This window comes from Carya illinoinensis, chromosome 5 (assembly GCF_018687715.1).
Source record: "Carya illinoinensis cultivar Pawnee chromosome 5, C.illinoinensisPawnee_v1, whole genome shotgun sequence".
Lineage (NCBI taxonomy): Eukaryota > Viridiplantae > Streptophyta > Magnoliopsida > Fagales > Juglandaceae > Carya > Carya illinoinensis.
Window position 1 is genome coordinate 2423293 of NC_056756.1, and position 144179 is coordinate 2567471.

At 34.6% G+C, this 144179-nt stretch overlaps 14 protein-coding genes and 1 pseudogene across 22 annotated transcripts; 4 read left to right on the top strand and 11 right to left on the bottom strand.

The window, feature by feature from the left end:
- Positions 1-2565: 2565 nt before the first annotated feature.
- On the bottom strand, positions 2566-20457 carry LOC122309351 (allene oxide cyclase 4, chloroplastic-like). Its single transcript, XM_043122827.1, has 3 exons — positions 20291-20457; positions 14926-14930; positions 2566-3011 (listed from the first exon to the last, which is right to left on the bottom strand). The coding sequence occupies exons 1-3, from the start codon at positions 20455-20457 to the stop codon at positions 2566-2568; spliced, it is 618 nt and encodes a 205-aa protein (XP_042978761.1).
- Positions 20458-21003: 546 nt separating this feature from the next.
- LOC122311492 lies at positions 21004-31435 on the bottom strand (annotated as a pseudogene).
- A 2884-nt stretch (positions 31436-34319) lies between these two features.
- Positions 34320-35014, bottom strand: LOC122309141 (pathogenesis-related protein 1-like). Its single transcript, XM_043122511.1, has one exon. It carries the CDS (start codon positions 34945-34947, stop codon positions 34444-34446), a length of 504 nt encoding a protein of 167 aa, XP_042978445.1. The 5' UTR covers positions 34948-35014; the 3' UTR covers positions 34320-34443.
- Positions 35015-41555: 6541 nt separating this feature from the next.
- Positions 41556-42476, bottom strand: LOC122309072 (pathogenesis-related protein 1-like). The gene has a single exon (XM_043122429.1). The coding sequence runs from the start codon at positions 42220-42222 to the stop codon at positions 41734-41736; it is 489 nt and encodes a 162-aa protein (XP_042978363.1). The 5' UTR covers positions 42223-42476; the 3' UTR covers positions 41556-41733.
- A 12524-nt stretch (positions 42477-55000) lies between these two features.
- On the bottom strand, positions 55001-55351 carry LOC122309356 (zinc finger protein 3-like). The gene has a single exon (XM_043122830.1). The coding sequence runs from the start codon at positions 55349-55351 to the stop codon at positions 55001-55003; it is 351 nt and encodes a 116-aa protein (XP_042978764.1).
- Positions 55352-57107: 1756 nt separating this feature from the next.
- On the bottom strand, positions 57108-58017 carry LOC122309453 (pathogenesis-related protein 1-like). The gene has a single exon (XM_043122950.1). The coding sequence runs from the start codon at positions 57879-57881 to the stop codon at positions 57360-57362; it is 522 nt and encodes a 173-aa protein (XP_042978884.1). The 5' UTR covers positions 57882-58017; the 3' UTR covers positions 57108-57359.
- Positions 58018-58984: 967 nt separating this feature from the next.
- LOC122311513 (basic form of pathogenesis-related protein 1-like) lies at positions 58985-59682 on the bottom strand. The gene has a single exon (XM_043126089.1). The coding sequence runs from the start codon at positions 59627-59629 to the stop codon at positions 59150-59152; it is 480 nt and encodes a 159-aa protein (XP_042982023.1). The 5' UTR covers positions 59630-59682; the 3' UTR covers positions 58985-59149.
- A 15335-nt stretch (positions 59683-75017) lies between these two features.
- On the bottom strand, positions 75018-75519 carry LOC122311684 (basic form of pathogenesis-related protein 1-like). Its single transcript, XM_043126318.1, has one exon. The coding sequence runs from the start codon at positions 75517-75519 to the stop codon at positions 75040-75042; it is 480 nt and encodes a 159-aa protein (XP_042982252.1). The 3' UTR covers positions 75018-75039.
- Positions 75520-78764: 3245 nt separating this feature from the next.
- LOC122309279 (basic form of pathogenesis-related protein 1-like) lies at positions 78765-79474 on the bottom strand. The gene has a single exon (XM_043122684.1). The coding sequence runs from the start codon at positions 79418-79420 to the stop codon at positions 78941-78943; it is 480 nt and encodes a 159-aa protein (XP_042978618.1). The 5' UTR covers positions 79421-79474; the 3' UTR covers positions 78765-78940.
- Positions 79475-94210: 14736 nt separating this feature from the next.
- LOC122311416 (branched-chain amino acid aminotransferase 2, chloroplastic-like) lies at positions 94211-102834 on the top strand. 4 transcript variants are annotated; one of them, XM_043125968.1, is made up of 10 exons: positions 94232-94402; positions 94497-94539; positions 99717-99897; positions 100069-100245; positions 100339-100470; positions 100809-100898; positions 101001-101117; positions 101282-101377; positions 101635-101846; positions 101921-102834. In XM_043125968.1, the coding sequence occupies exons 3-10, from the start codon at positions 99772-99774 to the stop codon at positions 102033-102035; spliced, it is 1065 nt and encodes a 354-aa protein (XP_042981902.1). In that variant the 5' UTR covers positions 94232-94402; positions 94497-94539; positions 99717-99771; the 3' UTR covers positions 102036-102834. The 4 variants fall into 4 exon arrangements, with proteins under 4 accessions (XP_042981900.1, XP_042981904.1, XP_042981901.1 ...); XM_043125966.1 differs by lacking the exon at positions 94497-94539 and having other exon boundaries at positions 94211-94402; XM_043125967.1 differs by lacking the exon at positions 94497-94539 and having other exon boundaries at positions 94216-94402; positions 101734-101846.
- A 521-nt stretch (positions 102835-103355) lies between these two features.
- LOC122311415 (protein trichome birefringence-like 13) lies at positions 103356-106820 on the bottom strand. Its single transcript, XM_043125965.1, has 6 exons — positions 105834-106820; positions 105544-105721; positions 104796-104936; positions 104451-104571; positions 103952-104086; positions 103356-103829 (listed from the first exon to the last, which is right to left on the bottom strand). The coding sequence occupies exons 1-6, from the start codon at positions 106246-106248 to the stop codon at positions 103566-103568; spliced, it is 1254 nt and encodes a 417-aa protein (XP_042981899.1). The 5' UTR covers positions 106249-106820; the 3' UTR covers positions 103356-103565.
- A 799-nt stretch (positions 106821-107619) lies between these two features.
- On the bottom strand, positions 107620-114587 carry LOC122311417 (probable pectin methylesterase CGR2). The gene is made up of 7 exons (XM_043125971.1): positions 114240-114587; positions 111683-111826; positions 111401-111440; positions 111008-111049; positions 109689-110063; positions 108624-108679; positions 107620-108082 (listed from the first exon to the last, which is right to left on the bottom strand). Exons 2-7 carry the CDS (start codon positions 111803-111805, stop codon positions 107936-107938), a joined length of 783 nt encoding a protein of 260 aa, XP_042981905.1. The 5' UTR covers positions 111806-111826; positions 114240-114587; the 3' UTR covers positions 107620-107935.
- A 6175-nt stretch (positions 114588-120762) lies between these two features.
- Positions 120763-121957, top strand: LOC122309365 (protein FAR1-RELATED SEQUENCE 1-like). The gene is made up of 4 exons (XM_043122836.1): positions 120763-120777; positions 120894-121508; positions 121735-121806; positions 121940-121957. The coding sequence occupies exons 1-4, from the start codon at positions 120763-120765 to the stop codon at positions 121955-121957; spliced, it is 720 nt and encodes a 239-aa protein (XP_042978770.1).
- A 4036-nt stretch (positions 121958-125993) lies between these two features.
- Positions 125994-131971, top strand: LOC122311334 (DUF21 domain-containing protein At2g14520-like). Of its 4 annotated transcripts, none has more exons than XM_043125867.1 (11): positions 125995-126601; positions 128269-128345; positions 128445-128528; positions 128843-128956; positions 129066-129152; positions 129663-129802; positions 129899-129986; positions 130605-130678; positions 130814-130938; positions 131016-131287; positions 131383-131971. In XM_043125867.1, the coding sequence occupies exons 1-11, from the start codon at positions 126424-126426 to the stop codon at positions 131425-131427; spliced, it is 1284 nt and encodes a 427-aa protein (XP_042981801.1). In that variant the 5' UTR covers positions 125995-126423; the 3' UTR covers positions 131428-131971. The 4 variants fall into 4 exon arrangements, with proteins under 4 accessions (XP_042981805.1, XP_042981801.1, XP_042981803.1 ...); XM_043125869.1 differs by having other exon boundaries at positions 125996-126601; positions 131019-131287; XM_043125870.1 differs by having other exon boundaries at positions 126018-126145.
- A 2194-nt stretch (positions 131972-134165) lies between these two features.
- Positions 134166-139209, top strand: LOC122311336 (phenylacetaldehyde reductase-like). 3 transcript variants are annotated; one of them, XM_043125876.1, is made up of 6 exons: positions 134167-134416; positions 134870-135039; positions 135479-135670; positions 136790-136931; positions 138387-138573; positions 138845-139209. In XM_043125876.1, the coding sequence occupies exons 1-6, from the start codon at positions 134296-134298 to the stop codon at positions 138987-138989; spliced, it is 957 nt and encodes a 318-aa protein (XP_042981810.1). In that variant the 5' UTR covers positions 134167-134295; the 3' UTR covers positions 138990-139209. The 3 variants fall into 3 exon arrangements, with proteins under 3 accessions (XP_042981811.1, XP_042981810.1, XP_042981809.1); XM_043125875.1 differs by having other exon boundaries at positions 134168-134416; positions 136769-136931; XM_043125877.1 differs by lacking the exon at positions 135479-135670 and having other exon boundaries at positions 134166-134416; positions 136769-136931.
- Positions 139210-144179: the final 4970 nt, after the last annotated feature.

A 144179-nucleotide genomic window follows, 5' to 3' on the forward strand; every position in this document is an offset into this window, starting at 1 on the left:
CGACTAAATATATCTTCGACCCGTTAGATCCCTAGATTAACTACTCTGCTCGCAACACCATCAACATGATATAATATCATATTTAATACATTACGCTACCCATTCATTATTAATCAATCATTCAATTACAGTATTGGTATTTAGTCTTAACAAAAAAATATAAAAACATTAATTATGATTTATTAAAGATTGCAAAAAATAAAAAAATAAAAAATAAAAATTGTGCTTAAACTTCTAAGTTAAAGAAAGAAAATGAGAGAGAAGTCAACAAAAAAATAATTGAATGGTTTCCATTAATTTTTTGCAATCTTCAATTCAACACGCCAATCAATTTTGAATTCTTTCCAGACAGCCTCACCTATTTTCTCATCAAATCTAACTACTCTCTCATTAAAAGTCTCTACACTCTTAAACTGTTAAATGAGATATATAATACTTTCAAAGGATAATTAATTAATTATATATATATAGGTGTTGTCTGTCTAATAGAAACAAAATAAGTATTAAAAAAGACAACATGTTGATAAGGTAGCCGCTAGCTAGCTGTAATTAATGATGTTATTAGCTATACATGATGATAAGATCAAAACAAAACGATCAATCGATAGATCATCACGGATGATTTTCTTTTTTTTTTTTTTTTGTGGGGGAATATTATATATGTAGCTTTCACGTTTGGTAGAATATATGATGCTTACCTACCCCTAACAAATTCCGTGTTGATCAAACCCCTAATCAAGTAGTTCAGTCTTTTTTTTTTTCCGTAAAACTCATGAATTAAAAAAAATTAATGAAAAAGAATTATATATTTTTAAGATTATTTTAATATTATAAAAATTATTATTTATTTCAAGTTTAAATTATTAAAAAAAATTAAATTTTATCATCTGTATTATATATATATATATTCTTAACCTTTTAGCAAAAGAATATCTTATATATTTCAGAAAAAAAAAATTACTTAAAATTATGAATTGTATAACTATTAAATAATTAATTTAAGAAAATAAATAAAATATAAAATTTATATGAAAAAATAATAAATTTTTAATAATAAATCTCATTTTTTTTAACAATTACATTATGTTAATTATATATTTTATAATTATATATAAAATTACTCTATATTTATTTTACTCGTGATCAAGACACGAGCTATGCCGTTAGCCGGTCCTAAATTGTATCAAATCTGTAATGGATTTATTATATAATAATATATGATGTCCTTTCATAGCAATGCAATTAACCAAACTGTGCTTGATAATTAATTTTTAATTTTAAAAATAGGTGGCGCCTGTCCTAGCTAGTAGCTTATTCACTTTTCTTTAAAATAAATTTAGGTAAATAATTCATTGCCTTCGATTCTTCTTTAAGAAAGAATAACATGCATGCATAGAGATAATGACAAGTGCGATGTTAATTAATAAAAGATGAAACTCATCATACATATATTTATTATTTACTTTGTTTTTAAGAGTAAGAATTTTTTATTTTTAAACAATGTAAAATCTCATATACTAATTATCTTCAATTTTATTGATAAAAAATATATCAATATAATGGGAATTAAATTCACATGAATTCCTAACGAAGATGATCAAATCAATTTATGATCAGTTCGATACTTTTTACCATGTCTAAAAGAATAAAGAAATGACTGCAAATCAACTTGCATATATATTTTTCTTTATTGGCCGGTTATGCTTCCGAGAATCATCGCTAGCCATTTCTTTAAGCTGGAACAGCATGCATGCCTACTCCCACTAAAATTTTCAGTCTTATTTGAGAGAATAAAATATAATTTACATCTTCTAAAAAATGACAAAAGAAAATTAGGAGAACTTAACTAACTATATATAAATATATATATATATATATATGCAATTGACAACTGATGTTACATCGACAATTGGAGCACTAAAGACATGATGATAAATGAGAAATCATGCAAAATTATATTATATTATTATAATTAAATATATCGAGTTGGGGAAGGATAATCCAATTATAACATATATTAATGTGCAATACTGTACGCATCTAATCTTTCCTAGCTATCCAATTAGAATTTCTGATTCCGTATGGCCAAACTCAACGAAATTGAATTTATACCTCACAAGCAATCTAGAGAGAGAGAGAGAGAGTAGGTGAGTGGTTGCTTTCATTGGAGAAGCATTATTGTCAAAGTACAAATTGCTTTTATAGTTTTTGTTTTGAAACAGGAAAGAGATGTAAGATAAGGAAAAGGACCCCACAACCCTTGCAACCGACCCTACCCACTTTCTATATTATACTCCATAATATATTATCATGGGATAAATACAAAGCACAATAGATTGCGAGTGTCCCCACACTACAATGATAGATTGCAAGTGTCCCCACCACTGCAACACCAACCTTTCAAACCCATCACCAGATCCGAATCTACCAACCCATATCCGACCACCTTTGTCCAAGCCGACACCTCCTCTTTCAAAAAAGTAGTCCAAATGCTCACCGAATCCTCCGAGACCTCCAGGCACGCCTCCTCCCCCAAGCCCACGACCAACAACAGTCCTGTACGACTCAAGCATTTTGTTTCTCAACACTAAAAACGAGCTTTGGTTGTGCAAAATATTTGGAGAGCAAGACACGTAAAATAGGTTTCCAGTGAGAAGCATAGTAAAGAATGGGGTTGATGGTTCGGTTGGGCTCCACAGGCTTCCCGAGTAGCTTGACGGGCAAATCCTTGATCCCCCTCAAGTAAAATGTGTAGAAGATTTTGAAGGGATACACAATTTGCTCCAACTTCACCTGGCCGTACACCCCCTCGAAGATCCCAGAGCCGCCCACCACGGAGAGGTACGTGTCCTCGTAGGTCAAATACAGCCCCTGCACCGCCATGTGATCGTAGTCTCCGAAGTTAAAGCTATATGTCGCCTCGAACCGATCACCTTTCTTCTCCGGTTTGTTTTTTATCAAACCACACAGTCCCTGTGTGATTCCCAATTGTTTTTTTAGGTCTCCCGTCACTACAACAAATTATGGTTTTTCCCACGAATTCTTTCTCCATGACACAATCTGGTGGGAAAAACCTACTAAATGTCTCCAAAATCATCCGTGGCAAAAAAACAGGCTTTTTATCATGAAATTAATTCAGTTGGAATAATTTAGTGGGAAAAAGTATTTTTATCACAAATTATGTATTTTTGCCACCAGTTTATATTAGTAGGAAAAAAAACTAAAATTAATTCTTAGTCCTCATGGATTATATCCTTTAACGACGAAAATTTATGTATTTGCCATGAAATGCACTTACTCGCAAAAGTGCATGACCATAGCACTTACGTATCGGTCGGTAGTGTATTATTCTCCACGAGATTGGAGGTTTTTCCCACGACTGGAAGTGGCCGCATAAAGGTGATTAAAAAACTTAACCCGGGCCTAATCCCCGCGAGACCCCTCCCCCTTTCTTTCTTTTCTTTCCCTTCCGGCCCTTTCCTTTCTTCCCCAACCATCCCCCAACCCCACCTCGCGAAAATCACCATGGCCCTCTCCCTATAGACGGCGGCGAATTCGCAGGGAGCATAGGACCTACCCCACCTCGCAACCTCACCGCCGCAGCCAGCATAAACCCGTCTTCATGCCCTAGCCTCTAGAAGCTCCTCCGCAGGCGGATATCACTGGGTGCGTCCCCTCTCTCTCTCAATTGAGATACACGGTAAGCCTCTCTCTCTTCTCCCTCCGTCTTCTTTCCCTATTGGTATTAGATTGTGTACCATTTGTTAGACTATTATATGATTGTTACAGATCTGTGGGAAAATGATATGGTTGTTATCCAGATTTTGTGTAATTCTTTGATGTATAGAATGCCCCAAATCTGGAGAGGGATTTTCTGCATATGCCCTATATTTAGACAGAGGAGTTCTGAATTGATTTGATACCTCTGATTTCTCACATTTTTCAATATATTTATGTTGAAAATGCTAGAACTCTGTTGCACACAACTCCTGTACAAGATTTGGCAATTTTAGCATATGATTATTGAAATTATGTTCCTTAAAGTGCCATAAATTTAGTATGCTAATTAGTTCCTAAAGAATTTATAAACAGATTAGTGGAACAAGTCAGTATTATTAATCATCATTTTAGCCTTCAATGAATAAAACTTAGTTTTTATTTTTCATTTTTTGTAATGGAAAAAAAAAACTGAGAAATGACGTTTTTAATTTTCATTTTTTGTAATGGAGAAAAAAACTGAGAGATGATAGATCAGTGAAGGTCCAAATAACACTAGGTTCGAAGATGGTGTTTCGTGAGCAGCCCCAAACCTATATCTTTGTGTTGACTGTGTTAGTGCTCTTGTTTCCCAAGTATAAAGAATCTCATTGTTATAATTATGCTTAAAGTACCTAGGGTCCGAAGCATAAACTGAGTTAGGGTGTCACATACGCACACATGTACTAGTATCTAACCAGCTGGCTCATGATAAGCTAGCTGCTTTTTGGTTCTTCGTGCAACTGGGTCTGAATCGACATATATATCATTGTGATTCCGACATGCATAATTACATGCCCAGCTACGCACTTTATTGCTTAGTCTACGTGCAAATGCAGCTGATGCACTATTTTGTCGGAAAGCGCCAAATATTGCTCTTCCTTTTCTCGGAAGAAACTTGGTCTCAAGTTTTAACATATGTAAGTCCAACAACCTTACATCAAAGATTCATCTCAATAGAGGAGTATAGGTGGATATATAAGCCTCCATTGGTAGAATATTTGCTTTAATGGAGTGTCAAAATGTACTCAAAAGGTGATTTTTTTGAGTACAGGATTTCCTTTTTCATAACATAATATATATATATATATCTGAAATTACATATATATATCCTATTGTCATGGACTACCAACATGGTCATAAAGATTGGGAATCGTCATAATAAATTTTAGACCCTGGAGTTGTGTATGGTTGCATCAACCCTTAACAGAAAGTGTTCAAGGTGCTGTTAACTAGGTAATGGGTTAAGTCCTGACACTAGCAGAATTCTTTATCCACGAGAATATCCACAACATATTAGATCCGGTTTGCTTTAAACTATTGTGTTAGATTAGTGCAGGGTTAATTAGCTTTGATGTAAAACAACACCTCTCTTCTTTTGATACTTGGTATGTTAAGTCAGCTAAGAATATATATTCTAATGGGGCTGCTCATACACTAGCTAGGAACTGTTAGTGTATTGGTAACCGATGTCATGTTGCTATGGAAGATTACATCAAACCATGGCTTTTTCAACTTTCACTTCAAATCCCCATATCAAAAAAAGAAAAAAAGAAAAAAGAAAAAAAAAAAAAGGATTTGGCTAGTTCTGATTCTAAATCCAATGCAACTAGTATGCTAGATCTATCTTATATCATTTTATCATTACAATTTTTTTAAATTTTTATATAAAATATAATAATCATATTTCATTTTTTCAAATTTCAATTCAACTTTTTCAAATTTTAAAATAATAATAATATTAAAAATAATAATCTAATAATATTTTATTTAATTTTTATCTAAAGACATTTCATCCTATCTCATTATCCAAACAAGCTCATCATAATTAAACCCAACAGGGACAACTTTGATCCGAGAAAAAATATAATTAGTTTAGATATTGAACCCATAATATTTCTCGATGGGAGATACTGTGGTTAATGGGATCGACCGAGAATAGTACTACTGAAAAGTTGAGATGTCATGCACGAATTCATCATAAGATGTTGTACTAGTGAATTTAGTAAGTGAAAAGAAGAAGAAGATGAAGAAGAGTCAACCAAGCCACAGGCCCACAAGCTGCAAGGAGAGATTCTAAAATTCGGGTAATGCGCAGTAGCACAATTTGATGATATTTGTGGATAATATTAAGCCAGGAGAGATCGATGTATATACGGTGGCATTAGTGCGCGCGCCACTACGGACCAATGGGCATGCAGTTCTTGAGTCATCCCAGGCCAGCTCCCAAAACACACAACAAAGACAGCAAGCAAAAACAAAGCAAAACACACACACAAACACACTAGCTAGGACGTTATGGTCCCAGCTAGCACATGCACCAGGCCACCACTATCTCCCCTCCCTATCTATCTACATATTATTGTATATGAACTGGCCATGATATTAAGTTAGTTATCCACAACATATAAAAAATAGATATGGATTAATATGCATATAATCTGTGCAGGAAAAAAAACTGTGCATTTTTCACTTATCATTTGTGTCCTTAAATTCATGTTCTTAAATTAGTTGCTCATGTCATGTCCTAATATAGTGTAGTTGGTTATCTTGATCGAGGCATGCTCTTCTTAGTGGTCGTTCTCAACCATTATACTCTTGAGATATGGCTATGTTTATTTACACTTTTGACGTTGTTAATAAATGGACTTCAGTTAGGTCACCGCATATTTTATTCTTATATATATACTTGATGCTAAACCTTAATTCAGCAAGATATAAGCACTAAAGCAGACCCCTAGTTAGGTCTGACATCAATGTTTCCAGTAGGTAAACAATTAGGAAACAAGCAGATTGACCTAACTAGGTAAATTCGCTTTTATGCTTTCCCTCGTGCTTAAATATTCCCAAACTTATATAGGCAACTGCAGCTTTGGTCAGTTATATATTTTATCTGTGAAGATGATACAGACTATAAGACGTTGACTATCATAATATGAGTCTTTGAAGTTCATATGTAGATCCATATATGTGTGCACATCTGACAACCCTGTGTTGACACTATCAAATAGCTGGAAAAGTTGGAGTTTGTTATAACCACATAATTATTAACAGAATGTGGTTAATAATTGTGTGTAATTGAGTTCTATATGGTATATACAACTCAATATTTTTGGTCTACACAGGATTTTACTCACTGTGAGTCATCATTCCAAATATAGTTTATTACAATAGTTGCTGGTACCCTTTTCTAATAAATTGTAGACTTTTTTATCTTATTGTACTTTATGTATAATATGTATGCATAGCTCTTTAACAATGTCAACTGGTACATTAACTGATGTATTGAATTGACAGCCCCGATAGCGGACACTAGACCTGCATATTACAACCTTGCCCAAATAGATGCTGAGAGCTTACCAACCAAAATGAATAAATGCTTTTCATCGTTTAATGGTCCTGATAGTTAATGCTTCAGCTTTGCTCCTTTGATATGCAAATGGTATTTATTGGACAAAGTTATATTTAAATATCCTATAAATTTCAGGCTAGCCCTATATATGTAGATTAAACAGTTGCTAACCCACGAATTAGCTCTAATTATCAAGTTGAGTTACTGTTTCTGTAAATGGAATTCAGCAGTCTATTTAATTCCAGAGTTTGGGCAGTAGTACCAGTAAAATGATTTTCTAAGTACTCTTCTCCTGACACTTCCTTGGTCAGATAGTTGGCAGGACCACTTAACTTTCTTTTAAGTTAAGTGGTATTGATGACCCTATTACTTAATACGAAACCTCAGCAGCCCATAAAATGACAATACATGATTTGTCTGTTGTCCCCACCGTGTTGCTATACATGAAGTGATTTTCCTGTCTAATATAGGCAGAGTCTGTGTGTGACAGACAATTTACATCGATCAACTGATTGGATTGATTTCAAGCTGGTTTCAGTTGTCAGGTATAAGTAAGGAGATGATGTTGTTAGCTTATACATTACACTATAACATGCTTTAGATAGTGAATGTACTGATTGTGATCCAGATATAGTTGGTGAGAGTCAAACCTATATTGATGTGAGCTATATTTCAAATCTATATTTAGTTTCATAGCCCATTCAATTGTTAGTGCCATACTCCCATATCCTAATATGATGTTTGTTACTATTTGGCCAGCTTCATACGATGGATAAATCTTGGATGCATATTGAAAATAGATTGCATTCCAGTGAGTATGTTGAAGGGGTTAGACAATTTATCGCTATGGCCATTTCCCACACTGCTAATCCTGATCAGATTAGTGTCCATGTAGAAGATGTCGGAATAGAGCTTTCCACTCCATTCGTACAATTGAAGATCATTTGTTCTTTAGAGGGATTGATCCAACTTATACACCATGGATATTCCATGGAGAAGATGACCCATTCCTTTCTGCCACTTTTTCTAATGAAGACGAAGATGATACGTTGGCTTATAGTGATTATATTGATGATCTCGATGAGCTTTTAGATGACATCTGTCATGGGTCGTCTATGGAAAATCATATCATAAATGACGGATCGTCTTATGCACATGATCAACCTTCCGCCTCTAATGCTCCTGTCAACTCTAATTTCGAGGACTTGGTAGATGATGCACGACGTCCACTCTATCCTACATATACTAAGTTCTCAAAGCTATCATTCATCGTCAAGCTGCTTCACATCAAGAGCATCGGTGGGTGGACGGTAAAGTCCTTCGATATGGTCTTAAAGCTCTTGCATGAGGCATTTCCTGATGCCTCATTCCCTGACTCATATCATGATGCCCGCCGCTTGGAGCGGGGATTGGGCTTTAGTTATGAAAAGATCCATGTGTGCCCAAATGATTGTGTGTTGTTTTGGAAGGAAAATGCATTGTACAATGAATGCCCCAAGTGTAAGGCATCTAGGTGGGAGCAAAGCACAATTCAGGGACGAAGGATACCACAAAAAGTGCTCCGACATTTTCCCCTTAAGCCGCGCTTGCAGAGGTTATATATGTCAAAGAAGATAGCCCAAGACATGAGATGGCATGTAGATGGACGTGTTGACGATCCGACGTACATGCGACACCCATCAGATTCGAAGGCTTGGAAGGACTTTGATAACAAACATATGGGATTTTCCAAAGATCCTCGCAATGTTAGACTTGGTTTGGCCAGTGATGGGTTTAACCCATTCAACAACATGAGTAGACCGTACAGCATTTGGCCAGTACTGCTTGTGCCGTACAACTTGCCCCCCTGGGCCTGCATGAAAAAACCATACACCATGCTGTCGTTGTTAATACCTGGCCCTAAGTCACCAGGTAATGACATTGATGTCTTCTTGCGTCCGTTACTCGATGAATTGAAGGAGTTATGGGAAGAGGGTATTCGTACCTATGATGCATACCGTGGGGAACACTTTATGTTGCATGCAGCGCTACTGTGGACAATCAATGACTTCCCCGCATATGCCAATCTTTCTGGGTGGAGTACAAAGGGCAAGATGGCATGCCCCCATTGCACATCTGACACAAATTCACAATGGTTGGTATATGGCCGCAAGCATTGCTATATGGGTCATCGACGATGGTTGGCCCCAGATCACAGTTGGAGACGGAAAAAGAATGCTTTTAATGGACATGAAGAGCACCAACTCCAACCATCAAGGGTCGAGGGAGAGGAATTGCTACAACAATTAAGTCAATTGTCACATGTTCAGTTTGGTAAATCTTCTTCGAAAAGGAAACGATCTCCCAATCATCTTAATTGGACGAAAAAATCAATATTTTTTGAGCTTCCTTACTGGTTATCCTTAGGTTTGAGACATAATCTGGATGTCATGCACATTGAGAAAAACATATGCGATAACGTCCTGGGAACATTGTTGAATATTGAAGGAAAAACTAAGGACTCTGCCACTGCACGTAAAGATTTGGCAAATCTTGGAATAAGGAAAGAATTGCATTTACAACATGATGGCGAGTCTACAACCATGGGTCTTGGTTGCTATATGTTAAATTTGAAGGAGCGAAGGGCTTTTTGTGCATGGTTGTCAAAAGTTAAATTCCCTGATGGGTTTGCATCCAATATTGCCCGGTGTGTCAATGCTACCGAAGGAAAGATCAGTGGAATGAAGAGCCATGATTGTCACGTATTTATGCAAGCACTATTGCCGATCGTGATTGGTGGGTTCTTACGGGCCGATGTGCGTCAAGCCTTACTAGAGTTAAGTTGGTTCTTCAAAGAATTATGTTCTCGAAGTTTGAACTTACCAGTGTTGCATCGTCTTCATGCTAATATTCCCATCATTCTAATATTCCCATCATTCTCTGCAAACTAGAAATGATATTCCCTCCAGCTTTTTTTGATATCATGGTACACCTTTCTATTCACCTGCCAGAGGAGGCTCTACTTGCAGGACCCGTGCAATACAGATGGATGTATCCTTTTGAGAGGTATCTAGGAAAGTTCAAGCGGTACGTCCGCAACAGAGCCCGGCCTGAAGGATCAATTGCTGAGGCATATGTGCATCTCGAGTGCCTTACCTTTTGCTCTATGTACCTCCATGATATAGAAACTAAGTATAATCGAGAGGAACGTAATAGTGATGTAGTTATTGGTTCTGCTGAGGAGGGGAATAGGGCAAGTTTATCAATTTTCTCACAAAAAGTTTGACCATTGGGGACAGGGCACTCCCACAAATTATCTGACATACTAATGGTCAAGGCCCGATGGTATGTTCTTAATAATTGCACGGAGGTTGAGCAATACATTGAGTAAGTCCATCATCGTACTGGTCAATACTTTAGGTTATGAACAGTAATGGTTGTCAAACCTGCTAACAAAATACTTGTATTAACAGGGAGCACTATAACAAGATGCAAGAAGAGAACCCTGATAACATCGATCATAGGCACCAGAGTTAGTTTCCATCATGGTTCAGGGCACGGGTAAGATACGAAACCTTCCAGTCACATATAGTATAATATATGTGTAATTTTTACCTTATGTAGTATTAGTAACCACTTTTTCTAATATTGCATGGTAGATTCGAGAGCTGCGTGCAGTTAGGCCAACAGAGGTAACCGACGACATATATGCATTAGCATGTGGTCCAGATCCTTGGGTCGCATCTTATAACGGATGCATAATGAATGGTGTACGATTCCATACAAAAGAGCGTGAAAGGCATCGCCGCACTCAAAACAGTGGGGTTGTGGTTCATGGCGAGCATCGGGGATCCCCAGTTGACTTCTACGGTGTGTTGCATGATATTATAGAAATACGCTACATGGGTTGGCGTAAGGTTTATATATTTCAATGCACTTGGTATGACGTTGGGGACCCGAGAAAGGGGATACGGGTTAGGGACCACCTAACCTTGGTCAATACTGCTAGGCAATGGTATAAAGATGAGCCTTTTGCCCTTGCATGCCAAGCAAGTCAAGTATTTTATTTGGCCGATCCAATTTTGGGTGGAAGTTGGCAGGTCGTCCATAAGGTAACAAGTAGAAATGTTTACAACCTTCGCGCAATGGATGCTGTTGGGGATGCGCATGATGATGGTGAGTCAAATTGGGGTGACTCAGAAGATGAAGATCGCAATAATCTGGACAACGTTCCCCCTATTCTGAATGTGGATGAATCCATGCCCGATCCATTGAACCGACTCGATCAAGAGCATTTGCAAGTTGATGCAACAATGGTACAACGTCAAGACCCGTCCCAAGCAGTTGACGATGATGTCTTTAATGAGGCTGACCCACTTGACGATGAAATGGGGATGGAGGACATAAGTGCCACTGACAACTCGGAGAACGAGTCTGACCATCCTCTGACTAGGGAGGATGATGATGATTGCAGTAAGATTTGATTGTAGTGAGTTTATTCATTGATGTTGCCAAGTACCAAATTTCTCGTAAGTCTAATATTGCATGTTGAGTATGTTTACCGAGAGTAACAACCTAATATAGCATGTAATTGCATGTCAAGTAGTTGGTGGCAGTGAACCTATATGCAACATAAACAACACATGCTCACCTGTAGTAAACAAACTACAGGTAGAGTAGTTAAGGTAATATACTAGCTGACTACATGTATGTGTGTTATGCGCAGACAATGCATGATGTTTATCGACGATGGGAGTATAGAAGATCAATGGGAATCAAGCATCTGATTGCATATGGTATGTTCTTGGATGTCATGTGCTCCCTACATTTTCCATTTAGATCGTCACTATGCATTTACATAGTTAATTACTAATTGGGTTTCCAAACTTGTTGGGATACATGGTTTTTGGAAAACAGCCTAAAAATGTTGTTTGCTAACTATGTTCCAATGGCCTTAGTTCAATTACATTGAGTAAGGCCATTCCCTTGCTCATTGGTTTCCAATGGCCATTAACTCCCATAATTAACTTTAGGGAGTAAGTGAAAGGTTGCTGTTTGGAAATTACAACTATATCTTGAGGTTGAAGGTCCAAATGCATGGTCATTATAATTATGGGATGGGCATGGTGTGATAGTATTTTCAGCTTAGTATAATGGCCAAGGGTAGGTATGGATATTATAATGCAAAGTGTTAAAGTTTTGTACTTTGATGCCACACAATGAGTTCCATTGTGGATAGTTGTCGTACCTAGTAAACACAAGTTTGGAAACTGTTTCCAAACTAAATACCATTTGGTTAATAGGCAAATTAACCTATGTGCCTATAGAATGATACGAATTCCATGGGTATGAAGATTGGTTAACCATCTTATGGCAAATTATGGTTAATGAATATTATAGGTTAATTTGTTAACTTAGAAATACAAGTTAAGAGTTACTCATAGATGGGAGTTCCATATTTTGTGCAGATTTCAGCATATGCACTTTCAAGGATATGTTGTGGTTGGCCCACCTACATCAAATGTCGATGGAAAGCGTTTGTTGCCGTGAAAGTGGCTACGGGATAATCAGGATGTAACAATTTGCACGACAATGGCTAAAGTTGACTTAGAAAAGTCTATTTAATGAAGTTGATATAGAATTCAGAACATTTTGAACAATTAAGTCAATTTGTGTAACTGAAAGATATAGGATTGCTATTGTAGTTCAGGTTTGTACTTCTACGTGGATTGAGTATGGTAAAATTGCATGCACAACCTACATTTGGTAATATAAGATGAAATCAAAGTACCCCAGTACTTTGATGGCATACAAGTAGAAATCAATAGTGACATATATGATATACCCATTGAAAGCATAGCTCAAGAGCTGGGGATATTATTTAATACCAAAGTACCCCAATACAAATAATGATAACAGTGCATAGGTGTAATCAGTGAGTAATTTTTGATCACCTAGCTATATATATACATGTTAATTTAAAGTATATTTAGTGAGGAGGGAAATTAGGTGAATTCGTAAGAATTAAGTATATACCTATATTGTTATTTGTATAACAATGTCAGCATATATATGCAAGGACGTCAAGAGTGTGTATTTCCATTTGTTACACTCCATAGTCAGAGAGGGTTTTTTGCATGGCATTAATAACCCCCATGATTGCTACAAAAAATCAGACATGCAATATCCTTAGGTTTAACTAGTGCGGAATTAAATATAACAAAGAATTGGGGTCTTTGAAAGCATAATAATTTATCACCTAGCTACCTGGACAACTAGATTGGAAAATCTAGTATCATGTGTTTGACATTTCAATGAATTCAGCGCATATTCAGTGAGTCTATTAACCATCATACTTGCATGTATAATTAATTAAAGTCTATATATGCTACTGCACGTAAATTAATGTGCCACCAGATCCATGGTGGGATCCACACAGATTAATAAGTTAAAAAAACAAATTGCAAAGATAGTACTGGTGGACATAGATAAATTAACACAGAGTACTGAGCGGGAGATCACAGACTAAAGGGCGGGATAGGAAATTTGTGATGGATTTTAGGTGGGAAATGGCGCCAGTGATGGGGTCCACAGCAAGGCTGAACTGCAAGTAGGAATGATAAGGGATTGACAGCTGGGAAGTTGGTGGCAGTGAATCACAAGCTGGAGAAATTTGAATTAGATTAAACCTCTCTTACGGGCCTTAGTTCTAAACATGCATCTTTCCAGTTGGAAAAAAGCTGAGAGCTTATCGAGCACTTCCTGCATCTACGGGTTCACCTGAACTTACTGTCTAGCTGTTGGCCATTTCCTCTATATTGCTTCACAACAAGCTGCTTATCTATCATCTTTACATCTGCCAGGCAAGCCAGAACCTTAAACCAGGTACACAATAAAAAGAAAGTAATTATTTTTGTGGTTCTCCTTCCGAAGAGTTTTAGGGAGTTATCGAGCACTTGTTCTTTGTTTAGCTGCGCAAATCACTTTCTTCCCACTGGATTCTTGTAAAGCATGGTTTTTTCTTCTTCTTAGGCTTAGGCAGAATGTTGGAGGTAACATTTATGTACATAAATAATGATTACATTAAGGTAAGCTGAGGGAAAAAATATGCAAGCACTATACATCACCAGCATTGTTGAAGTCCTCGTTCAAGCATGTTATTTTTTTCACATACAAAAGATGAAATAGTACACAATGGGTGTTTTTTAAGATAATGTTGTAGTGGTTGGACAAACCAGGGGTTAGAAGTGATATTATCCTCCTTCTACGTACTATTCTGTAAGTTATGCACTCTCTATCTTTTGTGGGAAATGATATATACTCTGATTTATAGTCTATTTAATGACCAGCTTTGAGGGGTTTTTTTGTGGAATACATCCAGCCAAAATAAGCATGCAAATCTGCTCCCTAGTAATATTTAAGAATATATATTACTATGTTAACAAGTAGAGTCATGCTGGTCTTGACTGTCGTTGTTATACATAAATATTACTATATGTCGTCGTTATTTTGACGATGAAAGTAAAGACTAACCAAGGCATGCAGTAGCTCAGAAAAATCTATGTTATTCTTACAGAATCTCCATGCAGCACTGATTTAAGCAACTCAGTTGCATAACTACAGAAATACAACTCAAATGTATTTCAGTACCTGACTTTAGCTATAAATTGTATAATACTGAAAATATTTTTGTAGTGTATTTACATCTTGCTCCTCATAAATATATTCCAGCAGCTGGGGAAAATATTGAGCCCATGGATAGTTAGTATATACAGCCCATACATGACAATCCAAGAGTTATGATTCCCTGCACAAATTAAATAAACACTTAATAGTACTAAGTCTGCCACCCCACTCACTTAGAAGAGCCTTAGATAGTAACTGAAAGCAGTACCAGCTGCTCTGTTCTATTTTTACCAAAAAAATAGAGGGCATTATTTGTCTAATGGGGTTGAAGTATAGGCATAAACTGCCAAAATATTTAATCGCTACGCTATATCCTGTTAGTATGAAGCGAAATAGTAATATATAATACCCTATTTGATAACAGTTTGACGCTTCCTTATCATTTAACCACATGTCGATATATGTTTTGGATCATCTTATATTGTTTATGCACTTACATCATGTCTTGGTTGCATGCAGAAAAAACAGTTGGTATTTCATCCTAATAGCAAAGCCAAGGATGGTGAGAAGTATCAAGTTTCGGGGGGGTCGAGTTAGACATGGTAGGGTTGCGTTGAACAGCAGTCCAGTACAAGCAGCGTTGCCTCCACGAACCGTGTTGCGGGATGAGCCTGAGTCAAATGATTCAACTCAGGATGTAGGAGCCTTGGTCCCACAAGAGGTTTTGGGTGGTAACCAGGTTAGAGAGGAGCCATCCACAACAGGTATGTCATTTGACAATTCAAAGCTGTAACAGTTACTGAGTTCTACTCAATTGATGTACAATGGTCATAGGCAGAATATAATCTTGGTTCATTTTATTTCCCACATGAATTTACATATATCAAACCATGTATTGATGTAGATCCACATAGTAAGAAAAGAGGTCGAGGGCCAGCGAAGGGCACACTATTTGAAAGAATGAGAAAAGTGGTGAAAATACCACTGGTTATACAAGATGGGCATCGAGGGCCATCTTGTGAGAATGCTGCAATATTCACTGGCCGACTAACGGAGATGATTAAAGTACATGCCGACATGAGGCATGCTAGTTGGAGTTTTGTACCCGAGGCTGAAAAGCAAGAACTGATTGACCGTGTTAGGGTAGGACTCTGGATTTAGTTGCACATTATACATCGAATGCTTACTACTCCAACTTATATATGCGCACATGTTTGGCATTTCTTCATGTAACAAAGTGGGATTTTTATATTGCAGGCAGATTTTGTTCTCGATTGGAGTAGAGACAACCATCGTGAGATGGTTGAGACACATTTGGCCGACAAGTATAATGCATATCATTATGCATTACACAAGGTGTATTTAAAATATGCTTCACATGAAGAGGCTCTACGTGGTGGGACGGACAAGGTGGAGAAAGCTGTATGGGAAAAGCTATGTGAACGGTGGGCAAGTGCAACATTCAAAGTATTTCCTTGCCCAAATGATTGTTTCAGATTTTTTATTTACCACATAAACCATGTAAGCTAAAATGGTATAGTATTATAACTGTTTGCAAGTATTAGGCACCTCCCATCAAAGTAGGTTTCATATTTTATTTGTTATTGCATAAGTTTAAATAATACATTGTACTTATAATTTATTACAGGGCATTAATAAATTGGAAACTCATGCAGGAGAAGTCAAGAAGGAATAGTTCAAATAGAAAACTGAAAGTGAAACATACCGGTGGGAGAAAATCGTTTATACGGATACTAGAAGAGAAGGTTTGTGATAACCATATGGTATAATATAATTCAGATTATGAGTATAGGGTGGGAATAAATTAACTGTTAATTGTCTATTTCAGCGGGAGAGCGCGCAAAATATGGTAGAATTTTATAAGGAAACACATTTTTCAACACGGAAGGGTAAATTCATCAACGCAGCAACCGAACACAATTACGTAAGTGTTCCTAAATTAAATTTTATATGTTTTTACAGGCTGAAAAGGTGTTTATCCACAGCATGCTTTTCCTTTGTCAAACATTTTCAGAATGTAATGATGGAGAGGTTAGCTGAAAAGGATACGGAGGATGATGTCGAAGAAGCTGCTGAAACAATCTTCAAAGAAGTCTTGGGGTACAGATCTGGGTACTCAGTCGGGCTGGGGCACATGGTGATTCCAGAACCCACTCCTTCAATGAAGAACAGCAGGGCATTTATCCGACTAGCGGAAGAGAATCAACGTCACAAAAGTGATGCAGAAATGTACAAAAACAAGCTAGACGCTATGATGGGTGACATTGCGGAGTTGAGGAGGAATTTTTCAGAGCATGAGAAGCTCTTAATGAGCTATAGGAGCACTGATGGGAATATCAACGGTAGTGAGTCTCATGGAGAGACTCAACGAGATGCTTAGGCATCTCACTTGAAGTGATATAAATTTTTTGTGGTGGGACAATTTTGTGGCCCACATTTTTTGTGGAATGTTTATAACATATGTAACAACCCAATGGTTTAACTACCAATGTCCCTATCATAGTTTTTTGGTACTTTAGTATTTTAGTTAGGGTGCATATATAGTAACCAGTGCTGGAAAAGTAATGTGGAAGGGTTAACTTTTTGAGATTCAGCTATGTTGTTGTTTTGAAAGGGTAAGTAACTTCATCAGATACATGAAGTGATTTTTAATTGGGATATGTAGATTTGGTTTCAATAGTTGGCAGGAAAAATCCAAAAGCAGAGGCTGATTTAACTGTTTTCAAAATTGCAGGTTAGGAGAATACTGTCCAGCTTTCAGCCATATGGATTAACAGAAAGTAGATGCAGGGGTCAGACTATTAAATCCGACATTTTCAGTATAATAGGTAATTAGTTCAAAGCTGTAATTTGTCTATGTGCCCAAATTTATATAAAATGACAAGCATTGCTACTGATTCACACATTGATGTTCAAATAACCTAAAAGCATATTAGCTCTAATTATTTTCAGACACGAATTGGGTTAGTTTATATGCTCTAGATATATATTAGCCCTAAGTAGTTAGAAGATAGGAAACCCTGGCTTTTTCAACTAATTTGGAGCTATAAGCATACCCACTTCAATGGACTATCATAATAAACTTGGTCAGTTTTAAAAAGTGGATATTATATATAAAATCTGTTTGGTCAATATGTTATTGAAATTAGTGCATAAGTATATTGGTTTGAAATTTTAAAATCATTTCTGTCTGTGATTTTTGTATGTCAAGAGACGGAGGTGCATATAGTAGATTTGGTTATATATTCAGCAAAGGGAGATAATCCTCAAAAGATTTGTTTAATTAATTTGTTATCCAGATTATGGGTCATGATGTGATTTTCTGTACAAGATAGGAGAGTATAAAATTTTTCATTATAATCTCATATCTTCATTGGTAGAATGGAAAATGGTGTTATTAGTATAAATATTGGAAAACTGTTTTCAGCCAACAGATGATAGATGCATATAGCAATTGAGTTGTTCAGTACATGGGATATATATGGCATGTATTAATTATTGAACCTGAAAGGCTGAGGCTATAGCTATGAAATCTTGATGTAAATGCAACTGCAGGAACACAATAGCTAAGTTCTAATGGTAGGTGTATACAATTAATTCAATGAGGGGAAATTGTGTGCCAGTATATGAATAAAGGCTTTTTCCATACACAAGCTGAGCTTAGGTCCAATATTTCCCGCATTAATCTCTAACTGCAATAGGGGCTAGAGTATGACTAATTAAAAATTTACCAAGTGTATTCTTAATGATTAGTTGTGTACATGCCCACCCCATGTCATGTCATATATATGTGAAGTATAATCTTATTTTAAATGTTTGTCAGATGCTAAGGTTAAGTTAACATTTAGCATCTTGCTTTGTGTTAATCAGGAAATCAGATTGGTCTGGAGGGGGCTGTCAGCAACATGTGTGCCCAACATTTAGTAAGTTGTCTATATGGAAGTTATGCATGTTCTCATAGATGCACCTTCGAGAGGGAAAGAGAGTCAAACCTGCTATATGTACTTGCTATTGAGTTGCACACTTCAAAACGTTAAGGGGCATGTAACTAGCAGTTTAATATATAACTATTGATGGTTGGTGTATAAATGCTATTTCAATGGATGTTGGTAGATTTATGTAACAGATGGTATGGTTATCTGTTTTGCTACAAAGGTTATTATGGAGCATTGGTATCAAATCTAGGTGGGGTTTTTTTTTGAGGTTATGGATTTCAGCAGATATTTGGATGCACTAAAAGTTGGAATCTATTACTGATTTAACAGGTATAAATATAAACTACTTGTCATGGGGTGAAATATTGTATAAACCAATTATAATTGGTTTATACAATGTGAAATAAGGTGACATTCTATAAAGGATGCAGCTGTTGTAAAAAATAGGTATATAATTTTTAGATGTCGTGGAACAAAATGTATTGCCCACAAAATGGAATGGTGGGGAAAAAATTAGACCAACCAAATGGATGTGCGAAGGGGTTCATGGCAAAAGTTTAATTATTGGACAAATGGATATTGCTTTTTTCCCACCAAACAACTCCTAGCAAAAGGAATTTTATCCACGAGACAATGTATATCAGATTCACTAATAGCCACCACAAAATTATATGACCATAGAGTCTATTGTCACCGCAACTGGATGGTGCTAAACGGAGTAATATATGGATATTAAATATGTATTCCCGCAAGAACATTTCATGGCAAAAACATACATTTTACCCACCAAATGCACGTTTTGTGGTAAACTAATTTTGCTCATGAATTATATGCCACCAGCATGTCACCGAAATTTTTGGTGGAAAAATGTTTGTTCCCACCTGGGTGTCACTTTTTCCAACTTATGTTCCTCATGGAAATAAAAAGGTAAGCCACCTTAGCTAGTACTTTTTGTCACGACAGCGATGCATGGCTTGTAGAACTTTAGCCATTGTCACACTTGTAGGGAAATACTTATTAGCGATGAACTGTTCTCACGGGGAATACATATTTGCAATGGCAGTGGTGGTAAACACTGGGTTTTTTTGACAAGTATGCTGGTAACTAAAAAAAATTTATCACGAGATCATCTCCTCCCAAAACCTCTTCACTCACGATCAAGGGAGTGGCTAAAACCTTTATACCACTAAACAAGTGACTGTTGAAGTCATGGCAAAATCACTTTTTGGGACTATAGCTCTGGTGGCAACTGAGGTTCCTCTCACCACAAAGGATAGGTTGCAAGTCAATTTGCCACGGACTGAAACAGTTTTTTCCACTCATTCCTGTCGTGACAAAAGATGGTTTTTTCCCACGAGTTAGTTCTATCATGCGAAAAGGTTATTGCTCATGAATTTTATGCCACCAACGACTCACGAACGGAATTGGTGGGGAAAGAATTTTTCCCACATAGCCCCCACATATTTCCACCAAATTCCCTCGTGGGAAAAACCTCAATTTGTTGTAGTGCGTGAACAGCTGTGTTAAAATAAATATGCAAAAGTTATATACAGAAAGATACAATTAAACTAAAGGAAGTGTTTTTCCCAAATAGAAAAAAAGAGTTTCTTTTGGAAAATACTTTGTTGGTGAAGGGAATAGATCGCCAAGGGAATTGACGGGCTTTTGGCTCAGTCGGAGGACGGCAGGGCTTCCACGATCAAGGTCGATGATCTTGTACACGTGCAGTTCTTGAACTTTGGCTGCAAAAGCAGACATAAAAAGCAAAACGGTCACCATAAGAACCATGAAAAAGTTTAATTTTGGGGGAATGAAAAAAGCGGTGAGTGAAAAAACGTGAGAAATGAATACCGGGTATCGCAGATCTTGATCGATCGTCGTGGCTTTTGCAGGTGAGTAATCTTTTGCAAACAAAAATCACAGATCATCAAATCCATAAATAAAATAATACATAAATTCAAAAACAGAGAGAGAGTGGTTCAGCAAGATGGGGAGTGGAGACAAAGAGATAAGAGAGAAGAGAGAGACGAAGAGAAGAAGAATCGAGAAAAGCAGCCGACTCTCTCACACAGTTGCAAAATACCAAAACATCCTTATTTTAACAGATACAAAGGAAGAAAACAAAAGGTTAAAAAAGTAACTATGCAATAAATACGGAAGAAAAAAACGGAATGTGTGAATTCACTACTCATTCCTGTAGAAGCGCGATAGGCGCTTATTATTATAGAGAGATATATATACATATATATATGTACATATATATATATATATATATATTCTCTTAGCATGCATGCAGTAGTCATGCACGGATTAGAGGTGATTTCCAAGTTTTGACTAATAGGGACGTTGTCTAACATAATTGCCCGGGGGATCGTAGTTGCAGGAGACAAACCACCAGCCGTCAATACATTGAACCCTGACGCATGCAAGATGAACTCACTACAATAAATTTGAACTTTTATAGCGATTTTTATAGTGTTGCAAATAAATTCATTGCAATAGATACTTTTTGCAATGAAATATAAGTCCTTGCAAGCATTTGTTGTAATAGGTGAATTTAATGCAGGCGGTGACTTAACTTATTCTTTTGCAGCGTTTTTTTTTTTTTATAGAGGTGAAAGTATGTGTTGCAATAGGAAAAATTTTATTACAATGCGCTACCATCGTTGCTAATGGATCGGGTGCAAACTTACACAAAAATGAAAAAGGTTTTCCCCTGATATCAAACCCACTCTGTTACCGCGTAACTCCTTCTCCACTTTGACTTGCTTGCCCATTTCTCATACCATTTCAGTGTCCATCCACCCCTGCACGGTGAGACCTAACCTTCACCACCCAAGCTTCTATTCCTCCACTTCGCTAGCCTTCCCAGTCAAAGTTAGGGTCGTCTTCTCCTCCCCATACAACTGGGTGCTGTGCGATTGGGGATTTGGTAAATTTGGATTTTTTTCAACAATTTTGACCAAATCGAAGGTGGAGATTGTTGACCAAGCCTTCTCTACCGGCCTTCTCTGCCATTTCCTTCTGGTAAATCAAAACTTCCCCATCTTCCTTCTCACCTTTCTGTCACTTTCTCAAGAAGTTAAGCTCTATGCCAACTCTCTCAGGTATGGGTTCATGTTCGGCCAAGAGTCTACCCGCAAGGAGCTCGAAGACTTGATTGAAAGTCTCTGCAGCGAAACACTAATTCTGCTGCTTCTTCACCTCCCCATTCCTAAATGGTATTACTCTCTCTCTCTCTCTCTCTCTCTCTCTCTCTCTCTCTCTCTCTCTCTCTCTCTCTCTCTCTCTCTCTCTCTCTCTCTCTCTCTCTCTCTCTCTCTCTCTCTCTCTCTCTCTCTCTCTGTTCAAATTGCATTGTGGGTATTCTTGTTTTTTCAATTTGATAGAAAACTTAAGCTATTTGGTATCTCAAAAAATAGTGCTTTTGCAATTCTCTGATTTTGTTTAAGGAGTATCACAATATATTGTGATGGAAGTTTAGGATGAGCTTGAGTCTCTCTCAAATTTTGTTTCCCAATAAAAATAAAATTAAAAAAAAATGTAAGGGATGAGCTTGAAGTGGGTATTATTTGATTTGCAATAATGCTAGAGTTCTATATATAGGATCTCACTCTGCAAGATTGATTCTTGGTGGTAATGTGAAGATAACATCATAACGCATAGAATGAATGTGATGGCATCATTTTGTTGTGAGTTTGAATTACCTGGTATATATTTTTTAAGGGTAAATTACCTGTTAGATTCTAAAGTAATTGTAATCAATCTTAGTCATTTTCAAAAAAGTAGTCTGTCTTAGTTACAGATTAGGTTTTCCTCTTGGTTTCTCGGATTGTATCTTTGGAATTTGATCCATTTGTGGAAATCTAGAAAATTCTATGTGTATCTTGGTATAGGAGACTGAAGTTAAAGTCTATGTGTATCTTAGCTTTTTTCTACCTGCTTTTCTTTTTTCTCTACACTATAGTAGACTAAGCTATGGAATGTTACAAATGAACACACACATATTAACTTTAAACAAGAGCAACCTCTTTAGTATTCTTTCCAGTCTTATTATTTATGAATCCAACGTAAAGGTTGCTCCCACTGGAGTCACACACTGCAATCTTGGCATGCAAGCAGGACTAAAATCCAGCCATTCTATTCTATTCATTCCAATGATAACCCGAGTGCTCACTTGATTGTTACTATTACAATCAAGTGAGATTTGTTCTAGTTCACACTCTTGAGAGGGAAGGAAACTAAGTTTTGGTAAGCTCTAGTTTCGTTTCTTTCCTTTCTTAGGTATATGCTCAACACAAAAATAGCAACCAAAACATCTGTATTCTGAGAGATTTTGTTGCAGTCAGAATTTTTGTATGATGATCTTCCACTTCCTTTTTTTTTTTTTTTCTTTTTTTTCATATATTACTTGTTTAGTTGAGTGTATAACCAAGTGGAAGGAGTGTATAAACAAGGGAAATTTGCACAACCTATTGCTTGAAGAGGTAAGATAATTTTTCTACTCCATTTTGCCCCAAACATTTCAATTTTTGCTGTGATTTTAGTCCTCTCTTTTTAATCCATTTCAGAACTTCATTTTTATGTGTCGAACTCCTAAAAATGAGTTTGTAATTGTGAGCTATGTCCTGGAGCAAATAAGAAAAGTGAACAGCCAAGGATTTCTCCCAAACTCTTAAGTCTCTCTTTCATAATTTTCTAGTTTTGCCACTAGTCCATCTCATTCTTTCTAACCATATTTGTACAACTTAGAACTATGTTTTCCCACTAGTCCATCTCATTCTTTCTAACCATATTTGTACAACTCATAACTATGTTTTCCTTTTCTTTTCCTTAATTATTGATCATGGTAATAGCATAAATTAGATAATGGTTGCTGCATTTCATTCATTTCCACCATTGAGACTATGTTAGGCATATAGAACACAACCACCCTGAGAGCCTTGGATGCGTTTCTTTTTATTTTTGGTTCATGTCTTCTTCTAGCTGTGTTAATTAATATCATAATGATTCAAGAGCATCCTCTATAAGTTAGAACCCTTTTCCTCCTTATTTCGACCATGGAAAATGTGTGTATATGTAATTGTGTCAAGTGGTACAAAAATTGAAATGAAACATAGCTGGACAACAACTGAAACAGTAGAAAGTTTGTCTCCTACCTCCGACTGTTCATTTTATTTTCTCTTGCAACTACTCCTAACTTTAAGCCTTTGTCATTGTAGCCTCATCTAAACACCCTTTTTGAACCCTGATCCAAGTACGAACAGAAGGCACAAACCAGAAGCACAAGAGAAAGATCTACACAACTCAGTGTCAAATTCCTATTGTGAATTCTCTTACTGTTTGCTTAAATTCTCCTAAGAATTTCTTCATTCTTTCTTACATAAGACTTCACCATTTAATCCCCTCATATGCTCATGATTAAACTTGTTCAGTAGCTAGATAATTGATCCCAAATAGAAGCAAAGTAGAAAATAAATTCATTCTATAGCAGATGAAATTATTTAGCAATAAATCAGTAGATTTAATACTTGGTTCTCTTAACATTTTAGCCTCTTATTTTTCATTTTCTCTTCCTTTATTCCATCCCTCCAGCTCAACCTCAAGAGGTGACATCGGAAATACCAAGTGAACTCAAATACTGAGGCTGCTCCTCAGGAAAATTAGTAATTTCTCCATCTCCATAGCATGATTTCATCAAGCCTATGTGCAATCAGTATGCACTTGGGTTATGTTATATTTAGTGCTAAGTTTTGCTAGTATAGAAAGTTGTGGTACTAGTTTCTAACTTCATCTCTTTTTTGGTTGTAATACCTTGAGTCTTGATATTGTCATAAACATGTCCCATAGAAGTTAAAGAGTCTTGCTTTTGTTTTCATATGTTGAAATATGGGGACCATATAAATATGTTGAAATATATGTATTTAAAGAGTGATATACAATAAGTTACTATATTTAAAGAGTGATATACAATATATATATATATATTTAGATTATTTTAGTTGGTACAAATATTAGAGTATGACTCGATACTAATAAGAAATAATTATTGGACAATTTTTATATTTATTGATGTATATAAACTGAAGGAATAGGTGATCACGTCATGTTTCCCCTTTGCATAAATTCCAGACTGCATGAGTTGATGATTGGTATTAGTTGAGATTATTCAATGCATAAAGTTCATCTTGCGTTATATGGACAATAAGCATACACAACTTATAAAGTTCATCTCGCTGTTTCTTTAACAATTCTTCTGTGCAAGTGCTACTTTGTCCCTGCATTGCTGGAAAGTGACATGGCTGGATCAAACAAAGGGTAAGATATAAAAGTCTTTTTTACCTTTTTAGGCACTCGTTCATGCTTGACACAATTGTTAGCTTTGTCTCTAGTGCCAGATTTTATTCCCAAATAATGTAATCAGGGTTTATCCTTGTTTACCATTTTAGCTTCTTGTGCATACATCCTGACTTATTCATGAAGAATCTTATGCACGTAGCTTCTTCAGTTGGTTTAGTGAAACTCAACAGAAAGACCTTTGGCATGCTTCATGATGAGGTAAATTGTGCTCTGTTATTCTATTATAGGGTTTTGATTTATTTTAGCATTAACTCTCTTTAATTTTTTAGAGTTATGCCATGTTACAATGAAAAGATGCAGCTTCTTTTCTATGATTTGACATATTACCATGAAAATCAGGATCGGAAGTACATAGATTGAACTTTTCTTTCTCAAATATTAATTAAATCAAAAGTACATAGATTGGGCTAGCCTGTGAATATTGTGGTAGTGTACCATAAAATTTTATTTTCCTCCAGAAATGTATGATTCTGTCTCTCTTTCGTTTATTTTGTGGGTGTTCTTTACTGTGTTCTCGGTTTTTGGACTTTTACCAGAAGCAGGAAAATGATACATGGGCTTGTGATGAGTTTTGATAGATCTGTTGTATAGGGTAGACCGTAAATTTAGTGATCGGATATGTTTTGGGGTTTACTGACTTTGATTCCGTTTTTAATTGTCAATATACCTATGTGCATGCATATGTTGCTAATATTTAAGGGATTTCTACTTTGATGTGTGTGGTTTGAATGGAAAGTAAAGTGGCGTATATGCTATAAGCCTATAGGCATGCTGCATATGGGTTATAATAATTGATAAGTTGGTCATATTAGTGAGTTAGAGTTATGGTCATATCAGTGAGTTAGTGTTATGGGATGATATTGAACAATATGCAAACACATGAACATGAACAGCAGGCGGAATCATGTGGTCTTTCCTATTGCCAAAAATTTTAATATAGTAGACATCATGGAAATTAAACATGCTGCATTGACATCACACAGCTATTTTGAAAACCATAAAGAAATCACATTGAGATCACAAGAATATAAAGAAAAATCTCGCAAGAGAACTCTATTAATGAAACTGAAGAAAAATATACGGAGCTACACACATAATATGTCTCATGCATGGCCTTTATATAGGCTACAATTTGAAATCTAAAACTAACTTCACCTGTAAAAAAGATCTAAAACTAACTCTAAAACAACTGATATTAAAACGTCAGGGCATGCCACTAAACGGACAACTCATAACAGACTAAAAAGAGAAAAGTTCAACTCAAAGCAATGACAAAAAACTAATACTCCTGATAGGAAGAAAAGCTTTTGCCCACCGGATAGGAATACCTAAATCGACTTCAATCCTCACATAAGCTACGTATATGTCATTAATTTATAGCTATAGGTCCATTTTTCACCGTATATAACAAATGATAGCTTGATTTGTGTAAGCTACTTTGCAAGCCTCATTGTATTATTATATGCTGGTTCCACTTTTCAGTATATAACTTTTTGTCATGCACATACAAGCGCACTTAACAGAAAAAGTACTAAAAGACAAGTAGATATTATAGCCTCATTACATATATGCTAGTTGATCCTTAAACCAGCATATATAGTTGGTCAGGGTCTCCCTAATCATATTTGGTGATTATTCCTACATATATTTGGGAGCTTATCAGACATGACACCTGGAATCACCTTCGCCAGGCATATTTGAGTCCATTTGTCATAGCTGTTATAAGGTATACAGCCTCTCTTACAACTATAACCTAGTTGACATAAACCATCATCTTCTTTGGGTGCTAATATCATGTAAGAATAGAGAAATATCAGCATGTTCTTGAAGTTTCTTTCGAATTATTATCTCTAGTTTATCTTCGCTACAATAAATGTTAGTATTTGTGTTTCTCATCTCAAAACAATTTACTTAGGAGTTATTACTCATTGAAAATAAGTGCTGATGAAATATGTAGTCTGTTATGCAAGTTTACTTTAAATGCAAACCTGTTGTAGATAACCGGTGATAAGACGGAATTGTGTATTATGAAAAGGAGAATTGTTTGGTAGATTTTTTGAAAACGATCTTTTTGTTTTAGTCATTTAAACAATTTAGTTGGTGGGATTTTTCAACACAGAAGATAACAGGTGTAGAAGTCTGTGAAAAGGAAGTACAATTTCAGAACCTTTTTTAGCGTTTCTATGGTGTTAGTGTATCCGATGAAAAGGAGAACTACGTGGCCACTTGCTTTTTCTATAACCATGTGAAAATGTGTATTAAGTAACAGTTTTCTGTTACATATCATTGATTGTACAATGTAAACAAGTTTCTCTTGAGATTCAAGAGACTCATCCATGATGATTTGACCATTTGCAATGAGACTTATGGGTATATTAATGAGAAAGGGTAATTTGATTCGAGTTGAAGGGGAAAAATGGGGGCATTAGGAGAAGAAAAATATCATAAGTAGGATTGGTGAAGAAGACGATTAAAAAAAGTGGCAGAGTATGGGCCTTATTGGCCGAAATGAAAAAAAAAAAAAAAATGATTCATATGGCTGAGTGGAGAATTAGAAATTTGATGGGCTTGACGAAGTTTTATCTGACTGGGCCCAAGGCTTCTCTATGTGTGTGTTTTGTGCTGTGTGCATGTGAATATTGTGGTAGTGTACCATAAATCTTGCTTAATACATCAGTCCTGTTGTACAGTAAAAAACACTTTTATTTTCTTACTTGAGATAAAATGTGAATGAATTTCAAAAGTTTGAGATGGAGAGTAAGATATTTTTGAGATGCTTGTGTTGGGTTAGCATGTTTAGTTTAAGTGGGGTCATTGTGTTGGCAAGTGGACTATAAATAAGACTAAACCAACTTCTATAATATATTTGATCAAATATATTCGTGCACTTATTTAGTTCCTGATGTGTGTTCTAGTCTTATTTTTTATTTTTTTGGGTGCACTTGTAATGCCTGATTAAAGACTATCTTGCCTTTTTTTTCATATGCAGTGGGTGGTAATGAACCTTAGACCAACAAACTCTCTTGGTCCGTTGTCATGAACTTTCTTGTGGGTGTTTGACAACAAGGGTATAGCTGAATGTTTCAGTCCTATGATTACACAAATTGATGGTATCAATTCCTTGTTACTTTCGTAATATCACGGACCATATGAACTTTGAAGTTGCCCCTTAGATACAAACATTAACTATTGTTGCGATCCATTTGCATTTTTTTATTTTATCTGCCTACAAAATAAAAGATAATTTTCATTTCTTCATTATATTTTGATTCATCTTTCTTTCTACCACCCTAGATATGTTCAACAAAGTTGTACATTATTTAAACAGCACTTTACGTACCCTTCTCTATTTAGTTTTTTGTGTTCTAGATTATCTTTTTTTCCCTTCGATTTCAGAAACTTTCAACTCTAGTATGCTTAGTTTATTTAGTTAAGATTGTGGATAAATGAGAGATGTTTAAGACCATAAGTAGGACTAAAGCTACTAGCTGTCCATGGTAGTGCTGAAAATTCTGCTATGCACTCAATATTCCTGATTCAACTAGTCCATTTCATTCCCATTTTTCATTTGCATCTTTTGCTCAACCAAAGTTATTTGTTCATATGAAAAAATATTTAAAACAAGGGACAAAACCAGTCATCTTGTGAGCTTTAGTTCTTTATTTAATTTGGTTCTAACAAATTACTAAAAAGCTGTCAAATGCCATTTTTGGTGAAAATTTCATATTTTTTGTACTTCCTTGTTCTCTTCCATTTCTAAGTAAATTCCTATCATTTGCACATTCTTAACCCATGATCTTCATATATCTTTCATGTAGAAACTTGAATGGCTTTTATTGGACAACAAGCATGCTATAGTTGGAGGTGGCTTTGGCCGAAACATTTTATTCATTTTTTCAAAGAATAGATGCAATAATGGTATGTGTTAGATGATTAGAGAAATTTTAGCAGTACTTTGAAATATATCAAGCTACCCCTCCATCTATATAAATTATAATGTCAATGAATTTATAATTTGATTTGGTTAAGGATCCTTGAGTACTTTGTTGTTATTTTCTATGTACCCTTCGTATTATTAAGTAAAGGGAATTAAATCCTAGCTGATCTACTAAATTTGCTTCTAATACAAGTAAAAAAAATTACTGAAACTATATGTTTCTTCCAGTTTATACATTATAGGGATATGTATAAACTAATTAATGGGTTTTTTATAACAGTTTATATATATATATATATATATATATATATATATATTTATTTATATCTTAAACTATGTATATGTTTAATTGTCTTAGCCAATTTGAGTAGTAAATATTTGAAATCAACTTAATTTCCAAAAAAGCAAGTAGTTGATAACTCTCCAAATTAATGATTTATATACTCTTAACAGCTCAAGCATGTACAGTACGTGTAGTTGTAAAATTAGTTGCAGGGAACTGGGTTTTGGATGATAAAGATATTATATGCATCTCAAAAAATCTAAACCATCTAAATGTTTTTAATTATATATTTGCATCAATATAAAATTGATGCAAAATCCACAAATATGGAACGGAAAACTGATAAATGGCAGCACCAATTGCATCCAAATAAAGTTATATTTGCATCGAGTTATTATGGATACAAATGTCTATTCGCATCCAAACCAATTTGTTGTATCTACTTATTATGGATGCGAAATAACAACATGATAAACTGTTTACCCTAATTGCATCAAAATATAGTTATTTTGTGGCGAGTTTTTGTGGATGCAAATGTCCATTCGTAATCTAACTTTGCTTTTATATCGAGTTATTATGGATGTGAGTAGACAAATATAATAAACTATTTGCACCAATTGCATTCAAATGAAGTTATTTTACATCAATTTATTGTGGATGCAAATGTCCATTCGCATGCAAAAATCTTTTTTGCATCGAGTTATTATGAATGCGAATGGACAAACATGATAAACTCACATTCCCCAATTGCATCCAACTATCCTATTTTTGCATCGATTTATTATGGATGCAAATATACATTCGCATCCAAACACATAGGTGGTTGGGATGAGTAATTCTAACCAATTTTGGATTTTTTTCAACATATAAAAATTGATGCAAAATGTAAGGTATTAGCAACCATTTCATTAAACGGATGCGAAAACTTAATAATAACTAAATAATAGCATCCAACTGTCGACGATTAAAAATCGATGTAAAAAGATATTTGCATCGATTTTTTCTTATTTTGCAACTAAAACTTGCGATGCAAATGACTATAATTCTTGTAGTGACTGAAGTGTTCCAGACAACTTGAGTATAATTCAGGCACAGTCCTCCAACACAAGAATTGTTGCTGTAGTAATAGTAAGGCTTCTCTGCCACCCACAAATTCACTGCAGCTGTCCCCGTAAAGGAACCACTGCCTTTGGCCAGATTCTCCCCGTAAGTACAGCTTGAATTAGGGGTGGGCAGCGGGGCCCCGCACCCCGCTACCCCGCCCCCGTTCGCCCCGTCCCCGCCATGGCGGGGCGGGTAACACCGCCCCGCATGAGCGGGGCGGGGTCCCCCGCCCCGCATCTAGTCCCCCTAGTGGGGACGGGGGGCGGGGAGGGCCCAACCCCGCTCCGCATTTCCCCCGCCCCGCCCCCTACATATATAAATATTATATATAAAAATATAAATATTTATATATATATATAAGCATAAATATTTATATATATTCAAAAGCATAAATATATGTTTATATATATAAATATATTTTTATATTTTACAAATTGTGTATATATAAATATATATATATTACAATTTTTTAGAGTTGTTTACAAAGTATGCATTAACAAATTTAAAAACTATATAGTTTAAAACTACTACACTACAACTTATATAAAATATGCACTAGCAAATTTAAAAACTACATAATTTTTAAATTATAGTCATATTTATAAAATTTAAATTTACAATTTGGATCTAAAAATATATTTTTAATCACTTTTAGATTTAGAAATAATTTTTAAATATAAAAAAAAGTAGTAACTTTTTAAAGGGAAAATGAGGCGGGGCGGGGCGGGTATTCGCTCCGCACCCCGCCCCGGAGATGCGGGGGCGGGGGACGGATGGAAAAACCCCACCCCCGCACCATGCAGAGCGGGGTGTGGGGAGGGGGCTACCCCGCACCGTATGGTGCGAGTAGCACCCCTAGCTTGAATGCACCAGATTGCAGTCATCAATCCTTGTGTTTGCATAGTTTTGAGCATAGGCTGCTACCGTGGTGTCCCACGTCATATTTTGGACACCAACTTGTTTTCGAGCAGCGTTGTGAGCATCGATGTAGTCTTGTGGTGAGTTTTGGGCAAGAGAAAGGGGAACCATAATATTGCTAAGCCCAAAGAAAAAAGAAGGTAAGAAAATTTAGACAAACCCATGTTTGTAATTTCGTGTTGAAGGTAAGATGAAATCTTACTCTAGCTGGATGAGAAACTTGCCATTACAGTGGCTATATATAAGGAATTAAGAATTTTCTATTAAGTACTTTATATAAGTTACTAATATTTGTCGCCATTTTACGCAACTTAAAGTTATAGACTTCCTCCTTGGACATGCATTAACACTTTGCGGTCAATTCCAGATAAGTTTTAGAATGGAGAAAAGAGCTGATCAAGGCTGTGCACATGACATCCAAATGAAGGGACTCCTTTTCCAAAACAAAGAAAGCTAGCTCCTAGAGTATAGTTTTCTTATAGAAGAATGCTAGACAAATTTACGTATTACTTCATAATAAAATTAATGAATCGAAACCGGTCCGGCTGATATTTCTTGTCCCTGCATGCAGCATTGCAATACCGTGTATCTACACAAGGCCAGTCCGAGTTAGATGATGTTGAATTGTTAGATTACATATTGATGGTGCTAAAATACATTGAGGAGGCAAATTAGCGGAAGTATAGCAGGAAACAATGATCTTTCATGATTTGAGATAGTTTTGGACACATTTCGATATTTTGATCATAACTTTGATTATGGGTATTGGAATCGCACATATAATCCCAATTCGTAAAGCTCTTTTCGGCACGCACTTCGTTTATACAAAGGTATGCTTGGTGTGCATCGTTTTCGATGTCAAAATCTACTGTTTTTCCCTCCAAATCTCTATTTTTAGATATTATCTGCATTTTATGTTAATATTTGATTGCTCGTGTAGGAAATATTTCTGAATCCAATCTAAGTTAGATCTTTGGCATATTACTTTTTTATTTGCATATTTATTTTTGGTGTATGCTTTAGGATTTTACTATTTTTGGAAAATTATGATATTTTCAATTTTATAGCTAATTTAGCCCGGCTTGTGGGTAGATTTTCACCATTATTGAGATTGATTATTTTCTATAGAATATCAGTGTCGTTTTCTCTGAGCTCTTGAGCGATTCTCTTGTTTTTCTTTCTTGCAAATTATCTATTACAACTAGCCTGCAGAATATTAATCTCTATTCTATCCACCATCATGCATGATAGGAAAATATAATTTTCACCATAATTATATAAGATTTTTAGACATTGATCTATCACTTTTATTTTCACGGCCGTGATATATATCCCTTACTTTTTATTTTTATTTTTATTTTTTTTTTTGTTTTTTATTTCATGCATGAGGTCTTTGGAATATATATATTTATAAGATTCTTTTAAAGAAAAGAAAATTGTCTAAAAAAGAATGACCAAGGGTGACACTATAGGTAATTACGGCCACTAATTGGGATCTCCGGCGGCCTATTATAATTAATTTAAGAGGATTACAATTAATTCTCTCCATTTTTCCGGAAAACTTCTTGCTTAGTTTTTTTACGTGCCAATGAATTTCATGACCGTGTTAATTAAGCCTTCTAATAGGCCCGTGATCACGCTGTAGATTGCTTGATCTCTCGAATTTCCCTGAAGTCATAATTAAGTACACATGAGAAGAGCTAGAGCAGGATATATAGGCCGGGCGATAGCTATAATTAAATATAGCCATCCTTCCACATAATTTAAGGAATATTTAAATGATCACAACGTACCCGCCATCTAAAGTTTTTCTACGTTTGACCAAAACAAATACACATACATCATGTCTTACATTAGTAATATTCTCTCACAAGTAGATCAAATCAATTAGCCAAGACAATGAGCCTATAATTGAGGGCCACATATTATGTTAAAATCCTACGTGATCATTTGTGTTAATACCTGAATTCGTCAAACAAGCATATATTTGGTCTAAATGGAACAAAAGGAATAGAGTCTATTTTGTACAGTTATTTTTTCATACTCTTTATAGACTCCATTAATGTAATTTGTCAAAATATTTATTTAATATAAAAAAATTATACAACCAATTAATCACAATAATTGAGTGTATAAAAAATATGAAAAAATGACTGTATATAGAATTTTTAAAAATGATGTAGTTTTGAGTGGTAGGGCAGAGTTGTGATTGTCAATAACAAGTACATGTTTGTTTTCAAGTATAGAGTTATAAAATTGAGAAAGTGGTACCATTATGAATTCAATCACTGTTCGTGCATTTTTCCGTTTTTCGGCTAGGGGATTAATGTCAACATGAATATGGTAGGATACTGACCATTTCATTTCTCGCCTTCTGTTTGAACTCCTCCTATAAAACAAGTAAATTGTTGCTAGACTCTACCGGATCTTGAAGGAAGGATCGGACCGGACAACCCCAATAATTAAGTTAGCCATGACTCTTTTCTTATCTCTAGTGAAATTCAAGAGAGAGTGAGAGTATTTTCTTCGCTTCGTCGATTCTATTTCCATCTTACAGAGTAACTTTTTATAAGATTTTCAGATCATATAGATAAATACTAATTACTATGTGTTAAGATCGGTTATATAGTTATGAGTGAGTGGTTTATTTCTTTATTAACATGGAGCTCAATGGCTATTATCTAAGAAGCAGACTTTATCCGGTTAACGAGCTCTTTGAGTCGAGACCATGACTAACTATTCTTATCCCAACAATCTAGATTAATCGGACTTCAACTGTCTATTGGCCAAAATCAATGTGGTAAATCAATGATCAACACGATGCATGTAACGGGGATCAACTCAAAAAACATAATGGCTTTAATTTATTATTATATATGTTTGTCATTCTCCTCGATATGAACAAGAAATTAAGAATTTGATTGTGGAACTTAATAATTTGTGGCGTATAAATTAAGATGTCGCAATATGCATGTATAGTCGGGAAGAAGCCAAAAGTTGGGGGGAAGGCTGCCAACGCAAACGAAGTCGATGCATGACCTCCTCATATATAATATTACTTCACGAGTTTCACTTTATTTATTCAGAGTAATTTGGTGTCGTTAATATTACATGATCACTTATTCAAGGTCACCCTCTAAAATGAAACTCGTAGATGCATGCATGCTTGCAATTAGTAAGGCCGCTGCCCGACATAGTTGCCCGGGGGGTCATAGTTGCAAGTGATGAAGGTGCCGCCATTGTTGCATCTGACTTTAGCACAGCCAAGGCGCACAGAATTGCGCCAAACCACCTGAGTATAGTGGCCGCACTGGCGGCCGGTAGCACATGAGTTAGAGTTGTAGTCGTAGTCGGCCTTCTCTGCTACCCAAAGGTTAACGGCAGCCGTTCCCGAGAGGTCACCACTGCTCCCTGCAAGATTCTCACCGTAACGGCCACCCGAGTGCACTAGGTTGCAATCACCCTTACGTTGATTAGCATAATTCTTTGCGTATGCCTCAACGGTAGCATCCCAAGTAATAGGTCCGACTCCAACCTGTGATCGAGCCGCGTTGTGAGCGTTGACGTAGTCTTGTGGTGAATCCTGGGCGCTGGATTCATGGACGAAGGCAAAGGTCAGGACAAAAACAAATATTATTGCTGGGGAAATGTTTCTCATGATCATGAGTCCCTGCATATTGGTTTCTCGTATGTAATGCAAAGCAAAAGCTAATTAGCGTGCAGGATGGTAGAGCCAGAGCATGAATGATCGAGTGGTATATATAGGGAAATTATCAACGCTTGGGTCAATATTCAAACGAGTTAGGGTAGGGACACGAAATTTCGTAATTTTTTCATTTCCCAGTCTAATTTTATCATTTCCTAGCCACCAGTAGTACTACTGTGGAAATTATGTCATGGATTCTGGAAGATGATCTTTAGTAGAATTTTCAAACGTGGGAAGCGTATACTACACGTAAAACCTTGGTGGAACTAAAGAGACCTAAAGCACCACTGGCAAGTTGCATGCGCCATAATAATGATTATAATGATTATATTAATTTTTATATGTCTTTCATATATATATATATAAAGCGTAGTGTACGTACGTACCATCTATGATACAAAAAATACAATTAGACACATATTCTTGGGAAAAAAAAAATGCTATCAGCTATTGTATATTAATATCATTTTTGGGCTTATGAGTCCACTGCACGCGTAATTTTCTCTCTAGCTAGCTAGCAAAAAACTAACATGTTTAGCTAGCTTTAATTACAACAAAAATGTTAAAAGAAATCAACTCAAGGAAAATGGCAAAGTGCCTGGTGTCATTTACTGTAGAAAAGATATTCTATAAGATAATAAAAGAAAAAGGCTGAAAGAACTCTAATTATGAAAATAGACAAATATTATAAGCTAGCTTCAAGTATTTAATTCATAATTATATAATAAAAAGTTTTAGGGACACAATATTTTAAGTTTCTAAGAAAATTGAAATTTTTTTATTGTGGTTCTATATTGTTTATTTTAAGAAAAAAAAACCTAAATATATATAAATTCTCAAGTTTTCTAAACAAAACAATTACGTACTTATAACCATATTTTGGTTTTGCCTGATCTGCTCCCTTGAATCCGCCGGCGATTTAGGTGCCTTAAGCTTGCATGGTAGAAGTCTACGCCTTTATCCTGTAAGAAAACTTATAATTAATTAGATATATGTCGATATATGGCCTAAAAATCAACGCAATTAGCTAGCAGCTTCCCGTCCAGGGTGGGAGTCGTACCTGATCTGTAAGTCGATCATCGTGAAAAGTATGCTAACCATGACCAACGTAAGCGAAGTTGATTGCGATCGAACTCGTGCGTGCGTGAACTCGGGTGATCCTAACGGAGGAATGCTGCACATTATCTTTTACTATATATTTTATATATTAAAATATTATTTTTTATTTTATTTTATTTTTATTAAATTAATTAAATTATTTTATTTATTATCTATATATTATATATTTATTATAAAAAAATAAAAAAAATTAAAATAAATATAATATATAAAATATGAAGATAACAAGAAAAATTTTTCAATACTAATTATATATGGTGACAGGTCTTACACCACGTTGAACAGTATTACTACTGGTCATGACCTGACGAGCACGGCTATCTCGATGCATGCATGCCTGCCGTACGTGAACATGAATTAACTTAATTTGTGGATAGAAAATTAATTAAAACTCGTCAGCGCATGTTATATATAAATATATATATATATATACACATATATTCGTTGTCACAAGTCAAGGTGATTAATCGAAATTATCGATCATGAGGATTATATATATATATATATATATATGTGTGCAAGGGTATCTGTAAATGCAAGAGTTTGATTAAGATTAAGTGACTAAATTGATAAATTGATAAATTTTGATATGATTAAGTGACAAAAATAATAAGATTAAGTAACTATTTTAAGTTTATCTCGCAGTTATTAAGAATTGTTTTAGATAAGTTAAGAGTATAAAAATTGAGTTCCAAAGATTTTGTAATTATCCAAAAAAGAATTTGAATGGAAAACTACTAATGTTGATAAGATTAAAAGTGACAAGTGTCAACAATATCCCATCAAAAAAGTCTGACGTGACAAAGTCACTCTGTCAATAGAATCTTATTGCAATTTAAACTGCTTTCAGATTATTTATTTAAGTTATCCTATTGGTTAAGATATGTAGAGATTTAATTTTAGATATTTTTTTATGTCACTTTCCTATTGCTTATTTTGGTGAGAAAACTCATTGAAGAATTTTTATATTATTTCTCTCAAAAAGTATAATCGTTGATCTAAAATTGAGATTGAGTGATCGTAATTCAGCCACTAGAGTTCCAGGAGAAACCCAGTTATAACCGTACTAAGTTTGAGTATTTAACCTTCCAAGACAAATATCCTCAAGCCTCATAATCCGCTACCACTACCTAGAATGGTATTGTATTTGTTAAAGAAAATCATGTTGTTGATGTTCCTAAAGAAGTCGCTTCAAAAGTAAATCATTTTAAAAAGTCACAAGAAACATCAACCTCAAAAAAGTTAAACCGAGGTAAGGTTGGAAGTAAGTTTGTGCTCATTTGTCATTATTATAGTATTTCTAGTCATATAAAGCCATATTACTTTAATTTGAGTAAAGTGCAAAAAAATAATGGTAAAGAAAAAGATAAAGATACTTGGAAACCAAATCCTAAAGTTAAGGCAGCAAATAAATACCATAAGCACCAAGATAAGTGAATTGTCTGAATTTTTTCTTACAACAAAGATAAAATCACAAAAATTTGCAATGATGTAAAATTCGCCTCAAAATTTAAAGCAAAGTGGATTAGAAAAAAAGATGTTACATCACATTAATTGATAGGAGCACTTACATGTTCTTGCATTTAAAGAAGCCGGCCAAGTTGTGGATGTTCTAAAAGAAGTCATCTTCAAAAACAAATTATTTTAAAAGGCCACATGAAACATCAACATGAAAGAAGCTAAATCAAGGTGAGATTGGAAGTAAGTTTGTGCCTATTTGTCATTATTGTGGACAAATAAACACCATAAACGCCAAGACATGTGAGTTGCCTGAATTCTATCTTGGCAACAAATATAAGATCACAAAAAGCTGCGAGGATATAAAGATCGCTTCAAAATTTAAAGTAAAGTGGATGGTGAAAGAAAATACCGTATCATATTAATTGATAGGATTACTTGCATATTCTTGCATTCAAAAAAGTCAAGTTATGAATACTCCAAAAAAAGTTTCTTCAAAAGCAAGTCATTTTGAAAAGGCACAAAAACATCAACTTCAAGAGTTTTATAATTGAAATTTACTTGTAACTGATTTTCAAATAATAAAATTGAATTTTCCGGATTTGGTTGCCCTATAGGATTTTACCTTTATAAAATTCTTTAAAAGGTTTGCCTCCGTTATCAATATTCATATTGTGCAATTTATTTCCTTTATGTTATTGCTTTATTATAAAATAATTACACGATTGAGGACTAACTAATTTATTGAGTGAATTGATAGATTTTAGTTTATGATACATGGAGATTTGGGCAATTTCAGTATCAATTAGGACTTAGCTGCACCAACCAGGGTCCATATTCTAGTACTCTAGCAGTCTTACATATAATAGATCATTAATATATGAGTAATGTTACGTACAATCACTTTTGCATACTCTCTACGTACTCTACTGATATGATTGGTTGGATTAATTTTTTTTTAATATACAAAAAATCATATCACTGGAATGCACAAAGGAGTTCACAAAAATGACTGCACATAAAATTTTTGTTAATATATATATTAACAAATGAGTTAATTGTAGCAGTATTCGGTTTTAAGGACCAATTAAAGGCAACAATTGAATGCATAGAAAGGGAAAAAAAACCTGCACGATACAAAAAGAATGAAATCTGCATGCATGGGATCCATTTTATTAATTGTGCTAAAGTGAGCATGCATGCCTGCATTGAGGCGCGCAGCAGTCTCGGTGATGAATTAATTAACTGGCCTGCACGGGACAAGAGATCAGATAATATTGGACAACTAAGGTGATAAAAAAATCCACACGATTAATTAACAATTGTTAGTGAAAATGTCATATATATATATATATATATATTTATGATGGTTGGAAACTTTTAACCATTTGCCAAGACTTCCCCCATACACGCCACCTTGGAAATTATGCCTTTGGATGACTGACAAATAGGGTCAAGTATAGACTGCCTTTGCTCATTTGCTACAAAGACAATTCCAAAGTGTGCGCACCATTTTTCCCTTCACGTTCTCTAGACTACTGTACTAGTACGTAATTGAACGTCACGGAATTCCAATGGTCATTGGTGGCTAGGGACTTGCATAGCACTGTCTTTACTTTGTCTTTTCCTTTGCTTCGTCGTTCTTTCTATTTATTTTCTCATTCTTCTGCTGGAAAATGTTGGCAAAGAGTTTCAGATTATTCTTTGCCCTTACTTTTTGGTGCCGGCCTGGGACTACTGAAACTACGATACAAATTAAGAAAACGTAGTCATGCATGAATTCTGAGCAAGCTATAAGACAAATGGATTTTTTTTTTTTATCAAAATTTTGCGATTAAAATGATTATTTTCACGATTTTCAAAAATCTGTTTATTTTAAGTGGTTTGCGCGCACAACCTTAATAATTTTACTTTAAAGCTGCGTTCATGATCAGCGCGCCTTAAGGATCGGGGAACTATATAATATATATTAATTATACATATATGTGGGTAACTCAAACGGCCGGATGTATATAGTAGCAATATGTTTAGAGAAAATTACGCTTCCTAGTAATTATGTAATATTTTAAAAGAAAAATGATAGATCCACCGACCCATTATTTATATCGAAATGTATTTTTTTTAATATTTTTATTTGTTTATTTCTTCATATTGTGTTTTTTATTTTTTAATAATTTTTTAAAATATACAAAAAATTATTACTTCTATAAAAAAAATTAATTTATCACTATGTATACGTACAAAGTGTTGGCGGTAGCACCTTACATCTATTTTAAAATAAGAAATTCTATTTACAATCTCCACTTAGATTGGCTAGTTAGCCTCAATAAATCTTGTACAGTTTCTAAATTGTCTCTGCTTGATCTGATCTCTTCAAAACCTCGTGGCTAATTTCCTCAAGCCAAGCGATGATTAAACATTTCCACGCATGCATGGCTTCCTTAGGATAACTACTAGCGACCAAAGTCGAAAGCTATTATTTTCTGGTTGGTCCGGTAATTGGTGCGAGAAATATGGATCCATGTGTCAATTATGAGTACATACATGCATGAAGCAATTAAGCATTCAATGTTCAATGGATATTCTCATGGGGTCAAAACCAATTACTATTGATTTATGAAAAATTATACTCATTATCTCTATATATAATTATATCATACATTTATTTTTATTTTTTTCTTAACAGATGTATGGTGTACGTATAATATACCTACTAAATTTGGTCTTTCAATTTGACCCGAAATATTTTGTTTTGACCCGATCCGATGAAAGGTGAAATAATACTTACGACCGCATCTAATTGATATAATGGGATTTTCCAAAGAATTACGAATTTTCAATTACATGTCAATTATTCGGGTCAAGTTGGAATAGATAGACAATATAAATCGAACATGTCAACAAAATGGAGCTATAATAGTTCTCGCGTGATTCATTTACTATAGATTAAAACGATATTAACCTTTTTGATTTATTTTTTTATATGTATATTAAATGTGAAATACACATAATGCATGCGTTTGGTTTTGTTTGAACTTAACACACTATTCTTATAATGTTTTTTTTTTTTTAATTTTATAGTAAGGTAAAATACGAATAAATAATATTTATATTTTTAAAGTATATAAATACTGTACATTCATTTAAAAAAATATTTTTAAGATCTGTAAGTTTCATATACTCATTTTGAAAAAATAAATAAATCTGAAATTTACATAATTTTTTTTTTAATAATAAATTTCACTTTATTAAAAAATATATATATATATATATATATATATATGCAAAGACCGCTTGGAATCTTACATTTCCCTTCTGAGAATACACAAACACGCTGCTTCCCGATCTAATAGGGCCCAACACAAACCATGCAACGCGTGCACGAGCAGCGTAGCGAGCTTCGATCTATCGAAGTAGGCTTTGTGGGGGGAATTTAGGCCGTTTGGGCATGGAATTAAGGACATGGACCAATATGGCTAAGCCCACGGCACAACAAACTGCTATGAACGCATCATTTAGAAAGTTCTTTCTTTTTTTAAAAAAAAAAATAATTATAAAATAAAATAATCATTCGGTAATCTTCTGAAACTAGTGTAATTTTATCGCTTTTATTTCATCGAGAAACCCTCCATCTTCATGAAATTACAGTAAAATTAAAGAAAGTGATGGGCGTGGTCATGGATCCTGGATGCACGATGGGGGCTGGCCTACGGAGATGCTCGGAGCTTTTGTACAAGAACCACGTGATCTCCCATTGTAATGCTTAAGCGGGCCCAAAAATAAAAGCCCAAGGTGCTGCTATGTATTTATTCGGCCCATTTGGGGTTTATTCGGCCTTTTTGGTATCAAATTAATGAATATTTCATGGATGAGAATCTCCTAAAACTTTTATCCAAATTCTCCTCGAGATAAGGCTGGGGCGTTGGGGCGAATTCCACCTGCTTTGACCGGTGGCAGTTAGGATCATCTACCCAAGAGGCGAACATATGAAATGAATCAACTTGATGCAAATATACCGACTGATTTCATGAATATTGTAGAATAACAACGCTCGTTGGGAGGAGGGAGATCAGATCAATCGTGGTATCATTCTCAATAACGAAATGAAAAGGAAAAATCAATTACTGTTAAATATAATAGGAAAAGATGATCATTTTTTCCATAAGCAACACCTGTTAACTAGTACGGCCGCTGCCTGACATAGTTGCCGGGGGGATCATAATTGCAATTGATGAATGTGCCGCCGTCGTTGCATCTGACTTTACCACAGCCCAAGCGCAAAGATTCGAGCCAAACCACCTGAGTATAGTGGCCGCACTGGCGGCCGTTAGCACATGAGTTAGTGGTGTAGTTGTAGTAGGTCTTCTCTCCTACCCAAAGGTTAACGGCAGCCGTTCCCGAGAGGTCACCGCTGCTCCATGCAAGATTCTCACCGTAAGGTCCACCCGAGTGCACTAGTTTGCTGCAATCACCCATACGTTGATTAGCATAGTTCTGTGCGTATGCCGCTACGCTAGCATCCCAAGTAATATTTCCGACTCCAACCTGTGATCGAGCTGCGTTGTGAGCGTCGACGTATTCTTGTGATGATGAATCAATCTGGGGACAGGAGAGATGGATAATGGTATAATTCAGGACACAGACAATTGCTAATGAAATATTACCCATTGCAGTATTGCCCCCCGGATACCTTGGAAAGAAGGGAGATCAAATTGACTTGCAGTTGCCTTTGGATGACTCAAAAAGTAATGAATCAATGATATTTTTCTTGCACGTTCTAGATTCTCATCGTTCGCCGTAGCGTATGGGTTACGACTTCATTCCAATCAGACAATCGTGGTAGGGACTTGCATGCACAAGTCTTTGGGTGATGCTACGGAGCCCACGAGTTGAACCCATCATCGACCGATCACGTGACTTTTTCATTAATTGCCCTGCCCGAGTTGCATTTTCACCATCCCCTGGAAGTAAAAAAAAGAAAAACCGTAATTAGAAAAATAATAATAATAATAATAATAATGGGGAACAAGAACTAGAAATAAAAAAGAGAGAAACCATTTCCTGTCCCTCTGCCCGATACCCATTTTCACCCTTCCACCTCCATTTTCATCATTCCTCCATCAGTACCCACCCCTCCCCCATCCTTCCATCCCTGCGGGAGACATTTTCCAAACACTTAAGATATCACAGAATCAAACAGAGTATTCAAACAAATCCTCGTTGAACTTCCGAACACTTCCAATTGAAACAACTTTCGATTAAGAATTCATTGATCCGGTTACAAAAAAATGTGGTGATAACATCTTCCAATAATCACAATTTTTTCGTATCACATTCAAAAATTGCAGCTCTGCATTGCATGCAACCCATATTTGATTCAGTTTTTGGGATTCTCTTAATTCATATCACATTCACGATAATGATGATAGCAATCTATTATGATCAAACGGAACAAAAATACAAATCGTCAGTACTACAATTCTATAATCTTCTCACATGTTAGATATTCACTATACATTAAGACGTAAATGACACTCTAAATTGGTGCTGTGCGTAATATTGATCCGAATCTCCACTATTCACTGTACATGAACTCGACAACCTCTATCACAAAATCATATTGCTCGAATGCAAAATCTATTTTCTGATATGCAAAATCCTCTGGCTTCTCTGAAACTCCGAATCAGTGTGAAAAACTTCTCCATGGACACAATTGATTTTGCATTTTTGCCATGGACACAACCACTAAGAGAAGATGGACAATGGAGGGAGGCAAGTGTGTTGAAGTTTTTATTCCCTTCGATTTTGCCATGTATAGCACCGGGAGGGGGAGGAGAGGGATGATGGAGTCCGGCTTTCAGAACTCCAATTTTTACTTGCACGAGGGAAGGGGCGATGGCGTACAAATGGAGGCAGGAAAAGAAAGGCTTTTCCTTTCTCATTGCAGTTTTATTTTTTAAATCTGGGCCACTCAAAACATAACACATGGCATCGGTCAACTATCGGTCCAAAATCTTCGATCCTTCTAGCATTTTCCCAAGTCTTTGTTCTGTCGGCTGACCCAATTAATTATTAACTTAATAATATTAAGCTCTTCTTCCGGGATTACTAAAGTCTAACCTACCATATTAAAAGAAAAAGGTCATGTGTGTATGTGTGTATATATATACTAATTGGCACTCAACGTGCAAGGCACGTTTCTTTAATGGGAAAAAAAATATATGTTCATTAGATATAATATTACTAAAAAATTATCAAAATTTTCTAAAATAAAGATTACTTGAATAAATAAAATGCATGAAAAGATATGATATAATAATTACTTTCTATTATTAAAGTATTAAGTCAAAGATAAATAAGTTAAAACTGATACAAATTTGAAGGAATTGAAATTACAGTTTTATTGAAATTACAGTTTTTTTCCAACAGGAGCATATATGATGAAGATGTTTTTTCCATCAGTTGATCAAAATAGAGAACCTGAATATACAACTCTAAATTACCATGCATAAAAAACACCCAGATTTATCTAAAAATTATTTCTCATTATTCAAATTGTAACGCCCAACAACTAATTCAAAATCTTATGCTTTATTATAACCCTACCTATCTGTATTGACCAACAGAGATCTCAAACCAAAGCCACCACTACCCGTTAATTATTAATCAATCATTCAATTACAATATTGATATTTAGTCTTAACAAAAAAAAAATATAAAAACATTAATACTAAAGTATTAAGTCAAAAACAAATAAGTTAAAACTGATACAAATTTGGAGGAATTGAAATTAGAGTTTTATTGAAATTACAATTTTTTCTAACAGGAACATAATCAAATAATCAAACAGTCTCAAGCATGAGCCAAATAAGATGCACTAATAACAAGGTTGGGCATAGTTGTTGATACTTGGGGGTAAATGCGACCACAAAGCTCAGCAGCAAGTTTTCGTACATCGTCAAATTCAAATTTATGAAATGCCCTAAAATAAAGAACAGAAGAAATAAGTACATCTCATTCAGTATACTGAAGCAACTGAGGTTATTCATGTGAATCAACCTGTTTAGAAGGAAAGCAGCAAGACTGTCATGATTGTTGATATCTTGATCCATTGAAATTTTTCTAAATAACAAGCAAAGATTTTACAAGTGAACTGTAACTAAAAAATTTGTAAAATGAGAAGCTTCAATTGGGATTTAGAGAACATTCATGGGGGAGATGAATGAAATTATTAGATCTAAAATATCATCTCTTAAATATAATTAATATTTCAAATTCATATTACGGTTTTGTAAGAAAGTGTGCACTATTAAATGAGCAATAAAATGGAACACATAGAAGATCTAACAGAAATTAGAAACACAAATATAAATATTTGTAAAGTATTATTTTATTATCTCGAAGCAAAATTATAGAAATTACAGATCGATCTTCTTTTGGATACTATTATATGGGGAGTAAAATCTTGATCTTGAGGATTTATGTGAACATTAGGAACAAATTATTTAGAGTTAGAATAATTGATAACTCATGATGGATAGAAGAGTTATGATAATCATAAGAGAGAAAGTCTCAAGTTTAAGTTATTAACTGGTCAGTTATCGAAGTACCACATAGGAAGATGACTAATTGTTGTGATTATAAAGATAAAAGTTAGTCCTAGACCAGTAGAACTCCTTGAGGTTTTTATTAACTTGAAAATTACCGAGAGTTTGGATATGCATGATTAAATGCATATTTATATGAGTCATTGGATCATATCATATATATGAAAATTCCTGAAAGAAATAAAATAGAGCATATAAAACATCGACCAGAAGATAGAAACACAAATATGAATATTTGTGAAGTATTATTTTAATATCATAAAGCAAAATTATAAAAAGTTGAGACTCTTTGCCTCAATCTTTAAACGCTCTTGTTCTTTAAAAATCTGCATATCTTTCCTATCTAAAGGAATAGCTACTCGAAAAGAAGAGTTAAGCAAAAATTTTAAATCTCTATGCTCTCACTTTAGTGCTTTTATCTTCATGTTGGACTCCATAAGAAGCCGCTGAATGATAGAAATATTCTCGTAGAGTTTGTCAACCCCACCAGTCCTAGATTGTAGTCGCTGAGAATATGTGACGAGGGTTGATGAGTATCGGGTACCGAGACTCACAAGCTCATAGATAATTTCATTATCTGACTTATTAGTCAGATCATTATTGGATTGCATTATAGCACCTACGGAAGAAGCATAAATAACTGGTGAACAAGGTGCAGAATATCTCATATATTGGTAATGGAAAGATTGCTGAGCCATTGCAAAGTGAGAAAGCAGAAAGAGATTACAGAGTAAGAATACAGAATAATTTCATAAAAGTGAATAAGATGAGATGCGAAAGAAGATGAACTGAATAATTCTTTTATAGAGAAAATTATGACGAATCATCTCTCGTGAAGCATTTCTCTACAAGAGACAAGAGTAATGTAGTATCATAACTATGGCGCCTGACAGCTACAGAAGAGCAATGTAGTATCATAGCTGGGGCGCCTAACAACTATAGAAGAGCAATGTAGTGTCATAACTATGCGGCGCCTGACAGCTACAGTAGACCCGTAAAAATCCTACGGATCAGAGTTGTTTGGTCTAAAACAGAGGGTCACCGCTCTTGTTAAGAGAGAGAGAGAGAGAGAGAGAGAGAGAGAGCGGTTAACAACTTAATTTTGATGAATTCTTTACTAAGTATGTTATTTAGAAGAACACTTAAAGTATATCATTTATGTTTTTCTAAAGCAATCAAGAGTTTACCACTGAAACCGAAGATGTTAGACATGGGTACAGCTGAAAAAATCCCGGGAGGTCGAATCCGCACCATTTTCCATCAGAAAACCCTCCAAACAGAGCAAAAAAGAGAAAACCAAAGAAGACAACGGCCAAAATCTCTCCATACTGAGCTTTATCAACAAAAACGGAAACCTACATGCAAATTCTATGAGATAGGGCAAAAAAAAGTAGAGAAAATAAGTGAGAAGAAAGAGAAGGTGAGGAGCGAAATGATAGGAGTCGGGGTGGGTCAATGGAGAACAATTTTATTTCGTGAGAAGAATGTGGGAGGTTTGTGTACGTGATAATACACACAAGGAAAATCCATATGCAATGTATTTGTGCTGAGAAGTGAATTCTCTCCCACCAAATGAAAACCAGGTGTCTTTAAAGCGGTTTTCGGTTTTGTTTTTTGATGAATTACGACTTGTTTGGATGCTCGACTAAGTATGTCTTCGACCCGTTAGATCCCTAGATTAACTACTCTACTTGCAACACCATCAACATGATATAACATCATATTTAATACATTACACTACCCGTTCATTATTAATTAATCATTCAATTACAGTATTGATATTTAGTCTTAACAAAAAAATATAAAAACATTAATTATGATTGATTAAAGATTGCAAAAAATAAAAAAATAAAAAATAAAAATTGTGCTTAAACTTCTAAATTAAAGAAAGAAAATGAGAGAGAAGTCGACAGAAAAATAACTGAACGGTTTTCATTAATTTTTTGCAATCTTCAATTCAACACATCAATCAATTTTGGATTCTTTCCCGACACGTGAATAGTAACTGATACTTTTTATAAGATGGATTCAAATAATTGAGTGGACTTCATTCGATTAGGAAACGTGCTGGTTGGAGATTGAAATAAACTGATCATGATCAACTCAATTCATTATTAATTATTATTCATGTTATGTAAGAAAAATATATACTTTTATATTAATTAGCTCTAAAAATCATTAATATTTTTATATATAAAATCGTATTCAATCTTTTCTGATACAATTTTTTGCTCAATAATTGCGCACCGTAAGCATCAATTTATGTATCAAGCTATCATATATAGCAGCCAGGAGAGAGAAATTTAATGCTTCAATGAAGACCTTGTACAAAGATCTTTATTTGGAACTTTTGAAACATAGAAGATGATTTAGTGAGAAAATGTTATAATGAAAGTAGAGCCCAATGGGGTGGGTGGGTGAGTTAATATAAAAAGATATACATTAAGAAGATATATTGAGAGGAATATGTACCACATCATACCAGTTAATGATGATTGGACGTTGGTTTTTCATGGACATATAATTATTGAAGGGTCAAAATCCCAAACACAGCTCAGCACCATTAAAAAACTAATCAACATGCTGTGTTGTGGAACCGGCTTATTAGAGGTTGATTTTCTTAATCAAGGGTTAATCTTCCACGCGATACTTGCAAATTTTCAACGATGCTGATTCAGACATTTTTTAAGACATCTCAAGCACTTAAAACTTTATTGTTATGAACTGTTTCATATCCATAATTCCTTAATTAAATAACTGTGAACTGAATTTCTTTGTGAATTTGAACAAATAAATCTGACTTTTTATCTACACAATTAACAGGTCATCATGCCACGACAAACAACGACAGGGTGGACTCCCTCAATGGACGATGAGCTGGCTACCATGTGTATTGAGACAAGGTGCTGGTGACGATAAACTGTAATTAATTGCAATGCAAAGAGAGACAAGCAATTATCATCCTTACAATTCATAAAAGGGCCCTAAAATAGACATACAGTGTAGAGAGACACCAAGCCAATCCTTCCACCAAACTGATAGGGTCATTTTCATCATCGCATTATGCTAACATGATCATCATCTACATATCTCTTTATAGGGCCCAGTGGGGTGAGTGGGTGAGTTAAAAGAATATAAATTAAATGCAGTTGATCTACTATTATATAGCTTCAATTTAAAAACAATTCAACATATATAGCACATCTTGGTTTGATTTACAAAATAGATAATATGAAGTATATGGAATGATGGATTTATATTTAAAAATTTAATTGGTTAACGTGTCCCAAATACAACAAGTTGCAGTTTGTTTTTTTTCCTCACGTAGTCTGTGAAGTGACTTTTTGTTTTTGAAAATGCTGCAGCCTGACCTCCTTTGATTCAAAACATTAAAGACGAAAAAGAAGAAAGACTTCATGAATCTATTTAATAAATGACAGATCATTTCAATTAGGGCTGCCCACTTGGGATACCCATACCCTGTTGCTTAATTGATATGGATTTGACACGAAATATTTAAATAATTAATAAATTCAAATTAGATTTTAAGGCACGTGATGGACACTTAATTCATGAGCTAGAGAACCCCTAGCTAGCCTTGAATCATGGGTCCACGCTGCATGGCGTAGAAAAATTATGGTGAGGGTGAGATGAGGTCTAATCAAATCATGAAAAAGAAACACAGCATGAGTTAAGTGATAAACATAATTTTCCATCAGATTATAACATGAACATGATGATGTATAATATTGAGGTGATTTTATTTATTTGTGATATTTTTGCAATATTCGATGATCATCATCGGTGCCAAACAATGATCATCATCGGTGCTAAACAACATCATTTGACTGGTGTGCTTTTGTTAAATTCGATCACCTTACAATCTTGATTAATTTTATAAGATTCTTTCTTTCGGTTCTTTTTCATCAAACATGATTAATTAATGGACCCTCTTTTTATAAGTTATTCGTTTCGATCAATAACCATACATTATCTTTGCGATCCGCCAAAGATAATCTCTACATTAAATAAAGTTATCAAAAGATCTCCCGACAAAATATAAAGCATGAAACTAATCCATGCCGCTAACCTTGTCTTTAGAAGAAGAAGTTAAAGAGGTGCATTATTTTCCAGTTTTTTAAAATAATGCAAGTTGATGTTCTATTATCTCTTCTATTTAAAAAAAAAAAAAAAAGTATTTATCTATAAAAAAAATCTAAATTTACAAATTGATATCTATCCATTAATTAATGGTATGAACGGACAAGATCATACAAACAATGAAATTGTTTATAATGATAAAATCAAGATAATCATGATTAGTTGTCAAGATCATCTTGTAAATATTAATATAAATATTAGTATTTAATAATGAAAAGATCATCAGTACATGGAGGCCCCTTTCAGCTTTTGGACGCAAGGGAGAGTTTTCTTTTTCCTTTTTGAAAGACACGCATTTGGCTGTTTTGGACAATGGCAATATATTACAATAAAACTTTTAAAGCTTATTTCAATCATCAAGCAAGTCAAATATTTCGGGTGGAGGGTTTTGAATTCCAGAAATTTATTTTACTTATCATTTTAATTCTCATCATCTCATGATATAATATTAGATAATTAAAAATTATTTATTATATTTTATTTTTAAATCTATTATTTAATATTATATTATAAAATAACGAACGGATGATTAAAATTAAAATAATAAATAAATTTTTTCTTTTAAAAATTAAGAATAATGTCAATCAGATGCGCGAAACTATTCTGGAGTTGATGCCATGTGAAGATGCTTTGTTCGGTTGCCGAGTCTAATCGCATCTTCTCATTTATTTTATTTTATTTGATGACAGAGAGCATCAATAGCTGGCACACATCCATGCATTTTAAATTATTGAATTAAGTTTTAATATATCAAGTTTTAATATATCGAAAGTTATAATCTATTACTGTATACCTTTAATCATATTTGTATGATGTCTGCCCAATTACTTAACACCATTGTTTTTATTACAGAAGATAAAATTTAGTGGAAGATGGCAATACAGATGCAGTGTTTTTATTATTAATATTGTTATAATTGATTGAGATAAAGAAGTTTTATATAAAGACTCTTTATTTAAATTTATGACATAGACACAAACCAGTACACATCTCGATGTCAGCCTCTACAGTTTTCACGTCTTTCCTCTAAAATCTTCCGAGACTTCCACTTTTGTATTATTGATATGCCTGTGCTCGAGGTCTGTGTGATATCTTATCTGTCTGATTGAGTTCAATCTTCTTGATCCATTCGTTGGATTTGCCTTATATTATATATATATATATACATATCTATATAATATAAATTAACTTGGTTGTTGATATTAGACATCGACTTCTTGAAATAAATTATTGAATTAAGTTTTAATATATCGAAAGTTATAATCTATTACTGTATACCTTTAGTCATATTTGTATGATATCTGTCCAATTACTTGACACTATTGTTTTTATTACAAAAGATAAAATTTAGTGGAAGATGACAATACATATGTAGTTTTTTTATTATTAATATTGTTATAATTGATTGAGATAAAGAAGTTTTATATAAAGACTCTTTATTTAAATCTATGACATGGATTTAATTTTACTTGTGCAGGTAAGTATTGAAAAGAATGTCATGAGTAAATAATGTCATTACTTTTTTTATAAATGTCTCTCCGTTAAATTATCATCCAAAATTCTAACTCAAAATAAAAAGAATATTAATCCATCAACCATACGCGGTGTTAATTTGTCAATAATTGACTTGTCACTTGGCATTAAAATATGTATATTTAGATTTTTAATAATATTTATTAAAAGCTAGGCAAATTTTGAATATAGGAAAATGATGTTAATCATTATAATTAAAGTAGTATTTACTTTTTTCAATCGTTTTCGATCTGTCCAAACATATTGATTCGACTAAAGTTTATGATTTAAAAAATAAAAAATAATTATAAATAAAATCAAATGGATGGATAGAAAACGTTAAAATATTGACAGGCATATCGGAACAAAGTTTGAGCAACTTGCAACAAAGTAAGTAAAACGATTGATAAATATTCACACCGGCCACATCGTACGTACAACTTGTAAAATTAAATTGCTAAATATAAGAGAGAGACCCCAGGAAAAAGGTGATGCGCACTAAAAGGCAAGCAATCCAATTGTAATCTCGAAACTGCCTCATGCTTCCATAATTCAAAGTGTCATCCATCTGTACATAACCTGCTTTTTTTGGTTTCAATCAATCATTTCTAGCAATTGCTGTAAACTTTTTAAGTTGACATAATTTAATTTAATTAATTAAGTAGTAGGCAATTTTAAATAAACTTATATCTTAATAAAATGACAAAAAAAGAGTGTTAGGATAAAACTGTCAACCTATATTTTTAGCAAAATATTATAATTTTTTGATTCATTTTATCTTATCTCATTTTAATATTTAAATATAATTAAAATATCTTTTAGCTTTAAGTTTTTTATCTAATGATATTATTTAATCGTTACAATTTTTAAAACTTTTAAAATAAAACATAAAAAAATGGAGTTCATTGCATAATTTATAATTTTTAACATAACAGTATTGAGAGTAATGAATAAAAGAAGCTCATTTGTTGGACATGACTAAAGCCACTTTTTAGACAATGTGTTATCAAAATTGTTAAAATCATCAGTGATTGGACCTCTGTCGATATAAACTTTCCATCCACCTTAGCATATTAAATTCAATATTTTTGTTTGTAAGACAAGCAATTAAATGGCTCGAGCAAGAACAATAATTTTGCTTTATTTAGAGAAAATAAATATTTTTAAAAGCCTCTCTCTTGCTCTCTAAAATATTTCACAGATCTGTTCTCTAACAGTAATAATGTTTTCTCTGGCTTTCAGGAAATAAGATATCTTAATTAAATTATCTAAAAATGTAAAAAATAAAATAAAAAATCCGTCATCCTTTTACGAATTACGATTTCATGCATTACAATATTAATTCATGGATGGAATCACTCTTATGTCATGCTTTCATAAACAAAAAGTTGAAACAAGTAAAAAATGTACATCGAAATTACCGGATGATCAAACCCATGTGCAGTAATTATTTGCAAGCTTCCGTGACAATAATTGGGTGATAAAGTGAAAGGAGTGGACATCAATAATATATGTTTATATAAAGTCGTGCGCCTCAATGACAAGACAAGCTCTGTAAGATTATTGAATAATGTCTTTTCTTTGGTTAGGTAAATAAAAGGGTGAAAAAAACATATATATATATATATATATATAGCAGCAGCAGCTAGCCCAAGAGCATACTACTTGATTAATTCAGAGGCCAAAATGTCAAATAAATTGAGCTAATTTCTCAATCCATATCAGACTGCATGCCACTAATTTGTGGATTAGGAACTTATCATGATAATGATTTGATTGGACTATAAAGAACCAGCTAGTGCACTCGCTTAATATATATATGTATATCTTTGGGCCCAGGTGTTATAATGTCTCCCTCCAGAATAGATCATTTTTTCTCTACCTGAATTAATGCATTTAATAAAGCTAAAAATCCAAGCTGCCGACACACAAACCTTTTAAATTCCCTCTGATTATTCATCATTTATATATGTCAACACATGACCTATATCTATATGATGATCTTTTGCTATCCATGAAGATTCATAAAAATAAAATAAAATAAAATAAATAAAGCTAGCATGCATGGAAAAGAGCCTGGTCCAACAACATACATAATCAATCACCCACAAAACAAACCTCTCCAACAACCTTCCTTTAGTTTAATCGCATCTTTCTGTATATAACCTTGCATATTTATTTTAACACAGTTGTTCACGAGAGACTTGAAAAATGGAATAAAATAAAATAAAAAGAGTTTCTTCTGGAAAATACTTTTTTGGTGAAGGGAACAAGATCGCCAAGGGAATTGATCGGCTTTTGGCTCAGTCGGAGGACGGCAGGGCTTCCACGATCAAGGTCGTTGATCGTGGACAATGATAGACATGATTTTCTTCCATCTATCAATTTTTAATTAGATCATGTAATTATTTAACTTCAATAATTTCAAGTCCTTACAATTTTTTTAATTTCTCCTCCAAGACAATTGATCTCGATCCCTCTCTCTCTATCTCATATGTGGAGTGATAATATTTCATATGTGTCCACTAATCAATAGTTAACCCAAAACCATATGCTACGAATTTTGGAGATATTTCTTTTATATTATATCGAAGGGAATGCTGATGTAACATGCATGCAATTGGCTCGGTAATTATTGGCTATAAAATATTTATTTGCTATCCTTGTGTTGTTGCATGCATGGAATTTTGTGTTGGTATAGTATTGCATGCTGATAGACATGATTTTCTTCCATCTATCAATTTTTAATTAGATCATGTAATTATTTAACTTCAATAATTTCAATTTCTTACAATTTTTTTAATTTCTCCTCCAAGGCAATTGATCTCAATCCCTCTCTCTTTGTCTCATACGTGGAGTGATAATATTTCATATGTGTCCACTACTCAATAGTTAACCCAAAACCACATGGTGCGAATCTTGGATATATTTGTTTTATATTATATCGAAGGGAATGCTGATGTGACATGCATGCAATTGGCTCGATAATTATTGGCTATAAAATATTTATTTGCTATCCTTGTGCTGTTGCATGCATGGACGTTTGTGCTGGTTCAGTATTGCATGCATGGTACGAATCTTGGAGATATTTGTTTTATATTATATCAAAGGAAATGCTGATGTAACATGCATGCAATTGGCTCGATAATTATTGGCTATAAAATATTTATTTGCTATCCTTGTGTTGTTGCATGCATGGACGTTTGTGCTGGTATAGTATTGCATACTGATAGACATGATTTTCTTCCATCTATCAATTTTTAATTAGATCATGTAATTATTTAACTTCAATAATTTCAAATCCTTACAATTTTTTTAATTTCTCCTCCAAGGCAATTGATCTCGATCCCTCTCTCTGTCTCATATGTGGAGTGATAATATTTTATATGTGTCCACTAATCAATAGTTAACCCAAAACCACATGGTACGAATCTTGGAGATATTTGTTTTATATTATATCGAAGGGAATGCTGATGTGACATGTATGCAATTGGCTCGATAATTATTGGCTATAAAATATTTATTTGCTATTCTTGTGCTGTTGCACGCATGGACGTTTGTGCTGGTACAATATTGCATGCGGTGGGGGCGCATGCATAAGATTTTTGGAATGCATGTTTTTCATTTTCATTGTGGCAAACATAATTTTTGAGATTTCCATTTTTTTGTTGTTTAATGTCATGAGGGCAAGAACTTGAACCCATTTGAGTCGATCGACATTAAAAAAAAATACTGAGAAATCATTAATAAATCTTCCATTCACACAAGATATATCACTTTGTTATTGATGGGGTCAATTCTATGATGCCATACGTCCCTGTCACGTTACTAAAGCAAATTCATCGATCCCCGCACCACTGTCAGTTGAAATCAAGGCCCTGCACGTCTCTACACGCTACTGTTTAGGTCTCGTTAACTTTTACGATTAAAATAAAAATTAAAAAAATTAAAAAAATTTTATTGTCAAAAATTTTATAAAAATAAATACATATTTTAATTTATTAATTTTCATTTTAAAAAATCTCAAATTTTTTCTCAAATTTTCATTTCAAAAAATTTAAAATTTCTTCTCAAATAAGTTTCTTTTCCCATTAGGCAAGGCAACTTTGAATATACAATATTAATTTCCGTAAAAAAAGAAAAAAGAAAGACGAAGCATGCAGCTCTTAAAGATTGAGAGATAAGTCAAGCTTCTTCATCTCCTCTTGATTAGTCCTGTAAAGAGCAGCACTATCTGCAGACCAAAATCCACTAAATTCATCATCACGGGCTGGAGAACCATTCATCATTCTTAGCAATCCAAATCTACCAACGCTGCCCCGCAAAAGCGATCCTACTGCTATGTGAAAATTCCCAACTGCTGGTTGTTGGTCAATGAGGGGTCTTGACCAGCCCTGAGGTTCCCAGAACCCAACCGAAGATGATTTGTGAGTAAGCTTTTGGATCATAGAATGCGCCTGAACTCCGAGCGATCTGTTAATATTGTAATTAGCACCATGAAGAGGAAGAGAAGCCATGCTTGGGTAGTGCCGGTGCCGGTGCTAGTGGAGGGAGTGCTCAAAAGCTTCTGCGGAGGCCAATATGTGTGCTGCTATCTTTTGTCCTCTTTTTGCTAGGTCCTCTCTCTTTTTGCAGGTGAGTAATCTTCTGGGTAGTAAAAAGTTTGGATTTTTCGGTGGGGTGGAATGGATCTTGAGGCTTTGGCAGAGAGCTGGGTTCGTGAGCTTCAGAGAGAGAGAGAGAGAGAGGTTTAGCAAGAAAAAAGTAGAAAGAAAAAAGTAACTATGCAATAAATAGAAAAAATCAAATGTGTGAATTTACTGCTCATTTATGTAGCAGCAGAATAGACGCTTATTATTATAGAGAGATATTTATTGCAAGCTTTACATGATAATCTTCAGACCTTGCCGGCTCCTATTTAATTATAGATTGTCTGCGGCCTTACGATAAATAAACATATATTTCTAAAGCAAGTGATCATGCAGTACCATGATATTGTTTCTTGAGTGTGTATTTTTTTCCCATCACGCAATAATATCTACAAATTTGTGGAAAAAAAAAAAAAACCACAATTGAGGAGGTTCTTTTTCTCTCTTGATCAACGTAAAACAAATTTATTTTAGTAGTGAAAACTGCTGTTGCGCGACCTTCATTTTTAATTTATTTGATCATTTATATATGAACATATTCATCATTGGTACGATGCATTTTAAAGCTATGTTTAGAATCCAAACTCACCTCAATCCATCTCAAATAAATTAATATTGATGGGATATACTACTTTTAATTTTTCAACTTTTTATAAAAAAAGTTAAACCCATCTGATCAACTTATTTTATATATTTAAATGCATATCTTAACTTATTTACTTTCAAATACATTTTAATAGAATCTACAAAATATTACTATTCACATATCAATTTAAATTATCTTAACGTTCAAATGCAGTTTAAGTGATTTTCTGTAAAGATATTTAACATGGGAAACTACTTACATTATATTGATCAGTCATTGACTACTAGCATTACTCTTTTCAGATTGTCTGCTTCTCTCTCTTCAAAGCCTAATGTGATTTTCCACGTCCTAAGCCATAAGCAAGCATCTTCTTTAGGATATATGGAAGACATTGTCCTTGACGTCGTTTGAATAAATAAATGAATCGCGAAATGTTCCCAAGATTTGATAATATTCTTATATATGGAATATTAATTTTTCATTTTAGAGGTCTTCATGTCTAATTAGAAAGAAATCGATCAAGCCGTGGCTTTAGGGGAAAAAAACGTAGATTTATAAGGAAATTAAAACAATGGAAGCAACATGATCAGATAAAATAAGATGAACGGACTAAATGGATCGACTAATTGGCATCTACCCACGTACGGTTTGGATATTCCTTACCATAAATAAGGAGGGAGACTTTTATAGAAGGAAAAATATAGTTGTAAGTACAATTGTACACTAATCTATGCATCAATATGATTGGTCAAAAAGTAGATTTGATTGAAAATAATGTTAATTTAAATTTTAAATATGAATAAATTAGTATTGGTATACAGATTAGTGCGCAACTATACTTGTATGTAGCAAAACTCTTTATAAAATTAAGAGGTCATAACTATTAATTGACTGCATGCATAAACACACACACACAAATATATATATATATATATTAAAAAATCTACACAGTAGCCTCACACTTTTTTACACTATTGAAAAATATGAATTTATTATTTTACCATCTTTTATTTTATATTGGTGTGTTGAATGTGGGACTGCTGTGTAACAGTTCTCTATATTTATATAAAGCAACACCGGACATGATGACAAAGCTAGCTTGGTAGCCAGCGCATGCACGAGTAACCAGGTGCTAGCTACATGACAGAAATTACAACATTTCGGAATCGTAAACACATCAGGCCGTTCAGCTAGCAGATCGAGATAAACCGAACAGCACCTAGCTCGCAATTAATTAGTTGATCATCAGAGTGCGTTTTAGAATTTTAACATGCAGCAGCTAGCACTGATCTAAACGTCAAAAATGCCCAGAGGTTGTTGAAGAACTCTTAGATAGGGACGCTGATTGACATAGTTGCCTGGGGGGTCATAATTGCAACTGATAATGGTGCCCCCGTTGTTGCATCGCACTTTAGCACACCCCAAGCGCACGGAGTTTCTCCAAACCACCTGAGTGTAGTGGCGGCACTCCCCACCGACACAGGAGTTGGAGTTGTAATCATACTTTGGCTTCTCTGCCACCCACATGTTCACAGCAGCTGTGCCCGAAAGGTCAGCACTGCCCCATGCAAGGTTCTCGCCATAAGGCCCTCCCGAATGCACAAGCTTGCAGCTGCCTTTGAGTTTGTTAACGTAGTTCTGCGCATAAGAAGCTACTTTCGCATCCCATCTCATTGGCCCGACACCAACGCGTGCACGAGCCGCTTTGTGAGCATTGAGGTAGTTTTGTGGGGAGTTCTGGGCAAGGGAGACATGGAATATGGCCAAGCTTACGACACAAACAATTGCTAGAGAAAGCCTGAACACCATCATATTGGTTTCCGTTATTACACGCACAAAACAAAACAAAATCTTAGACAATAATTGATGGATTAAAGAAGGCCATGGATGCAGGGTATATATACATTATACAGAGCGTGAGGGAGAGAGAGAAAGTGGAAGATTATCTGAACAAGTCTATAAAGGCTGCATGATTGTTGAAGAGCATTAAAAAAAATGTAGCCTCCAGAAACGTGCATGGCCCTTGGGCATAAATCTAATAGCCATCGCCCTCGGGTAGCTTAAAGATAAGATTGTTTAGTGGCACCAGTTTGATCAAATTGGACTTTCCTTGTGTAAAATTATAAAGGCACCTTGTTTTACATAAATAACGTATACAAGACAAAGTCTATAAAGTCTGTGCGCCCTTTAATCTTTATCTCAATCATTTTGGAAGATAAGTACTCCATGGTAGGCTAGGCAGTACTGCTTTATTTTAGAAAGGAACAAGTTGCCATCTCGAACTTGTCTTGTTTTTTCTCGCTCTATGTGCTGCCTTTCCGATTCCAAAGTTGTAATGTTATTTTATTTTATTTTCTGAGATTCTAAATTATTTATAATCATTGCTTAATCAGTAATGTTTTATACCTTTAATTACCGGTATTACCTAACGCCACGGTTAAAAAGGTGATCATCTGCGTGATCATGGATGCACGATGTATGACGGGCTGGCCCGTGGAGATCTTAGGGCTTTTCTACGAGAACCACATCTCCCAATGGAATGCTTAAGAGGCCCAAAAATCAAAGCTCAAAGTGAGCTATGTATATGTATTTGAGTACAAAAATTTTATGTGTAGACATTTTTGTGGATTCTTTTGTGCACTCCAGTGATATGATTGGTTGTGTATTAAAAAAAAATTAATCCAGCCAATCATATTAATAGAGTGTGCAAGGAGTACACAAAAATGACTGTATGTACCATTACTCATTTGAGTACCCATGGCCGTAGCTGATTGTCGAGATCAAACAAGATGCTCGAACGAATAAATTAATGAATAATGATGCCATTAGATTATTCCAGCCTTCTCCGGCTGCAAATAAATGAATATTCCATAATCACAAAAAGCTAAGTTCAATCCTCTATCTCGCGCGATAAGTATCAAGGAACAACATAAATATTAACATGATTGAGATTATTAATCATTATTTTATATATACCTCCTTTTGTCCCATCAAAAGGCACATAGGAAGAACAATAACTACCATCCACATTATAATTTTACTAGACAAATTACACCCCTCATAGGCTTCATGACCAATATTTAAAATGGGCGTTCACCATCGTAATTACCGATAGGATCGTAGTTGCAAGTCATAAAGATCCCCCCATCCTTATAACAATTGACCCTGGCACACCCAATACTCTTGGTGTTGCGCCAGACAACCTGGGTGTAGTGCAGGCACTCACCACCCTTGCACGAGTTGGACTTGACGTCGTAGAATTGTTTCTCATCAACCCACATCTTCACAGCCTCGACTGCGCTGAAGGTACCCCAGCCTTGAGCGATATTCTCCCCATAGGGTCCATTGGAATGCTCCAAGTTGCAATCCCTCCTCTTGTTAGCATAATTCTTGGCATAGACTTGCAGCGTGTGGTTCCATGTTAGAGGAGCAACACCGACTTCGGCACGAGCAGCATTTTGGCCGTCGAGAAAGTCTCGGTAGGAATTTTGTGCTAGGGAGGCCTGAACTAGGGTGAACCCTATGAAGCATATTGCTTGAAAAAGCTTGCCAAACCCCATTTTAGAAGACTTGTCAGGTTTATAGATTTGTGGTGGCTGTTGGGAAAAATGGGGCATATGATCTCGGTTTTTATAAGCCACTTTGATCTGCATGATTAGGTGTACATACTATATATAGCTAGTGAATATTAGTGGTGTCTCCCAATTTCTCTCCGTTATAATCTCAACTTAATTATAAGTAATATTTAGGTAGAACGAACGTTATTATTCCTGGCCTTATATATTTATATATGATCTAATTATATACATGGGGCAGTGATACTCTTACCTCTTATGTCTTCATGAATTGATAATATATATATTTTCGCCCTCACGCTTTAAACGAATTTCACCCCTTTTATTGAAAATGAAGGGAGGGCAATCTTTTGTCACCTGTCTAATAACTCCTAATTTCTAAAGAAAGAAATAGTCGGGTACGTAGACTTTTCGTACTATATATTGTTATTATTATAATTAAGTGATATATTTTTATAACTATTTTGTCAATGAGGTCGTGATGGTAGAAATTGTAAGAAAAAGCTGTAATGAATAAAAAGATCTATAGGATCTTTTACCTCCGGTCATCTGTGCTTGATAACTGGAAAACTTCAAATCTACAAAAGAGACTAGAGATTTTGCAGGGAAGGGACTTCTAGTCTTTTGTCTTAAAACTTTTTTGGGTGAGTCTAATGGAAAACACAAGCCCCTTTATATAGGCAAGACTAGGGACCCTCATTTATTACTCCTACAACCTTTAGGCTACCCTCATTATTCCATCCATCACAAAATAGCAAGGGTTACCACTTTATTTATGAAGGGCAATTACCTATACTTGATAGATGAAGTGTATCATCTTAGATGAAGTGAACCACTTTAGGGAAGACAAAAGTTTTCTAGGAAAACCAAAAGTCTAACATTCTCCCACTTGGTTCACTTAATAGGTAAAACTGAAATGGCCAAAATAATGCCCTTAATTCTGTTAAGGTATCCTATATACGAACCATGGTGGTATTGCTCTTTATAGTGAACATTTCCCTTCCATGTGTCACAATACATAGTATCCCTTAAAAAATACTTTATGAACAACTATTAAAAGTCATTCGGGTCCAACTTAATCACCCAATGGATATGACGAATTCTTTACTTTATGCGCAAAACTAAAACTGAATTCAACTTTATTCTATATAGTAACATGAGAGATTACACTTTAGTTAGGCCCATACGATCCACATGACCTTGAAACTGTTTTACCGGTAAACCTTTGGTCATTGGATCAGCTAACATCAAGTCTGTATTGGTGTGCTCAATATACACCACATTATATTTGATGCTCTCTCTCACACTTAAATACTTTATGTCAATATGCTTGCTTCTGCTTCCGCTCTTATTGTTCTTTGAGAAGAACACTGCAGCGGTATTATCACAAAGAATCTTTATTGGTCTTTGAATGGAATCGACAATTTTAAGACCAGAAATAAAATTCTTCAACCATATGGCTTGTGTCGTTGCTTCATAGCACACAATGAATTTTGCCTCCATAGTAGACGTAGCAACTATAGATTGCTTCGTACTCTTCCAAGATATAGCTCATTCAGCAAGAAGAAAGATATATCCAGAAGTAGACTTTCTGGTGTCTACACAACCGGCAAAATCCGAATCTGAATAGCCAACCACTTGTAAATTTTCTGTATGCCTGTAGGTTAGCATGTAATTCTTGGTTCCTTGCAAATACCGCATCACCTTCTTTGCAGCTATCCAATGTTGAAGTCTTGGGTTACTTTGATAGCGACCCAATAATCCAACTGCTAGACATATGTCTGGACGGGTACAAACTTGAGCATACATCAAGCTACCCACTGCAGATGCATAAGGTACACTTTTCATCTGCTCTTGTTCCAATGCATTTTCAGGTGATTGTCCTTTATGAAATTTATCACCTTTGATTATGGGAGCTACAGAGGCTTTACAATCTTTCATACCGAATCTCTGTAAAACTTTTTCAATGTAGGCCTTTTGAGACAGTCTTAAGACTCTTTGTTTCCTGTCTCTGTGAATCTCTATGCCAATAACATAAGAGGCTTCACCCATATCCTTCATTTCAAAATTTTGGGAGAGAAATTGTTTAGTCTCATGTAACAATCTCAAATCACTGCTTGCAAGAAGAATATCGTCTACATATAGGACTAAGAAAATGTATTTGCTCCCACTGACTTTAAAGTATATACATTGATCAACAAGATTCTCGATAAAACCGTATGAGATAATAATCTTGTGAAACTTTAAATACCATTGACGGGAAGCTTGTTTTAGTCCATAAAGAGACTTCTTCAATTTACATACTTTCTGACTGTCGTTACTGAAACCTTCAGGTTGTTTCATGTATACCACTTCATCAAGATCCCCATTAAGAAAAGTCGTTTTCACATCCATTTGATGTAACTCTAAATCAAAATGAGCTACTAAAGCCATGATTATCCTCAACGAATCCTTCTTAGAGACCGGAGAGAAGGTTTCATGATAATCAATGCCTTCCTTCTGAGTGAATCCTTTAGCGACAAGTCTAGTCTTATATCGTTCGACATTACCAGAAGAATCTCGTTTGGTTTTAAAAACCCATTTGCAGCCAACTGTTGCCGCCCCTTCTGGTAATTCGACGAGATCCCAGACTTGGTTCTTATAAATGGATTCTAACTCATTTTTCATGGCATCCAACCAAAATGTAGATTTATCTCCACTCATGGCTTGTGAAAACGTAATTGGGTCTTCCGGAAGTCCAATGTCAAAATCAGACTCAATTAGGTATACAATGTAATCATCAGGAATAGCAGGCCTACGTATTCTTGAGGATCTTCTTAGAGCCATTACTTCATCATTTGGAGATGACTCAATTGGCTCAGACTGTAAATGCGGAATAATTTCAGATTGAACCTCATTTACGGGAACATGTTGTACTTGAATTGGTGTCATTACATGATCTTGCGATCTATTTTGCCTTAAGACAACCATTCTTTCTCCAAAAGAAGGCAAAGTAGCATGTTCAGGTGTTTCCTCAAAAGTGACCTCTTGAGGATTCACACTCCCACTAGGTTCAACATCCTCAAGAAATTTTGCATTTTTAGATTCAACAATTCGAGGGCTATTATTAGGACAATAAAATCTATATCCTTTGGAGTTATTTGAATACCCAATAAAGAAACCGCTAGTTGTCTTTGGATCTAACTTCTTTATGTTTGGATTATAAATCCTAACTTCAGCAGGACAACCCCATATGTGTATATGATTTAAACTAGGTTTCTACCCTTTCCACAACTCGAAAGGTGTCTTAGAGACAGATTTGGATGGAACCTTATTCAATATATACACTGCAGTTTTAAGAGTTTCACTCCATAAGGAAAATTGCATATTAGATTTACTAATCATGCTCCTTACCATATCCATTAGCGTACGATTCATTCTTTCTGCAACACCATTTTGTGATGGTGTACCAGGCATTGAATATTGGGCAACAATGCCTTCTTCCTGAAGGAAATTTGCAAATGGACCCTTAATTTGTCCATGTTCTGTGTACCTACCATAATATTCCCCTCCTCTATCAGATCTTACGATCTTGATTTTCTTTTCACTTTGATTCTCTACTTCTGCTTTATAGGCTTTGAAAACATCTAGTGCTTGAGCCTTCTCATTCAGAAGATAAAGATACATATACCTAGAATAGTCGTCAATAAATGAGATAAAATATCTCTGACCATTCAGGCAAGGGGTAGAAAATGGTCCACATATATCTGTGTGTATAATCTCAAGAATACTTGAGCTCCTTCTTGAACCTTTAGAATTATTGATGGTCTGCTTGCCCTTTATGCAGTCCACACAATTCTTGAAGTCAGTAAAATCAAGATCCTGTAGGACCCCTTCTTTTACTAACCGTCTCATCCTCTCTATAGAGATGTGTCCCAATCTCTTATGCCATAATAGAGAAGATTTTTCATTCAAAAGGTTTCTCTTAATGCCAACTGAATGCAGAGAGAGATAATTCTCTTCAAAATCGGGATGAATATCTAATTTAAAAAGGTTATCAACTAAAGTTCCAGAACCAACAGGAATTTTATTCTTAAAAACAGTCATAACATTTTCAAAAAGGAAACTGTATCCTTTGATAACAAGTTTGGAAACAGAAATTAAATTTCTACAAAATTCTGGAATATAAAAAACATTATTTAAATCCAAAACATGTCCCGATTTGAGAATCACTCTAAAAACTCCAACTGCAACAACTTGTGAACGCCCTTTATTTCCGGTGAAAACCCAAAGTTCACTTGTTGTTGGTTTCCTTCTGGTGAGAAAACCCTGCAATGTATTCACAATATGAATTGAAGAACCAGAATCAATCCACCATGAATTTTTAGGAGCATCAATGAAAAAAGATTCATGACACACAAGAGATATAGAGCTACCTTTCTTTTCAAGCCACTCTTTATACTTGATGCAACTCTTCTTTACATGTCCCTCTTTCTTGCAAAAGAAGCAGGTCACCTTTTTGCCATTAGATCCATTGGATTTTGATGGCACATTATGCTTCCTTTTCTTTTGAGGTCCACTTTGGCCCTTCTCGGTCTTAACTTTATCATTCACGACCTTATTTGCACTTTCAGGTCGATCATGCTTCATCCTTTCCTCTTCTTGCACACACATGGTCAGAAGATCCGTAACTGACCAGTTTTCCTTATGTGTGTTATAAGAGATCTTGAAAGGTCCATACTCAGATGGCAATGAGTCAAGGATGAAATGGACCAAGAATAGCTCAGATATCTCTATCTTTAAGCCCTTAAGTTGAGAAACAATATCTCTCATTTCTGTAATGTATGCACGCATACCCTTAGAACTGTCGAAAGCTTTAGTAGTGAATTGCCTGATAAGAGTGCTAGCTAAAGCCTTGTCAGAGCGAACAAACTGTTCCTCAATTGCCTGCATTAATTCCTTAATTGTAGCGCAATCACCAATAGAACCTCTAATGCTCTTACTCATGCGAGACTTTATGAGCATTAGACTTAGGCGATTAGATCGCTCCCACCATTGGCGATTTTCAATAACTTCCTGTGCATCCGTATCCGTGGCAGCAGGTGGTTGTTCCACACGGAGTGCATAGTCAAGATCCATATACCCCAAGGTAAATTGAACCGAATCTTTCCAGTCAGAAAAATTAGTACCATCAAGCATTGGAATAAAATAAACACCATCAGCTAAAGATTGTGGTACAACAGCTGCAAAACCAAGAAAAACTTTAATGCTATGAATTCAAGTAAATTTTAACCTTCCTGTGGGAAAAGGTTGCAAAACAGCATAAATTTACTCATCTTTATTTATAAGACAAATTATTCCAAATATTAACAAATAAAACTATCTACACCTGTAGGCAGAAGATAAATTTAACTGTTAATACCGAAAATCATTTTCTTATACTAATTAAATCACAAAAATTAAATATTTCCCTGTAGGGATAAATCCTTAAAACCTATGATTTAATTACAATGAGATTCCATTTTTTTTTATATGTATTCTTTTAAATAATAAGGATGCTGTGGCATTACCTTCATTATTAAAAGAAATACAACTGGACATCTCCTTAAAAAACTGTAAATTAGCCCAAAGGCCCAACAATATGAATTGAACTTGAAATTGAGCCCACAAAAGATTGAAATCATGACCCGGCTCCTCTCTCACAATATAGATTATGACAAAAAAAAAAACATTAATCATGCAAAGAACAAAACTAGATTTCAAAAGCCCATTAAATGAACAAAAAAAAAATACTAATAATTCAAACACAAAGCTGAAAGGCAACCGCTCTGATACCAAATGTAAGAAAAAGCTGTAATGAATAAAAAGATCTATAGGATCTTTTACCTCCGGCCATTTGTGCTTGATAATTGGAAAACTTCAAATCTACAAAAGAGACTAGAGATTTTGCAGGGAAGGGACTTCTAGTCTTTTGCCTTAGAACTTTTTTGGGTGAGTCTAATGGAAAACACAAGCCCCTTTATATAGGCAAGACTAGGGACCCTCATTTATTACTCCTACAACCTTTAGGCTACCCTCATTATTCCATCCATCACAAAATAGCAAGGGTCACCACTTTATTTATGAAGGGCAATTACCTATGCTTGATAGATGAAGTGTATCATCTTAGATGAAGTGAACCACTTTAGGGAAGACAAAGGTTTTCTAGAAAAACCAAAAGTCTAACAGAAATTGGATACATTTAATTAAGGATCAAGATACTAGTAATGTTATATACAATTCTAAGATGTGCAACCATTACTCACTCTTTTTTTTTTTTTTTTTTTTTTTTTGAGGATATATATAACCTCCAATCTTATTAGAAATCTCTCACTTTGGCTGAGGAATTCCCTTTACAATACCGAATCTCCTTACAAGCTTATTGCAATAAAATGAAATAATAAAATCAAGCAAAACCACAATATAAACGTGTAACTAGAATGAAAACGACGTCAAAACCAGTGCTAAACCATTCTCAAATTCAGCAAGCCAGTACGATCAGTTCTCAATATTCCTTTAAGCAGTTGAGGAAGATTTCTATGTGAAAACTCTTCAGTGCATGCCCCTACTACCCAATCTTGCAAGCAATTTGGTGCAGAGTTCCTCTCCCTAAACACATGTTGATACCGCATATTCATCTCCCTGAGTAGGCTGCAAAAGTTTTCTCCCAAAATTCCTTCAAGTACCAAATATTACATTGACCTTCTTTCAGCCAGTTGACTATTAAAAGTGAATCCAATTCGTGAACAACATTATTAAAACCAAACAATTTACTACGTCGCAAACCAAGGAGTGCCATGAACTCCACCCGATTATTCGAACCAATACCAGTATATTTCGTCAAAACAAATTGCAAAATACCATCATGATTTCTTAAAGTTAAAACACCACCTACACCAGATTCTCCAGGAGTTTTAAAGCTGCTCTCATCCACATTTAATTTAAACCATCCTAGACTTAACTTATGCCAAGAAATTGCATGCACCTGTTTTGAGCAAGAATGAGCAATCTACAACTTCAATTCTTTCAAAATAGTAATGTCCCTCTTATTCAAATGATTGGAAACTCGCAATATACTACCAACCAAACTTATCCAGTATTTAATAGACCGCTATAAAGCATCGAAAGGCTCTTTACGACCTTCCATACGAGCAAAGAACCTTAGGGACCATCTATAGGTCAGAATCATCGAAACCAAACCAACAAGACTTCTCACCTGGGAGGACTTCTTGGTTCTTCGAAACCAAGCTTCCACTGATTGAGACCAAGAACAATTTTGTACATATGGAATACCCAAAAAATTCAAACTCCATAATTTGGTAGCAATTTGACCCCCATATAAAACATGATTTAAAAAAAGTACTAGAGTCCACTTTTAAAAAATGTTTTTTTCATATAAGTTTTAGATTTACTTACCTACTTTTTTTAAATATAGTTTGCATACTTTATGATTACAAATATTATTTCTCTCTTGATATATAGAGTATCCATTATCCACATACGTAGTAATACATTTGCCATGCATGCATATATGACAATTATCGAAGTCATAAATTAAAGGTCGAAGATTTGCATGTAAAATATACCTTAATGCAAAAAATGATATTTGCAATTATATGGTGTGAAAGTCTCGCTTATTCTTTTTTAAAAATATAAATAAATCTAATACTTATATAAAAAATTATTTTTTTTAATGGTGGAGTACCCCACTATTTTTTCAAAGTGAGTGGGCAGATTTGCAAATCCTAGGACCATATCTAACATTATTCTACATTAATACCACTAACTTGTACTTTGTATTTCATGTAGCATTTAATTTAATTTTATTTTCAACTAACCTTCAAATTGTCTTTTCCATTAATTAATTAAGTTTTTCAAATAAATACTAATTTCACATGATAGTATTAGAATATAATTTCAAGTAAATATTCGATCTGTGCATCGTCCGGTTACTAAAATCATAAATTAAATAACTAATTAACCCACGCCTTATTAATCTAACGTACGTGGCTTACTAGCCTTAATTAGACAAGATATTTCTCGATCTATCTGCAACACATAATCTACACCGAACAGAATATTATTCTGACGATTCTTATTCTGACGATCAGTTAATTAATCGATAGAAACTATGGATTGAGATGGAAAAAGATACCATACAAAATGAAAATATTGAAAAATAATGATTAATTATAAAATTAAAAATTGTTTCACGAAGCCTACTAGTTGTTCGGCTTAAATAGCTTCAAAACTCGATATTGTGAGAATTTTCTTAAAAATAAAAAATCTAAATTATTACATGAGAATGAAACATATAAGTAAACAAGAATCTGACTAAAAGTTTGGTCAAAATTGAAATCAGAATTTTTTCTAAAATTTGAAACAAAATATTTTCTTAAAAGACAAAATTAATATTATCCAATTCATAAAAGATTGAGTTTTTATTTTCATAATTGCTCATATTCATCTTCTTAAAGTAGTCCAACGTAATCAATGTAGAATCTAGATCCAAATTCTCCTTATGATAACTTGCATAAATAATTGAAAAATGATAGTTACAATTCTAGAATGTTTAAGCTTTACGCATTTTTTTAAAAAAAGTGGTTAAATTTGAAGCTCATATAAAAAATAAAATATAAAAAATAAAATTAATAATAGATCACTTTTTAAAAAACAAAAAAATTAATAATAGACCAATTTTTTTAAAAAATAAATACGCAAAACTTACACAAACTTACACACTATCTAATATTAAAAAATAAATACGCAAAACTTACACAAACTTACACACTATCTAATATTACTCTAAATAATTTGGATAGTAAGTGGCATGGATCGCAGTTTCTCTCTATTATATTCTCAATTGAACCGTTTCAAATATCTAATTATAATATATATATATATATATATATATATATAAATGTTGAAAATAAACACGACTAGGACTAGCTAGAATCTATCATGCACGGTTCGATGGTACTGTCTTACAAGTTTTTAAGATAGGGTCGATCGATATTCGAGCTCTCGTTACGTATACATGATCATCAGAAACATAATTTTCTCAAAAACATCATGAAACACCACCTGCTTAACACAAAATTAGCTAGCTAGCAAGTCGATGATCATGATCTGGCCATCGGCAAACAGCTTCTTTTTTCCTAATTAATTTCTTTTTTATTTGATTATATCTAAGTACTAAACGTCATTTCATTTTTAAAGGAGTGCTTTGCTGAGTTCCTACCACGTTAAGTGATCTAGAGACCCCTTCCAAGAGTGATATTATTTATAAAACCCCACACAAATGCACAGATAGACCGAGATTGGGAAAAAATAGTAGAGTTGATCTAATTGAATGGTAAGAGACTGTTTACAACCAAGGAAGAGTTTATATAGGCTTAGGATGACGATTCGTATCCCAAAATCGTGGGAACCCACGTGCTACACGAAGACTGCAAACTCGACATGAATTTTGCTTCATGAACTATGCGAGGAAATGTGGTAGCTAGGAACCGCGTGATGCCATCAATATAGAGAAGACGTAATGCATGTCATCAAGTACTTGAAATCAACTGCCCAAGATGTGCTGATGAAGAGGGAATGGGAACCGTTGCATTGTACATGGGAAGTCGAATGGAACAAATGAGGGCAACCCGTAGCTTGACATGTGGAGGGGTCAGGAAGTGAGCACGGTTACCTATTCCACAGAAGAAAGTTGTTAACAGTCGACTGGGCCGAAAGAAGAAATGGCAAGGACAAGAATAAATTCTATGAGACCAGTTCGGTAGGAATTGATGGAATAACTATATGAAAATTTTCCCCCTCAAGCATGAGGTCCAGGCCCATATACAAGAAGCCTAAGCAAACTAGGCAACCCATTGGCCTACAGAGGGCCCTCGACCCTAAAGGAAGGGGAACAAGGAACACACTGTGTAACAGCCAGTTAGAAATTTAATTGTGAAATTTCTATTAGTTTTAGGAACCTCGTGAAGACCCCATAAGTTTTCACGAATCCATTAATCGTATAAATTTTAGTCTAACTACATAGTTAGTGTTATTATTTACTATAGTATCTGAAGTGTATTTTTGATTATTGGAGATAGTTAGAAGTGTCAAAATGTATTATGGTTTGTGCCATTAGACTCGGAGGGTTATTTAAGGTCTTATGGCGCAATAACACTTTTTCATATTTTCGGACGAAACGTCTACTCAAAACTGTAGATATTATTGGATAAAAATATCTTAAGCTAATTTTTGTAGATATTATTGGATAAAAATATTTTAAACTAATTTTGTGGATATTATTGGATAAAAATATTTTAAGCTAATTTCATGGATATTATTAGGTAAGAGAGTCCTACACTTAACTCTCACTTCGGGTAAGAGAATCTCACACTTAACTCTCACTTCGGGTAAGAGAGTCCTACACTTAACTCTCACTCCAGCTTCATCTCTTCCATATCTCATCCATAAGTATCTCCAGCCACCCCTTCCCACGAAATTATCTTCATTTACACTTTCCATTAAAAGAATATCAAACACTCTCTCTCGGATAGTTTTTAGGAATTCTTTTGCACGCCCATTTCGAAGCTTTTTTAAGTGTTTTATCATAAAGTTTCCTTCATATAAGTTGTTCCTTTTTTAGTCTAGTTTACGTGGATATCTTATTTGTCCTATTTGAAGATCATTTGATTAGTAAAATATTATGTAAACTATAAAAAGGTCATTATGGAAGATAAACTGAAGAATATGTTATAGTTTGGAGTTTTTGATCAAGCTAATGGATAGATATAGGTCTAAAATTTTTATGGAGTATTGTTAACATGCATATATGACTATTCGTTGAGGATTTTTGCATGATTAAAGGTTTTGATAAAATATTTTCTTAGATTCAGAAACTTAGAAACTGGAAGAGGAAAAACAGTTTCTGTTTTGAGAAAGTTTAACTCTTTGGTGGTCTAAACCTATTCCAATGATTTTGATAATTTTATTGGAGGATCCTAAGCATCTTATATACATGTTATATTATTATTTTGAAGATATTTGATGTTAGTTTCAAAGATATGAATTTTTATGCAAAGACATATTCAGATAAGTCAAAGTGTTGATGTTTTTGGCTAAATTCATGTTTTGGTTAATTGTTAACTATGTGATCTTGAATTAGAAGCTTATATATGTTTTAGGACATCTTTTTAAACATTGTGATGGTTTGGTTTGAAGATCACATGTTTATAAGTCATAGATCAAAAGGTTAATCAAAACAAGTTAGAAACAAAAATCAATGAAAATAGCATATGGGAATTTCGGCCCTATGGAGTTTTAATAGTTGTGATTAGTTCTAAATTTTTCTAAATTGATATTTGAGTTAAAGATAAAATTTACATGAGGCATATAAATTTTGGTGACTTTTGAAATTAGTATGCAAAATCCTTAAGTTATGGGTAAAAGGTCATTTTCCTACATGTAGAGAGTAAAATGGAAATTTTACTCTTTAAATTAGAATTTTTCATATTTCAAATTATTAGTGATTTAGTGCTAACTTTTAGAATCACTAATTACAGTTCCTCGTGATCACGCTTGAGGTTTTATAAGAAACGCGGAGATCGAGATAAGTTAACTTTTAACTTACTAGCAGTCTACTGTGTATGTGTGCTAAGTAAAAGAACTACAGTGTATGTATGTGTGTTATCATATATGTCATGCCATGCCAAGTTATCACGTAATTGTCTATTATACAGAATTTATTCCGTCATCAATTTTTATCTGTTACATAATATATTATGTCATGTATTACTGTACCTTACAAGTACGTCATGCTAAATATGTCATCTATTACATATATGTCAAGTCATGTAATATTCACTGTTGCAAGTATGTCATGTTAAATATGTTGTCTATTATATGTTATGCCATGTTACGAAATATTTCTATCTCAAGTTGGTCATATATTTCAAGTTATGTTCAAGTCACGTTATGTTACGTCAGGGCTTCAGTCCTTTCATATTCTAGTCACGTTTCATCTTGAGTACATTCAGTTTCGTGGGGTCCACAACATCTGTAGCACACGAAGTATGGGGTCACAGCAATTGTGAAGCATACACTATGTGAGATACAGCAATTGTGACATGTAGAATACATAGGGCCACAACAACTGTGGAGTATGTATTTACACGTAGAATACATGGGGCTACAACAACTGTGGAGTATGTATTTACACGTAGAATACATGGGGCCATAACAACTGTGGAGTATGTATTTAACTGTATTGTGACGTGTAGAATACATAGGGCCACAACAACTGTGAAGTATGTATTTACACGTAGAATACATGGGGCCACAACAACTGTGGAGTATGTATTTAACTGCATTATGATGTGTATTATACATGAAGCTACAACAACTGTGGAGTATGTATTTACACGTAAAATACATGGGGCCACAATAACTGTGGAGTATGTATTTTTCATGTTAAGTCAAATTTCAGAACAAGTTCATGATAAGTTAAGTTTCGTATCATGTTCATGTTAATTCAAGTTTCAAAGCAAATTCATGCTAAGTCAAGTTTCAAATTAAGTTTATGTCAAGTCAAGTTCAGTTCATATTTCAATTTAAGTTATATCAATTATGCTATGTTGTACGCCAAGTTATACTTTAATTACTTATGAATTTGATTATGCATTTATACTTTTACTGTCATCCATGCATCATTAGCTTGTGTGGAAGTTTTTTGTTAACTTACTGAGATTTATAATCAAATCTCACTTTGGTAGTCCCAACTACCATTCCCCCGAATGGTAGATCTTGTTACAGGACCTGAAGGAGAATCAGGAGCTGATCAACTAGACACAGTTGACTAAGCGACAGTGCAACGTCAATGTTAATATAGTAGTTAACGTAAATTACTACTTGTATAATGGAGTTGCATCTCTAGTACTTTTTGGATCATAACCATTTTGGATTAGTGTTGTGATCTTAGTTGTTCAATGGGTCTTTATGTATGAAATATGTTTTAAGCATTTGAGATATTTTCAATTTGGTGCATAGTATTGCTAAAGAAAAAAATTATCCGCTGCGAATATTGCATAATGTTAGATACATGTTAGGAACATTGCATCTTATATGTCATGAACGGGCGCATATAACCTTGTGTTGCATGTCTTGACGCTTCAAATGTCCGTCCGATCCCAAACGGAACATGGGGCATCACACACTGTCCTAGTTTCCCCTACGCCATACAGCCCCAAAAGGTCTAAACATGAGGACAGGCAGTACATGCGGGGAGCCCTTGATCCCTTGACAACAAGTAAGGGGGAGGGGAGATCCGATGTGTCACACCTACTACCAGACAGATGAGACAGAAGGCTACACCACATTTATAACATCTGACTAAGGGCATGATGGAGGTGACATATACCTCTGGCACAGGAAATGGACAGTTGATCCCCAGAAATCAAGTATATAAGACAATTCTCAGGTACTATGAATTTTATCTGAACTCTTTATATAATAGCACTAAACTCTAAGACGATATTGACTTTGGCATCAAAGACTCCCTGGCCACCATATCCCCTTTCTCACGGTCTTTTCTTTGTTTCTGCAAGCCCAAGATCGGAAATTTGAGTTGCTAAAAGTCTAGCCTAAAGGTATGCAAAACACGACATTAACACAAACAACTACTAATGAAATGTTACCCACTGCAATAGTATTTCTCCATGGTCACTGTTGAATCTAAGGTTTTAAGTTTCATATAATTATATATCTGCACATTGATTTTGAAAATAACAAATTAATTCAAAGAATAAAGGAATCTCAAGCTCAAGTTGTCTACACAATGAAGTCAAGCACATCAAGGAACTAAACATAAGTAAGAAGGGAACAAGTTCACATTAAAACTCATAAAGTAATTTTGTAAATCTCTTAAAAATTTAAAATTAGGATTACGGCTCAAAATTAATAGTTTGTTCATTTTGAGAGATATATAATTTGTATTGTATTGTTCTTATTTCACTTATTGAGGAGTGTTCTCTGATAACCTACCCACTATCAACTCTTATATCAGTAAAATGGTGTGCATCACTCTTGTACGTATAGAATGTGTTCTACACAGGAAATAGTTGAATCACCACGTATAAGGTGATTGCAAGTGTAGAGGGCCAATGTTCTACATAGATCCTTTGTAGCGGTGTTGTTCAAAGGTGTAATAGGTTTTTATCTCTACTTAAAGGAGGTTGAATAGTGAATTTGGAGATCTTCAGGAGGTAGTTTGAAGTGAGGATGTAGACAGTAGGACCGAACCTCGTTAATATACTGAATTTATTTCTCTCTTATCCTTATTCTTTATATTTATTGCTGCTTCATATTTTATTTATATTTTATATTATATATTTGATTTATAATTTTTAATTTTTAAATATAATTCGATTCATTCTCTTTTTATACTAGTCATATGAGCAACAGCCACCTTGGAAAGATTGAAGGGAGAAATATAATTGCGGTTGCCTTTGGATGACTCAAAAAGTAATTCTTCTTTGCTGCAAAATTAGAAGAAAAAGGGTTAACGTTCCGCAGCGAGTGCAATAATGATATTTTTCTTGCTTGTTGTAGATTCAATTATCATAATTCGCTGTAGCGTGTGGGCCGGCTTACGACTTCCTTCCAATCAGACTCGATCATGGTACGTAGGGACTTGCATGCTTAAGTCTTTATTCCGTTGGCTGACCCAATTAATTATGCTCCTTCGGGGATTACTGAAGTCTAACCTACATCTATACAAAGAAAAAAAGGTGTATATTTTTAGAGTTCTATTTAGAGTGACCTCGTGTTTATTCAGAAGATTCTCTTTTTATTTAAATATTTTTCTCTTTAAGTGAATTTTCTTTTAAGCTAATTTTGTTCATTCTTGAAGGTATGTAATTTATTATTTTCGCTGCTGTCTATTAATCTATATTTTATATGAAAATTTTACATATATATTTATTGCAACCTTTACATGATAACCTCCATTGCGGCCTGCTCCTATTTATACGTACATTGCCTGCCTTACGATAAACAAATATTTCTGTTTTTCTCTTCAACATAAAACAAATTTATTTTATTAGTAAAAACTGCTGTCGATCTTCATTTCTAACCTACTTGATCATTTATGAGCATATTGATCATAATTGGTATATATGATACATTTTCTGTATAGATATTTAACGTAGGAAACTACTTATACATTATAGTTACGAAAAGTCTACGTATATATTATATTATTAATCATTATTTTATACCCCTTTTTGTCCTTATCAAAAGGTACATAGGAAGAAAATAGCCGCACCCACATTATAATTTTACTAGACAAACTACACCCCTCATAGCTAGGCTTCATGACCAATATTTTAAAATGGGCGTTCACCATAGTAATTACCGCTAGGATCGTAGTTGCAAGTCATAAAGATCCCCCCATCCTTTTTACACCTGACCCTAGCACACCCAATACGCTTGGTGTCGCGCCAGACAACTTGGGTGTAGTGCATGCACCCGCCACCCTTACACGAGTTGGACTCGCGGTCGTAGTATTGTTTCTCATCAACCCACATCTTCACAGCCTCTAGTGCGGTGAAGGTGCCCCAGCCTTGAGCGATGTTCTCCCCATAGGGTCCATTGGAATGCTCCAAGTTGCAATCCCTCCTCTTGTTAGCATAATTCTTGGCATAGACTTGCAGCGTGTGGTTCCATGTTAGAGGCGCAACACCGACTTCGGCACGAGCAGCATTGTGGGCGTTGAGAAAGTCTCGATAGGAATTTTGTGCCAGGGAGGCTTGAATTAGGGTGAACCCTATGAAGCATATTGCTAGAAAATACTTGCCAAACCCCATTTTAGAAGGCTTGTCAAGTTAATAGATTTATGATGGTTGGTGGGAACAAATGGGGCATATGATCTCGGTTTTTATTAGCCGCTTTGATGATCAGCATGCAAATTAGGTGTACATACTATACATATATGGCGATACCTAGTGAATATCAGATCACTAGGTATCTCCCAATTTCTCTCCATTATAATCTCTACTTAATTAATATAAGTAATATTTAGGTAGAACGAACGTTGTTGATCCTGGCCTATATATATGATCTAATTATATATATACATGGGCATTGATAAACTTACCTATTATTTCTTGATCATAAATTGATAATATATATTTTTCCCCCTCAAGCTTTAAACGGATTTCACCCCTTTTATTGAAAATGAAGAGAGGACAATCTTTTGTCATCTGTCAAATAACTCCTAATTTCTAAAGAAAGAAATAGTCGGGTACGTAGACTTTTCTTACCATATATTGTTATTATTATTAAATGATATATTTTTATAATTATTTTATCAATGAGATAATGATAGAAATTGGATACATTTAATTAGAAATCCAGATACTGGTATATTTAAATGCTATATAAAGTTCTAAGATTTGCAAATATGCCAAGCATTACTCGCACCTTTTAAAAAATAGGTAGTAGAGTACTTCTAAATATTGAATGGTAAGAGTACTTATAGTTCACGGCAAAGAACCGTAAGTATTGTCTAGCAGTTTATATTCATATATTTTTATATATAGTTAGAGCAATCTCATTGGATTATCTATAACTAAAAGTAAATATACTTTTTAACTATAAGATAGAAAATTCACTTGCAACGGATTAGCCATTAGCAAATGTTTTAGCTATAGTATTTATAAAGAGTATATCAAATTTGATCTGTATTGTACATAGAGCAAATTGTTATTTTATTATTTATATGCAAGTCTATCTCTCTTCTCTTTCAAAGCAATTGTCACCGTTTCTTTCACTCAAATTATTTTTCATATTTTCTCATAATAAAATTAAAAAAATTAATAATTAAAAAAATTAAATATTTTTTTAATTATTAATTACTTATTATTATATAATAAATAAATAGATAATTTAATGTGAAGATTTAATGTAAATAATTAAAGTCAAATTCATCTCATATTATTTTATTATTATATAATAAAAATAATTATTTCAATATAAAAACTTATATAAATAAAATACTCAAAATCTAAATCCATCTTATATTTATAAAAATATCATTTAGATATGCATATTCTTACCAATGTCGTTAGTTCATTGAAAGAGACTAGCTAGCTAGAGTTTGCAAGCTGAATATTATTTTCAATGAATAAATTACGGCAGTTTATAAGGATAATGCTTTCGTGTCGACGCACAGAAAGAGGCTAGCTATAGCTAGCTAGCAATGCTGCCAATAAAGAGGCGGCCTTAAACAGAGCCGGCCCGTGATGTTAGCTAAAAGCAGAAGGTCATGCATGTGGCTGGCTGCTGGTATTCATGAATAATGGACGCATGCAGGCCACTCTTGTTCACGGAAAAATATTCTTTCATGTAATTAAAAAAGTTGTGCGCGCGTGTTAGGGAAATACAAGGATTTATATATATCAAAAGGCGCCGTGTTATGTGCTGAATGATCTTCGATATTCTCTTCTGCTGTACCTACTTTCTCTGGATATCTACTTGATTAAACTTACTTAACTTTCCATAGTTTTTTTTAATACAGAAATTAAAGGTCCGTAATGGATGGAACATGCTTAATTATGAATTTAGTGTTGAACAGTTCAGGCTAAGATCGGTACTTAATTGGTAGCCTACTTCGAGGCAAAAACAGAACAAGTGATCGATCAAGGTTCTAAAATCAAATGGGCGCATGCGTAAGGTTCTATATATCCAAATATTACTGAAACTCTAAAAGAAGGAGATCAAGTCATTCCTTGATTAAATGCCCGCATTCGTAAACGCAGATGAGGCGACAATTAAACAACATTGAGGCCCTAATTTCCTTAATATTGATAGATAAATAACTTAATATATAACACGTATATATATATATATAAGGTTTTCTTCTTTTTCTTTTTCTATCTGTGGGCCAGAGGGAAGTTCATTGCCTTCCAAAGGTTTGAGAAAAACCAAACAGCTTCTCGAACTTCTCGTGAACACACAAATGATGACAGTGATGACACCTTTTAAGTTCATTATTATAATAAAATACGGTACTAAAAAGTTTTTCGTAAATCAAATTAAGATACCCTCATACTCGTAATTAAGTCCTAATTAATTTATGTAACTTTGCTTTTTTTTAAATGATTTTCTAGTATACAATTTTGCTTTTAAAAAATTATTTTATAATAAGGGTTTGCTCAAACAATTTCCTTTACCGTCTAAAGTTAAAAACTAAGTCCTATATATATATATATAATATTAAGTCACACTCCTGTTCTTTTGTTTTTTAGTTAAATGATTGACGCATGCAATAATATTATTCCAGAAAAACGACACAAATGTACGTTTTGTAAATATGCTGAACATGAGATCAGAATATATGTACTACTAGTAATGCTAGCCGATCACCCGTGAACACACACATGGAAGCATTTAAGCTTGCAATATAGGACAACGGAGAAATGAACAAGAAGGCAAAGTTCGTTGAATAAGACGTCGGATCGACATTGTCTTTGTATGCCAGGAATTTAGCAATTCCCTCAGAATATATATAGATGCCCATATAAATTATGATTGCCTTCTTTAATTTGGAAGTAATTATGAAGTACTAAAATGTGCTTTTTTCAAGAGAAGTATCAACGGTCAGTCGTTATATGATCACTTAAGTTGTTAGCACAAGTAAAATGCAATTAACTTCGATCAAAATTGACTATCGCACATGCGCTTCTTCAGTTGGACAATCGAACTCAGCTAACAACGTGATTGGAGACATATATGTATATATATATATAGATCATCAGCATATCTATTTTTTAATGAAGGCAGCCCCAATTAGAGGCCTTTTTCATATATATATATATATATAGACTCGAAATTAGCTTACTTAACAGCTTAATTGGTCCTCATTCGTACCCTTTTTTCTAGAGAATTGGGCTCTCTCTCTCTCTCTCTCTCTCTCTCTCTCTCTCTCTCTCTCTCTCTCTCTCTCTCTCTCTCTCTCTCTCTCTCTCTCTCTCTCACACACACACACACACAGAGACACACGGACTGTCAAAGTTGCAGTCAGATCCGGTGCTTGAAGCTAGACTACTCGTGAGTACTGCATAATTAAAGCAGTGATGAGAAAATTTTATTATTCAGGATTATAATATTACCATCATTTTCCATTAAATCCATCGAAAGCTGGTACATACGTATAAAGTTAATAACTACGTACCACGCACATACAAACACTGCAACATACTCTAACAGAATGATATGTAAAACCATTTAGTAAGGACGTTCGCCGTCGTTATTTCCCGGAGGATCGTAGTTGCAGGTCACAAATATCCCACCACTGTTGCACCTGACCCTGGCGCAGCCGAGATGAGTTGTGTCGCGCCAGACAATCTGAGTGTAGTGTCTGCACTCATCGCCAACACACGAGTTGGTGTCATAGTCATAGAATTGCTTCTCATCTACCCACATCTTCACTGCCTCTATTGCGGTAAAGCCACTCCAGCCAGCAGCAATGTTTTCCGAATAGGGTCCATTGGAATGCTCCAAGTTGCAGTCCCTCCTCTCTAGAGCATAGTTTTGAGCATAGGCTGCAAGGGTATCGTCCCAAGAAATAGGACCAACACCAACTTCATCACGAGCTGCATTGTGTGCATCCACAAAGTCTTGGTCGGAGTTTTGAGCTAGGGCAAGATCATGAATTAGGGTTAACCCCGTGAAGCATATGGCTAGCATAAACTTGCTTAGCCCCATTTTCAAGCTAGGCACAGGCAGGCAGTTGATAGATTTATGATTCTTAAGTGTCAATGCGGCATTAGGTATTTATAGGCAAGCTAGGGAACGTTATCCCTCTACTAGTGTAAATAGTTTACATATATATTATATGGTCGTCAATTTATTAATTCGGGAGTATACAGTTCTTTAATTGGTCCTTGTGATAGCTTGTAGAAATTGAATAATAGCTTGTAGAAATTGAATAATGGGAAAAAACAAAAACAAATAATAAACAAAAGAGGGGGCCGGGGTGGTTTATTTCGATCGTTTTCGGTTAAGAAAACGACATGAATCGGAATTCACATGCCCAACATTAGGATATGTACCTCATAATTAATGGTCCCATTCCAAATGGAACCTGCCTATAGCGTGCATGTTCTATATATAAATATATATATATATATATGCGCATGCAATTGCAACAAAAAGGTGGCCGGCTTGCCGTGCATCCACGCCATGAGTTGAACATGCAGTCATGTGTTTGGCTTGTATTCAGGCAAACACAACAACGTCTCTTGATAGGAAGGTGTCAACTGAGGGATCGAAATAATTAAATGCATAAATAAATCGTATAATACTTTTCATATAATATTTATAAATTTATATTCGCCGTAATAGATATTGTAAAATTCATTTAGTATTATATTTATCTAATTTTTATCTTTTGAAATTCTCAAATTATATATATCGAAATATAAGAGAATATTTTTCTGTAAAGAAATTATTGGTCCAACTATCATGTGTAAGTAATGTAGGTAAATAATTAAATGACATCAATCGAGGTTAAGAATATGATGAACAAGTCACGTCGAAGCTTAATTTCAGCCGTCAATCTACGGTCATACTTGTAAAAGTGAAGTCATGTGAATGTACTGTTTGGGGGGCCATCATTCACGGATACCACTACGAGTTTGGCGCCATGTCAGCTTTAAAACTTTGTAGAGATACGTTAATTTGTTGCGTAGAGCACTTACAATACTTCATTCATCTTATCATTTAAAATTTATTTTTTTTATTGTATATATTAAATTTTACAATAAATTATATATCAACTTATCTATTTTCTCTATATCATTTTATAATATTTTTTATTTTTTTTCAAACATTTCCTTTCTACCAATAAATTTATAATATCCATATATTTTTTTATATTTACAATATATTATTATATATAATGTAACATAATTTACTCCTATAAACACAAAATAAAATTATATAAGTTAAATAAAAATAAAAAATAAAATCAAATATGAAAAAATTGGATAAATAATATTTTTAAGATTTTTTTAGAATAAAATAAAATAGAGGTGTTTTAAATGATGAACAATAAAAATAATTTGTATTGAAATGTAAAAAAAAGGTATAAGGAAATGAGGGAATAAATGAAATATAAATAATAATAAAAATTATTTGAATGATGAATAGTATCTGCTATATGATTGTAGTAACTTGTATTTTATAAAATCTTTTATCTAATTGGATAGAGCTCATTTTATAAATATTCTTTGAAATAGTTTATATTTTTTATATTATACATGAGCAATTGAGAGTGCTTTTAGAAGAAATGCGATGCCCATGTTTCATATTCAAACAGAATTGGGCTTCTTGCAAAGACTGAAAAGATTAATATCACTTAATCTGGGGCCCAAGTTTTAAGTCCACCCCCGATTCACACGTCTTTCTTGTTGGGCCAATGATAACTTTCTAATAATTTGAGAGAGAGCATGATTCTTTTCAATGTTTTCATAGGATAGAAAACGGACGATGTTTTTTTTTTTTTTTTCATTTGTCCTCCAAACACTAAATCTTAATTTTGCCCCATCCATTTCACCATTAAAAACCATGATGTTGATTCGGTTTCGGCCCAAAACCAATGAGCAACTAATAAGTTTCATACATAATTAAAACCAGTCGAAACCAGCTAGTTAAAAGGAAGAAAACTAGCATGCTCAATTTCGATGTGATACCAATCAGTTGTTGACGTCCTGTCGATGGCGCAATGAAAGATAGTACTGAGAGAGAAAGAGAAAGAATAGTGGCTCGTCACAACGAGAGAGAGAGAGAGAGAGAGAGAGAGTCTGAGAGAAATATGAATTGAGGCCAAAAAAAAAAATTTGGAGGGGATATTAAACTCTAAATCCAAACAATGTTGTTTGGTGTATTAAACCAAACGACGTTATTTCATTTTAATTTTTTTTTCTAAACAGTAATTATAAAATGACGTCATTTACTCAAGTGAAACGATGTTATTTTACCTAAGATATATATAAAAATATATATTATATTAGCTAGTTTGACTATTTGAAACAAATCAGAACGGCCAATGTTAATTTTATCAATTTCCTTCTTTGACCGATTGGTTTTCTACCAGATTAGGCCCATTTCATCAATTTTTATACAACCCTACTTTTTTTTTTCATATAATTAATTTACAAATTTGTCCATCTTAAGAGAATTTCATAAGATGGGTTTCTTAGTAAAATAAAGGGATGAAAGCTCATACAAATGGAATGTTTAATGAATTTATTTTTTAAATAAAAAATTTATCAATTCTCGGGTTAGGAGGTAATACCCAAGAAACTTACCAATAAATCAATTGATGTTCCATAAAAGAATTCTATCTACTCAAAAGCTATATATGATTAAGGAAATATTCAGTTATTTCAAACATGTTGAATTGAGGACAAGATGGGATGGACCTACAATTAGGCTATTCCCTATTCCTCACATGCAACATAGATATGCTTTTGATTCTTAGTACCTAATTAATGCTATATATTAATATTTCTTTTTCTTATACCTTGAATTTTGGGGGAGCGAGGGATTGGGCATTCTTTTAAAAAAGAAAATATTCAGTTTTTTTAAACATGTTGAATTGAGGAATAAATGGGATGCACCTACAAGTCACGTCGAAGCTTAATTTCAGCCGTCAATCTACGGTCATACTTGTCAAAGTGAAGTCATGTGAATGTACCGTTTGGGGGGCCATCATTCGCGGATACCACCATGAGTTTAGGCGCCATATCAGCTTTCAAACTTTGTAGAGATATGTTAATTTATTGTAGCACTTACAATAATTACTTCATCTTATTTTTTAAAATACATTATTAAAATTTATTTTTTTAATTTTATATATTGACTTTTATAATAGATTATACATCAATTTATCTATTTTTTCTTCATATTATTTTAATAATATTTTTTTATTTTTTTTAAACATTTCATTTCTATCAATAAATTTGTAATATCCATATATTTTGTTTATTTACAATATATTATTATATATAATGTAATATAATTCAGTTCTATAAGCACAAAATAAAATAGAGGTGTTTTAAATGATGAACAATAAAAATAATTTGAATTGAAATGTAAAAAAAAAAAAAGTATAAAGAAATGAGGGAGTAAATGAAGTATTAATAATAAAAAAATTATTTGAATGATGAATAGGTATCCGCTATATGTAGCAGGTTATTGTAGCAACTTGTATTTTACAAAATCTTTTATTTAATCTGATGGAGCTTATTTTATGAACATTCTTTTAAATATTTTACATTTTTTATATTATACGTGAGTCATTAAGAATGCTATAGGAGAACTGAAGAAGTGTTGAGCCCATGTTTCATATTCAAACCCAAGGAGAATTGGGCTTCTTGCAAAGACTGAAAAGATTAATATCACTTAATCTGGGGCCCAAGTTTTAAGTCCACCCCCAATTCACGTCTTTCTTGTTAGGCCAATGATAACTTTCTAATAATTTGAAAGAGAGCATGATTCTTTTCATAGGGTTGAAAACGGACCATTTTTTTTTAATCGTCCTCCAAACACCAAATCATTTTGTCCCATCCATTTCACCATTAAAAACCGATAATGTTGATTCGGTTTTGATCCAAAACCAATGAGCAACCAATAAGTTTTATACATAGTTAAAACTAGCCGATTTCGACTAGTTAAATGGAAGAAAACTAGCATGTTCAATTTCGACGTGATATCGATCGGTTCATTTACGTCCTGTCAGTGGCACAATGAGAGATAGTATTGAGAGAGTTCACGTTGTGATGAGAGAGAGAATGAGAGAGAGAGAGAGAGAGAGAGAGAGAATGGTGGTGCGTCATGATGAGAGAGAGAGAGTGAGAGAAATGTGAACTGAGGAACAAAAAAAAAAAAAAAGAGGAGATGATATTAAACTCTAAATCCAAATGACGTTTCGTGTATTCTATTTTAGTTTCTTCTTTTTTTTTTTTTTTTGTAAACGGTAAGTATAAAATGATACCATTTCACTTAAGTGAAACAATTGTTTTATTTAACTTATATATATAAAAATATATATTATATCGACTAGTTTGGATATTTGAATTTGGTTTAAACCGGGACCAAACCAGCCCCAACATTAGCTTTATCAATGTTGCCCAGATGACTAACACAAGAGGGGGGGTAAATTGAGTTGTATAAAAAAAATAACAATTATAAATCAAATATATAATATAAAATATAAACAAAATATAAAATAACAATAAATATAAAGAGTAAGGGTAAGAGAGAAGCAAACTCAGTATGTTAACGAGGTTCGGCCCCACTGCCTACGTCCTCGCCTCAAGCTACCCCTTGAGGATTCCCAAATTCACTATTCAACCTCCTTCAGGTGGAGATAGAAACCTATTACACCTTTGAACAATACCGCTACAAAGGATCCGTGTAGAACACCCTCTACACTTGCAATCACCTTACACGTGGTGATTCAACTATTCCTCGTGTAGAATACTTTCTACACACACAAGGGTTATACACACTCTTTTTCTGATACAAGAGCTGATAGTGGGTAGATTATCAGAAAACACTTCTCAATGAGTGAAATAAGAACAATACAGCGCAAACTATATCTCTCAAAATGAACAAGGATTAAGGCTCAATGCTTAGAGAAGAGAGAATGAAAGCTTTGAATGAATGTTGTATGCTCTTGGTGTTGTGAATGTGAAGCTCTCAAATGATCTATTTATAGGCATATGAGATTTCATATTCAAATTTAAAAAGATTCACATGTCAAAGACAACATCATTCACTTTTTCAAAAAATTCAAATAAAAGGTTATTCTTTTTCAATTGTCAAAGACAATATCATTCACTTTTTCAAAGAATTCAAATAAAAGGTTCTTCTTTTTCAATTGTCAAAGACAACATCATTCACTTTTTCAAAAAAATCAAACCTAATCTTTTACTTTTGGCATATGACAAAATGAGCACACTTTCATTTTCAAAAAATTCAAACCTAATCTTTTACTTTTTGTATAAGTCTAAAAAAGCATCAATCACTTTTGAAAATATTCAAATAAAACATGCACATGTGAAAGATGACAATCAATCATCTTTAATATTTTCAAAGTTCAACCCTTTAATCAAGGCATGCACATGCAAAAGATGACAATCAATCATCTTTCAAAATTTTCAAATTTAATTTTCAAAAATATTCATGCACATGTGGAAAATGTATTTTAATGCTTTATGATAAAATATTAATTTTGAGCATTAATCCTAATTTCGAATTTTGAAGAGATTTACAACTTTACTCTATAATTTTAATGTGAACTTGTTCCCTTCTTGCTCATGCTTGTTTCCTTGATGTGCTTGACTCCATTGTGTAGACAACTTGAGCTTGAGACTTCTTTATTCTTTGAATTCATTTGTTATCATCAAAATCCATGTGTAGATTTATAATCACATGAAACTTGAAACCTTGAGTTCAACAATCTCCCCCTTTTTGATGATGACAAATATTTGATAGAACTTGAAACTTGTATTAATACTTAAGCTCCCCCTGAAAATATGCGTTAGTTTTTCAAGCAAAAGTATAAATATAATTCCAAGCATATATGACAAGTTTAGCAATTTAAACAGTATTAATGTTCTAATCTAACACTTCTCCCCCTTTTGGCATCATTAAAAAGGATCCGCAACAAGTAAATAGACTGAAGAAAACGGTGCGTTAGTAGACACTATAGATAGTTGAAAAATGGAGCCGTCTGTGACCCGACAAGTGCTGCAAAGCCTCGAGGCCTAACTCTATGAATTTAATACGGCTGAAGATTTAAACAATCGCCTGATGTTGTTGATAAACGGGATTGAAGGCTCCGAGTTTCTATAAAAAAATTATCATTTTCATCTATCGGATGCCAAAAAAATAATCGCTTCTTGACCTGAGTTCTGTTTTTCCACAACGATAGAATGGCTGAGCAATTCTCTTCCACTAATGTTCCAGACTTGAATCAGGAACCCTTGACGCATCAATCATCAATCTTCTCTCCTGAGGCCGTCAATACCATGATAGGAGCAGTGAACCGTTTTTCTAGTAAGACTGATTCTGAGATTATTGCAGAATCAAGAATACTCAATAGTCAATATGCTGCCTCTGTTACGATCATGTCTTGGAGGTTAATGGCGAGGGTGAGTGAGATTGATCATCTTAACATGCAAATATTTGAGTTACGACAGAAGCTTGCTAGTAAGGATAGTGAGAATAAAAGGCTAAAGCAAGAAAACCAAGAGTTGAAAAAATTTGCAGATTGGTATGCTCATGATCTGCAACCACGAATAGAGGAGCTGGAACGAGAAAGGGTTCAGATACAAGGTCAATATCGGCAGATAACAGCAGAGGTTCATCGTTTACTAGAAAAATAGGGACAATCTACTGTTAATCTCTCTGGGTTAGTAAGAAAACTTTTGATAATGTGTGTCCAGCATATTTTGTATTTCTTTTGACTAAAGAAGATTTGAAGAGAAAATAGTTTGTCTTATTCTTTATGCTATCTCTATAAAATCAGTCCGGAAGTTCATCCAATCCGCATCAAGTTTTCATCTCATCTCTATAACTCATCTGCATTCCTTCAGCATTTTCGTTTTAAACCTTCTATTCTTTTCTCAATGGCTCATTCTTCTAACATTTCTCTAGATCCATCCATGAGGCATTCTGCATCTCAACCTCCTGTCCTTTCTGCAGCTGCCATTGGTGCCATGTTGCAACAAGAAAATAATAATCTGACTAATAAGTCAGATTCTGATGCTATTTATGACTTGGTGAGTCTTGGGACTCGCTACTCTTCCTCTATTGTTGCTTTTTCTCAGCGGCTACAAGCCAAAAATCATGAAGTTGAAAGGCTCAAAGAACAAATTGTTGTACTTCAACGAATTGTTCAAGAGTCTCATACAAGGGAAGGAATCATTCGGCAGAAGAATAAACAGTTGAAATCTTTATTAGATTCTTCATTCCGCTTGCCGGTTCCTATGAATAAGAATGACATGATATTGTATGAGGAGAATGAGCGTCTCAAACATGAGGCTAAGAATCTCAAGTTTATGTAAAAGTATTTAAAAAATCTATCTCTATTTTTATTGATTCTCGTCTATCTTTTAAGAGATATTCATAGCATGCATCATACCTATTTCTCTTCTGATCATACATAATCTATCTTCTGGTAAAGGTTTTGTGAAAATATCTGCTAACTGATCGTGTGTGTTTGTGAATTCTAATACTATATCGCCTTTCTGCACATGATCTCGAAGAAAATGATATCTTATTTCAATATGCTTAGTTCTAGAATGTTGTATTGGGTTCTTTGAAAGATTTATAGCACTTGTATTATCACATTTGATTGGAATGTGATTATACTTGAGTTTAAAATCTTCAAGTTGTTGTTTCATGTAGAGAACTTGAGCACAACAACTACCCGCAGCAACATATTCTGCCTCAGCAGTAGATAGTGCAACAGAATTTTGTTTTTTACTAAACCAGGAAATTAATGCATGACCTAAGAAATGGCATGCTCCACTAGTGCTTTTTCGATCTATTTTACAGCCAGCATAATCTGCATCTGTGTAGCTGATTAGATCGAAAGATGTGTGCTTAGGGTACCATAACCCTAGGTTAATTGTACCACTAAGATATCTAAGAATGCGCTTAACTGCAATTAAATGTGATTCTTTTGGAGATGATTGAAAACGTGCACATAAGCACACACTAAACATAATATCTGGTCTACTGGCTGTTAAATATAATAAGCTACCAATCATACCTCGATATATCTTCGAGTCAACTGGCTTACCGGATTCATCTTTATCAAGTTTAGTTGATGGGCTCATTGGTGTTCCAATTTCCTTAGCATTTTCCATCCCAAACTTCTTCAGTAATTCCTTAATATATTTTGATTGATTGATGAATGTCCCACTTTTTGCTTGCTTAATTTGCAATCCGAGAAAGAATGTAAGTTCACTCATCATGCTCATCTCAAATTCTTCCTGCATAGTCTTAGCAAAAACTTGACACATATTTTCATTAGTAGCACCGAATATTATATCATCAACATAAATCTGAAGCAAAAGAATATCATCATTTTCATATTTAATGAAAAGAGTTGTGTCGATTTTTCCTCTTGAAAAACCTTTTTCAATCAAGAAACCACTGAGTCTCTCGTACCAAGCTCTAGGAGCTTGTTTAAGTCCATATAGTGCTTTTGTGAGTTTGAAAACATGATTTGGGGAAATATGATTTTCAAAACCTGGAAGTTGCTCAACATATACCTCTTCATTTATAAAACCATTTAAGAAAGCACTTTTAACATCCATTTGAAAAAGTTTGAAATTTTTATAACAAACATATGCAAGTAGCATTCGAATAGCTTCTAATCTTGCGACAGGTGCATATGTCTCATCATAATCGATTCCTTCTTCTTGATTAAAACCTTGGGCTACAAGTCGAGCCTTATTTCTAGTAATGACTTCAGACTCATCTTTCTTGTTTCTAAAAACCCATTTTGTTCCAATAATAGTATGATTTTTGGGTCTAGGAACAAGTATCCAAACATCATTTCTTTCAAATTGATTCAACTCTTCTTGCATAGTTAGAATCCAAGATTCATCAAGAAGTGCGTCATCAATATTTTTGGGTTCAAGTTGAGATAGAAAAGCAGTATGATTACAAATATTTCTAAGAGATGATCGAGTACTTACACCTTGTGAAGGTTCTCCTAAAATTTGTTCCACTGAATGATCTTTCACAAATTTCCACTGTTTGGTTGCATCTTGTATTAAATTTTGATGATCTTTCCTGATGGCTCCATGTTGAACTTCCTATATTGCTTTCTCTTTGTTGAGATTGAGACTTTCTGTGTTATTTATACCTTCTGTTTCTTCATCAATAGATTTCTTGGAGAGTGGAGAATTAGATTCATCAAATACTACATGCATAGATTCTTGTACAGTCAAAGTCTTTTTGTTGAATACTCTATAAGCTTTACTATTAGTAGAATACCCGAGAAAGATACCTTCATCAGATTTTGTATCAAACTTGCCTAAATTATCTCTGTCATTCAAAATAAAACATTTGCATCCAAATACATGAAAGTAACCAATGTTGGGCTTTTTCTCATTCCAAAGCTCATAGGGGGTTTTATCTAACTTAGACCTTAACATAACTCTATTTATAACATAACATGCAGTACTTACCGCTTCGGCCCAAAAATAACTAGGCAAGTTATTCTCATTGAGCATTGTTCTTGCCATTTTTTGAAGAGATCTATTTTTCCTCTCTACTACCCCATTTTGTTGAGGAGTTCGAGGAGCAGAAAAATTATGTATAAAACCGTTTTCATCACAAAATGTTTCAATATTTTTATTAACAAACTCTTTTCCCCTATCACTTCGGATACTTGAAATAGTATAGCCCTTTTCATTTTGAATTCTCTTGCATAACTTGGTAAAGGCATTATGTGCCTCATCTTTATGAGCAAAAAAGATGACCCAAGTATATCTAGAGAAATCATCAACAATAACAAATGCATAATATTTTCCTCCTAGACTTGCAACTCTATTTGGTCCAAAAAGATCCATGTGTATCAGTTGCAATGGTCTAGTAGTGGAAATATGTTTCTTAGTTTTAAAAGAAGTTTTTGTTTGTTTACCAAATTGACATGCATCACAAATTTTGTCTTTAAGAAAATATGTTTTTGGTAAACCTCTCACAAGATCATTTTTTGAAAGTTTGGAAATAAGTTCCATGTTGGCATGACCTAATCTTCTATGCCATAACCAACTAGTTTCATTTTGAGCTGACAGGCAAATAGCATCTTGTGAGGTAGTTTCTTCAAAATTAATTGTATAAACATTATTGTTTCTAAAAGCAATAAAACAAATATTACAATCATGATCATTCAAAATAATGCATTTATCCATTTTAAAAGTAACTGTAAATCCTTTATCACATAATTGACTTATGCTCAAAAGATTATGTTTTAAACCTTCAACAAGTAGAACATCTTCAATTATGAGAGAAGATTCATTACCAATTTTACCTATTCCCACGATCTTCCCTTTCGAGTTGTCTCCAAATGTCACGTGTCCTTCTTCTTTAGATCTAAGATCAAAGAACTTAGTCTTGTCTCCCGTCATGTGTCTTGAACATCCACTATCTAAAAACCACTTATTTTTGCTTGTGGATGACTTCATGCATACCTATAAAAACAATTAAAATGATTTTTCTTGGTACCCAAGTTATTTGGGTCCTTTATTTATTAGTATTAGAAGAAACAAGATTTTTAGGTACCCATATGGCCCTAATAGTCATTGTATGATTTCTTCTAATAGGACAAGTATGATAATTATGACCATTTCTATTACAAAAATTACAAATAGCTTGTGACATATATGAAAAATTTGAATGATTATAATAATATCCCTTTTTGACAAAATTATTTTTATGAAAAGAATTTTGAATATTAGTCTTTGAGGTAGAATAATTATCAAAGAAATTTTTATAAGGTTTGTATTTTTGTTTTGGCATATATCCCAAACCTGCCTTGTCAAAAACACATCTTTGACTACCAAGAAGTTTTTCAAAATTTCTTTTTCCATTTGTAAAGTTTTCAACAATATTTTCTAAATCGGTTTTCTTCTTATTCAATTCAAAATTTTCATCTTTCAAAATGATACTTTCTTTTCTTAAAATTTCAATTTCGTTTGTTAAAGAAGAATTTTTTTTTTCAAAGCAGTATACTTGATACCCAATTTTTCAAATTCCTCATAAATCTCTTCTAAAACATTTTGCAATTCTTCATATGAAGGATTTTCAATATTATCAAGATTTGTTACCTCAATGTCATCTTTAGCCATAAGACAAAAATTTGCTGATTCTTCATTGCTTGCTTCACTATCTGAGCTACTTGAATCATCATCCCATGTAGCTTTCATTGCTTTCTTGCCCTTGTTTCGATCTTTCTTTAGCAGAGGACAATCTGGCTTGATATGACCAGGTTTATTGCATTTATAACAAATTAAAGTATCGTTTTTACCTGAATCTTTCTTGGAAAACTTTTTGAAAGATTTCCTCGGAGGAGTTCTATTTTTCTTCAAGAACCTCTGAATTCTTCTTGTTATCATCGCAACTTCTTCATCTTTATCGTCATTTTCCTCATCTTCATCACTTTCACTTTCATGAGGAACAACTTTAAGTGCTAAGCTCTTCTTTGGCTTTCCTTCTTCTTCTCCTCTTTTCAATGTGTACTCATGGGTGATAAGTGACCCGATGAGTTCATTGACTTCGAGCTTCTTGAGGTCTCTAGCTTCAAGAATCGCTGTAACTTTTGATTCCCAACGTTTGGGTAAAGAGTTGAGAATTTTTCTTACTATCTCCACCTTGGAATAAACTTTGCCAAGAGCTGTCAAGCTGTTTATGATGTTAGTAAAATGAGTGTGCATACTAGAAATAGATTCATCATCATTCATCTTAAACATTTCATATTCATGAGTAAGAATATAAATTTTTGATTCCTTTACTTGCGAAGTTCCTTCATAAGTTACTTCCAAGTTATCCCAAATTTCCTTTGCCGTAGCGCAATTCATTATTCTATTAAACTCTTTTCCATTAAGAGCATTATATAATAAATTCATAGCAGTTAAATTTAAAGTATAAAGTCTATCGTCTTCACGATCAAACTCTTCTTCTTCCTTTTTGACCTTTACTCCATCAACTACTTTTGTTGGAATATAAGGTTCATTTACAATACATTTCCAGATTTCTCTACCTTGAACTTGAAGAAATATTCTCATTCTAACTTTCCAGAATGAGTAATTATCTCCACAAAAGAGTGGAGGCCGACTGCTAGATTGACCTTCACCAAATGAAGCTGCAATGTTAGCCATAAGATCTTAACTCAAAAGATAGCTAATCTTATAATAGAGCTCTTAGCTCTGATACCAATTGTTGCCCAAATGACTAACACAAGAGGGGGGGTGAATTGAGTTGTATAAACAAAATAACAATTATAAATCAAATATATAATATAAAATATAAACAAAATATAAAATAACAATAAATATAAAGAGTAAGGGTAAGAGAGAAGCAAACTCAGTATGTTAACGAGGTTCGGCCCCACTGCCTACGTCCTCGCCTCAAGCTACCCCTTGAGGATTCCCAAATTCACTATTCAACCTCCTTCAGGTGGAGATAGAAACCTATTACACCTTTGAACAATACCGCTACAAAGGATCCGTATAGAACACCCTCTACACTTGCAATCACCTTACACGTGGTGATTCAACTATTCCTCGTGTAGAATACTTTCTACACACACAAGGGTTATACACACCCTTTTTCTGATACAAGAGCTGATAGTGGGTAGGTTATCAGAAAACACTCCTCAATGAGTGAAATAAGAACAATACAGCGCAGACTATATCTCTCAAAATGAACAAGGATTAAGGCTCAATGCTTAGAGAAGAGAGAATGAAAGCTTTGAATGAATGTTGTATGCTCTTGGTGTTGTGAATGTGAAGCTCTCAAATGATCTATTTATAGGCATATGAGATTTCATATTCAAATTTAAAAAGATTCACATGTCAAAGACAACATCATTCACTTTTTCAAAAAATTCAAATAAAAGGTTCTTCTTTTTCAATTGTCAAAGACAATATCATTCACTTTTTCAAAGAATTCAAATAAAAGGTTCTTCTTTTTCAATTGTCAAAGACAACATCATTCACTTTTTCAAAAAAAATCAACCTAATCTTTTACTTTTGGCATATGACAAAATGAGCACACTTTCATTTTCAAAAAATTCAAACCTAATCTTTTACTTTTTGTATAAGTCTAAAAAAGCATCAATCACTTTTGAAAATATTCAAATAAAACATGCACATGTGAAAGATGACAATCAATCATCTTTAATATTTTCAAAGTTCAACCCTTTAATCAAGGCATGCACATGCAAAAGATGACAATCAATCATCTTTCAAAATTTTCAAATTTAATTTTCAAAAATATTCATGCACATGTGGAAAATGTATTTTAATGCTTTATGATAAAATATTAATTTTGAGCATTAATCCTAATTTCGAATTTTGAAGAGATTTACAACTTTACTCTATAATTTTAATGTGAACTTGTTCCCTTCTTGCTCATGCTTGTTTCCTTGATGTGCTTGATTCCATTGTGTAGACAACTTGAGCTTGAGACTTCTTTATTCTTTGAATTCATTTGTTATCATCAAAATCCATGTGTAGATTTATAATCACATGAAACTTGAAACCTTGAGTTCGACAATCAATTTCCTCCGTTGACCGATTGGTTTTCTACCGGATTAGGCTAATTTCATTGGTTTTTAAACAATCCTACTTTTTTTTCATATAATTAATATACAAATTTGTTCTTCTTGAAAGAATTTCATAAGATAGTTTTATTAGTAAAGCAAAGGAATGAAAGCTCATACAAATGGAACATTCAATGAATTTATTTTTTAAATAAAAAATTTATCAATTCTCGGGTTAGGAGGTAATACCCAAGAAACTTACCAATAAATCAATTGATGTTCCATAAAAGAATTCTATCTACTCAAAAGCTATATATGATGGGATTCTTTTGAAAAGGAAATATTCAGTTTTTTCAAACATGTTGAATTGAGTACAAGATGGGATGGACCTACAATTAGGCTATTCCCTATTCCTCACATGCAACATAGATATGCTTTTGATTCTTAGTACCTAATTGCTATATATTAATATTTCCTTTTCTTAGACCTTGAATTTTGAGGAGTGAGCGATTGGGCATTCTTTTAAAAAAGAAATATTCAGTTTTTTCAAACACGTTGAATCGAGGACAAGGATGGAATGGACATATATATTAGGCTATTGCTTACACGCTATGCTTTTGATTCTTAACAACTGCTATCAGTATGTCTTTTCTTATAGGATTGTTATTAGATTATGCACGTGTAAAATGTAAATGATATTTTTGATGAATATAAGATAAATTTAGATATTAGCTATTTTATTTCACATAAATCTCTACATTGAAATATTTTTTTTTATTATTATATAATACTAAAATAATATGAGATGAATTTAATTTTGACTATTTCATTCATATCAAATCTCTATATTTGATTATTTATTTATTCATTATATAGTAATAAAATAATATTAACCTAAAAAGATATTTAATTTGGATAGTTTTTATTTATTTAATTTTATTATGAATTTAAAATTTAATTTTTTAATTATTTAATTAATTTAGCTCATGAATTAAAGTTACTGGATCTGATGCAAGATGAAATTAAAGCTACCAGGATATATCTAAGCCAGAGAAGAGAGATGGAGAGTTACAATAAATTAATAAAATAAAGATTTAATAATTGTACAGTTGCAATCAAATTTGATATTTCCTTTCTAATTACTATAGCTAAAAGTTATAAAATTTATATTTGCATAATCTACTGCAGATAATTTTAATGTCTAATAGGTAAAAAGTGACTTTAATTTTAGATTTGCATATTCCGATGAGACTGTTCTTAGACCTTGAATGGTGGCGTGAAGATGTCATGACATGAAGACTGTATTCTTGATTTCAGCCGCGTGAGGCCAACTCAGTTATCATACTCATGGCTCAACCAACTGGACAAACAATTTCCCAGACCACGGATACCAGGTAATAATTTACATGAATGGATTTCAATTAAGACCATCTAGAAAAGTAAACAAAATCTGGAAAGTGTTTTGGCTGACACTGGAAACTACATAAGATCTTGCAGCCAAAATCTTCAAGAGAAGCTAGCTACGAAAATGGTAACCAGACGCAATACCTTGGTGTTCTCTTTACTTGCATTTCTTCATGTGATTCTAGTCCCTTAAAGACCATGCACGTGTTGAGTTTCACAGTTAATATGTAGCAGCAATGGTCTGCTCGATCTGACCTTGCCTGCTAGTTACTTATGGAAGATCATGCACACAAGCTGTTTGACACAAGTCTGAAAAGAATACCTCGGGACCATATTCCTCTCAATTTTCCCTGTTTTCTCTCATCTTTACAGTGACTTTACAATCTGTTTATATAGAAGAAATTCCAACGACTTTATTCCATGAATTTTGGATCACTTGCCATCTGTCCTTCTAGATTGCATTTCTTGTTACTCGAATATTCTCTAGTACTCTCTGCTGTTTGCTTCTAGAGTCTTCTGACACTGTTGTGGTCCTGCTGCGTATTGCCTTACTGCTGCTATTCTCCTCCTGTTGAGCAGACCGATTCCGCGATTCAAGCAGCACCTAGTTATGGTGAGGCTTGAACGAAGAAAAGTAAAGCGTGCAATGGACAATGGTTTTGTTAAAATATCTGCTAACTGATCTATGCTAGACAAAAATGAAACATTAAATGTATTGGCTGCAACCCGATCCCACAAAATGATAATCTAATTCTACATGCTTTGTACGAGCATGTAGAATTGGATTTATAGTCAAATATGTCGCCCCCAAGTTGTCACACCACAATTTTGGTGGATTTTTTTAAAAAAATTCCCCAACTCCCTCAAAAGGGATTGAATCCACAACACCTTACAAGTAGTGTTAGCAATGGCTTTATATTTAACCTCAGTTGAAGATCTTGCAATGGTGGGCTGCTTTTTGGAGCCCCAAGAGACCAAATGGGAACCAAAATACACCAAAACCTCTGGTGGATTCTCTATCATCAGGGCAACCAACCCAATCAGCATTAGAGAAAGCCAAGAGAGTGAGTGAAGATGACTTACAGCAAAATAGAGCAAAATTGGAAGTGAGTTTAAGATACCTAAGGATTCTTTTGACTGCTTGCTAGTGGGAAGTTTTGGGATTGTGCATACATTGACAGACTTTGTTAACAGCAAAGGATATGTTAGGGCGAGTAAAGGCTAAATATTGTAAGCTACCAGCTAAACTTCTATATGTAAGTGGATCATCAAATGAAGAACTATCAAAGGCTGAAAGTTTAGTGGAGACAGACATTGGACTAGACACAGATTTCACATGATGCATGTGTTCTGTGAAGCAGATCCGAAATGTATTTGGATTGACAAAGAAACATACCCTTATCATTTCGATAGATTTCAATACCTAGGAAATAATGTAACTGACGTAGGTGCTTAAAAGAAAAGGATGTGCCTAGTGCAGAAATAAATTTTGAGATTAAACTTGAATTGGAACCAGTAACTATAAATGAACCGTGATGTATCAGATTTAGACTGTTGAAAAGCTAAAGAAAAAGCTTGTTGCTGAGTTTTGAAAACCAGGCTCCTAGGGCCTGTCGTAGGCCCTAGATAACCTTTTTCAGCTTACACATGTTGAAGGATATTGAGGATGCACAAACCCAGTGGGTTGTTGCATATAAACGGCCTCTTCTAGATCACTATGCAGAAAGGCATTTTGTATGTCCAATTGCTGCAGAGACCAGTTTGATGAAACAGCTAGAGAAATGAGAATTCTGATTGTGGTTGGTTTGACCACTGGAGAGAAAGTCTCAGTGTAGTCAACCTCGGGTTGTTGGTGAAATACTTTGGCTACAATGCGAGCCTTGCGCCTTTCTAGGGTTTCATCAGCCTTCCTCTTTGTTTTGAGTATCCATTTGGGACCCAAAACATTGAAGGAGACAGATAGGGGTACAAGGTCCCACGTGTGATTATGTAACAAGGCATGGAACTCGATTTGCATAGCCTCACGCCACTCAGGAAATTTCATGGCTTCTGTGTATGAGGTGGGTTCCTCAGGAACCAAGGTGGGTGCGGAAGTGGTAAGTGAAAGTGAGGGATTTTTAGCAGCCCAAGGGACTGTGCCATCCATATGAATGAAGGTTTTGTGAACATTTATCTTGCTGCTAGTAATCATGGGATGGATAGAGCACGAGGACGGACTAAGATGTGGAGATAACTCAAGCTGCATTGAGGAAGACATGGGTACAGTGGAAGATGATTCGAGAGACTGTAGAGACATCTGGAACCCTCGAGGAAGAAGAGGAGTGAATGTGAGATGAGCTGGTTTCAACTAAGTGAGGCTTTGAATGTGTAGGATTAATGTTTGGCTGGAGAGAAGTGGGCCTAAGCTAGAGTCATTAGAACTGGAGTGTGTTGGGGCCATGTATGCTGTGAGCGAAGAAGTGGAGTGAGGTGGGCTGAGTGTATTGGGCTGAGATGGTTGAATGGAGGTAAACCCAGAAAAGGAATTAGAGAGATGAAGGCCTGAGGAGTTGAGGGCCTGAATAGGTGACTTAGAATCTGAAATGGGCAGAGTGGCAAACAGAAAATGGTTTTCGTTGAATAAAACATCTCCCTTCTAATCTGTGCTATAGCCCATGAAGACACAGTTTGAATTGAAGGTCCATTTTATGTCTATTAAACGGATGTAAATTGGGCCAACATGCAGATCCAAAAACACGAAGAAATTTGTAATCTGGAAATTTTTGAAATAAAGCTTGAAACGGCGATATGTTTTGTAAAACTAGAGTAGGCATTCTATTGACAAAAAAAACCGAGGTTTGAAAAGTCTCTGACCAGTATTTAAAAGGCATGGAAGAATGAGCGAGCAGTGAAAGACCCGTTCCAACTATGTGCCTATGACGTCGCTTAACTGTCCCATTTTGAGCATACGAATAGGGACAAGTGATGCGATGAATAATCCCATGAGCATGAAGAATTTTTTGAAGAGGTCTAAATTCACCCCCAAAGTCAGATTGGACAGCTTTGATTTTAGATGAAAAATAGTTGTGAATAAACTGAATAAAAGCAAGAAAAATGGAAGACACATCAGATTTGGACTGAATTGGAAACAACCAGATATATTTTGTGTGATCATCTATAATAGAGAAGTAAAATTTACAACCATTTGAAGATGACATTGGGGCTGGACCCCATACATCTAGGAACATTAACTCAAACGCTTGCTTAGACTTAGCAGGTAAAGAAGGGTGCGGAAGAGCATGTAATTTAGATCGAAAGCATGCAGAACATGGCTGGACAGGTTTATTGGAGTTCACTGGAAGCTGGAAACGCCTAAAGATGAGGTTGGTGATGTGAGATGAGGGTGGCCTAGATGGTGGTGCCAGTGATCAGTGGAGGTGTGCTCACCAATATATGCTTGGAGAGGAACTGAGTTAGAGGTGGAGCTTGTGGAATCAGCAGCCAAGACATACAATCCGTCTCTAACAATGCCCCAAAGAAGAACCGCTCAAGTGTGAGAATCCTTCACAAAAAAAGAAGCGGAATGAAATTCAATATATACACGATTATCTTCACAAAACTGGCGATCTAAGAGTAAATTTCTAGTAAGAGAAGGAACATGCAAAAGTTGAGAGAGTAAGAACTTGCCAAAGGAGGTATGAAGGAGTGCAAAACCTGTGTGCTGAATCGGCATGGTGGAGCCGTCTCCAATGCATGCTTGATCTGAGCCCTGATAAGATATAGAATCCAAATTGAGATTATTGAGATTATTGAGATCAGGTATAAAATGTGTAGTTGCTGCTATGTCAGGAAACCATGAATGAAGATAAGGTGAGGAAGGGGCAGTGGTGGTCAGGTTGGCTGAAAAGGATGAAGGGGGAGATGCTTGGTAACTATGGTTGAATCCGTGATAGCAATTAAGAACTGAATGCCCAGGTTTATTGCATACTTGACACAAGGGGCGTTGGTCTGATATGTTAAGAGAATGAATGAGACGAACCACAGCCATGGCCACATCGACCCCAAAAGTTGCGTGCACCTTTGCCATGATGAGTTGTTTGATACGAAGGTGAAGAGGAAGTAGAGTTTTTAGTGGTGGTGAGGTTTGTTGTTAATGGGTTACCACTGAGAAGAGTGTGTGTTTGGTGAGCTAGGCGTGACTCATGACTGAGGAAGACGCTGTGGTATATTGAAAATTCAGAGGGAGATAAGGGTTGTCCAGCAGCTCCCATGGAAGCAGCCAACGCTTTGGCTTTGTGAAAGTAGTCCGTAATGGATTCGGGGCCGTTCTTTGATGTGGCAAGTTGATATTGAGTTCGCATTATATAAGCACTAGATTGTGTTGCAAAGAGACTTTGAAGAAGGGACCAGACCTCACGAGAGGCTGAGCAATCAAGGACCTGTGTGAGGACTTGCTCAGATAAAGAAGAATTTCATGCAGAGAGAATAAGTTGGTCTACCATAACCCATTTTGCATGAGCGGGATTTTCAGCTCCATCAACCATGAGGGGAGGCATTTCAGTCGAGCCATCCACATGTTGAAAGAGTTGGTGACCTTTCAGAAAAGGCACCATTTGAGCCTTCCATAACAGGTAATTGTCTATAATTAATTTGATGGTGATGAAATGGTTTGCCTAGTTGAGTATGTTAGGATTGACAGTGGTGGGATGGGTAGTTGACGATGAAATTTCAGAGAAATCTGGGTTGGCCATTGAAGATGCAGGTAGGAAGGAAGAAGTAAAAAAAAAAAAAGTTGTAGTCGCGAGTCTTATGTGGCTCTGATTACCATATTGAATTATGGAAGATCATGCACACAAGCTGTTTGAGACAAGTCTGAAATGAATACTTCCGAACCATATTCCTCTCAATTTTCCTTGTTTTCTCTCGTCTTTACAATGCCTTTACAATCTGTTTATATAGAAGAAATTACGACGACTTTATTCCATGAATTTCAGATCACTGGCCATCTGTCCTTCTAGATTGCATTTCTTGTTACTCGAATATTCTCTAGTAATCTGCTGCGTGCTTCTAGTGTCTCCTGACACTGTTGTGGTCCTGCTGCGTATTGCCTTACTGCTGCTATTCTCCTCTTGTTTAGCAGACTAATTCCATGAGGATTCTTTATCCTTAACACCTGCCAAGTCTAGAGGACATTCGCAGTTATTTTACATTCCCATTCCCATTGATAATATATATATATACACACACACTAATATAAAGAACATCTTTTCTCTATTTGTAACAGTTTTCTCTCTGTTTGTGTTTGGTTTGAAAATAATAAAAAAGCACTGCTGATGCTGAAACATACGCCGATTTCAACTGGGATGAAGTTGGATTTGGTATGGTTCCAACAGATTACATGTACGTCATGAAATCCTCTGAAGGAGAGAGTTTTACTCAAGGGAACGTAACTCCTTTTGGAAACATTGAGATGAGCCCGTATGCTGGAATCTTAAACTATGGACAGGTGAGCACCTGCATGCATTCTATATATGATCACTGTTCTGATAAGATCAAACTATATCTTGCCCAATTCTACAACTTGGTCTGTAACTTTCTAGCAAATGAAGTGGTGGTGACAGCTAGAAATCCTTGGTATTTCCGGAACTAAAACATACTCTGTGGTTGGTGTATTTAGGGATTGATTGAAGGTCTGAAGGCATACCGGAAGGAAGATGGTCGTGTTTTGCTGTTTCGACCGGAACAGAATGCTCAGCGGTTGAAGATCGGTGCAGAGAGAATGTGCATGCCATCGCCATCTGTTGAGCAATTTGTTGAAGCTGTAAAGCAAACAGTCAGGGCCAACAAGCATTGGGTATATATAGCAGCCTCGCCTCTCATCCTTCCTTTTTATTTCTTGTTTCGTGCAGACTTTTCAATGCTACGAAGTTTTTGTTGGATGAAACAGGTACCTCCCCAAGGTAAAGGGTCACTCTATGTCAGGCCATTGCTCATTGGAAGTGGACCTGTTCTGGGTTTGTGTCCAGCACCGGAATACACATTCCTCATGTATGTTTGTCCCGTTGGCAATTATCATAAGGTGGGGTTATTATTCCCTATATATGTTTATCGTGCCTTTTCTGAATACAAAAAAGGTATAATACCATATAACCATAATTTCCATGAGCTTATTTGATCAAATGTCAGGGCAGTGTCTGTCCAAGGTGCATCAGTTGAGTCAGACACTTTTGCATACTCACCATCGTGTAATAAGCAGTTTAGATCTTGTCATTCCTAATCACAGTGACGTATTTTAATGCACTTGCACATGCCTAGACGCCCTTCATATTCCTCATTTTTTAAACCCACAACCATGCTCATTAAAGAGAAAGGAGGATACCGATCTCAGTACTGCATGAGTTCTCTTGTGTGTAATAGGGTCCCTTAAACTTGGTTGTTGAGGATAAGCTCCATCGTGCTACTCCGGGTGGAACTGGAGACATCAAGGCTATCACCAACTACTCACCGGTATGCTGTTACTTCAAAAATCCTGGCGCCTTCTGTGTAGTTAGTCCTGCCTGCATATGATCCAGATCATGTCTTTTATGCAGAAGAGTTGAAATTCTGTAGGTTTGCAAAGCACTAACTGAAGCAAGGGCCAAAGGATTCTCTGATGTCCTATTCCTAGACGCAGTAACAAAAAAATATATTGAGGAGGTTTCGACATGTAATATTTTTATTGTCAAGGTACGACCGATTCGTGTTCTTATTGTTTTGTCCTTTAATAACCTCCTCTTTTTGCCACCACACATGAATTCTTTACCGACCAAAAGTCCCGAGTAATCATGTCCTGCTTAGACATTTGAAATATAGAATTCGACTTAGATTTGCATTCTTTCTCTGCGTTGTAGGATGATGTGATTTCAACCCCAGCAATAGTTGGAACAATTCTGCCCGGAATCACTCGAAAAAGCATCATTGAGATTGCCCTTGATTTTGGTTACCAGGTGATTATTCTTCGACTATGATGTGCCAATTGATCATTCGATGAGTAATGATACACATACAATCATTTTTACAACTCTTTATATAACTATGTTTTAAATTAAAGATGTTTATGTGAAACGATGTTATTTTATAAGTTATTTTACAAAAATGCCTCCAATTTAAAACAGGATTGTGTAAATGATTGTAAAAATAATTGTGTATCATTTTCCTAGGGCAGGGGCTACCGTTGTATTCTAATTTATAAGGTCTCTACCAGGTGTCTCTCTCTGAAACATTGGTTTTTGTGATCAGATGGAAGGTATGTTGCAGGCAATTTGATAAACAAGAGTTGATTAAAATTTGCCAATTTGATCAGGTGGAGGAACGTACAATCCCGGTGGAGGATTTGCTTGAAGCTGATGAAGTTTTCTGTTCAGGGACTGTTGTGGTTATAAGTCCCGTTGGTTCTATAACCTACCAGGATAAAAGGTGCTAACACTACCGATTTAGTTCATATTTGGGTTAATTGCAATGTTTCAGAGCGGTTGGTGATGTCCATGCAGGGTTGAATACAAAACTGGAGCTGAAACGGTGTCTCAGAAACTGTACGTAATGTTAACAGGAATTCAAACAGGCCGTGTTGAGGACAAGAGAGGATGGACTGTTGAAGTTGTTTGAGCCTCTTCCCTCTCATCTACAGCAAAACTTTGTTTTGCTTTTTTTTCTTTAGACTATGTTGTCTAGAATATGGCTTCTTCTATTTTTTTTCAAGAAAAATGCTAAAGTCAGGCATACTTGGGGGAGGCCCCGTGCACGACGTCCAGCGTGTATTACTGAAACGAAGCGTTTCATAGATCAATCCCTCAATCGCGTTCCTCACTAACACAACCTCATGAAACGGTGCGTTTCAATGGGAAAAAAAAAAAGGCCTAGCCCTTTGCACATTGAGCCTCCTTCCATGCATGCGTAGAACCTCAATTTCCCTTTGTCGATTACAGAACCCCAATCCCTCTGATGAATCTCGCGTCCCTCTCAAAATTGCTTCCCTCTCAAGATACATATACAGTTGCTAGTACAACCCATCTTCGTCAACGTCAAAAATGTTGATTGCTGCAAAAGTAAGAACAGAGCTTCAAAAGGTCGCCTTTTGTAACCACTACAGCCTCCACCCATTTTTCAGCCCCCTTTTAACTGCTACAGTCTCTGCAACTTCCTCTACCTATCTCTCCTCTTAAGGTTGTACACATATACATAAGTTCTCTCAATATTTTTCTACATCTCTATGCATCCACTGGTGTATTTTTTTCACATTCATTCTCGCTCGTCACGTTTATTGTTCGCCGAGTATGTACTAGTTTCCAGTTCCTTTTTGTCTAACTTTCACTTCACTTTTTAGATTATTTTTTCATATTTTTTGGTTTATAAGATATTCACTTTTGTAGCAGAATTTAGCTTAAACATTTCGTTTGTTGAGATACTTGGATTTCTACTCTCCTGCTGCCTTTAGCACTAATATTGACCCTTCCCCGCGCCCCCTTCCTTCTCATCACAGATTTCACAAGTCCCCCACCCCTTCGTTTGACAAATTTTCCCAGTCACACAGTCCCAAACCAAGCACAGATGAACAAAAGAAAAAGCTTTATCAAAGGATCTTACCTTGTTCGACGCCGAGGAGTGGGTTGCAGCCAATGGACCTACGTCGATTTGAGAGAGACAAAAGAGTGGAGAGATCTGAGAGAAATAAAACATGTTCTGATAGCAGCTAGCCGACAGTCCTCTTGGCCTTTTTTTTAATTATTTAAATAAAAATGATGACGTGGCACAATGCCACGTCAACAGTGTGCGCATACAGGCATCAATTCTGCCTGTACGTAGCAGTGCTCTTCTTTCAAAGATGTTTTGTCTACCTCACGCAAAATAAAAGCAATCCATTGCAAGTTTCTGAATTTCCTGGCGATTTGTGAAAAGATTATAGGCCACCTTGTTGAAGAAACAGCATTGGGGAAAAAACAATCAGGAAAATTTTCTCCACAAAAACCAGACCAAAATTGTTACAAGTAGGGGTTTTGCATTTTTTTTCCTGAACTAAAAAGGATACCACCGAAACACAGTAACAAACACATCCATTCCTAAGGAATTCTATATTTGTACAAAAAATAGTGCATAACCAAGAGAGAATGCAAACTCAAAATGAATAAAATTAACATATCAATCTCTAAACTTAATATTGTTTAGATGCTTCACGAACAGGTCATTCCAAGTATCAGTAACTCCTGGTAAGCACCAGTGCATACAATCATCATGTTTTTTTCCGCCAGATGTGGATGGATGGGCATCTGCTCTAATCTCACTCATGTGTGTTATGTCTAAAATATGGAAACCAGACCTTTTAAGGGCTTTCATTAGGTGGCGATTCACTAGACGTGCCTCCACATTTGTTCCATTATTCTTGAGAGAGAAGAGTCCTTCAACCTGAAAAGGTAAACCAACATTTCAATCCTTGTCTTGCAAAAGAGAAACAACAGAAGCATGTAGAATGGACTCAATAGATACACAAGTTAAACACAATTGAATGCAAGTTCCATGTGATCCACCTGCTCTGGCGACAAAGGCTGCAGCCGCTGACAAGTACCACCTTGGTTCCAGTCACCTCCCTCAAAATGTCTAGGTGATTGTGTACGAAAGAATTTGATAGCACCCGGTCGCAAATTTTTCTCTATGAATAGGACCTATCATGAAAGCACATGTACCATTTGAGCAACTAATTACAGAATTACAGAAGATGTGCAAATTTATATAACATCTGATTGCAGCATGGACTGTCTCAGTCTTGCCTACATGATAAAATTTTAGGTCCAAAATTTGTCCCCTGTAGTGTTACCAATGGGTGGGACTTTCACACCACTAGTTGCTACAAAAACCATGCAGTGCAAGCATGCACTATTATATATGTGCCAGCCTGCATAAAGTATAAAGTAGAAGTATGGTTGGACCAACCATTTTGTGTAAGCCTATATCTTCTTTGCAAATTCGCAATTACATAGAATTAAATAGAAATTCTCTTATCCCATTTGGTAGTATTCAATCCAGTACCATGTGCTTTAAAACCATATCCAGGCCAACATCAGGTGGTATTGGAGGTATGACAGGGTGACCCTTCTTGAAGAAAAGCATGGGTGACTTCACAGGGTCAAATTTTGAAGGAGCCCACCACCTATCAACAAGAACCAAAAAAGGCCAAATAAAGGGTCAGTTATGTCTTCTCGCTCAGAAATTGTTCCCATAGTCAAAAACAACAAATATAAGGAAAGCCTAAATCATAAGAGGAAGAATCAACAGCACCACTGACTGGCACTGTGATCCTGCAATGATAAATTTTAATGGGCAAATGGCCAGTAGATATCATTACCCTAGGATATTTGGAGGACATAAATTTACCAGTGTCCTGTGTTAAAAATTAGAATATCATGGAAGGCTGGTGCCCCTGCCCACGTGCCTTCAGGAACATCAACATCGACTCTAAAACCCTCTTTAAATCCAAGAGATTCCAACATACCACCATTAGCATTAGCTGACCACCTGCACGAAACAGAACCACAGCAAGCCTAAATTACCCAAAACTGTAGAATATAATGTGCACAAAATCAACTAGACAACTAAGTAAAAGAAACAAACTGTTCTGTTTAACACCTTTTAATTTACGAATACCTAGGCAATCTTGTGCACGTGAGACCCCCACAAACGCAAAAAAAGTAAATGAATAACTGTAGTAACTGCACGGTCTGTAACTTCAAACATAATATACGTTTAGGCGTGAAAAGAAGTTAATCGAACGTCCAAATTGCAACCGACTAACCAAGCATCACTTTCATCACCCTTCTCCACCACCAATGCATTCCTTATAACTATAATTTTATTGGCACTGGGTGTTCGAGAATAAAGTTTTGACTAATCCGAGATTGCAAAGACCCTTGGCTAGGAGTTTTCGCAAGAGCATCTCAAAATTCCCCAAAATTCCTATTTCAGGCCACTCAATAACATGCCTTTCTCTAGAAGTTGTTTATACCTCCCTATATGGGTCTGGTAATTAGGGAAATGAAATAAAACACAATCATTTGTGCCTTCACATTCATAAAAGCTTTTATTCATGTCATTGTGAAGCACTTTACGCAATTAGAGACCTTACCTACCGTAGCTAGCCAAAAGATTTGTGCGGTGATATGCGATGGTAAGATTATAGTTAAGAAAAGTAAATCCTCGATCAGCACCAGCTGGCCGCCACTTCTTCACTTCACTGGAAACACGTTTCAGAGTGCAAAACAGAGAAACGAACATGTTTCTATTTAAGGAATCCCCAACAAACCCTGCACTGTTAAACTTTCTTAAGTTCTACAGGTAGCATGATGACTCGGGTTTTCAGGGTAACGCTACAGAAATTACTGCTTAACTGGAGAGAGAAAGAAAGAGAGATTGTACCGATGTTGGTGTTCCTGTACTTATCAAGAAAGTAAACGGGATCGAACAGCGGGAGATCACAGAGACGGGGCTTCCACCGCCACTTGGTGAGTTCCCAACCGTTGGATTTGTTGTTGGAAATGCAATTCCAGCCCTTGAATATCTCCTTGCACGAGCCATCATACCTCGCCGGCCTCGGCTCGTGGTCGTAGATCCACACCCCGTCCGAGTAGTCGCAGGTTCCACTCAGTGCCACATTCGGGTCGGTTACAGGGTTTTCTCCGAATTGGAAGCTCTGGTGGGAGATTAAAGGATTGGAGGAGGTTTTCCTGGAGAGAGACAGGACGAGGAAGATGGAAGCGAAGCAGAGAAGAGAGAGGAGAGGGAAGAGAGGGATTTTCTTTACGTGGTTATGGTGGTCGTCTCGTGCGGCCATGGCGGACAGAAGTGATGGAAGTTGGCGCACGTTAGCGCGCAAGAACCTAAATAGATCTGCAATTTTGCTAGGTACAGTCGCCGCGGAGTCGGAGTCGGCTACAGTCTCATCTTGGCTTGCACGTTTCGGTATAACTATCTCGGAAGTAACGGAGGGAGAAATCAATGATAGATCAGAAAATGTTTGGTTTACCTTTAGGAAGCTGATTGGAGAGAGAAGAAAGATGTTGTCTTTTCTTTTTCTAATTTTATTTGTGGATTGGACCCCGGATTAGATGCTTGGAAAAATCCTATGAAAACACGGAATAAAGCGCTCTCTCTCTCTCTCTCTCTCTCTCCCTCCCTCTGCCGGTGGGTAGATTGTGGAGGAATCTAATCCGACTATTTCAATCGACGGAGGAGTTGGGCGCTGTAGAAAGAGATAATGTCGGCGAGGAGGAGAGTTCGTCCCCTGTGGCTTGAACGCGACTGGAAAGCATGCTCGAAGGAGGGAGATATTGAAGCCCAAGGTTGAGAAAGGAGGAGATGAATCTGGGACAGGTCGTGACGTTCTGAGAAATAAATAACCAATCACCTCACCTGGAACCTTGAAGCGGCGATGGCACCTCGGAAACCAAAAGAGCGTGCCTGTGAAGTGTGAATTCTACTACGAAGTAGAAATGAAAATTTAGTTGAAATCATAACTGCCCATTAATAAATATATATGTATTAATATAATGTGAATAATTAAAAATATATATTTTATTAAAAATACAGTTAATTTAAATTTTAAATATAAAAAAACAATATTAATATACAGATTAATACATAATTTTACTTATTCATAACAAAACTCATTATGTTATATTAGCCACGTTTAATTAATCAATCATAGATAATTTATCAATTTTATTTTTTTATTTAAATACAGGCATATTTAAATATTATATTAATTAAGTACAAATGTATAATATAAGACTTTTATCTATAATTTTTTTTCAAATTAAATCTTGTAATAATTATGTCAATTACTTTCAAATATCTTAGAATCTAATGTTAGAGGATATAATCCTCGTATGCTAATATTCATTAAACAATAATTACTTTAGAAACTGCCTTGAATTCAGATCATCGTCAAGCAATTTCCAAGTTTGATTAGCTTCTCTTACAACCTGTGACTAAACCCATCCTGGGCTCCATGTTCATCTCTGACCCAGCAGCATTCAGCTCCTTTACACACTTTCTGGCAAGAACCAGGGGATGTGTGCATTGTGTGGTGAAATAGTCCGGAAAAGGCATCCCATTGTAAAAGTCATTAAATAATCATTTGAGCTGGCCCCAAAGGATATAACAGGTAGGTTTTTTGACACTTGATAAAAAGAGGAGGCTATGATTTTATAATTATGTATATAGTCTTATAATTATCTCATGATTACGAAACAAAAGCGAGTTCATACAGCTGATACATTTATCATTGGAAATACTACAAACCAGTGTCAGGGAGCTAAAACCTTTTCTGAGAATACATATTAATGGTGGAAGCCATAACATACCTTCATCAAAGTAAATACATTGTCTCATGATTGGAAGACAAAATTAGGCTCTGTAATTCCCACAGAATCAAAGCTTACCCTTCGGGTGCTGAAAATGCTTGCAGAATACCTTGGCCCCACAAGCTAGAAAGTGAAGATGCAATGCTTTTTTATTGTCTATGATTTGAGGTGGAATACTTGGCAGGCTGGCTTGTACAACCTTTTGGTTGAAGCCTGTTCAAACTTCTTTAAGGCAGCTTCATTCTCCTCTAACTTGTTCTGAACAAAGTACCTTATCCACCAAGACGAGCTTCGCAGTTTTGCCTTCGCAAAATGAACAATTTTCATGTCATCTTTAGCAAGTCAATGTAAATCTTCTTAACACAAGTTACAGAGTAATAACAAGCACATAACAAAGGCACAGAAATTAATGTAGAATTTATAGACATCTTTGAAAAACACCCTTCAAATAGTCCCAGATCTTAATGGCATTTTGACATATCAAGCACTTTTTATCAACATTCATGCTTTCCTCTATTTCCAATTCCTATCCAAAATATGTAATTACTTAGTCTTCTGTATTCTAGCAAAGAAAGTATCCAACTCTCACGTATCAAGAGTGAATTATATTACCTTAATTTAGATCAACATTTAGTGCACTGAATTGTAGAAGAAGAACTAGCTTCAAAACTTTTTGTTAATGAGGTACTATCAACCCAAACACAACGGTGATACTTTTTCAAAATCACTTCACAAATGATGTACAGTTTTCCAAATCCATGACTGCTACCAAACCCAATCCACATGTTGTCAAGGTAAATTGCACAAAAAATGACTAAAGAACCCTACTAAACTAGTCACTTACTGGACGGCCAAATTTGGATAACTCTGCAACTTTAGCTCTTTGCTGACCTGGATAGCCTAAAGACAGAAAATACAAACCAATAAAATATCAAACAGTAATCATTCTCATGTTAAATAAGATTCAGATCGATGAAAAAAATACAGCATCACTAAGTTGAGGATTGTGTTTGAGCGCCTCCATCTATTGTACTATGTCAGTCCCTTTTGCTATTCAAAGAATAGTACTGGCTAGGTCACTGATTATAAACGGAGGATCAAGAAGGGAAAGAAGGTACAATGTTAAATTTAATTTGCTCCTGGAAACCAGAATCACAAGCTAAAAGAGAACAATATCAGGGAAACTCCAGAATGGTACTATGCATTCAAACCATATTCTGAAAACTGAGAGTAAATTAAAATGCTAAAACAATATAAAAAGGGTAGGAAGTGTGAAGAAATTTACCCCACATTTTTAGAGTGTGGGGGAGAGAGAGGCCTACCCATAAGAAATTCAAATATACCCAATAAAAAAACCTGAGCCAATCCAATGGGTGCTGTTTGAGAAAGAACTAGTCTAAGTAATCAAGCGTCCCCAATCTGTAGGGAGGGGACAGAGAAATTACTGTTGTGGCTAAACAAGGATTGCATTCTGGTAAGGTAAAGATGGCAAAGCATAGCATGTTGTCATTGTTTACACAGTTTACTTCTTCAGAATAACCATAGTGATAGTGAGCATATCATAAAGATCATTTGCTGCTTTTAAACAGATGTAGGTAGCAACTGAGGAAGAAGACTCCGAGAATATGGCATATACTTTACTTTTCATAAAGTTCACTTGCTGAGAGTAAGAATGAGATGACAAGCAAACACTAGCAAAAAAATTTCCACTAATTGTTCTCTTCCATAGTTTCACAACAAATGAACTAACTTAGAATATCAGCCATCATCTGAGAAAACCTAGTCCTATTGGTCACATAAAGTCAACTGAACAAGGCTCCATTTTTTTGTCAACTTCTAGTTCATTTTAAGTTTTCGATAAGCACAAAATTGTTACAATATAAAGTACATGAGCCTTTGAAGGAATTACCAGCAAATATAACCACACCATCTGCAGATACCCTTGTCAGCTCTGAAAGGGTCTTGTTGAGGTACTTCGGGGACAAGTAATTCAGTGCATCTGACACTATAACAAGAGAAAATGATTTTTCCCTGTAGGGAAGAGGAAACTTGATATCAGCCACACGGACTATGCCTTTACGCATAAGACTCTTGCAGTTAGCATCACTATCATCCAGTTCATACGGTTCAACACCCCATGCTTCAGAATCCTCTTCTTTCAATAATTTGGATACCACTGAACAGGTATCAGGGCCCACATGTAACACTTTGTGCATGCTGTCACCATAAGCTTTTTTTAGAATAGGTAATGCTCTTGGAACTTCTAATGTGCATGAAACACCACCTGCATATTTGTACATGGAACTTATTAGAATTAAAAATGTTCATCCATCCATCTCTTGAAATTTGCATTGCCAGAAGTACTACACCGTAAGTTAAGTACCAGAGATGATAGTATCTTGGCATGAGAGAAATCGTGTCTAACATATAAGATTGACGGACATTAAAATTACTCACTAAATTGTCTGCCACAAACTACATAAAGGTAGTAAATAGAAGGTTAAAAAACCACATATAGCTTTTTTCTGTTCTGACTCAATAAGCTTAGAATTTCACTCTATATACATTACATTAGAAATAGGGAATTTACCATAATTAAGAGCATGCAAATATATCCATCTTCTAAGAATGACTAAAAAATTCCAAGTAAGCACAAGATTCTTAACCACAGATTGGGATGAAGCAAGGGTAAGAGACTCCTCTAGTAAAATGAACCCAGTTTCCCTTCCAAAAAGAAATTGAAAACTCTAACGAGTCAACCGTTAAGATTACGAGCGCGACAAGGGAAGAGGAGAGAGAGAGAGAGAGAGAGAGAGAGAGAGAGAGAGAGAGAGAGAGAGATCAAACATCCTGGAGAAATCTGCAGTGTTCCGGCATAATACATACCTCAGAATAGCATTGTAATAATAGGAACCATAGAGTGGAAAATAGAAATTCCATATGCTCGAGGAAAGTGAGAAACTCCAAAAGTTCATGACTTATTGTTTTAAAAGTTGGCAGATTCATTTGATAAAGTTTGGATGGTTATTGAGGAGTTGATTAACACCATGGACATACCATATATCCTAATCTTATAAATAAAAACACAGGTAATAATTAGCAAATTCAATCCAGTAAACACGAAACAATGCATATAATCTACATAATGAATATACTAAACCGTCTCATTGACCATGCAAAATCTTTGAAATATAGAAAAACAAAATTAATAATGTCATCAGTATTAACCTTCAATTTCACTCAGAGTGTGTATATCTCCGCTTGGTCTACCTGTCATGCAAACCACAGCAAAGTGAACAAAAGACATACCATAGAAAGTAAAACTGAACCTAGGATACAAAAAGCAAAGTAGATTATCAAAATAAGTTAATGAACATTCTTTCCTTTTCTTTTTTAAGTTATTCTATTATTTTTCCCCAAGTGGGAAGTGTGAGCTGCTAGTTCTGTTGGATATCAGAGAAATAAGTTCAAGGCTTCAAGCTCATGGCAAGAGTTGACCTAGAGCCTGTAGTTATATCTCAACTGCCTTAACTATTTGTTGGTTTATTAAGAAAACAGGCAAGGAGGAATTCATGAGCCCTCTCTGTTCCAAGTATTCAAGTGCATAGACCAACTACAAACCTGAACCACTGTAGGAATAACCAATAAGAATGATTGCGCCCTGAAATTTTTATAGAACAATTATATTAATAATCTTCATATAGAAACGTGGCTAGGGCTAGTATACTTAATTCAAGCATGCCAAGAACAAGCAGTTATCACCAAGAACCAGAAAAAGACAGATGCAATCAGCTATATTTGCTCAATAACCAATTAATAGCTTTTGTATATCACTTATTGCTAGACTTTAACGATGCAGAGGAAAAAAATAATAATTGGAGACCATGATAGCAATGAAAGTACCACAATCACTAGCCCAATAGATAGTAGGGGTGATGAGCGTGATTTGGATTGCACTACACCAATAAACGGGATGCTTCCATCGTCAGCAATGCGTCGAGCAGGATTTACTGGTCTCCTTGACATGATTATATAACAGTTACAAACCTGCAAAACTTCACATCATAAGTTGAATAGAACTTTCAATAATGGCATTCCCAATTTGAGAAGGCCTTTCCTTTAATATTTTTTAAATGTTTTATACTCATTAACACAAAGAGTAATGCTACAAACCACACTCTCATTCCACTATGTAAAATATGACACTTTTATCACCCTTAGATCATCTTCCTACTCGAACAAGAAGTCCTATAGTTTACAACTCTTCTTTATATAGTAATTTGACCTATTGCTCCGCGTCCCCCCATCGGTTTACCATGAAGAGAAGAATCAAAAGTATCAAACTACCTACTCATTATTCGGAGGTAAATCATAGAACACCAAAAGCTGTGGTATCTTATGGACCTAACATATGTCACATCCCTCACAACATAAGATTGAAAGATCTAAACGGGGTGAAAGTAGGATGAACATATCAAACGTTGATGAACAATATAACCTCATCATAGCGGGATGAAAGTAGGATGGGAGTGCAGTCTGTAGAATTTTTGTAACAAAAAAGACTTCTTATAATCACATCTCCTTGATGCTAACCTTCACATTGGATATAAAAGGCCAGACATGGCTTCATGGTTTATCTTACTAAGAAAAAGTTCCTAACCATATTTCAAATGCCAGACAGATACATACAGAACAACTGCAAGAATAAATTATCAGTTACTGAAATATCTGCAAATAAGCACCAATCAGGAAGTCATGCTATCATTTCCCTTTAAATATTTAAAAGCGGCAACATCCACATAGCTTCTTCCTAAAAACTAGAAGTTTGAAACGTCTTATGCATGTATGTGAGTGCATGCATCTCTGTGTGTTAAATACATGCCATACACATCCTGGTAAGCATGGTTTTTTTTCATCTTTCTATATTTCATTTTTTATCAATATGTTATATATGCAGCAAGTGGGTAGATACAGAAATTGGTTGTATTCTTTCAGTCTTTTAAATGTTCACCTCTAGACATAAAATGATGCTTAATTGTTTTAATCAGTAAACAAAATTTTTATTGATATATTGATAGCCATAGTCGACGTACATGGGACACATACAAGAACAACACCTACACATGAGTGTCTAGTGATACAAGCAAGTCATGGATATTCAAGCCATTCAGTCCTTTTCGTTGAAATTACCATACTATTTATATGGTTCTATTTCTTATTATACCTAATCATATATTCCAGGACTATCAGTATCGAAGCCCCACCACGCTAAGTTATTGATACTTGGAACGATGGTGCCATGCCCACTATCTCAGCATTAAAGTAAAAGGAGCCAACAACAAATCAACTCATTATAAAGTAAGTAATCAGTAATCTGCTGGTCATTAACGTAACAGCATCCAACACAATCTTTACAAAAATCCAACTCAAATCTTTGCAATGCAAAGCAACCGAATCGCTCGTAGCCAAGATACTTATCATCTATTTAACTTAGTCAAACGCTACAAGCGCAATGCATAAACCCAGGGACAGCTTGCGGGTTAGGCGACTTAGGTGGTTGCCTAAGGCCCCCAACCCATGTGAGGCCCCAAAATATAAAAAGTTCAACTTTTTACTTTTGAAAAAAAAAAATGGCACAAAATAACCAAAAAAGGAAATAAGGTTATATACAAAGAAACAAATTATACGCAAAATAAATAGATGGCGACTCGCTATGAACGCAGGTGAAGAGAAAGGTCAATAAATGATCCAAATGTGGGAGAAAAATGATCATAAACGTACTTTAATTTATCCTCAGTTTATTTAATCTCTTTTTTTCTTTTAATCATTATCATTTTTTACTTGTATTAATGCTTTTTTGTTTTAATTTTTCCATGTCTTCTGTTTTTTAAATTAAATTATCTCCCATATATTCATATATTGAGAAATTATTGATTCATATACTATCAGACATATTTTTTAAGTAGTTTTTCTTAGAATTTAAAAAACTAAAATAAATAAATTTAACATTTAATATAATAATAAATACAAAATAAAAGATCTCATTGTAATTTTTCGCTTAAGGCCTCAATCTACCTCAGGCCGGCCCTGCATAAACCACCATCCACCACCAATTCTCTTCACCATTTCTTACAATGGAGATGTTATCGACTTCTTCCTCATTTATTTATCTTTCCTACAAAAACTTCTGTTATTCAACACAACCACTTGTCCCATTGGAAACTCTTGTACCTCGAGAGCCAGAATTGGAACACCCAGATACCAACAACGACTAGAACAACGAGAACTCAAATGGTGCACAAATTCTGAAGCGAAAAGTACATGCACAAATTTAAAAATTAAAATAATCAACCTCTGGGCAAGTGCACAAAAGATGCACAGCAATACATACTTTCAAGCAGATCCAGAAAACATATTCTGAAAGCACTGGAAAATTAAAAATTTAGCAGAGAAGATTTACCTGGGACTAATAAGAACGCGCAGCTTAGTCCGAGAGATCTCTTGGATCAAGATCTAGATCTGTGCCTGCCTTCTTGGTCTTAATACAGGGGAGATGTGTGAAAATTTAATAACTTTTTAAATTTAAATCAATGAATAAATATAGACTTTTGGGGACTTTTCTTTTTCTTTGTTTAATTGATGGCGTTTGAGAAAGTTGCATTTATTTCCGTGGGAAATCAGAAGATTCTCTGTCAGCGGTAATGGGGTTTATCGTGGGTGATAAGCAGCACCCTTTGCAAGTTATAATACGGGTCATGGTATTGCCATTGGCCTAACCTCGGCCGCTTCTCGCCAACCCCACTCTAAAAAGAGCTTTGTTACCCGAAAATTCATACAGTAAATTATATATATAAATATATATATATATATATTTTTTTTTAAAAATTAGATTTATTCTTTATAAACTAATTAAACTTTTTTACTTATTATCTATATACCAAATAATTGATAAAAAAAAACATAAAAATAAAAAATGTGGAGTATGGTGTGTAAGTTTATATTTAGAATTTTTTTCTCTAAAGAATATAAGTAATACTATTCATCGTCTAAATTTTTATCATATTATTATTATTATCTTATGACGTGATATTAGATAATTAGAGACTATTTATTATATTTCACTTATGAATCTAACATCTAATACTATATTATGAGATGATAAAAAATAGATGATGAATAGATTTTTTCAAAAAATATATACAAGTATTGAATTTTTTTAAATAATAAATTTATTATTTAAAATTTAATTTTTTATGTGAATTTTGCATTTTTTTTTTACAACATTAGTGTGTGATATTTGCCTACTTTATGACTACAACTATCATTTATCAACTAAAAATATTATTAACAATTTTTTAAATTATTATATTTTAATTTTTAATATTATTTATCTGTCAAAATCATTATATACAACTATTATTAAAAATTTAATTATTGTTATTTTTAAAAGAAATTATATTTGCAATCATGAGTATACAAACATCATACAATTATTTTGAAAAAAATAGATAAATACGAGACTCATATTAAAATAAAATTAATTTTTTAATAATAAATTTTACTTTTTTTTAAAATAATTACATGGCGCTTATACACTTTGCGATTGTACGTAACATTACTCTATTTTTCAATCTTATAATCCTAACCTCTTAATTTAAGCATATTTTCTTAATAACCCGGAGTTTGCTCGATTTTTCAATCTTATAATCCTAACCTCTTAATTAATAATTTAAGTATATTTTCTTAATAAATCGGAGTTATTTCAAGCAACAAATAAAATAAAATAAACGATAACATGTTGAGATTAGTCATTAAAAAAAATCCTAAAATTAGCGACGTATGTGTCAAGATTTCCCACATTTGTTGAATTATAGTGCACGTTGCATAGCCAAAACTGATTCATTTTATAATAATGCAATTGTTGGAATCAATATGATAAGAGGATTTAACCAATTGTACTGAGATTTTAATGATGGCATTACTATTATTAATGTTGTACAAAAAATATATATATAAATATATATATATATATATATATATTTAGATTTAAAAATAGATAAATGCATTACGTAGATCCACACTCTTCATTAGTAGCATAAATATTATATAATTTATCTATTTTTTTCTTAATTATAAAAAATAATTTAGGTTGGGTCTGGATGTTGAGAAGTGTTGAGGTATGTTGTGAATAATAGTAAAAAAATAAGTGAAAAGTAATAAAAAATATTAAATAATAGTAAAAAATAATAAATAGTAGTAAAAAGTATATAAAGTAATAAGAAAATAATAAATAGTAGTGGAATATGATGCTAAGTGTTGAACACCCGAACACACCCTAAACAACAAATTAATAGTGATCTCAATTCTTTATCATAATCATTATTTTATGTATGTGAATCCTTCTTGTGTATTGAATTTCAGCATTAATTATTAAAGTCTCAAGTTAAAAAGATATACACAGATGGTATGAAATAAAAGTTAAATAAAATATTATTATAATATTATTTTTATTTTTATATTTAAAAAATCTAATTATTTTTTATATTTTATGTGAGAGTTTGAAAATATTGTAATGATTATATAAGATAAGATGAAATAGTTTGTGTAATCAAATGAGGCTAAGGAAGAGATTTGGATAATGAGTTGAGACATGAATAGAAAGTTGAATAAAATATTATTAGAATATAATTTCTCAATATTATTTTTATTTGTAAATTTCAAAAGTTGAATTGATAATTAAATTTTATTTAAAAGTTTTGAAAATATTGTAATAATTATAAGAAATGAAATGAAATGAGTTTAGATAATTTTTAAATTTAAATAAGACTCTACTTAACCACGCGGACTAAAATTACAAAAATAACCCTAAGGATAGTTCAAGTGGTCAAACATTATGTTCGCTTATCAATAATTATCAGTTTAAGTCCCTTTAGAGCTACTGAAAATTTACTTGACTGTTAATTTTAAGAGCTGTAAGATTAATCAAAATACATGTAAGTTGGCTCGGAAATATTTAAAAAATAAATAAAAATCACAAATACAAACCCCTTCCCCTTACCGACAACAGAGAACCTCTACCGACCAAAGATGAATACCATCATCTGTAAAATGCATTATACATATGAAAATAAAAAGGATAAAATTAATAAGTTGGGATTTAAGAATTTTATCCGTTTGATTAACTCGGTACGAAATTAACGAGTTATTTAATTAAATAGACCATATCCACGTGTGTTACCTTGCATTAAGTTGGTTAATTAAGGTTTTGTTTAGAAATATAAGAAGTCTAAGATATTTTAAAATATTTCATTTATAAATATTTTTTAAATGTAAAATATTTTTTAATTTTTATTTAATTATTACCTAATTATTATAAAATTTTTAAACTTTTAAATAAAACACGAAAAATCATACAATTTTTTAAAAATTTTAAAATAAAAATAATATTATAAAATTATATTCAAATAATTTTTTAAATTTATAATATATTTATTTAATTTTTTTTAGCTTTTCTCAAAATTAAATAAAATAATTTTATTCAAATAATTTTACTATTAAGTAGTGTTAAAATATAAATAAATACTTTGATATCTCCTCATATAACTATATGGAATTGAGAAATGCTATAAATCAGCCACTATAGCGGTGAACACATCGCACACCCTACGTGGTTGTTCCTTTTTTTTTTTTTTTTAGTCAAAACAGCCCGTTTTGATTTGGATGTCGGTTCAATTGGTTTTCCCATTTCATATTCGAATTTATACAGCGACTTGCGAAAGACGTCCTCCCTCGCTCGCGTCGTCCACCACCTTCCTCTGCCTATGGCCACCTAGCGACGTCGTCTCTCTGTCTGGCGACGCCAAGCAACGTTCGTCCTTTTGCACAGCGCTATCACTCCCTGAGTGCCAGTCCGACGGAGCAAAGGATTGTGTACATCTCGTGAAGACCCTCATCCGTCGCCAACCTGGAACGCTTTTGACCTCTGGTGAGTGCCACCCCGCGACTTCGGTGTTATCTTCAGCGCCACCCCGAGGAGCTCATTCATGTGGCCAGCACTGCCCCTCCCTCCCAGGTGCTCATTTAAAGTAAAATAAGTGACTAAGCTCCGCTCGGGTCGAGTTCTGTTATCGCCGCCGCCGCTGCTCAGGTTTGTAGGAACCATTTCAATGAGCAATTTCAGTTGAGATTACGTTCTTTTTGTGTAGTCATCGGGGTGAGATTTGGGTTTTGATTCTCATGTATTGCGGCTTAGGGCATGGAGAAAAAACAATGATTTCTACATAAAATGGAAGTGTCGACCTTTGTTTTTGTAATGTAAATTCCTTTCTTATAAAGTGAATTCTTTTCTGTTGAATTCGTTTCTGTTGTTTCTCATTTGTTTCTCAGCTGCAGCTTGTCGACGTTGTTGTAGGTGAAGTTGATCGAAAAAGTCCTTCAGACCTTGAGAAGCAGTTTGGAACTCCAAACCGGTATATGATAGTACTATATGTTGTTTGAAAAATATGAGTGAATGTTGTAACATTTTGATTAAGCTTTTATAAAAAAAATTAAAGCTTTAATATTTTTAAGCTTTCGATGATAACAGCTACCAAACCAGTTGTCTCTAGATTTCCTTCAGTTAGTCACTACTTTGTATATTTCATATTCTACCGGCCATGATGCTACCCTTTTTGTAAATATCCGTAGGTTTTCTATTGTTAGTGTTTTCTTTATATATATTCTAAGCTTTATGAATGCTTCATTTTGATGAACTTGGAGTAAATAAATCACGTTCGGACCTGTGTGGAATTTTTGTTTTTTTTTTTTTTTTGCTCTCGTTGTAGTAAATCACTTCTTCATAAAGTTATGTTGGTGTTTACATGGTTGATTGTGTAATTTTTGAGTATCATACATTTGCTCAACCTGCCATAAACCTGCCAAGTCTAGCAAAATTAAAAAATTTTGTCTGATTTCCATGGATTGCAACTTATGCCATTCCTTTCATATTTTTTTTAAATGAAAGCGTGTAGTTTGGTGGTCTGATGCAATTTATCCAAGTTTATACTATTTGATGTGTTACTTTGGTGCGGTTTATACTTATTACATAGAGTTGTTAGTTAAACTTGTAAGAACTTAATTTAATATTAAATTTGTAAATGAAGCTTGTTATATATATTGGGAAAAACTGAATTTAATGTAGTTTGCTAGTAATCAATTTAATCTGGCGGATTTTATTCTCAGTTTTAGACAAAGATGGGGGAAGAGGAAGATGGAATGGCACCCGGGCCTTCCATGTCGACTTTGGGTTTATTAACATCGCCTCAAAAAAATACATATGGAAATCAAAATGTGAGTTGGCATGTTGAATTCTTTTATTTTTTAATAAAGTGTATTTAACGTGCTCATGAATGTAAGTAATTGCCTACTTGCAGCATCAATTTGATGTAATTGCCCTACCATTCGCCGAGTAGGCAAGTTGAAGAGTCATTCCAGGTAAAGATTACCAAATTTTATGTACCAACTACCAACAAGCTTGTTTTGTGGTTGATTAATCTCGTTGTCAATTTTCCTAACAACACCCTTGGTAATTATTTGACCAATGCAGTACCCTACATCGTCCAGTAATCCAGAATTTTCTGATTTGCCAGAATTTCCAGAAAATATTGGATCTACATATTCTGATGCTGCTGATGGTATTACCATTACACTTTTTCCTCTTTTACGTTAATGACACTAATATTGGAGTTGTTACTAACCCATCCCTATGTTTCTATCTTTAGATATTTTATTCGACATTGATGAAGATTTAGAGGGTACGACTATTGTCCCGGATGATGAGGTACGTATTGACGCACCAAGATCTGGTATGGAATTCACGAGTGAGAAAGAGCTTGTGGCATACTATAAGAAATTTGCCAAACAAGAGGGATTTGGTGTACGGACACAGAGGACAAAGTGCGATGAAGCTGGAAGGCCTGTATATGTGACTATTGGTTGTGCACGTGGCAGAAAATACAACCAAAGCATAGTAATATCTCCAAACCTAGGCCAACCACTAAAACCGATTGTAAAGCAAAGGTAAACACGACATTAAACAAGAATGACAATTGGGTTGTTACTACTGTTAAAAATGTGCACAATCACGTCACTGTGAGCTCGAAGAAGATAAGATTGTTGTGATCTCACAAGTTTCTAGATCAATACAGTCAAAGGATCCTCGAACTTAATGACAGAGCCGGTATCCGAATGAATAAAAATTATTATTCTCTTGTCATTACGCGGGGGGTTTTGACAATCTAGATTTTCAAGAGAATGATTGTCAAAATTTTATTGACAAGTCTAGGCATTTACTGCTGGGTAAAGGAGGTAGCGAAGCCCTTAATGAGTATTTTCGAAGAATGAGAAATCAGAATGACGGGTTCATTTCTGCCATTGATGTTGATGATGAGGGGAGGTTGCGGAATGTGTTTTGGGCAGATGCTAGGAGTCGAGCGGCTTATGATTATTTTGGAGACGTTGTAACTTTCGATACAACGTACCTCACAAACTGGTATGGGATGCCTTTTGCACCATTCGTTGGTGTTAACCACCATGGCCGGTCCATACTACTAGGGGCGGGGTTGTTGTCAAGTGAGGATACACATACCTTTATTTGGTTATTCTCCATGTGGTTGGATTGCATGAATGGCCGAGCGCCCAAAGCCATCATCACCGACCAGGATCGGGCAATGAAGAATGCAATTGCAATTGTATTCCCAGAAACGTGCCACAGATATTGTCTATGGCATATACTGCGTAAACTTCCTAAGAAGTTGGGATCTCACTCCCAATTTAGCACAGGGTTGAAGACCGCCATTCATGGTGCTTTGTATGATTCACAGGACTGTGGAGAATTTGAGATGAGGTGGGGTGAACTATTTGATAAATATGATCTGAAAGACAATAATTGACTCCAATCCTTATATATGATGAAATGACTTTTTGGGTCCCGGTGTACTTGAAAGATGTATTTTGAGCGGGTATGAGCACAATACAACGTTTAGAAAGCATGAATGCTTTCTTTGACGGTTATGTCCACTTAGGTACAACCTTGAAAGAATTTGTTGACCAATTTGACAATGCTCTCTGAAAGAAGGTAGAGGTGGAGACCACAGCTGATTTCAACTCCAGCAATGAAATGATCCCCTGTGTTTCACCTTTCAACTTTGAAAAGCAGTTTCAGCGTGTATACACAAATTCAAAGTTTAAAGAGTTCCAAAAAGAGTTGATGGGCCTCATGTGTTATAATTGTACACTGGTGAGCGAGCAGGGGTGCATATCAACTTTTGATATACTGGATGAAATCCAAGTTGATGACTTCACAAAAATGGTTCACTACACACTTTACTATAACCATGAGGAGTGCGAGTTAAAATGCACATGTGCATTATTTGAGATGCGGGGCATCATATGTAGACATGCACTTCGAGTTTGCCAATTCAAGAGGATTAATGTGCTTCCAGATAAATATGTCTTGGATCGCTGGAGGAAAGACGAGAAGAGGAGATACACAGTGATCCAAAGTAGTTATGATGACTATCGGGCAAGTGGAGACACATGGAGGTATGAGATGGTGGTTAAAAGATGCATGAAACTAGCAACAAAAATATCTCCAAGTGAGAAGCATGTCAATGCTTTCTTGCGATACGTCGATGAGTTTGATTCGATGTGTGATGATATAACTTTGGGTTCGAAGTCCGACTCAACAAAGGTGGGACCGAACATAGTCACGGATAAGAGTACGAAGATATTATCACCCCACGTGATCTGAGGGAAAGGAAGACCCCCAATTAAGAGGAAGGTTCCGCCCGTGGAGAAGATGGAAACAAAGAGAAAGAAGAAACTAGTAATTTTTCTATTTCTATTAATAGTAGGTAGAACTATTAATATTTTTATTTCTACTACTGAATTTTTGCTGCCAATGTTTTCAAATTTAGACTTCACAGAAAATATTTGATGATGAAATACAAAACAGTAACGTCACACAAACGATGGCTTCGGGACTTGAGGTATTCATCTATTGTTCTATCTCTTATTTTTTAAACCGATTGTGTATAAATTAGTTTGATTTATATCTACTATGTAGCAGGTAATTATGGTATAATCTGAGGAATTTGTCTCTTTATCCTATGTTTATTTCAGATAAGAAAGCCATCTTGATGTGATGTAAATGTGGTTGATTTTTTTGGAGATTTTGTGGATGGGGTATTCTGGATGGTTAGTGTGGAGATTTTGTTCATGGAGTTTGGTGGAATGTTTTTGTGGAGGGTTTTTGGTGGTATGATGACTGTCGCTGCACACACTCTAGAAAAGTATTTTGGATCGCATTGAGTAGTTTGATTCTCCACGTGTACATTGCTAGCATGATCTATGGACGGGGTATGTTAATTAATAGTAGGTAAAAATTAGTATGTGTTTAAAAGTAGAGGTTCATTTTAATGCCTAGTGATGGATGGTTTTTTAAAGCCTTTCCTCTTTGCTGTATTCCTAGCTAATTTTTCTATTTGGGCATCAATCATCCAAAATTGATTGGGAAGGGAAAAGTTTTGTATGATTTTCAGGCAGCAAAACTATGACTAGAGGAAGTATCTTCCTTCACTTCACTACTATATGAAGCTTTTGAAATGAGTTCGTTTGAGATGCTCTAATAATAACTTTCTACTTTGTATTTCCAGATCTAGTCATGCATGATCCATGTGCTGCAAACTGCTGTAACATTTCTTTCCAAGTATGAGAAGATTGGAAATGAACCCCACGGGCAGTTTAATGATGCACCTGAATATTTACCATTTAGTATCCCCACATTACCTAGTCCGTTTGTCACCAAACCAAGATTGTATATAATTTCCATGTGTATATGTTGAGAGATAGAAGCTCCATTCGTAATGTGGTGCACCTGAATATTTTGGTTATTAATCTAATGATGATGTGGTCTAAATTTGGTTAAATGCTAACTTCTTCATCAAATGATGATCTTTTATGTTAATGATATGAGATGATGTATTTCCAGACTTGCAAACTAGTCAAACGCTCCCAGGAATTTCAGCGTAAACAACCTGTTATAAACTTGTACAAATAAGAAGCCAATTCATGCACCTGAAGAGAATAATCTGTTTTAATGCCAAAAAAATCTAGATTGAAAAATTACAACATGCTACATTGAGAAAGCAGAGTTGTTACAGAGTTCGATTCTTCCATGTTCTACTCCATATGGTTCGGCAAATTTACATATAATTTTGGAGCCACTTCAAAACGATCTACTCCAAATGGTTAATCAAAGTTACATACAAGTCAAACCAAACTATCTATTGTTTGGTTCCTCAAAATTTACATACAATTTATCCAAACCATACCAAAACTATTACAATTGTGAGAACCCAATACAAACACAATAATTTTTTACTTTGGTTTTAAAGAGTTCTCTCTCTCTCTCTCTCTCTCTCTCTCTCTCTCTCTCTCTCTCTCTCTCTCTCTCTCTCTCTCTCTCTCTCTCTCTCTATTACTTTCTCTTCTCTTTTCCGAACTTCATACTTGTGCATCACTACATCATCCCATATCTTCCAAACTTTATTCTCTCTTGTACGAATGTTCTCATCTAGCAAATAGTATATATCCATCCAAATGAAGAATTCACACCTTGCATCTCGCTGCACAAAGTACGAACTCTCAATTACCATTATAAAGTACACGAAGTTGGAAACAGTATATAGTAGCTTATATAAGAAATATATACCAGCTTTACTGTATCATACTTCGGGCAAGCAAAAAATTTCATTCCCGGATTTTTTGATGTGTGGGACGTCTTTAGGGTTATTTTCAACCCACACCAACAAGTTGGTGATTCTATTACAAAATCATTAATTGATGATGAAGATTGGGATGATGCCATGTGCTTATCTGAAAAATGAAAGATAAGGTCAAATTTACAAGATTCTACATCATTTACATATTTGACTAGGGTCCACGACGATATATATAACAACTACTTAAAGCATCAACATTATAAGATTCAAAGTCATTTACATATTTGACCAGGGTCCACGGTAATATATATAACAACTGCTTAAAGCACCAACATTACAAGATTCAAAGTCATTTACATATTTGACTCGGGTCCACTGCAATATATATAACAACTGCTTAAAGCATGAACATTACAAGATTCAAAGTCATTTACATTACAACATTACAAGTTAGTTCATTGTATTCCTACAATAGAACCATCCTATGAAAGCCATATCATTTGTTTCTTTTGCCTTTTACATGCATACTTGTAGGACATATTTTCATTTTTGTATTGCCAAGGATTAATCGGTAAACTTGAAAATTTCTGAAGAGGAAACCTCGAACTAGAGACGGTAGAACAATGGTCACAATGAACTAACTATATTCCTCTTTTATAACTTTCATGTCTTGACAACTTGTGTCATTTTTCATAACAGTTTTATAAAAAGTAATTCTTGTCTTTATTACCTTTTCAAAAGGAAATATTGTGATTGTGAAAAATATGAAATAAACAGATGGTGTATTGATGTGTCTATGTACACTGACAAAAAGCTTTCATAAGTGGGTCATTGAAGATAATCTCAATCAAGCAATAGGAACTCTCCAAGTGAACATGGATTGTGGGGTGAATTCTTGTTCATTCGTGATAGAACCAATTCAGAAAATCTTTTTCCCTTTATTATTATTTTAGAAACAATTAAGTATACATGCCATGAATGTGCTGGGGGAACCTTATTCTAGCAAGTGTACATGCCATGAACATATCAAAATGACAAAGCAAATTAAGAGGAAGATTTATCTGAATCTTAGGCTTCACTCCGAGAAAGGCAGCTGGCGGAGAGAGCGGTATGGGCGACGGGTTGGGGTGGGCGAGAAGATGGGGGACACGGGGGTGGGGGGAGAGGATGGGGGGTCCGGGGTTTGCACGAATACCTAACGGGTTGGATCGGGGGGGGGGGGGACGATGGGTGACGGATTGGGGTGCGGGAGATGATGGGGGGTTGGGGAGATGCTGACGAGTAGGGGTCAATACCTAAAGGGTTGGAATGGGGGAGACGGGCTGGGTGTGGGAGATGCTGACGGGGGGAATGCCGACGGATTGGGGTGGAGATTTAAAGGGTTGAAATCGAAATCCCATTGGGCTGAGTGAATGACGACGGTTTGGGCGACGGGGGTGAGAGAGGACAGGTTGGGCGATGGGGGGAAGAGAGGACGGGTTGGGGGGAGAGAGGGATACGGGCATGGCCTGGGCGACGGGGGGGAGAGAGGATTTCGAATGTTGAGTGGGAAGCGTGAGAAGTGGTAGGGACAAAGGAAAATTCTTATTGTGCCACGTTGGGTGTATTCCGGCTGCTGCCAAACAGGGGTTGATCTAAAGATTTTCCCATATGGAATTTGGACTTTAATAATGAACAGTACTACTTTGTTGCTTGATATCTGTCTGCTATAAGTTACCATTAGGTTAAAATTAATTTTTTATTTTTTTAAAAATTTTAATTTATATTTTTAAAAAATATAAAAATTTAATATATTAATAATCAATTTTTAACTATTAAGTAAAATAATTTTAAAAAATAAAATAAAATTAATGAACGGTTACTTAGAACTGCATTTTTGAGCGGCAAAACGTGTTGATGTTCTCTTAACTAACTGTCACAAAGTAGCGTCACAAGTGTTAACTACAGTCCGGAAAATGCCAAAAGCAGTTACAGGCTCACGTACGGACGGTGGAAGATTGAAAATATAAAGGGTAGTGCTAGGCCGGTGCCGCCCTTGACCGCTGGGCGCCCACTAGTACAAGATTTTTTTTAGAATAGTGATAGGGTTACCATTCTATTACAATTCATTTATCACTAATGTGTATTTTAAATTTTTTTATTTTTATTTTATTTTCTTTTAAATATTTTTTTAACATTCTTAATCATTAAGAAAAAATTAAAAAAAAATATAATTTTATTAATATTCACTTTTTTAATTATTAAATAAAATAAAAAATTAAAAAAAATTAAATATAAAAAAAGTCGTAGGTAAGTTATAGTTGAGGAGTAATAATATTATTTTCTTTTTTTTAATATGTTATTAACATATTTAAATATTTATAAAAAATAAAAAAATATTAATACAATCATTTTTTTAAATATTAAATAATATTAAAAATTTTAAATACATAAACTATTAAAATGAGGACCAAAACTTAGGACCATTCTAGCATTTTCCATCAACGCAGCTTTAGGGATTCAGGAGTCAAGGGCAGCGTATTCGGACAAAGCCGTTAACCATTCCCTCTTGCCTTTCATCCCGTAAAAACACCGTCAAATTCCCCGTCCCTTTCTTTCGCCGGTGGTCTCTCTCTCTCTCTCTCTCTCTCTCTCTCTCTCTCTCTGTGGGCGACATTTACGCATACGATTGTTTATATACGAGTGGTATATACGTATACATTTTCCCATCCTACACATACGAATTCTATAAACTTCTCTCTGTCTCTCTGGAATCTTTGTATTCGAGAAGATTCGGCCGTGGAGACGGTTGCGCTCTGATTGTTTTTTGTTGTTGCTTTTTCTGAGCTCGAGGTCTGTGTTTGGTAGAGCTGAAGAGAGGGGGGGAGGGCGCAGGCGATTTGAATGGCGGTGGAGTACAAATGTTGCGAATCGGGATTCTTCATAAACATAGTGATAATCTTTCTGTTGGTGTTGTTCGCGGGGCTGATGTCAGGGCTCACCTTGGGGCTCATGTCCATGAGCCTCGTCGATCTCGAGGTCCTCGCCAAGTCTGGAACCCCTAAGGATCGCCAACACGCCAGTACTACCTTTTTCTTTTTCCTCATATCATTTTTTTTCCCGCTTGACTTCTATGCTACTTTTGGTTGCTGGGGAAATTCCGGGAGACCAGAAAGGAAGCGAATGGAATCGGAAGGGAAATTTGGGTTTGTTAAGTTTTTGATTGTGGACCTAAGAGTTTGCTAATTTTGACGAACGTGAAGCTTAATTCAATGGTTTCCGTTCCTTTTTTTTGTTGGGGGCCTTCTGGATTACTTTTACATTGACGACTCAAGTGTGGTTGGGCTAATTAACTCTTGCCCCCCCCCCCCCCCCCCCCCCCCTCTCCTTTCTCTCTCTCTGTTTTTTTTGGAGGGGTTGTAAGAGCGTTTGTAAACTGCTTTTAGGATACAACTAACGCTCTTTCCTTTTATAAGACGTGCTACACTGTTGATTGAGAAGCTATAAGAGTACGAAATTTGATCACTGAGTTTGGGAGATAAGCATCATCAATTTCTCTGACCGTCAGAAGCATAGTCTGGAATCTGAGATAAACAAAACATTGAACCTTTGATTTACTTTTGAAGTTTAAAATCATTCCCAGAATCTGAAGCCCTTTGCATGATTTTTATTTCGTTGCCGAGCTGTTCTGTTTAATTAGTGATTACAGCATCTAGTAATTAAACTTACGGTGATTGGAAAGGACTCTATCCATGAATTTGTGTTGCGGAGTTGCTTTTAAAAACATAGAGTTTGCGTTGGGTGTTGGCAGGTTTTGGAAATCATACGAAAAAAACTCTAGCTTGTGTCTTGTTAGCTTGATGTCACTGCTTTTGCAAATCACTTATTTTCTTGCAACATATTACATTTGGCATAAGAGAAGTCCCTTAAGATTCCAGGAATTTCAAAAAAGGTGGAAAAATAATTTCTAAGTCGTCTTATAGCTTGTGATTGTTTCTGGGCAGACTGATATATGGAATGCGGCATAGAGGAATTTTTTTTTTTTTTTTTTTTTTAAAGTCTAATTCGAACAGGTTTCTGGAGCAATGCTTGAATGGCAGCCAGCTATTGAAGTGGTAGAAATGCATCTTTGAATGCTCTCACTCGTCTAGAGGATCAATTGTATTTGTAATGAGAATGAGAACAACATTAGTGTGAATTTAGAATACACAAAACAGTCAGTCCTCTCTGTTTGAATTTATAGTCCATCTACATTTTGAGGATTCATACAGGTGTATTTATAAGACTATGTCTGCTTTTTTAATGAAATTATTTATTGTCAAAAAAACTTGTGCGTATGTAACATAAAAATGCTGTACATTCCTGGTCGTGACTCTTGAATGTGCATGTGTCATCTCTTACACAAACATGACACCAGTTGAAGGAAAAGAATAAAGACTGGCCAAAACTCATATTGGAAGAAGAGAAATGTGATTTCCTTGTACATATAAACCCTGTTAGCTGAACCTTGCAAACAAGGAGAAAGACATATGATTACCATAATGCTGCTGAAAATTGAGAAAATTTTACTTATAAATGTGATGATAAATGGGGGATCGTGAGAGTGGTTGTAGTTACTGCAAATGACAATTTATTTTCTGTTGTTCTTCTTAACTAGACGATATAAAATGCATCTAAATGATGTTTCAAGTGGCAGTTCTTTGGTGGTTGTAGACCACTTATACTAATTTTTTTAACTCATAATTATAGCAAAGATATTGCCAGTGGTCAGAAAGCAGCATTTATTGCTTTGCACCCTGCTAATTTGCAATGCTGCTGCCATGGAGGTACATATCAAGGAGATTTATTGAACAAGGTTTTTACTTATGTGCATGATGTGTCAAAAAAGATCAGATAATGTTTGAAATCATCATTCCTTTTTTCAGGCGCTTCCCATTTTTCTTGATGGTCTGATCACAGCTTGGGGTGCTATTCTGATTTCAGTGACATTGATTCTTCTGTTCGGCGAGGTGAGGTACTTATCTGACGTTCTTTTGTTTTTTTGAGAAAGGTAATTCAAGACAGATGGTTTAAGTTAATTTGTCTGAATTTCCTGGTACATGTTGCTTGCATACGTGGGTAAAAGTGATCCTAGCTCCCTTCCACTATCATTGTCACTCGTGTGTGGTAGGTGAAGAGTGATCTGTAAAACTTCCATAAGAAGAGCAACAAAAAGACATGGATTTATGTTTAGGCTGGCTATTTTCAAAATTTCCCTATCAAAACGAATGTTTCATGCAACATCATGTGTCTGAATTTACCCCTTTTTTACTTGTGCAAGCAGATAATTCCACAATCTGTTTGTTCTCGCCATGGTTTAGCAATTGGCGCAGCAGTAGCACCATTCGTACGTGTTCTTGTTTGGATCTGCTATCCTATAGCATTTCCAATCAGCAAGGTAGTATGTACTCTGCAGTTTCTGCTACATATTATGTGTTTACGTCAGTGATATGTTGTGGATTGTCATTCAATTTTCCTGACTATTTATGTTTGATGTGAGTTTCCAGCTGTTAGACGCTATGCTGGGACATGGGCATGTAGCTCTTTTTCGCAGAGCTGAGTTGAAAACACTTGTAAATTTGCATGGCAACGAGGTGTGTGTAACTGCTCTCCAATATATAAATTTCAAATTAGTCAAGTCTTTTCACCACTGGGTTCCAAACAATTTGCTCCAGCTAATTAATATGTTAGTCTACTTGTCATGCCATCAATATTCTGTACTTTTTATGTTTTGCCCTCTGTTCAATTCCTTTGCTTAAATCTTCCTGTTCCGTTCCACTTGCTGCCTGCTTTATACTCCTATGTTTGGCCTGTATTAGGCTGGTAAAGGTGGAGAGCTGATGTGTAACGAGAGGAACAGAGTTTTTTTCACCATTGAGTCTATATTTCCATTCTTGCAAACAATATTCTCTGGCTTTTTAATATGCTAATCTATTTGTCATGCCATAAATATTCTGCACTTGCTTGTTTTCTTCTCTGTTAAAATGTCCCCCAAACTTATCTTGACTGATTCTTGTCTTGTTTGTTGAACTCCTTTGTCTAATCTTCCTGCTCTGTTCTGCCTATACTGCTTGATTTTTAATCCTATGTTTGGCTGCTATTAGGCTGGAAAAGGTGGAGAGCTGACGCATGATGAGACTACAATTATTGCCGGAGCACTTGAGCTCTCCGAAAAAACAGCTAGTGATGCCATGACTCCTATATCTGAAACTTTTGCAGTTGATATCAATGGCAAGCTTGACAGGTGTGATATTTTTGGAAATTCTAGAACAGAACTCATCTTGTATTAGCTGTATTACAGGTACTAATTAGCTATTATGAAATACTTGTTATCATCCAGGGAGTTGATGAATCTGATTTTGGAGAAAGGGCATAGCAGAGTGCCAGTTTATTACGAGCAATCTACAAACATAATCGGACTTATCTTGGTATACTCTTTACCAATCTTTTAATGCGCTTTTTTAAGAGTACTTGGAGTTTTATGTTTTTATCTATATGGAACAATTATGTACATGAATGTCAGTTAAAAAGTTTGGGAGGGTGGTGCTTTTTATGAGTATCTAATATTTGTGAGAAGTGTTTTTGGAGGATAGTGATTTTTCTCTCTCCCTGATGGAAAAAAGAAAGAAAGAACAGAAACCTTACACAGCTGGAAAAGTGTTGTCAGGATACTCGGTTATTATGAATTTATGAAGGTAACTGAGTGAAGTGAAGTAGGTGAAACATAGGTTCTTCTCTTATCGGTAATTAAGGGATCGTCCAGTTTACCATTAGATTGTGGATTTCTAAATAGGTGCTTTCCCTAGAAGGAATTGTAAAGAGTTTGCCTCTTCATCAAGATTGGTCCTCTGGTCTTTCAGTAATTTAGTACTGAAAGTTTAACATTTAATCCATTTATATAACTTTTTTTATTGCTTTAATCTATTTGATGCCTTTTTAAAGTGTTACATGCTTTTCTTGTTGTTGATGTTCCAATGTTTTAGGTCGAGAATTGTGATTTTTAATAAAATGTGGTACTGGTACCTTTACTTAAAAAATTGTTTTAGGTCAAGAACTTGCTAGCGATGCACCCAGAAGACGAAGTGCCGGTAAAGAGTGTCACCATACGTAGGATTCCAAGGTACTATTTAGTGTTGATTGAAAGGAAAGTTACATCTGGCCTAGGTCTGATGAAGTTCACAGTGATATTATTCTAGATGCATCTGATGTGCATCGGTTGGTTTTTTTTTTTTTTTTTCTTTTATGGGTGGTACAGAGTGCCAGAGACCTTGCCCTTATATGACATATTAAATGAGTTTCAGAAAGGTCACAGCCACATGGCTGTTGTTGTCAGACAGTGCAATAAGGCGGTAGAAGCGTCCTCTAGTGACCCTTCTGAAAGTAGGCACCAACTTCATACCTTAGAATCTCTTTTCTTTTCTTTTGTATTGGTTGGTAACTCTCTCTCTCTCTAAAAGTAGATCAAGCAAATGACGTGAGAATAGTAATTGATGGTGAAAAGCCTCCCCAAGAGAAGATTGTAAAGAGCAAGATATCACTCCAGAAGTGGAAAAGCTTTCCCAACAGTCCGGATAATTCACATAAGGGTGGACCTAGGAGTAAGAAGTGGGCAAAGGAGATGTATTCAGACATTCTGCAAATAGATGGCAATCCACTCCCAAAGATCCCAGAAGAAGAAGAAGCTGTTGGCATAATAACCATGGAAGATGTCATTGAGGAGCTTTTACAGGTACAAGTGATCATTTTCTGTTAACTTCCGATACAATTATTTGGTTGCAACAATTTCTAAAAGGTGGAATCTGACATCAATTGAGCATCATGTAGGAGGAGATCTTTGACGAGACAGATCATCATTTTGAAGAATCCTGACCCCAGATGGATAATCACGAACAATTTGTTTGTTAGGGATGTATGAAGGTAGTAGTTTAAAACTTCTAAATCCGCGTATGGTTTATAGGCACTCTTATTAGAGCCCCTGATGGTTGACAAAGCCAGAAAAGGTAGGTATAATTTTTTGGACTTCAGCATCACGAGTTTTGTAAGTACCAACTCTTGGTAGGGAAAGATGTCCTGAAAAAAGAAAAGATGTTGGAACTATTGGGGTGGTTTCTTCGTGACACTGGCACATAAGGAAAGGAAAGAAGAGAAGAGAGGAACTGATATCCTTAGTCGAATCCATCAAATACGTATACAAAATACCATAAAAAACTACAAGGATAGTTTGTGGGACATTCGCGACGAACATGCCACTATGCTTACAACGGCTACAGTTTGTTCTCGAGGTAGCTTTATCAGACAAAAAACCAGCTCTTCATCTGTTTTGGATTGCACTCTTCTTTCATGTACAACAATACTTACGTCTGATTTGAGTTGGATTTTTTTTAGAGCATAATATATACTTCTTTATCTATAATTTTATTTATTTATTGGAAGTAATATCTACTATTTATTTCTATCCGTAATAAAAAGAACTTTTACATTCTACCCAGGAATAATTCATTTGATGAATTGGATCAAGATATTTGTCTACTAATGTCACGTTGGATTGAAATGCCCTTACTATGGATGTTAATCCGACCAAAGTGCTCCTACAAGAGATGTGTTAGGCTAAAATATCTTAGCCATATATCCAAATTAAAATCAGCCTTCATCTAAATTAGAATGGTACTAGAAATATCCAAAATCTCCAGAACAGGTGACCCACAGTTGCGTTGACCCAGTGACCCACGATAGGGTTCAGAATGGAAACTAGATACATCCAGGAAACCAGATATATCCAAAATGGGTAACTCAGCAACGTCGATCCAAACAGAGTGAATATTAAAAGAAAATTGTTCTATTTTCTTATATATATTATAAGACGCACAACTCAAAAACTCAAAAGTCAAAAGCATATTTCAAGATTGATTGCATAAGGATTAATCCTACTACTAAGTGACGACAATGGAAAATATCTTTAATGGTGCCCAAGGACTTTGACGACAATGGCACCATCGGGGTGTATTCATACTACTAAGTGATGCCGATGACATGATTAATCCTAATTCAATGGGATAATATTAATAGTTTATATAAAACAAAAACTCATACCACACATTCTATAATAACACAATTCAGTTATTTGTTACGATTTGATTGCATATAATGAGGAAAGAGCAGCTTTTCGATGAAAAATGTTTTTAAAACTCTATTATAAAAATATTATTATTATAGTTTTGTTGTTTTTAAATTGAAAATCTGGGCAGAGAAAACAAATTATATCATCAAATTTTATACTTTGCCATATAATCAGGCCCAGCAATTGTTTTTTTTTTAATTTTTAATTTTTTAATTTTATATTTTCACGAGTTCAGCGGACAAGTTATAAATTTTAAATTAATCATTGGACGATATTTAATTGAACATAATTTTGGGAATAAAAATTTTATATACAATTATTTTGTGTATTTTTTTACATATTTCATTAATATAATTAATTGAATATTTAAAAAAATTAATATAACTAATTAGGTTCAGTAAAAAAATTCTGTGATTTATGGAAGGTGGTCAATGTTGGTGGAATTGGTTGCAATGTTGCATCATGGCAACCGCGTCATTGACGCGTCATGAATACTTATATTTTTATAGATAGACTCGAATAAATTTAATTGAAATTAATTTGAAAAATCTATATTTTATAGCATAGAAATGATATTTACAGTCGTGATTATGTAAGCGGTGTGTAGTTATTTTAAAAAAAAAATAAATTAATATAGAACTCACGTGAAAAAAAAAAACTAACTTTTTAATTATAGATCTTACTTTTTTTTAAAGCGATTATATAATATTTATAATTAAAGTGATTATATAATATTTATAATTTTAGGATTATACGTAGCAGTATTATTTACAACAAGGTGATCAATCACAACGTAATTGGAGGAGGTTTGCATGGCGTCATGGCTTGCGTCCGGATACAAACTCACAATGTAACTGGAGCAGGTTTGCATGGCGTCATGTAGTGGCGGAGCCACGTGGCCCCCCTTTCAAATTTAAAAAAAAAAATATTATGTGTTAATTTTTTTATTTAATAAAATAATATTAATTCCTCATACCCACCCTTTAAAATTTATTTTAACCTCTTCATAAAATTTAATTTAATATAAAAATAAAATAAATAAAATATATTTCATATAAAATAAAATATATAATTTTTATTATAAATAAAAATATTTTAAACTATAATTAATAGTCTAATAATATTTCTAACATTTTTTTTATCGTTTATATTAAAAAAAAAAAATTAAGAATTTAGATTTAAATTCAATATTTGATGATTTTGTTTGTTTAAAAAAACGTAAATTATAATTTTAGATATTCTGTATTTTTTTATTTAATATATTTGTATAAATTTCTTTAAATTATTTCAATAATATATTACTCTTGATATATAAAATATTTTTTTAATATATAAATGGTATGAAACGCATTTTTTTATTGTAAATATTTTTATCAAATTATTATATATTGTATAAAAAAATTATATAAAAATAAAAAAAAAATATTTTACATATATCATTCTAATTTTATTTGGCCCCTTTAATAAATTTCTGTCTCCTCCACTGACCTCATGGCTTGCGTCCGGATACAAACAGTCAAACACAGAGAAAGAGTGTTTTGTAAGAATAATAAAGAGAGTGTGAAGTCTGAAGAGGGACAGATTGAGCGGTGGAGCAGAAAAGGTACCAAGGAGAGAGAATGAGTAGTGGAGTAGAGAAGGTGGTGTGCGTAACCGGAGCGTCCGGATACATTGCGCCGTGGCTGGTGAAACTCTTGCTCCAACGCGGATACACTGTCAACGCCTCTGTTCGTAACCCAAGCAAGTACTCAAAAGTATTATCACATATTATCTGATTCTCTCATCAGATTACATAAGTGTTTATTCTACAATCGATTTTTTCTTTAATTTTGAGCTCCTTGAGTTGTGAGCGTATAGGATTTTCCTTCGTCATAAGAGAGAGGGATACGGGTAATAATACATATATGTTTAAAAAAAAAAAGAGAGAAGCTCCTTGAGTTTCTTGGAACCAACTGTTGTAGTCTAAAGTAGTTGAACAGCTTCGATCAACTGTCAGTTCACTTTGCTCCAAACTTCCTAATAATCACTAAGAAAAGATTATTGTTCGCTTTCGAAATTAGATGCTTTAATACTTCTTTAGGATATCATTAACTTGATGTGTAAGAAGGCAAAGATATGAATATTGGTAATGCTAAATGGATATTTTTTATACTGTAAACATTTTATGGGTTCAGCTTTAAATGTTTGCCACAGATGACCCAAAGAAGACAGAACACCTACTTATGCTGGATGGAGCTAAGGAAAGACTTCATTTGTTCAAAGCAGACTTACTGGAAGAAGGATCTTTTGATTCCCTGGTTGATGGATGTGAGGGCGTTTTTCATACAGCCAGCCCTGTTGATTTCAGTGCCAACGATCCGCAGGTACGTTTGGTTTCATGCTAAGTGAGTCAATGCAAATGTCATGTACTGTGCCAATGGGTCGTTTCAACGAACCACCAATTTTGTATAATGCTTATCTGTTTGCCAAAAGTTGTTGAATTTCATGCCTCCTTTTAATTTTAAGTAGTCCATGATGTGAGTTTATTCTTTCATGGATTTATTCAGATGAACTTACCATCTTGGACTATCACATATGCTTGTTGATGTTCATCGGATACATCTTTTATCTACAATTAATACTACCAATAGATTTTCTACAATGTTCACATGCAAATCTTCGTTAGTATTTTGTTGTACTCGTTCAAATTTAAGACGGAAAAATGCCATAGTCTATCCAGATAGTGCAAGAGTTCACATTTAAATGCACCGGTGCATTATCAACTTACCCAATTCAAATGCCTTCGTTTGTAATTCCTTTCAGGCCAAATTAATTGAGCCAGCTGTGAAGGGAACACTTAACGTTCTTAGATCATGTGCTAAATTTTCATCTGTTAAAAGAGTGGTTTTAACATCCTCAATGGCAGCAGTTGTATACAGTGGAAAACCCCTTACTCCTGATGTGGTAGTTGATGAGACTTGGATTTCAGATCCAGCTGTTTGTGAGAAATCGAAGGTTCATAGATATGCTAATTTCTTATTACGTACATTTTATCTTTTTCTCAAGTTCTTGCTGAAGCTACATATGAGGACTTACATGATTCTGTGACTGAGTCTCAGTTAAACCATAATGGTACGTATATGAGGGCAAGCCTGGGACAAGTTATCTTGTGCAGACAATATGTTAATCTGTTCTTTCCTTCTTTTGTTTCCCTTTTCCTCTTGATCGTTTGTCTCCTATCTTAGACTGTGGGCTGTGGGTGTAGTATCCCTGTAAGGTGAGCTTATTTGTATCTATAAGCCATATAATTTTCGAAGAAGGAGCTTTGCTTCTGTTAAGCCATGTCATCGAATAATGGATTAAATAACTATGAATTAGGTCATTTAAGTATAAAACCATTTGGAAGGCCACATCAGTAAATATTAGATTATTTGGGACTTTTGGAGTCTGAAATACTTTGCATTCTTTTCTAAGCTTTATCTTTTTTCCTTTATATTTACTTTTTTAAATGCCGCTTTTAGAAAACATCACAATCAAGTTATCAATAAAATAATAAGTAATAATTTTATTATTAATTATATAAAAAATGGGTGTATCTCATTTTAATATAAAACATAAAAAATAAACAGCATTGCTGCAATTTTGTATTGCATTAAACTGTTAATGATAGCTTTGAAGAACAAATTGTTTTCCATTAAGACTTATTTATGCTTTCTTTCTCTGTCACTCATATATTTGAATGCTTAAGCAAACTATTTCCCCTGAACTGGAGCCAAGTGTTGGCTAGGGCAGAATCTTAATTTGAACATCCAATTCTCTATTGGCTTCTAGAAGCATATATTGAGGGAAGAAGGATAAAAGTAGAGCAGTGGTATATGCCCTAAATATTCTGCCCTGCTGCCCTTGGGCCGGGGGGCTTGGAAGAGTGTTATCGCAGGCATGCCTTTAATGCCTTGTATTTGCGTTAGTAAATACGGTGTTCAAATGTTTTGTATTTGGTTTAGTTGCATAACATATGTTATTTATCAGCAGCAGTCTTAGATAGTGGCTAATTAGTATATTGCAGCCATAAAAAATTTCATTGTCTCTCCTAAAGATAATTGTTTTCTTCAGCTTTGGTATATGCTTTCAAAGACCTTGGCAGAGAAGGCTGCTTGGGAATTTTCGAAAGAAAATGGAATTGACATGGTAGCAATGCTTCCTGGGTGGGTGAGTGGTCCCCTTTTACAGCCAACTCTCAATGCGACTTTGGAGCCATTTCTCAAACTTGTGAAAGGTATTCTTCGGCCAGTGAGGTTACTGTTTACCCGTCTATTTGAATATTAACAAATACTTGTGCCTATTAATGAAAAAGAATCTCTTGAAGAACCTGCCAGTGGTCCTCAGACCATATGGTATCTGCTTCTCATACGAGTAACTGGTGGAAAGTGTTTGCCGTGGGTCTAACCAATTAAAGTATGACTCTATGGCAAACTGTTTTGAGGCGAATGCAAGTATTTGGAATTGTGAGGGTATATATTTAATTTTTTTATTTACTTTCTATTATTCTTCTCATAGTTCATAGGATAGCAAATCTCACTGCAGAAACCTCAAGAAGAAAAATTGCATTTTGTTTTGTGTTGGCTAACTTTCTTTTGCTGGAAAGAATATACCATGTGACAAAGTCCTACGTAGTTGAGTGGGAGCAGTAAAATGAATATGTTAAATAAGAGGATTAATAGCAATGTCATGCATTATACGTTTATTCTCACAGTAGTTGTCTGAATCCAATCATAGTTCTCACTCAAACTCTCTGTAACTATTTGCCAAAATAAATAAGCTTTAATCAGCTATTATTTCAGTAATTTTAATGAAAAGAGTCGCCTACTGTTCCCTTTTTATGTTGCTTACTCTCTTTTGGTGAACTCATGTCGTTTTCCTGAATCCTGAGTACTCCAGTGCAGCATCCTCGTCATGCTATCATCCCTTCGTCCATCTTTATTTTTGTTTTTCCCAAATGATTTAAAATTTTCATTAGAAGTAATATATTGAAACTCATTATGTACAAATCCCTGAGTTATTTAAAATAATAACAATTATATGGGAATAAGATCACTGCTAATGCTTACAATGCTTCATATGAAAAGTCAAGGTAAAAATGGCAAAACCTAACTTATGCTGACCCACAGACTTGCCAGAAAGGCATAAAATATGGGAGCTAGCTGTTACTACAGGTATTACATGTAGAAAAACAATAATTGAAAAGTCTATCACTAGATGGTTTGTCTAACGGCATACCATCCCAGTTATATCAACTTTATGCTAAATGAATCTTACATTTTTCATCTTGAATGATTTTTCGTACTTATACACATCTATTGGAATTACTTGTCATTTTCAGTAAGATGAAACTCTTGCAATGACTCATGTGACATGCAACTTTGCTTTGGATTGTTTGTAAAAGTTATAAAGGGTTGGTTTAAAGATTTTTTTTTTTTTTTTTTTTTTTTTTTTTTTTTTTATCTTTTAAAAAGAAGGAATAATAGTTCAATGGTAATTTCATTCTTTAGGTATACTTAAAACAATTGAAAGTTCTCAAGATGTAAATGCATTTCCTTTTAAGGTAATTTTGGAAACTATACGGCTGTAATCTTTAAAAATGTCTTAGTTTCTCCTAGAAAGTGGTTCTGCCTGATTCCTTCTTCTAAAAGACAATATTTTTGTGATGCAAGTAGTTGACACTCTTATGCAGGGGCTGAAAGTGTTCCATTTATATCTCCCAGATGGGTTGATGTTAGAGATGTTGCTAATGCACATATACTAGCCCTCGAGAATCCATCAGCCAGTGGAAGATATTGTTTAGTTGGAAGAGTTCTCCAATTTTCTGAGTTTGTGAAGCTTATGCGTGAACTCTTCCCTAATATAAACCTTCCTGAAAAGTAAGCGATGTATCCATATTCCCAATACTAGCATCAACTTGTCAATTTATGATTCACACTGGTTACACGTTGAAGATTTACTGTGTCATACATGCTTATAGTACAAAAAGATAAATATAATTCTTTTCTGAACTGCCGTTTACCTCAAACCGACTGTTTGAAGTTTTTGTACTTGGTTTATGCAACCTGTTAATTAGCTAGTGTGTTCTGTAACATATAACAGTTGTAATAGAATTCAGACACAAATTGACCTACACTCTTTATGTTGTAGATGCGGAGATGACCATCCTTTTGCATCATACTACAAGGTATCCAGGGAGAGAGCTGAAAGTTTAGGCCTTAACTTCACTCCTGTGGAGGTGACTTTAAAGGACACTTTTGAAAGCTTGAGGGCGAGTAACTTCTTGAATGTCTGATTCATGGCAGATAGGCAACTCATGCTAAGTAGTTATAAACAAACTTTGCCTACCCTTCAATTCTTCCGTTTCAAGCATCACAGGCATCTGCTGGACTGCCTAATTTTGCTATATTGCAGAATGCATTTCATAATAATGATGTCATAAAGCATTTGTGACTTCTACACCTTTTGCTTTCCAAACATAATATTTATGAATTTTCGAGTATATTTTCTGTAAAGGTATTGAAATTGTTGAAGTTACTATATAGTAAAATCTCTATTTTTTATTGTTAAATAATATTATGCCAGTATGTTGATTTAACAAATGGTATTTTACAAACTCGAGCGTAGGAGAGTCTCGGATTAAGAGCTTTTTTTTATTATACAGATGAGATAAGATGAGTTTTTTTTTTTTTTAAAGTTAAATAAAATATTGTTATAATATAATTTTTTAATGTTAGTGTTGTTTTGAGATTTGAAAAAGTTTAATTGTTTATTATATTTTGTGTGGAAATTTATGAAAGTTGTAATGATAAAATAAGATAAAATGAGATGAGATATTTTTATGGTCATGAAACTTTACCATATTGCCCATTATGAATTCCAAAGAAGCTTCAATGTTCTTAAAGTAGCTGGAAAGCTTTTCTTTTGACACAACAGTGAAGGAAAACAAGATGATCCTCGGGTTTTAAACCATGAAACAAGGTAGACCATAGGAACAAGTGTGCAATAACTGTATTGAAACTCCCATTGCAATTTAGGACGATTTTTTAAAGTTACATTGTCTCTAGAAGCAAAATTACTTCAAATTACTTGTATGCATTTTATACCAATTTTATTATCATCACCTCGTCCTGCATGAATTTCTTTTACCCTTCCTCCTCACAAGAAACAAACAAATAGATAACAATGCAAATATATATTTTTTATCACCTCGTCTTCATTTGTGACTCGTATCTTTACTCCTCACTCCCATTTCACAATTTATTTTGGGATTATCTACCTATGTTAAAACTTAAGATAAGATAAGATGAAAGTCATAATGATAAAATAAGATAAGATGAGATGAAATGTTTTTATGGCTATGAAACTTTACCGTATTGCCCATTTTGAATTACAAGGAAGCTTCAATGTTCTTTAAGTAGCTGGGAAGCTTTGGACACAATGGTGAAGGAAAACAAGACGATCCTAGGGTTGGAAACCTGAAACAATTGCGATTTGTGTTCTGTAATTAAGCTCTTTTTCTCATGCAAGAGAATGGTTCCAATCAATGATGCTTCCTCGATACATTATAAGGAAACATGGAATATATTACTCAAGAGTGGGAGCCATGCATAGAGAGAAGCTGGATATTGATAGTCGTTGATTAAAAAAGAATGGTAGTTTCATTCCCTTTTAAATTTAATAATCAAACAAAAAGGGGAAGGAGACCACTTTCTGTTGTTGGGGCACTAAGTCTAAGAATTAGTTAGTGGAATCACTGAGTTATGTTAATTTAAGATGATAATCCTCATGAGATGACGCCTAGCTAGTGAAAACTACCAGAATGCCCCCTCAATTTTATATATAAAACAAAACAAATTGCATATATGCTAATAATTAATAATTTCAACTTCTTGATTTCTATCAAAAGCGCCCAGCTAGCTAGCATTAATGCAATGTATGGCATCCAGATGAAAGCTGGAACTAAATCGATATCATGCTAATTAAGACCAGGAGAAAATTATGATTTTCCATGCACCTCAATTGAAAAGTATCTGAGTCGTGCATATATATATATATATATATATATAGAATTAATGTACTTGGGGTACTGGGTTTGCCTCATCATGTATAGGCTCTCGGCTCATTCAGGGGAGCATGCATGTTATTAACATGTTAGCCAACTCGATCAACTCGATCAGTTTGTTTGACCTAATATTAGTCGAGCCTAAAAAAGCTAGAACGTTCATAGCATCTTATTTATTTGCCTCAAAATTATGCAAAATATGTATGTATGGAGCTAGAGCCTAGAATTGTATTTTCAGGTTTCAGCTGCTGAAGAATGATCAGCTGTTGGAAAGGGGTGGAGTGCAAACTTGGAAAGCATGCATATTGCTCGTGATTAGTGGGTTACTTAGCCATGCTATCTTTTAAAAAAACATATATATATATATATATATATATTAGCTAGCTAGGTTGGTATAATATTATAGCTTTTGCGGATGACCAGTGCTCTCAATTATCGGTAACGACAAACACAACGCACCAAACACCACTGATTAAAAGGACGACTCATGTGGCGGAGAATACAGAGAAGCACTGTAAGTGGAGGTTTATTATAATAATCATGTCTTTGCTTACTTTTCTAACCAAGTGGTGCGCGCATTCATGCTAGGGCGGGCAGGTCCCCTTAATTAATCAACTAAATCCTCATACTTATATATATACTAGGAAACACAACGTCCTTTGGACGTTTGCCTAGTGGGAATTATAAATTTGGGTGTTAATCAAAGAAAATGATGAAAATAAAAAATTATATAACCTTTGACATTTGTTGGACCAAAAAATCATAAGTGTTAAATGCTGTGGAGATATGCAATATAAATTTAAAATATTCTGGTTAGACAACCTGTTATATCGTTTTGTAGAGTATGACAAGTACTACTACAATATTGGTATATAAATTTTTATAGATATCCATTTGAGTTTTTTTTTTAAACACGTAAAATTTTTTTTAAAAAACTCAACACTGGAAATATATATAATGGCACAAACCATAATACATTTGGACACTTCTAACTATCTCCAATAATCAAAAATATACTTCTGATATAATAGTAAATAATAACACTAACTATGTAGTTAGACTAAAACCTATACGATTAATGGATTCGTGAAAACTTATGGAGTTTTCATGAGGTTCCTAAAGGTAATAGAAATTTCACAATTGAATTTCTAGCGGGCTGTTACAATCTCCCCTCCTAAAAAAAAGATTTCGTCCTCGAAATCGAAGTAAGTAAGAAATAACAAATTAAGGAATAGGTGTTGCTTACCAATCTGTTATCTATTCCGTATATATCTACCTTTGAGATTATGTCATTTTTTTAACTCTCTTACTTTAACCAACAATTATATTATACTTCTTTCCACAAGGTTGGCTAAGTTGTATCGACATACTCTCCAAACCTAAATTTCAAGTAAATAATCTTCCAAAACTCTTTCTTAGAAAAACATAGGCAGTATTCTTTAAGTGTTATTGTAATACCATAGTTAGTAGAGAATTCATCAAAATTAAGCCGTTAACCTCTCTCTCTCTCTCTCTCTCTCTCTCTCTCTCTCTCTGTTTAACAAAAGCGATGGCCCTCTGTTTTAGACCAAACAACTTTGATTCGTAAGATTTTTACAGGTCTTCTGTAGCTGTCAAGCGCCGCATAGCTATGACACTACATTGCTCTTCTGTAGGTGTCAGGCGCCGCAGCTATGATACTACATTGTTCTTTTGTAGCTGTCAGGCGCCGCAGCTATGATACTACATCGCTCTTGTCTCTTGTAGAGAAATGCTTCACGAGAGATGATTCGTCATAATTTTCTCTATAAAAGAATTATTCAGTTCATCTTCTTTTACATCTCATCTTCTCCACTTTTTTGAAATCAATCTGCATTCTTATTCTGCAATCTTTTTCTGCTTTCTCATTTTGCAATGGCTCAACAATCTTCTCATTACCAATATATGAGGTATTCTGCACCTCGTTCACCAGTTGTTTCTGCTTCTTCCGTAGGTGCTATAATGCAATCCAATAATGATCTGACTAATAAGTCAAATAATGAAATTATCTACGAGCTTGTAAATCTCGGCACCTGATACTCATCAACCATTGTCGCATATTCTCAGCGACTACAATCCAGGACTGGTGGGGTTGACAAACTCCACGAGAATATTTCTATCCTTCAGCGGCTTCTTCTGGAGTCCAACATGAAGATAGAAGCACTAAAGCGAGATAATAGAGATTTAAAATCTTTGCTTAAATCTTCTTTTCGAGTGGCTACTCCTTTAGATAGGAAAGGCATGCAGATTTTTGAAGAGCAAGAGCGTTTAAAGATTGAGGCAAAAAGTCTCAAATTTCTGTAATTTTGCTTCGAGATAAAAAAATAATATTTAACAAATATTCATATTAGTGTTTTTATCTTCTGGTAGATGTTTTATGTGCTCCATTTATTTTCTTTCAGGGATTTTCATATATATGACATGATCCAATGACTCATATAAATATGCATTTAATCATGCATATCCAAACTCTCGGTTAGACCATTGGAAAAGTTAAATATAGGTTAGAAAATAACCACACAAAGCACATTGTGAGTAAACAATTCTAAACTTCTAAATATCCAGAACAATATAATACCAAAACCAAACGTAACTACCATATTGAAATTAATAACCCAACAATAAAATCCAACAAATTCATGGGTCATTACACGTCCAATTCCACAAATTCCTTTACATACAAGTTAGTATCCTATTTATGTATATAATTATAACAGAGTTTAAAAGTAAAGAAGCAAACTTAAAGTTTATATACAAGATAGTGTCCCATTTAAGTATATAATTATACATATATGAACTATACATACATGTCACTGTTCTATTTAAAGGTATAATAATAAAAGTGATAAGTTTAACAAAAAGATATTTAGAGTATCTATAGCGTAGCTTAATTTATAGATTCGACAGAGAGAACATTGAGCTTGTTCTGTCGTAATTGTCCATATTGATTCATCTCTGCGCGCAAGTGTATAATCCATTCTTTTTCTAAAATTACACTTGCAATGTTTGCTAAATATGGTAGGTGTTCCTGTAATAATGAAAAAATATAGAACATAATGTAATATGTTTTTTTGAATAAATTTATAAAGAGATTTATTACCTCGCCTGTGTGCTCTAATAGATGAACTGCTGTAAAATTCAGAATTTCTTCTGCCACCAATCCAAAGGCAACAACTGCTATGCATCCTGTGTCATCTTCTATTTCCAAATATACTCGAGAACTATAATTAATGAGAATATCATTATTGCGCGCATAATTTTTATAATTATTATTTTATATTTATTATGTAAAAAATGATAATTTAAAGTATTGAAATAATTTTTTTACCGTGGCTGTCCGATGCTCATATTTTTGCAATTGTAACACGAGAACTTTTCATTATAATCATATCCAGTCGCTTT

Coding starts and splice junctions, on each gene's coding strand:
- LOC122309141 (XM_043122511.1), bottom strand. CDS start 34,947: ATGCAGGGACTCATGATCATGAGAAACATTTCCCCAGCAATAATATTT.
- LOC122309356 (XM_043122830.1), bottom strand. CDS start 55,351: ATGGCTTCTCTTCCTCTTCATGGTGCTAATTACAATATTAACAGATCG.
- LOC122309351 (XM_043122827.1), bottom strand. CDS start 20,457: ATGGTTCTTATGGTGACCGTTTTGCTTTTTATGTCTGCTTTTGCAGCC.
- LOC122311416 (XM_043125966.1), top strand. CDS start 94,356: ATGGCTCAACCAACTGGACAAACAATTTCCCAGACCACGGATACCAG. Junction 99,898..100,068: donor GAATCTTAAACTATGGACAG/GTGAGCACCTGC, acceptor TGGTGTATTTAG/GGATTGATTGAAGGTCTGAA. Junction 100,899..101,000: donor CTATCACCAACTACTCACCG/GTATGCTGTTAC, acceptor GAAATTCTGTAG/GTTTGCAAAGCACTAACTGA.
- LOC122311334 (XM_043125867.1), top strand. CDS start 126,424: ATGGCGGTGGAGTACAAATGTTGCGAATCGGGATTCTTCATAAACATA. Junction 128,529..128,842: donor TGATTCTTCTGTTCGGCGAG/GTGAGGTACTTA, acceptor TTGTGCAAGCAG/ATAATTCCACAATCTGTTTG. Junction 129,803..129,898: donor ATCAATGGCAAGCTTGACAG/GTGTGATATTTT, acceptor GTTATCATCCAG/GGAGTTGATGAATCTGATTT.
- LOC122311417 (XM_043125971.1), bottom strand. CDS start 111,805: ATGTCAAGGAGACCAGTAAATCCTGCTCGACGCATTGCTGACGATGGA. Junction 111,050..111,400: donor TTATTCCTACAGTGGTTCAG/GTTTGTAGTTGG, acceptor TTTGCATGACAG/GTAGACCAAGCGGAGATATA. Junction 108,680..109,688: donor TGGTGTGGTTATATTTGCTG/GTAATTCCTTCA, acceptor TTCTGTCTTTAG/GCTATCCAGGTCAGCAAAGA.
- LOC122311336 (XM_043125875.1), top strand. CDS start 134,296: ATGAGTAGTGGAGTAGAGAAGGTGGTGTGCGTAACCGGAGCGTCCGGA. Junction 135,040..135,478: donor TCAGTGCCAACGATCCGCAG/GTACGTTTGGTT, acceptor AATTCCTTTCAG/GCCAAATTAATTGAGCCAGC. Junction 138,574..138,844: donor AATATAAACCTTCCTGAAAA/GTAAGCGATGTA, acceptor TTTATGTTGTAG/ATGCGGAGATGACCATCCTT.
- LOC122311415 (XM_043125965.1), bottom strand. CDS start 106,248: ATGGCCGCACGAGACGACCACCATAACCACGTAAAGAAAATCCCTCTC. Junction 104,937..105,543: donor CTTTTGGCTAGCTACGGTAG/GTAAGGTCTCTA, acceptor TGTTTCGTGCAG/GTGGTCAGCTAATGCTAATG. Junction 104,087..104,450: donor ATATGGTTTTAAAGCACATG/GTACTGGATTGA, acceptor CTTTCATGATAG/GTCCTATTCATAGAGAAAAA.
- LOC122309279 (XM_043122684.1), bottom strand. CDS start 79,420: ATGGGGCTAAGCAAGTTTATGCTAGCCATATGCTTCACGGGGTTAACC.
- LOC122309365 (XM_043122836.1), top strand. Junction 121,509..121,734: donor CGAAGTCCGACTCAACAAAG/GTGGGACCGAAC, acceptor TTTCAAATTTAG/ACTTCACAGAAAATATTTGA.
- LOC122311513 (XM_043126089.1), bottom strand. CDS start 59,629: ATGGGGTTTGGCAAGCTTTTTCAAGCAATATGCTTCATAGGGTTCACC.
- LOC122309072 (XM_043122429.1), bottom strand. CDS start 42,222: ATGGGTAATATTTCATTAGCAATTGTCTGTGTCCTGAATTATACCATT.
- LOC122309453 (XM_043122950.1), bottom strand. CDS start 57,881: ATGATGGTGTTCAGGCTTTCTCTAGCAATTGTTTGTGTCGTAAGCTTG.
- LOC122311684 (XM_043126318.1), bottom strand. CDS start 75,519: ATGGGGTTTGGCAAGTATTTTCTAGCAATATGCTTCATAGGGTTCACC.